At 44.7% G+C, this 139,831-nt stretch overlaps 8 protein-coding genes across 23 annotated transcripts; 4 read left to right on the top strand and 4 right to left on the bottom strand.

The window, feature by feature from the left end:
• Window positions 1–5,764: 5,764 nt before the first annotated feature.
• On the bottom strand, window positions 5,765–19,181 carry UNC5CL (unc-5 family C-terminal like). 4 transcript variants are annotated; one of them, XM_060021861.1, is made up of 10 exons: window positions 19,100–19,181; window positions 18,033–18,080; window positions 13,538–13,983; window positions 12,714–13,014; window positions 11,714–11,976; window positions 10,904–11,005; window positions 10,575–10,642; window positions 9,607–9,707; window positions 9,342–9,455; window positions 5,765–7,521 (listed from the first exon to the last, which is right to left on the bottom strand). In XM_060021861.1, exons 3-10 carry the CDS (start codon window positions 13,920–13,922, stop codon window positions 7,299–7,301), a joined length of 1,557 nt encoding a protein of 518 aa, XP_059877844.1. In that variant the 5' UTR covers window positions 13,923–13,983; window positions 18,033–18,080; window positions 19,100–19,181; the 3' UTR covers window positions 5,765–7,298. The 4 variants fall into 4 exon arrangements, with proteins under 4 accessions (XP_059877844.1, XP_059877845.1, XP_059877843.1 ...); XM_060021862.1 differs by lacking the exon at window positions 18,033–18,080 and having other exon boundaries at window positions 19,100–19,171; XM_060021860.1 differs by lacking the exon at window positions 19,100–19,181 and having other exon boundaries at window positions 18,033–18,112.
• A 199-nt stretch (window positions 19,182–19,380) lies between these two features.
• On the top strand, window positions 19,381–22,645 carry TSPO2 (translocator protein 2). The gene is made up of 4 exons (XM_060021287.1): window positions 19,381–20,056; window positions 21,457–21,649; window positions 21,999–22,140; window positions 22,379–22,645. Exons 2-4 carry the CDS (start codon window positions 21,477–21,479, stop codon window positions 22,577–22,579), a joined length of 516 nt encoding a protein of 171 aa, XP_059877270.1. The 5' UTR covers window positions 19,381–20,056; window positions 21,457–21,476; the 3' UTR covers window positions 22,580–22,645.
• A 9,605-nt stretch (window positions 22,646–32,250) lies between these two features.
• Window positions 32,251–44,107, top strand: APOBEC2 (apolipoprotein B mRNA editing enzyme catalytic subunit 2). Its single transcript, XM_060021286.1, has 3 exons — window positions 32,251–32,507; window positions 40,484–41,047; window positions 43,691–44,107. Exons 1-2 carry the CDS (start codon window positions 32,377–32,379, stop codon window positions 41,025–41,027), a joined length of 675 nt encoding a protein of 224 aa, XP_059877269.1. The 5' UTR covers window positions 32,251–32,376; the 3' UTR covers window positions 41,028–41,047; window positions 43,691–44,107.
• A 910-nt stretch (window positions 44,108–45,017) lies between these two features.
• OARD1 (O-acyl-ADP-ribose deacylase 1) lies at window positions 45,018–51,905 on the bottom strand. Of its 7 annotated transcripts, none has more exons than XM_060021854.1 (6): window positions 51,668–51,905; window positions 50,828–50,907; window positions 50,347–50,491; window positions 49,256–49,314; window positions 48,113–48,225; window positions 45,018–46,720 (listed from the first exon to the last, which is right to left on the bottom strand). In XM_060021854.1, the coding sequence occupies exons 2-6, from the start codon at window positions 50,864–50,866 to the stop codon at window positions 46,618–46,620; spliced, it is 459 nt and encodes a 152-aa protein (XP_059877837.1). In that variant the 5' UTR covers window positions 50,867–50,907; window positions 51,668–51,905; the 3' UTR covers window positions 45,018–46,617. The 7 variants fall into 7 exon arrangements, with proteins under 7 accessions (XP_059877837.1, XP_059877835.1, XP_059877840.1 ...); XM_060021852.1 differs by having other exon boundaries at window positions 51,733–51,904; XM_060021857.1 differs by having other exon boundaries at window positions 51,549–51,687.
• A 349-nt stretch (window positions 51,906–52,254) lies between these two features.
• Window positions 52,255–76,995, top strand: NFYA (nuclear transcription factor Y subunit alpha). Of its 7 annotated transcripts, XM_060021844.1 has the most exons (12): window positions 52,255–52,295; window positions 54,903–55,133; window positions 57,369–57,454; window positions 58,475–58,622; window positions 60,187–60,273; window positions 62,998–63,144; window positions 66,784–66,915; window positions 67,107–67,212; window positions 68,377–68,543; window positions 70,919–71,092; window positions 71,872–71,973; window positions 74,399–76,995. In XM_060021844.1, exons 4-12 carry the CDS (start codon window positions 58,548–58,550, stop codon window positions 74,450–74,452), a joined length of 1,044 nt encoding a protein of 347 aa, XP_059877827.1. In that variant the 5' UTR covers window positions 52,255–52,295; window positions 54,903–55,133; window positions 57,369–57,454; window positions 58,475–58,547; the 3' UTR covers window positions 74,453–76,995. The 7 variants fall into 7 exon arrangements, with proteins under 7 accessions (XP_059877827.1, XP_059877831.1, XP_059877832.1 ...); XM_060021848.1 differs by lacking the exon at window positions 52,255–52,295 and having other exon boundaries at window positions 54,791–55,133; window positions 60,187–60,270; XM_060021849.1 differs by lacking the exon at window positions 52,255–52,295 and having other exon boundaries at window positions 54,793–55,133; window positions 68,395–68,543.
• Window positions 76,996–78,004: 1,009 nt separating this feature from the next.
• Window positions 78,005–116,089, top strand: LOC132432017 (adenylate cyclase type 10-like). Its single transcript, XM_060021843.1, has 32 exons — window positions 78,005–78,174; window positions 79,098–79,202; window positions 81,748–81,786; window positions 82,511–82,654; window positions 82,977–83,172; window positions 86,620–86,830; window positions 87,110–87,200; window positions 87,297–87,385; window positions 87,993–88,184; window positions 88,908–89,029; window positions 93,371–93,447; window positions 93,552–93,741; window positions 94,233–94,288; window positions 94,974–95,127; window positions 95,288–95,477; window positions 96,690–96,776; window positions 98,743–99,014; window positions 99,540–99,676; window positions 100,352–100,477; window positions 102,698–102,967; window positions 103,903–104,232; window positions 106,471–106,534; window positions 107,749–107,968; window positions 108,310–108,435; window positions 110,765–110,937; window positions 111,492–111,648; window positions 113,035–113,239; window positions 113,329–113,425; window positions 113,878–113,996; window positions 114,260–114,377; window positions 114,989–115,187; window positions 115,736–116,089. The coding sequence occupies exons 1-32, from the start codon at window positions 78,018–78,020 to the stop codon at window positions 116,057–116,059; spliced, it is 5,037 nt and encodes a 1,678-aa protein (XP_059877826.1). The 5' UTR covers window positions 78,005–78,017; the 3' UTR covers window positions 116,060–116,089.
• A 7,306-nt stretch (window positions 116,090–123,395) lies between these two features.
• On the bottom strand, window positions 123,396–128,063 carry TREML1 (triggering receptor expressed on myeloid cells like 1). The gene is made up of 6 exons (XM_060021285.1): window positions 127,981–128,063; window positions 127,461–127,793; window positions 125,296–125,413; window positions 124,833–124,918; window positions 124,284–124,336; window positions 123,396–123,924 (listed from the first exon to the last, which is right to left on the bottom strand). The coding sequence occupies exons 1-6, from the start codon at window positions 128,021–128,023 to the stop codon at window positions 123,610–123,612; spliced, it is 948 nt and encodes a 315-aa protein (XP_059877268.1). The 5' UTR covers window positions 128,024–128,063; the 3' UTR covers window positions 123,396–123,609.
• A 3,861-nt stretch (window positions 128,064–131,924) lies between these two features.
• TREM2 (triggering receptor expressed on myeloid cells 2) lies at window positions 131,925–136,552 on the bottom strand. The gene is made up of 5 exons (XM_060021284.2): window positions 136,428–136,552; window positions 134,615–134,965; window positions 133,084–133,174; window positions 132,157–132,350; window positions 131,925–132,074 (listed from the first exon to the last, which is right to left on the bottom strand). The coding sequence occupies exons 1-5, from the start codon at window positions 136,465–136,467 to the stop codon at window positions 132,058–132,060; spliced, it is 693 nt and encodes a 230-aa protein (XP_059877267.1). The 5' UTR covers window positions 136,468–136,552; the 3' UTR covers window positions 131,925–132,057.
• Window positions 136,553–139,831: the final 3,279 nt, after the last annotated feature.

The raw sequence follows: 139,831 nt of genomic DNA, 5'->3' as shown, positions 1-139,831 counted from the left end.
GTCCCCTTCAGATAAAATGTGTGTTTGCATGTTTTACTAACAGGGATCTAATGCAGGTGCAAGACTTAACCCAGGGGTATAGCTCTAACGGGGGTGGGGATTTGGGCAGACCTTTCTGAGCAGCATTATAATCCAGGTTTTAGCATGAGGAGGCTTGGGTTTGAGTCCAGGGCCTTCACTTAGGAAAAATCACTAAACCCCTCAGCCTTCAGTTCTCTGTAGAAGACAATCCAGGAAGACAATGGGTGTCACATGGCCTCTTAAGCTGAGAGTTGCTGTCACATGTCTGGGATTATTTTTGGTCTGAGGGGACCTGTGCATTCTACCACCAAAGCTGCCTGTGGAAACCCTGTCCAGGGTCTGGGCTTCAGATGAGTAGATTTCCAAAGGTGAGCCTGGAGGAGCACGGCAGGAACACCTCTGCCTCTGTGTGTGGGTGTGGGCGTGCGTGTGTGTTGGTGCAGGTGCGCATGTGCGCTGCTTCAGCCAGCTGGACAGCTAGTCATTTATCCACATGGATGACTTGATTTTTGATTGAGTTAACAAGTACTTATTGAACACAGTTTCCTGAAAGCCTGCAGTAAATTGGATGCTATACAGGAACCCTATAAATTTTTACAACGCCGCATTCTTCAAATATTGGAATAGTACAAAAGATAACCGAGGAGGAAGGGGAAGAAAGAGCAAACACTAGAGAAGGGAGAGGCTTCTTGTTCCAAGCGTCAGTGAGTGTGTTCACAGTGAGACGAACCAATCCACTGTGCAAGTCACTAAAATATATAATCTATCTAGATGAAGCTGATACTCGTTACAGCAGCTCACGTTTGGTGAGGGCTTACTGAGTGCCAGACACAAAGCTGAGTGTTTTCTAAACACTATCTCATTTAACCCTGAAAACCCTGCACACTGGCGCTATTACTGTGGCACTGCTGTTAGTCCCATTTCACAGATGAGACAATGGAATCAGATGGATGTTAATCGACTCACTCCAGGTCACACAGCTAGTAAACAGCAGAGTCAGGCCACATTTCCAGTCTTCCAAGACTTGGCCTCAAGGGAATGGAACCACATTATGCTTTGATAAAAATCGAATAACATTAAAAGTTCATTAAGGGAGAGAAACAAAGGCTGAAGTAAAAAAGGTCACCTGGTCTTCTCCCCAGGATGGAATGTACCTTCTGACCATATCTGACCAGCTTGGCCCAGAAAGCAGAGGGTAGTCATCGGCAGAAAGGACAGCACAGACACACAAAGAAGGAGAGTTTCCAGAAATTGAAACTTCCCAAGGTCTCAGGTTGTGTGCACTGAAAGCGGTCCGCTTCTGCCACCTAGCCACAGATGGCCTCCTCAGCCAGAGCTCAAGAGCCCCAACTTTGGGGAAGCCCCGTGGATGGGCACAAGCAAGATGTGAAGGTTTTCCTGATCGATCTCCAAGATGACCAATGCCACTGGGTCCCCTTCTCTGTCACACACTCTCCTTACGTTTTTCTGGGATTCCCAGGGGCAGGATGGCCAGCTCCTCCCTGGATCAACTGTTAGACTCTTCCCCATTCCCATCTCTACTCTCTACCCAACTAAGGAATTTTCTACAATCCCATCTTCACCCACTTCAGCATTTCATAAATATTATTCTAATTTTTGGAGTGCATCTTTCCTAGTTTATTTGGAAAACAAATCCATTCCCACCTGAGGGTTGATAGCTAGTATGAAGCATATTCCTGTCCTCAGGCTAATGTCTATATGACATGACACTAACCAGCTAGTACGGATGATAGCTTTTTGCTGGCCAGGAGCCATAACATCTCCACCAATAAGAAACTAGCATAGATTAGAACAAAGCCAGTGCCAGAAAGATTACCTGAAGATAAGGAAATAAATGAGGGATTCTAAGCACATAATAAATAGTCAAAAATGTGCTGAGTAGATGAAGAAACATACCTGTGTAAGGCTTTAAAAAGGGTGAATAAGGATGACAGTTCTCTTAAAGGAATATTCCCAGGCTTTTGAATTTCAAAGACCAATAAATTTATTTGTTTTGTTTTTTAACTTGGGAAGAGCAAAATAAACATAGGATCACTACCTTCTTATTTTGACAAGTAAGGGCATTTTAATAAAACTATCATCTCCATTACTATTCTTTCATAAGCTAATAGGCCCTTTTACACCAGCAAAGAAGAAAGAGTATGATCACAGAACAAAGGACAGTCTTTCCAGAGAAAGACTCATGGGCACATTGGATAGGGGTCTTAGCTGTACATGATAGATTTTCCCTCAAGCTGGTTTAAGCAGAAAGCAATATATTATGGAGTCTAGATAGTTCACAGAATCATTGGAAGGGCTAAAGGAATAGACTCTAAGTAGGTCTTCCAGTATTGAGTCCCCAAACCACACCACAGAACCACGCCACCGAGAAAGCTGCCACGTCAGGAAGGTGTAGCCACAGCTGCTGGTTCCTGGCCGCTTCCATCCACTCCTCAAAACAGGCACCAGCCTCTTGCCCTGTTCAACTCCCCCCATTATTCAATGCCAAGTCAGAGTCCGACCTGAGTTCAGCTGACTGGAAGAACCTAAACATATCTAGGTCCCCATCTGCCAGGGAGTCTGGGAAATGTAGGTTTAGTTTTCAGCCTCTGCAGTACAGGAAGGCGAGTGGGGCTGGAGAAGGCAATGAGTAAATCAGTTCACTACTGCTGGTGAGCTTTTGCTGTGTGCTCATGAAACGTGTCCAAGTCTGATCCTGGATTGTGCAGGGATCGGAGGGTTGTGTGTAGTTGTGCTTTATTGAGAAGATTCTGCAAGTCAGGGAATAGGGCCGACACCTGCTGAGGGCATTTTGCTCCCTGGAACCACAGCATTAACCACACCTTGGCTATGGTGGACATCTATCATATTCACAGCTGTCCATCACCTTTTGAGTAGTTTTTTCCATATTTGGGGATATCTGCAGGTAATGAGTCCCATCTTCCCAGTATTAAAGTCAGAATTCAAATTTCCAGACTCCCTTGCAGCTACGATTCACCATGTGATCTGGGCTCTGACTCTCTGATGTTCTCCCCCTCCACTTGAGGTTTGATTCAGAAATGGGTAGTATGAAAATGTGGGCAGTGCCTGGAGCTTCCATTTCAGCCAACATGGATGACAGCAGAGGCCTCAGCTTTCAGAGGTGGTGGTGAGGTCTGGTTCCCAACTCAGAAGTGGCAGAGGTGGTGGCAGGAGGGGCTCCAGTAAAGTTGAGGTCCTGCTCTCCAGAGCCTGGTAGCAGCAGCCACAGTAATACCAGTTTCCCCCCTTGGGATGATGTTACCACACAGTTTAGGCAATCATTCTGGAAACTTTACCTCAGTCCTGTTTCTCAGCCCTCCAAATGATTCTTTATTCTTCAGGGTAAGATCTCCTGTCTGTAATTCCCAGCAAGAGTAGATTCTGTTGTCAGCAACTGAGAACCCACCTGATGTGCTGGGTGAGCCAGGAACACCTGACTCTAAATCCATGCCTCAGTACCATGCTGCTGTCTGAGCCATTTCTGCAGCACAGAGTGTCTGCCTGGGCCTCATCTCCTATTTCCTTCTTAAGTCAGGTGCAGAGAGGGATGGAAGGCAAGTGCTCTTCTCTGACTCCCACCATCCCAGGAGCTTCTAACAGAACAAGAATGCTCTTCTTCATTGAAGTTTTATAACCAACACTTTGTGCAGGGCAGGTGTTCAGTAAATGTTTGATGAATGAATAGGCGAGTATACTATAAAGTTATACCCAACTGGGTCCATAATCCAGACTTGCACTGTCTATCACGGTACCCACTAGCCAGACATGCTTACTGACCACTTAAAATGTGGCTAGTGCCACTGAGGGACTGAATTTTTATTTTATTTCAATTCATTTAAATTTTTTAATTCATACCTCATTTCATTTTTGGAAAACTTTCAGCTTGCTTAATTTGTGTTTGTAAATGTACTTTTTCAGCTATAAATTTTATGAAGGCTAAGTACAGATCAAATATTTCCAGTGAAAATTTAGCACATTTTTGATACAAATCGAGATGTGCTGTAATTGTAAAATACACACCAGATTCCAAATACTTTATGAAAAAAGAATGTAATATATGCTATTAATAAGTTTTACATTGGTTACATGTGGAAATTATAATATTCTGGATATATTAGGTTAAGCAAAATATATCATAGCCTGACTTCATCTGTTTCTTTTTACATTTTTTGATGTGACTACTAGAAACTGTAGGCTTCACTATGTGGCTTTCACTGTATTCTGATGGACAGCTTGGATCTGACATTGGCATGAATGTCAGTCGCAGGCAGATGAGGTCCCAAGGACATGTGTTACCTCTGGGCACTGGAGCCTCTAACCTTGCAGACCTGGACACAACCTTTACTGTTCATTCTCCTCCCGGCTCTAAACACAACAGGTGGAAGTTTAGGCATGGGCTTCTGCAACATGCATAAGAGAAGTCACAAATTTGGTGTCTTTAGGGACCAGGGAGGTAACCTACTGGGGAAAGGGCTGGAGGTAAGGCCACAAGCAGTGACCAATTGCTCTATTTAAAGGCAATACACAAAGAAAACTCCCTAAGTGGATCATCTGTGTGCCATCTCTGCACAGGCCCATAAGACCAAAAGAGGCCCTTGGAGAGCCTTGAACATGGTCCCTTCATCCCAAAGTAGAGACTGAAGCCAGAAGGGAAGAGCCAGGCTAATTAGCACTACAGTCAGGGCTGACCACTAAGTGTCCCGATGCCCCCGGAACATGCCATCTCTTGGCTTTAGGTGCTGGCAAATGTGTGCCAATCAGGTTTGATTTGAGAAAGGAAAGATCCACCTTACAGGCATCAGGGAGCTTGCCACCTACCTCAAGATATCCAAGACTTCCTTTCCCTGCACTGTGAGCCCATTCTGATGGATTAAGGTGGGGGGGACAGAAGGTAGTCCCTCCCATCCTAGAACCCCCCTTCCTCCATGGCTTTTTTTGGCCGCGTTGGGTCTTCATTGCTGCGTGCGGGCTTTCTCTAGTTGCAGCGAGCAGGGGCTACTCTTCGTTGCGGTGCGCAGTTTTCTCACTGCGGTGGCTTCTCTTGTTGCAGAGCACGGGCTCTAGGCGCACGGGCTTCAGAAGTTGTGGCATGCGGGCTCAGTAGTTGTGGCGCACAGGCTAGTTGCTCCGCGGCATGTGGGATCTTCCCAGACCGGGGATCGAACTCATGTCCCCTACGTGGGCAGGCAGATTCTTAACCACTGCGCCACCAGGGAAGTCCCTCCTTCATGGCTTTTATTTACAATTGCAAAAGACTTGAAACTCTTAAAGTGATTTGTTCCAGGGTAGGGAGTAACACAAAATAAGGATGACTCTCGCTGGCATGGAAAGCAAGGAAGAGACAATAGGAGAAAAGGGGAAAACTGTACCAGACTCCAGGGGAGAACGATGCTCTTAGTAGTTCAATCTTGAGCCAAATGAAGAGGGAGAAGGCCAAGGTACCAGCCTGGAGGGACTGGCAGCCCCCAATGCGGTGGGAGGACTAACAGAGAATGGATGGGGTTAGGGGAAGAGGGGAGGGTGAGAGGGCCCCACCCCGAAGGCTTGCTTCTAACAGAAAGGGAAGAGAACCTCCCTGATTTACCACGCTGGAAGCACAATCTACAAAATGCTTCTCTCCAGCCGGCCCCCATCGGTACAATTTTACCACATAAAACCATTCATACCCACATTCAAATTTATCCGTCTGAGCAAAATACAGCTAGTAACAAAGAAAGGCAGTTTTCATATTTTATTATACAATGTTGTCCATCATAGAAAAAGCTTTAATATTTTTAATTAAATACAGAAGAAATTGTTAGTGTTGCCAGAGAGATCATTTGTCTGCCCTTGAAAAAATTAACAACACCTGTTTGCAAACAAAAGGATTGCTTAAATTGAGTCAAATCCTTTGTTCTCTTTTCAGGACCCAGCCTACTGATTTATTTTCTATACAGTGTCTAACAGGCAGTAGGTGCTGAATGAAGAGTTGACTGAATGGGATGTTCTTTAATCCCTATCCTCTATTTCCTGACCCTAAAGTGGATCTTGACTCATGGGGTAAAATCCCCACCCATCCATTCCTAGGGGAGACGGGTGTCTTTCAATAGCCTTTGATACTTAACCGTGGTTTAGAGACACTTACCTGAGGGAAATGACTGAGGATTTCAGAGAAAGAAAGAAACACACAAGGGCAGGTACAGCAAGTAGGTAGAGACGACAAAAAGATGCTAAGACATCTCAGCTAAAAGAGAGACAGATTCAGGGATGGAGCCACTGCAGGGGCCAGCGACAGCAAAATGAAGTCAGAGAGACTTAAAACTCACACAGTTCAAGATAAAGAGATTAAAAGGTTGGACAACAATAATAATCTTGAAGTTTCTTTTCAGCTTTGATGTTTTATGACAGAGATAATGGCACCGAGAGAGGAAGACAAGGCAAGGATGGGAGGATAAAGAGACAAAGGAAGTCAAAGGAGACAGGTGGACAGCCAGCTATGACTGTCCATCTTTAGATCTGGCCTTGAACCCCTGTCCTGCTCTCACCTCACACCCAGCACCCTGGGCTCCTTGATGACTCAGCACCCCATGCTCACCGGGCTCCTACTGTAAGTCCAGTCACATCCCCGCCTTCCCCCACCTTAAGATCTCACTCTCTGTAAATCATTTCTCCTACATCCTCCATGATGGTTTCTCACTGCTCCAGCCCGTACTCAGCTCCCTCCCTTCCCAACTCCTAATGCAGGTGCAATTCATACCACATCCACATCCCCTAACCACAGGGCACGTGCTGCTGGTTTAGCGTTTGTCCTCAGCTCCTACGAGGGCATCTTGGTTCCCACAGGAGAACTGTGGTTTCCACAAGGCTCCAAACCCGACCTCATATATTCCAGGAGTCCCCATGATACCCAGTCCAGTGCCAGGTATCACTAAGTGCTCAGTGAATACTTGTGGACTAACCAGTCCCCAAGGAGTGCCAACAGGGCAGCCTAACAGTCCATTGGTCTATTAAATAGCTTCCCGGAGGCTGGCCACGCTGGGGCCATCTCCTGGGCTCCTGCGCCCCCTGCCGGCCAGGAAGGGATCTGCACGCAGGACGACGCGGGCCGAAAGGGTGGTCCTGACCCGAGGAGGCGTCTGGACTCGCGGTGGCCCTAGGCACCGTCCAAGGGTCCTGATGAGGTCGGTGGGCACAGCCAGGAACTGCAGCTGTTTTCTTCCTAGGTGTAGGGGTACATCCCGGTAGACAGAGCTCCACCCTGCCCCATAGCGGGGCTCTCAGAGCTTCTCATCCAGCTCCAGGCCCTGGTTCTCCTGGGCGACCCAGCAGACCCGGGGTGGGCTGCCGCTCTGCGTCCCCTTCAGGTAGTTCTGGATGACGGAGGCGCAGTCCAGCCGCTCCATGGTGGTCATGAGGTAGTGCAGCTCCTGTAGGCTGCCGTTCTGCTCCTCAAACAGCTCCAGGATGGCTGCCGCGGGGCTGCGCTGGCAGGACAGGAACCTGGCCGGTAGCGTGCGGGGAGGAGGTGAGGGGGAGGAGGGGCTCTGCAGGGAGATCCACCCCCTCCCCCAGCTCTGGTCCTCATCCTGCTCTTAACTGCCTTCCAGGACACTCTGGGATGGTGGGAGGGCCCAGGACTTGAAATCGGAGATAGCCCTGGCTCAAAGCCTACTCCCCTCTAGGCCTCAGTTTGCTCTTCTTACACGAGGGCTTGGGTGAGAGGACCTCTAAGCTCGCTTCCAGCTCTGATGTTCTGTGTTTGCCTTCTCAACCCCCCACCCCCGGCCCAAACACACTCTCCCCTTCCCCCCATCCCAGGCCCCATCCTGCCCACCACTAAGGAAACAGTTGCTCCCAGGCAGGACCCTCCCCTGCTCAAAAACCTTCCAGAGTCTCTTTCACCTACTAACCAAGCCCCCTCCCCTGACTTTCTGGCTTACCCACCACTTGGCCTTGCCCTGTTTTTTCTGACCTCTTCTCTCTGCTCCCATCGTGCAGCTTCCTTCTCACCTTAAACACACCAGGCCCACCACCTCCTCTGCTCCTCCCCCAAAACAGGAAGGTGGATCCCCAGGTGCTTCCCCAGCACCTGTTTCTGAAGCCCTCCTTCCCACCTCCCAGGTGGAGGAGACCATTCTGCATCCCTCAGTTCAGATTTTGGTCATAGCTCCCACAAGTCTTTATTATTCTTTTTTATTTAATTGAGATATATAGTTGACCCTTGAACAACACCACTTTGAACTATGTGGGTCCACTTATATGTAGAGTTTTTCAACAGTAAATACTACACTGCTACATGGTCCCTGGCTGGTTGAATCTGTGGAGGCACAACCGTGGATATGGAGGGCCGACTATAAGTTATACTACGATTTTCGACTGCATGGAGGGTCACACCTCTAACTCCCACATTGTTCAGGGGTCAACTGTAATTGACATAAGTCTTCATTATTCTTGCTTCAGCCATTTCGCGTCTCTGTTTTCAACTTGCTATGCAATATGGGATACATACAGTAAGGTCAAAGGAGCACTTGCCTTGATTTTTTTTAAGCTCTCTGTATCCCTTACTAGAGGGTGACCTCCTTGGTTCTGGGACCATGTCTCATTCATCCCGTGTCCCAATGCTTAGCATAGTTTTTCCAGGACTTAGAAGGTGATTTTAAAGTCTACCCTATTTTCCAGATCCAACTCTAGTCCCATCTCCTGGGCGAAGTCTTCCCTGACCACCCGTCATCCTCCGGGTGCTGAGGCTTGGCTCAGAACTGGTCTACTGATCTCTCTTGAGACCATGGCTGCGCTGTCCCCACTAGTGCCAGGCACTCAGCTACAGGCTTTATACACATTATCTATAGTCCGCCGTTCTGCCCCTCAGGGCACAGCATGTCAAGCACTCAGTATGTACCAATGACTTACATGTCAACCGATCCATTTTTGAATATTTATTGAACCAATATTTATGTATTGAACACCAGCCATGAGCCAGGCATCATTCTAGGTACCAAGAACAGTGATAAAATAGAAAGATGTCCAAAGCCTTCCTGTGGAGTCCCTTTCACTTCCCCTGCTCCTCTCCCCTGGCCTTTTCCTCTCTCACCTGCCGTTTCCTCTCCTCTTTGTAGCCATGAGAACGAGGACTGCTCGGCCCAAACCAATGAGATCATTGTCAGTGAAATCAACCCTGTTCTGAGAAATAGGGTGGGGAGTAGCCGCTCCCTGACTTTTAAGTCACTCTTTTGTGAATGGTCCAGTCTCCAAGGGGTCCTGAGAACACCTATCCCAGTCCACCCTCCCCCACCCACCCATGCACACCTCATCCCTCTTACCGGATTTTCATACCACAGAGCCCCAGGTGGGAGGCCAGTCGTCGCCAGTCATTGCCAGTGATGCTATTTGGCTCCAACAACATCTGCAGCCGCTCGAAGAGCTCTGGGGGCAGCCTGAGGCAGGGGGAAAGGGTGGCCTTGGAGGGGAGGATCAAGAGACCCAGCCTGGTTCCACAGACACCTCAATGCCATGCTCGCCCTGCAAGCCCAGGGGCAGGAATCCCAAACATGCCCCGGGCAGCAGCTCAAGCGACCACCACTTCACCTGTTGCATGGGGGTGGCTGGGTCACAGCGGGTGGCGCTGTCCAGGATTCTTCCTCCGATGCCTGGAATCTGAGGATTTCCATGTACTTGGTCTCCAAGCCCTGAGCCAACAGAGGGGCAGGGAACACACTTAGGGATCATGAGACACCCCTCTGAACAAGAAGCTGGGGCACCCATCTCCATGCCTCGTGTCTCTCCTTCAGCCTGTCACCGGAGACACTTAACCAGGAGACACAGTCCCACCCCAATCAACACCCTCTACCCTCTGCTTCCCCAACCTCACAGCCTTCAGCCTTAAGTTTGTTCAGAGCTCTTTGGGACCTGGGACATGAAGACCAAACAAGGTACATCCTAAGACACGAGGAGAAGTCCTGGGTGGGGTCAAGGGCAGGGGAGGTCATCTAATAATAGAGACACTGAACTTGGGCATACGTGCCCCCTTCCTCCATTCCTCCTCTCCTTGGTTCCTCCTCCCCAAGTGATACCCCGAGGGGTATCTGCCTACTCTCCAGTAAGATGCCACATGGTTCCCCAAAGACTCTCCAATCCTGATTTCTTCATGTCTTCCCTCGGGAGAGTGGGAGCTCTAACTCCCATCCCACCTACTCAAGGCCCCCTTCCTGGGTCACTCTCCACCGGAAGATACACAGCACCATCTCTCAGATGTAGACAATCTGTCCAGAAAGAAACCACTTCTCTTTGATGCCCAAGTTCCTCCAGGTTGGAAGAAAGGGTTCATGTAGGGTTTGGTTCTTTTGCCCTCCTGCTAGATTCATCCAGGGATAGACAGGAGAGTCAAAGACGGAGGGTAACTTGGAGGCCAGGCAGTCCCTGCCCCTGGAAGAATGCCCTCCTCACCTGCTTGGTTATGTGATTAGAGCCATACTTCCTAGGCCCCAGACCCTCGCCCACTTTGCCCAGGACTCCCCCAGGGCCTGCCCTTCCTCTGCCCCTCAGCTCCAACTCACATCCTGGAAGGTGTGCATGGTGACAATGATCTCATTGGTCAGTGCTGAGCAGTCCTTGTTCTCATTGGCTACAAAGAGGAGACGTAGCAGGTGAGAGAGGAAAAGGCCCAGGAGAAGACAGCAGGAGAGCAAAAGGGACTCCAATGTAAGGCTTTGGAAATCTGAAGCAGCTGCGTAGCCCCACATCTTTCTCTCTGCAGAGATCTGCTGCGGCCCCTAACCTTTAAGATAGGGTCTGCAGGCATGGCCGAATGAGGAGCTGTAGGGCTCCAGGGTGACCAGGAGGGGAGAGGAGAGGGCAGGAGGTAGACACGGGGCTCCTGGGCTACCTGCTTTTCTCCGGAAGCAGAAGGAGCGGAAGGGGCACTTTCCATGCCAGATGTGCAGATGGGGAACCAGCTGGCAACTGCTGTCGTCCACGTTCTCCCAACCTGGGGAGGGGGCAGAGAGACAGAGGGCCTCAAGAGGGGAGACTTCCACAAGGGCTTAAGGAGGTCACCCTGTGGCAGGCACTGTGCAGGGCGCTGAGGGGAGGGATGGGGAGGGAGCAAAGGCAGGAGGGTGACTCAAGTGGATGGGAGGCCCCAGAGCCTGGGTGGGGACCCTGGGAGCGGTCCTACTTCTACCGGCACACAGACTCCTCCCCCCACCTCTCCACCCTCCCCTTCACCCCCCTCCCTCCCATCCACTAGCCCAGATGCAGCCACGCATGCGCCCCTGTCCGACACCCCACAAACACCCTTAGCCCCACTGTCAATTCCCGCAGCCGACCCACAAAGGAACGAGGGAAGAGAAGACTGGGCCTCCCCCTCCGACACCGGCTCCATCCAGGTGGGACAAGAGAAGCCCCTCGCTCTCTCCCTGCCCCTGCTGGTGCAACGCCTCTCCTCTCACCACCCACCTGACTCGGCTGGCCTCCCACGGAAGGACCGGGGCTCCGTGGGCAGCAGAGGGAGGAAGTGGGAAAACCGGGGTCTCCAAGAGGCAGCAGCAAGAGCCAGAGGGCCCCCTTGAAGCTGCTGCCTGCCCAGGAATCTCAAAAAGAAACTCAACGCCCCAGGTTTCCACCACAGGGGAGGCGCAGACCCTTCCCTCCAACGGGCTCCCCGACGCGCCATGCCTGGCCCTGTCCCCCTCACCCTCGGAGATGTATTTGAGTTTCAGGCACTGGTCCCCTCGGGCCCCGGTGAAGTCGAAGAGCTGGCAGGGCCCACGCAGGCGCCCGCCATGCGGCTGCTCATTGGTCACAGCCCACCGCAGGGCACAGGGCGTGTTGTTGAGGAAGTAGACGCGCAGCTGCAGGTGAGACTGCCCGGCGGCCAGCGGCGAGCAGAACACGGCCAGCTGCAGCCACTTCCGGGCTTCCCGGTGCACAGCTGCCTCCAGCACACAGGTGTAGAGGCTGCGGGGAGAGACGGTGGCAGGGACCGTGCACAGTGGGGCAAGGGAGGCTGGGAGACCAGCCCACCTTCCCCCGGGCTCCCACCGCACCAGGGGCCTCTGTGTGGGCTCCCAGGCGAGGAGAACATTCCAGGGCATGTAGGGAAGAACTGGGGTGGAGGGGTGAGCTAGGGGGAAGGAACGTGAGTCATGGCACAGCGACTGTCACTGGGTCTGGAGAAGAGCCAGCGTGGGAAAGAAGGACGCTGGGCTCAGGGCCACCATGCATCGCCCTGCTCTGGTCAGTGGGTGGCAAGGAGACTGGGAGGCAGAGGGACCTAAGACCCTAGAGAGACATAGCTAAGGACAGGCGTGCCATGGGCTAGAGTCTCAGAGAACTGGAGAGGCAAAGTGCCCTAGACAGCTTGGGTACAGTCCTGAACTGGGGCACAGGGAAGAGACAGACAATTTTAGAGACAGAGGTGGAGATGGGACAGGCCCCATCTAGACACAGGACCAGGGTTGGGCCAGACCCTTCTAGACAGGCAGAGGGACCACGGTGGGACACACGGTCCTGGATGGGGTTGGAGCAAGATAAGCTGCCACAGGCACCAGGACAGAGGGACTGGGGAAGGACAGGGGGACACGGGGTTTGCAGGCCTTCTTGGACAGATAAAGGGGCAGTCCCCTACAGAGAGGTGAGGGTCAGGCAGACAGAGAAAGGGGGCAGGAAGTACAGGCTGATGGGCTGCTGCCTACCTGAAGTGGGAGAGGTGGATGCGACATTCATCCCGGGAGATGTGGTCTCCCGGCCGCCCCAGCGGCTTCCAGGCCTTGGCATCCAGCAGGGTCGTGTTGCTGCTGTAGGTACGGGCCTGACTGGGCTGCTGGGCACAGTGCTTGAAGGTGAGGGTGCAGGGCTTCAGGAAGGAGGCCCCATGGGGGCCACACGCCACCACGGGGCTCACCAGCCCCTGGGCTCGGGACAGCGACGGGGCGTCTGACAGATCCCACACCAGGATCAGTGCCACCCGCTCCTGGCGGCCCACAGACACAGCACCTGGGGAGGGGGAGAGCTGAGATGGGCCCAGCAGGCAGGCACAGCCCTGCGGCAGAGGAGGCCAGGCCAGAGTGGGAGGGGAGGTGGGGCGGCAGCCCAGGAGCAGGCGTGCAGCAGGGCACGTGGAGAGGCAGTGCGGAAGGAGAACAAGGTGACTGTGACTGACTTGGGACGTGACCCTGAGCAAGTCGCCCCCTCCTCCAAGGGCTGCTGCCAGCTCACTCAGGGCCTTGTGTGAATTTGCAAAAGGTGCTCTTCCTCCAGACATCTTACTTCCCTTTATGGGAGAATCGTCATAACACACTGTTCACTAAAACAAGGCCCTGTACCTCCACCTGCCACAAAACTGTCATAAAAAATATGTAATGTATCCATCTTTGGAGTCAAAAACGTCACACTAAACATAGAAGCAATTTTCAAAATTATGAAGGTGTCTCTGAATGGCGCTCCCTTGGAGTTGGTGCCCTTGTCCAATGTGCAATGTGAACAACTGTACGCTAAGAAGGAAGCCGGGTGCCGTTACCTGGCGGGATGAGCAGGGAAATGCCCGTATCCTGGAGTATCAGGCAGCCACCGCGGTGGTCCACCTCTCGAGCCGAAAACACCAACAGCTTGTGCATCAGCTGTCGGATGACAGTCTGGCCTTGGGTGGGCGTGTGCAGTTCCTGGTAGAAGGCGGCCATCTCCGGCAGCGAGGCTGGGGGCGCCTCCCCGGAGGACTCACTTTCAGGTAGGGGAGTGGGATGGGACGCTGGCTCCTCTTGGCTTTCCAGCTTCCAGCAGGCGCCCAGCAGCCGGCGGGGACAGCGCCATTGAAGGCACTGGGCCAGAAGGACAGCACTTGCCACTGGAACCCCCACCAGCAGTAGGAACTGGGCGAGTTGGAAGGAACCCTCATAGGAGCACATCCGCCTGGTCACTTGATGCTGCCGGTTCCCCTGCACCCCTGTGCCAGCCGAGGCCAAGGGCCTGGGGGAAAAGGAGGTCAGTGTCAGGTAAGCCTTTTCAAGGTCGTGGAGGCTAAGACTTGACTTCTAAGCGGCTGCAATGAGGGATCAAATTGTCTTCATCCCAGTGCACCCATGCACCTCGGTCAGATCAATTTCTTTAACAGAAATTAATTTCTTTATTAATTTCTCTCCCTCTCTCTCTTCCTTAAGAAACTGCCAGGCTCCCCATGACCTAGTACATCAAATTTCTCTCTCATGAGACAGAAAGAGCTTGGGTTTGGAGTTAGAGAATGTGAGTCACCTTGGTCACTGCCTGAGTGAGCTTGTCCTATTGTTTAATGTGCTTCAGTTTCCTCATCTGTCAAAACAGCTCCTTGATCTACATGGGCTGACATAGGAAAATCTTAAAGTAGAAAAGCAAGTCACAAAGAGCTAGAGATCCTCTGATCTCATTAATGTAAACAACAAGACTATATACAGCTGTAGCTACCTATTTATGGGTGTATAGATGTCAATGATAGAGAAAGGTCTGGAGCAGTGCTCTGTAATAAAAATATAACGTGAGCCACAGATGTGGCTTTCTTTTTAAACTTTCTAGGGGCCACATTAAAAAAGTAAAAAGAGGAGCTTCCCTGGTGGCGCAGTGGTTGAGAGTCCGCCTGCCGATGCAGGGGACATGGGTTCGTGCCCCGGTCCGGGAAGATCCCAAATGCTGCGGAGCGGCTGGGCCCGTGAGCCATGGCCGCTGAGCCTGAGCGTCTGGAGCCTGTGCTCCGCGGGAGAGGCCGCAACAGTGAGAGGGCCGCGTACCGCAAAAAAAAAAAAAAAAAAAAAAGTAAAAAGAAACAGGAGAAATTCATTTTGGTAATATATTTTATGTTACCCAATATATTCAAAATATTATCGTGTCAACAGGTAATCAATATAAAATTACTGGGATATTTCACATTCTGTTTTCTTACTAAGTCTTCGAAATCCATGTGTATTTTACACTCACAGCACATCGCAATTGGGATTCTCTTTACTTCAAGGACTCAGTAGCCACGTGTACTAGTGATTCCCGCCTTGGACGTGCAGGTCCGGGAGGACACACCCCAAACTATTCCCATTGGTCATTACTGAAAGATGAAAAATTAGGGGACTGGAAGGTGTGAAAGAGGACATTCTATTTTCTTAAACTCTTTTTTCTGTACTCTTTGAATCCCCCCACCAAGCGTGTCTGTATATTAACTTTGCAATTCTTTTTAAAAACAAATAAAAGTGAACAAAAAAAAAAAAAACCCCAGCCTCTCAGAGTGATGGTGAAGATGGCATGAGATCATGTGGAAATCATTCTGTAGATGATAAAACCCTGTCCAAATATGTTTGTTTATTTATGCCCCTCCTTTTGCCAGAAAAGTTGGAGCGTAGTTCACAGGGATATGTGAAATACAAGAGTAACAAAAGTTAAAAGTGGAAACAAAAAGAGGAAGAAAACCAAAGGTGGGGGCCTCCAGTGAGGCTCACCCGGTTCCCAGCATCAGACTGGGGCCTTCCAGCAACTTTCCCGTGAAGATGTCAGCTCTTCCCCAGGCCCTCTGTGATCCACTGCCTCCCCCTCCTACTTTCCCTCTTCCTCCCTTAATTTCCAACCTCCCCACCCTCCGGCAAGACCAGACTCCTCACAGCTCATTAATTCTAGCCTCTGGCCTTTGGTCCTGCTGTTCTCTGTTTCATGCTCTCCTCACCTGCCTCATCTACCTGCCTGGACCCCTCCTGCTCAGGAGTAACTGCCACCCACCTTCCCGGCCCCCATTCACCAGCCCTTGACAGTCTCGCCCTCTGAAATCTCTCACTGCTGCCTCCCACCATACTAAGTAACTCTTTTTTTTTTTTTTTTTTTTTTTTTTTTGCGGTACGCAGTCCTCTCACTGCTGTGGCCTCTCCCGTTGCGGAGCACAGGCTCCGGACGCTCAGGCTCAGCGGCCATGGCTCACGGGCCCAGCCGCTCTGCGGCATGTGGGATCTTCCCGGACCGGGGCACGAACCCATGTTCTCTGCATCGGCAGGCGGACTCTCAACCACTGCACCACCAGGGAAGCCCCTAAGTAACTCTTGACCATATGCTGTCACGTGTGGCTTTCCCACTCAAATGAACAATTTCTGAGCACCAGCTGTGGACCAGGAACTGTGGGAAGTTCAGTCCTGCCAACAATGATGTCTTATTCGGCTCTCACGGAGCTTCTGAGGGCATGGGGTTCATTTACTCCGAGGCTGAGTTCTGTGAGACACCATATCCTCCTTCAAAGTCCCCAGGGTCCCCATGGTTGATTCACTAGGATCTGCACTAGTGAATCATCCCTTCACTTATGCCACCCACCAGGAGCTGAGGCTTTGCCCCACACCCCTTGGTCCTTCCTTGCCCAACTTCTTCCTTCCTTCTCAGGACCCATGAAACCTAAGCCCCCTTCCCATCTCCCCCGCCAATCCCCAACAGGGGTCACAGCTCCTCTGTATCGTCAGGATGGAGCACTGAGGCGGGATCTGTTTCCCCCATGTCCTCATTGAAAATGTAGACAAGAAGGGAAGGCGTGGCATTGCTCCCTTGGCCTTAGCATGCAACCCTGCAGACCGTGACCCTGGCTGGGGACACAAGTGAAGTAAGTGAGCCGATGACGCCTGAATCTGGTGGGGATGGGGGTCGGAGCCGCAGACTTCCCTTTACGTCCCATCCAATCCTTTCGGTCCTTCCATAGTAAAGACAATTGGAATTATAACTGTAGTAATCATAGCTAACGTTCACGGAGATTTGCTGAGCCAGTGTGTTAGAGCGCTCTGCGTGGCCTAGCTCATTTGATCCTCACAGCAGCTTTATGAGCTAGCTTTTATTTTTATCTCCATTTCCCAGATAAGGAAACCAAGTTTTCTCCCCCAGGGAGGACAGAGGGTAGATTATTAAGCTACAACTGAAAGCAGAAGGGAAGGACGAGCAAAGATGACAAGAGCTTCCAGAAACACTCCCTTTCTCTCCCTGCCCCTTCTTTTTCCCCAGGGTCTCTTCGTTTCCACTTCTAGAGGAAATGAAGTTGGAAGAGAAAGAAACAAAAATAAATACAAGGAAAAATAAACATAAGGAACTAAAGGCACATCCTTGGTGCTACAACGAGTGATGCTTCCCCCCACCCCCTGCCCACCAAGGCACCAGCCGCAGGGGACGGGCTACCTATTGGGAAAGAAAGGAGGGGCTTGCCCTATTTCTACAGCAACAACCTTTCCAGGGCTTCCAAAGACCAGAGTCCAAATCCCCTCCACCCCACTGGGTGGCCCAGAAGAGTTCCCTTGCCCAACCTTCCAATCTGGAGGGCCTCTCACAGGGGCCCATTCATTACCTAGCCAGAAGCAGGTTAACTCCTCCCCCAGCTCAGCCCCCTTCTCCCAGGCTGACAGCTCTCCAGGCTGCGTTGGCCCTCACTCCATTCTCCCCTTTGCCCCAGGAAGGGGAAAGGTCCCAAATCTATTAGCACAGCAACTAGGTAAATGCCGACGGAAGCCTCCCAACCCCGTGGCTGACCCTTTATTACCCAGGCCTCTGGTTTGTCTTGCCCCAGACACTTGATCATGCTGGGTAGCACTTCCCCAAGATGAGGGTCTTTTAGGATGCTGCCACTTGTCCCTAGGGAGTTGCCTCCTCCGGCACAAGGATCCAGGCTCCTGCTGCAAAGCTCTGCTCATATCCTTTAAGGAAACTCTCAACCCTTCTCCCACGTCACTGGTTCTTATTGTGTCTACTCCTTGAAAGATCTCCAGTTACTGAAGCACATAAAAGGTACCAGGATGCATGCGTCCGAACCTAAGTCATGGGCAGCATTCATGAGCATAGTTTATATTTCCATAGTGCCTCCCCTTGGTCCTCACACCCACTGGGCAGTGGCCCTCTCCCAAGCCCCTTCCGCCTCTCCTTCTCCAGCACAGGGTCTCCACACTCCTCCAGGCCCAGCTCAGCTGGGCCTGGCTCCTCCCCTGAGCCCCAGGTGGCCCCATCGCAACACTCACCCCACCCCCAGCTGCCCCAGAGGGTGTTCACATTACCGTGTAGGTGCTCCCAGAGGCTGCCGGCTTGTCCAGGAACAGTAGTTCCTTCTCTGAGAAACAGAGAGGTCAGCCAGACCCCGTCGCCAAGCCAGCAGGCAAGTGCAGGTGGGCGGGGAGTCCAGGCAGGAGTGACCTGGCACTTCCGTTTCCCGGCAAAGTCCAGCCTCTCAGCTGCCCTAAGGAGGGGTGGGGAGTCTGTCCCTGTCTATTGGCAAAGTCCAGCCAAGGTGAGGGAGGATCGCAGGAGTCAGTGGACTAGGTCTAGGACTAGTAGTCTAGGTCTGGAAGGGAGGGGACAGAGGGAGACAACCTGGGTACAGGTGAGACCTCTCTAGAGTGCCCTCTGCTGGTCAGTGGCTGTCCCCCACCAGAGACTATTAAAACGGAACAAGGTAAGAGGAACCCTAACCAGGGCTCCTCAAACTATACCGTGCACGAACCACCTGAGCGACCTTGTTAGAATGCAGGTTCTGATCCCGTTGGCCTGGGGCGGGGCCTAAGGTTCTACATCTTAGAAGCCCCCAGGTGATGCCATCGCGGCCTGTCCAGGGGGCTTAGACAATACCTAGTTCTACACCCTTCCTGCACAGATATGACCCACAGCTGCTGGCGGCACTGGGGCACAGCCATATCTGCTCCTTACCCGGTGCCCTTTCCACTGCCCACAGGGATGCTGCCACTTGGGGGAGAGTTGAACTTCAGGCCGTTTGCCAGCCTGGTCCTTCCTTTGACACTCTGCCCCTGGAATGAAAGCTCCCTGTGCAGAAGGATGTTTTTTCAGCCATTTGCTCTGTATCCTTAGCTCTCAGTACAGCCCGATCCAAAGTAGGTGTTCAATAAAGACTCGAATGAATGAATGGGCCAGCTGAGAGAAAAGGGGAGGCATTTTGAATCCAGACTGCCAACACTGAAACCAGTGACCCACCTGCTGGCTGTGTAATCATAGGCTAGTTTCTCAACCCCTCTGAGCCTCACTCCCCTTGTCTATCAAATGCACATAATAATATTTACTTTGCGAGGGATAATGATGGTCATTACTGGGCTAATAAATACAAAGTGCTCACCGCGAAATGGTTACTCAGCAAGTGGTAACTTGTCCCTGTGCTCTGGCCTCCTGCAGCAGAGGTCACTCCCCCAGGCCCGAAGTGATCGCCTACCATGGAAAATAAGTAACTGCTGCTGCTTTCGTCTTAGTTAATGATTCTCTAGCCTCTTGTCCCGGACTGCACCCCCTTCCCCTGGGCTGCCTTCCCCAGGAGGAGGGGATAAACATCTCCCAGGGGTGCCCAGGTCTGCAACGTGGAAAGATGGGGCAAAGGAGTGGTGGAGAGCAGCCAGCCTGGGGAGAGGACCTCATATCTAAAGGACAAGCAAGGAAGAGGTGCTCAGAACTTTGACAGGAATGAAGAGCAGACGTGTTGGACTTTGCTGGACAAAGCTCTGTCTGAGTCACACAGGAGGTTGGCTGCCTTTTCCCCTGAGTCATGAGGTTCTAGGGGTTTGTGAAACAACTGTCAAGCTCAGCTCCAAGCCAACTAGCAGACAATAGCTAGGGGCTGTGTCCATGTCTCATGAGATCATTTCTGAAGCTGGTGCTTGCCTCACTGGGGACAGCCCCAGTTACAGCCCCAGTTCCGGGGAAATCTGAGGGTCCCCACCACCGCCACGGACACAAAGCTGGTTCATGGGATGCAGTGACTACAGGCATGAGTAGCCTGGCAGCCTGGGGCTCAGCCGTCGCAAGAGGTCCGGGTCTCACAGCACCAACACCTCAACAGTTCTATCAAGGGGACTTCTCCAGAGGCCGGGTCTAGCAGACCAGGGCCTGCCCTGCTGAGACGAACGCTTCCGGGCCATGCAGGCAGCAGCCTGGACTCCCCAGCCAGTGTCACCACCCTTGTCACTGGAGAAGGGCAGGCCAGCTAGGAGCCCCCCTCCACCCTCCTCCCATCCCCAAGCCTCCTCTGCCCTCCACACATCTTACATCCCCGGCACTCCGTCTGCGAGGTATGCTGCCTGAGGTAGGGAGAACACAGGCCTGGGAATAAATACAGGGGCGCCAGGAGTGGGGAGGACAGGAAAAAGGGAAGGGGGGTCGGGGGGACCTCCAACACTGGGTAGAAAAGTAGAAAACACAGACATAGAGACACAGGAAGGCAGAAGGTGAAGAAATGGACGGTGAAAAGCAGAGAAAGAGAAATAGAAAGACGCAGAGGCAGACAGGGTGGTTCTCCCTGTCTCCAGAACCTCCAGGACATGTTCATGGACCCTTGACAGGAAAGGATGGAGTAGGCACTCACTCCGGACACTGAGAATAACCACATTTTTTTTCCTTCTAATCCTGTCAATCACGGGGTGGAGGCTGAAATATCACGGGCGAATGAGAAGCATGGTATTGGGTGGGGGCCTTGGTTGGAGGAGGGTCTGTGCATCATCCCACATGCAAAGGACATGCAAAGCTACATGCAAATGAGTATGGCAGTGTTTTAATCAAAGACCAAGCGGTGGTTTCCTTGAGAAGTCAGGCCACAAAAAAATCTGGGTGGTTGTGTTTGTGGCCCCGACCCTCTGGAAGCAGAGGGATGGAGGGGGAACCTCCCCCAGCTCCTGAGGGGAAGATGAGAACTTTGGAGAAAGGAATCTACAGTGTCACTCGGCTGAGTTTGCATTTGGGCGGGAGCTCGGGCAGGGTGGGTCCCTGGGGTTTGCTGGTCTGGTATAGCGAGATAAGCCCGGGGCAGTTGGGCAGGCCAGTTCTGGACTAGAAAAGACCCCCAAGGATCTCTGGCTCCTGCCTTCCAAATGTGGTTCTTCCAGGTTGGTTATGTCAGCTTGGTTGAGTTCAGTCTGAGACACTGTCCCCATCGAGGGACTGCTATGTACCTGGCCAAGTGCCACCCACTGAGAGAGGCAGAAAAGACGGGCCTACCTGGACCTGAGATCAGGAGCCAGACACACGCTGGGGGAGAGGAGTCCTTCACTGAGAAGCAGTTATCAATACTAGACAGTACACTCTCAGTGCCAAATAAGCAGTGTGGAGAAAGGAAGTCCATGGAGGGTGGAAAAGGGGGAAGGCAGTGTGGGCTCAGAGGAGGAGGGTGTTTGCTCACCCAGTGGGGCTTCTATGAAACATAAAGAGAAAGACACACAGGCAGACAGGGTGGTTCTCCCTGTCTCCAGCACCTCCAGGACATGTTCATGGACACTTGACAGGAAAGGATGGTGTAGGCAGTCACTCCGGACACTGAGAATAACCACATTTTTTTTCCCTTCTAATCCTGTCAATCATAGGGAGGAGGCCCAGGACAGGCCTATGAGGGGCCCAGGCCAGGGAAGAGTGGCAGGTAGGAGGAGACAGACGGGCAGACACGGGGAAAGGACTAGGAGAAGGCCACCGTCAGTGTGTTCTCTCCCTCCCCAGGCTGTACCTCCTCAAGGAGAATGTGGCCTCAAGGGGCCGCCTTTGTGGCCCTGCCCCTCCTGGGGCCCACCCTGGTCTGGCTGCTCACCCATCATTGGATGTCTGGTTGGTGTGACAGCCCGAGAAAGCTGCCCTGGTGCCCATCCCACAGAGTCTTGTTGCTGGTGTGGACAGCCATCTACTCTATCACGGGGTGAGTGTCTGTTTCCCATGCCCTGGGGTGGGAACAAGTCTCCTATCCCTGAACTGCTGCCGTACACTGACCTCTAAAGGGATGGTACCTCATCTTGCCTCTTCTGGGGTGTCCCCTCTGTGCCTGCCTCGGGTTCCAACCCCTCCCTCTTCCTCTACCCTCTCCCAGTATCCCCATCCCTTCCCCCACCTCTCCACCCCCGGCCCTCAAATGATGCCTAGACCCACTTACCCCGATTTCAGCCCATAAGGATTCCCTCTTGGTAACCAAAAGGCCCTAAGCCAGAGGGCTTTCTCCTTTTACCACAGAACACCCTCCTCTGAGCGTTTCTGCCACCATCTCTTCACAGATATGCCTCCTACCTTGTGTGGAAGGACCTGGGAGGGGGCTTTGGGCGACCCCTGGCCCTGCCCCTCGGCCTCTATGCTGTGCAGCTCGCCATCAGCTGGACTGTCCTGATTCTCTTGTTCACAGCCCACACCCCCGGTCTGGTAAGGCGCCAGTGCTCAGCAGTGGAATAGGGTAGGGGAAGATGAGGCCACCAGGCCCCAGAAGCTGATAGCACAGCAGGTCAATCAGGTGCGGGCAGGTAACGGTTGGGCAGACTTCTCTGAGCTTCCGTGGCATGCACAGAGCGCTGGGAACTTGGCTCGCTAGGTCCAGGGTGCTGCAGAAAGGTCGAGGGCCGGTTCCCAGGGCAGCCTGCCTGACCGCCCTGCCCCTGCCCAGGCCCTGCTGCACCTGCTGCTGCTCTTCGGGCTGGTGGTGAGCACGGCACTGATCTGGCACCCCATCAACAAGCTGGCTTCCCTGCTCCTGCTGCCCTACCTGGCCTGGCTCACCGTGGTTTCTTCCATCACCTATCGCCTGTGGAGGGACAGCCTTTGTCCAGAACACCAGCCCCAGCCCACATGGGAGAAGAGTGACTGAGGCAGGGGAGAGGAGAGAGGGCCAGGGTGGGGATAGAGGAGACCTCAGGCAGGGCTGTGGAGCTAGGGTGGGGACGGGGGAGGGGGGAGGGGGGAGGGCTTGATGAGTTCCTGAAGGTGACTCGCTCCAATGTGGCCACTGTCCTGGGTCCCCTGGTGCCACTTTCCGTTAGGATTCAGAGACATGGGAAAGGAGGGAAACTTATTTCACACTTAATATAAAATAATAAATTCTGTATGAATAAGAATTAATTTAGTAGTATCAATAAATAAAATCCTAACTATCTTTGAGGGTATGATGTGAAATGTATACTTGAGTGTATGAGGTCCAGGGCTGCAGGGTGGGAATAGACGTGTCTGTACATCTGTGTGCATGTGCACATGTGAATGAAGGTGTGAGCGCATGTGTGGGAAGAGTGGGCACACCATTTCCGCTCACATGCCCTCACATACCTGACCCCAAAATTTAGGACTCGGATTTTTTTTAACAGATTTTTTTTTTGGTCACACTGCAAGGCTTGTGGGATCTTAGCTCCCCAACCAGGGATCGAACCCTAGGCCCCTGGCACAGAAAGTGGCAAGTCCTAACCACTAGACCTCCAGGGAATTCCCAGGGCTTAAATTTTTAATTACCTGAAAAGTAAAGTGTTTTTGAAAAGTTACAGAAAATCAAAACCAAAAAGTAGATAAAGTAAAAAGGATACCAATTATACTTGTCAAGCTATATATTATATTGATTATATATTTTGTATTATGTATCATATATAAATATAAATATATATTATGTATCACATATAAAATATTATATAGTGTACAGTATATTAATTTTATTTAATTAATTTATTTTAATTACTATATTATATTAATTTCACTAATAACAGTATCATAGTATATATTATGGTTCTATGATATATTATACATTATATTTGTCGTATTAAGACCTTCTGTCATTATCTCTGATAAGATTATAGATCTTTTTTATTTTTGTTTTCATATACTCATACTATTAGTTTTTTACATCAATTAATTATTATTGTAATAAGAAAAAATGTTGAAAAAGGAGAGCTGTAAGCCTCGGTGCTGGCTGGTGAATTCAGAAGGAGCTTCTCGTCCAGCCTTCTCTCTTACTTCTCTTTCTAAACTTTCTTATTGGCTTTTTTAATTTTCCTCGCTTCCCTCCTCTTGTTTTCCTCTCCTCTTGTCTGAAAGCCCTGATGGCGGCAAGAAGTGACTGCCCCGGGGCTGGCTCCCCAAATCTTAAACAAGGCCAGCTGGAAGACCCAGGCGCCTTGCGGAAGGAGCTTTTAAAAATACCAGCCAGACTCTCTAGGGAGGGGCTTGGGCATCAGTGTTTTTAAAACTGCCAGGAACCCCTCATGCGCAACCCACTTGAGAAACACTGCTGAGGGCGTCCCAGAGCCATCTGGGAGCTTATTAAAAATGCGTATTCCTCGGGCCTCACCCGAGACCTAGGAATCAGAACTTCGGGGGTGGGCTCCAGGCATTTTTAGATTTAACAAGCTCCCAGCACTTCAGTCAGCTGCTCGCTGAAATCTCAGAGCTCCAGGCATGGATGGTCTTTCAGGGCCTTTTTTGCTTTGACAACCTTTGGTTCTGTGAGCTGAGCTCTGGGTCTGGAACCAAGGACCACACAGCGGGAACAGACAGAGGACATCATCATTTGAGAAGGAGACTGGCTGTTCCTGGAGCTCACCAAGCGAGGACAAGCGAGAAGGAATCTGCAATCTCCCCGCCTCCACTAAGGGTGTGTTCTGCCCAACTGGGCACATCGGTCCCCGGCGTTCCTGGAGGGCACACACAGTGTCCCACCCACCTCTGTGTCCCCAGCTCCAGAGCAGCACAGAGAAGGTGTTCATACATCTATGTTGATTGGTTGATTGAATAAATGAACACATGATCCCATTAAAAGACAATGCTGACCAGCACCCCACCAACACCTACACCCCACTCTGGACCAATTGAAAAAGCCTCTCTCTTGGGGGAGGGAAAGGCATTAATAGTTGTTGAAATTTCTCAGGTGGTTCTAATGTGCGGGCAGATTGAGAACAGCTGCCGTGGGGCGTTGCTTCTCAAAGTGCGGCCCAGTGATCTCCTGGGGCTCTTGTTGATGGCCTGGACTCCAGCCTGGCTCCAGACTCCCGGAATCAGATCAACTTGAGGAATGCGGGCCATAAGGTACGGTGGTTTGCAGTTCCAGCCTTGGAGACAGACCGACTTGGGCTCGGATATTGACCCTGTCAGTAACTGGTAACTGGGTACAACTTACTTCACTGTGCTTCATTTTCCTCGTCTGTAAAATGGGGACCTCAGAGAATTTGGGGTAAGAGTAAATGTGTCTGACACAGAGGAGGTGCTCAATAAATGTTAGCTGTCCTAGGAGGGGACCCCGGGAGGCCACCAGTTTAATGAGCACCCATGGTTCTGATTCACACTGCAATGGGGACCCACCCTGCTCTGAGACCCCGGAAGTACTTCCCAGACTTCCTAAGGGCCGGGACAGTAAGTGACTTTCCCCGCAAGTCTGTGGGCCAGCCTGACCAGTGTTACACACACAAAATGATGGGCTCTTTTTCTTACACATTCACGTGGATTTTGACTTCCCCTCAATCAGATTTTTTAAAGCTTTCAGTTAAATTGATAACTCCATTGATCCAGGTAACTGTTTTAAATTTATACATGTAATCTGTAAATACTGATCGAGGACAGGCTCGGGAGCCACACTGCATGGGTCCTTATCCTAGTTCCACTTACACAAGTCTACACCCAGAAGTATTTGCATTGTCATTACCATCACCATCTCACGTAGGCATTGCAGATACTTGCTACCACATTTTATTCATGTTGCCAACTAATTCTAGAAATTAAACTGGCCCTCTGAGAGGATGCACCATGCCTGTCACGTGACTGTGACCTCCGCAGGGCAAGCTGATACCACAAGTCCAGGGGTCCAGATGCCTCTAGTTTTGGATATTGGCCCTAGAAGGAAGCTTGATTTGGGCAGTGTCCCAAGCCCTGAGATAGCATGACTGCCCGGTACAGCTTCCTGGCTTTGTGCAAAAACAGCTGGAAAGGGCAGCATCTCCAACCCCAAACTCATAACCTCTGACCCCAAAGTCATCCTTAAAATCCCCCTCAGCCCCAGCTCCTTGGTTCCTGAGTGGGAGCCTCTAATCCTCCAGCCTCCCCACCTGCCTGGCCTCCTGCACTTCCTCTACCCCGCCTCCCAGTTCTGAGCCCGGTCTGGAGCACACACTGCCCTCGGCCCCTCCTCTCTTGTTACCTAGAGTTGTGCCCAAATCGAATGGGAGCTGCCTTCTCTCTTTGCCAGATGTGTCCCGGGATTCCACCATCCAAATCACGTGTGTGTGCTTCTGTGTCCTTGGGCAGTGTTTTTCCATTTGCCTCTGAGTGGGCACCTGGTGTCTGAATATGATTCACTCGGTGGGTAGGGGAGAGGCAAGGCCTTCACCAGTGTCTGGAGAGGTGGGGAGCAGCTCCAGGTGAAAAAACAACCCCAGGAGGCAGTGTGATGTCTCATTCTACTGTATCCTAGTTCCCTCTCTTCTCCCCTGATCCCTTCATTCTTCTTCCTTTTGCCAATGTCTGCAGAATGGGGATACATAGGGGCAGGTGAGGTGGGGCAGAACGGTAGGTGTATGTCCAGTGGATAAACGTCGGTCGGCTGGGCTGGGAGGCGGGCAGAGTGCAGGAAGTGTTTTCTCTGTGCATCTCTGGTCCCTCCTACCTACGGGCAGGTAGAGGTGATGCCCTAGTGGAGGCGTAACTGTCAGGCCCGGGCCAGGGCTCCAAAGTCTTGCTTCCCTTGTGGTGGCCACCATCCATTCTATTTCCTGGGGTTTCCCTGCACTCCAAACCCAGTTTGAGAGTCTTCCCAGAGATCCCTTTTCCCGTTGTCCCAGAAAACAAGCACAAGACCCTTTTGTTTTAAAGATTTATTGCTGATCTTCGTCAGTGACGAACTAGTTACCCATCCAAACAAAGCCTGACTTTGGGGGGATCCACTCAGATCTGGCACCCCTGCCACTTCCATCCTCAAGCAGGGTCCACCGAGGCCCCTCCCCCCATCTAGATTTCAAGGACCCTTCATAACAGAGGTCCCCTCTTCTGGCGTGGGAGTTAAGAGAAGCCCTCTTTGTCACGCCAGGAGCCTCAGTGGTATCTAGTCAACCCCATTTGTCCCTCTAGTGTCTATACCTCTGAGGTCCCTCAGCCTGCCCAGAAATGATCTGTTCAGAGGAGCACCCGAAAAAGCCCCTCCCCCCTCCACCTTCACCTACCCCAGCACATTTCTAAGGGCTGAAAGTCTCCTCTCAAAAGTTGACTGTTAAGTTTATCGCTTTCTCCCAGTAGGTTCTTCAAACACCCTTTCAAAGGGGGACACTATTAGTCACCTTAATGGGCATGATTCTTATCAGATCGCTCTCCTCAGAGACTCAAAGCACCAGCCGCGGGAACCAGGCAGTGCCAGGAGTGGCCACTGCAATGGAAGACGGCGCGGTGACCAGGAATAAAGTCCCAGGTGTCACCATTTTCCCCAGGGCGGTGTGTCCTGCATGGCCAGCCAACCGTGATGTCCTGCACAGGAGGAGATTGGAAACTCCCGCCGGCCCTGTGACCCTAGAGCCTCCTCCCTTCCTGGCCTCAGACTCTGGAGGCCCTTGGCCCCCATCCCACACCCTGCCAAGGCTCTTGGACACCCCTGTGTTTATGTCAACAGAGCGGTTGCTAGCGGGGTCAGGCTCCTGCCCGCCAGGGCTGTGCCTGGTGTCCGTGGCCCGTTGTTGTGTTCCTCGTCTTGGCAGTGACCTAGGGGCGGGCACGCCAGGGCTGGGTCTCTGGGGCAACGCATTGTTGGGGTCCCAGCTGTCCCTGCACATAAAGCACCCACTCTGTCAACGGGCTCGCAAGGTATCTTCCTTCGCAGAGTGAGAATGTAAACCTTCCCCTGGTGAGGCCGCTATTTTCCTCCAGCCCACCACCCCACCCCGGCCTCTCTACCCCCTTCCCCGTGACGGCAGCTCGGCAGCCCGCCGAGACCCATGGAATAGCCGTGCCTGACCCTGTCTCCTCCTCTCAGCCACCTCCTAGAACCTTGGAATATTTTCTGAAATGACCGTGGGAAATGGGGCAGGGAGAGGCAGGCCGCAGCCTACCCTGGGCCTAACCCAGCTCCTCCCAGACACAGAGAGGGGCTGGGGCCTACGGAGACAGATTGGGAGAATTCCCTTTTGGGTTTCCATCCCCACTCACCCGCTGTCTGGTGTCTCTATACCTATACCCCCTACACACACACACACACACACACACACACACACACACACACAGCCCTCATATACTAATTGCTTCCAGAGCCCAATCTCCCTGCAAGAACTCCTTCTGCCCCTAGTCCCCTTCTTGCCCCTCCTCCCTCAGAGCCTGGCCTCAGGGGTCCTGGTAGCAGTAGGGACTCAATGGTAAAGGAGTTAACACTCTGGAACCACAGAGCTCTGCTCTCACTAGCTATGTGACTTTGGGGGCAAGTCACTTAACCTCTCTGATCTCAATTTCTTCACCAATAAAATGAGGATAATAATAGTACCTACTCCAACATCCTTATGAGGAGTAAATGAGTTCATTTACGTGACCTGCTTAGAGCCACGTCAAGCCCCAGGGAGGGTTGGGCCCGGGTCAGCTCTCATGTTATTGAATTCCAGGCAGCATAACCCAGTGGGAAAAGCATGGAACTCGGAGGCTGACAGACTTGGGTTCAAATCCCAGCACTCCACTGACCCCACTGAAATAAATAGATACCTTATTTCCCAGTTTCCTCTTCTGCAAAAGGGGTGTATTGATAGAAACGTACCCAGCAGTGTTAACACGGGGCGGTGGGGGGGAAATGCCTGCACTAAAAAGAGTATAGTGGCAGCTGCAGGAGCAGGAATCCAGCTCCTGGCACCTGATCCCACAGATTAGCTACTGCGCTCTGGGGCCAGCAGGGGAGACTGGACTAACTTGGAAAGGAGAGCCACGGACCAGGCAGGAATTTGTGCCCCCAAGAGATGCCATAAATAGTCAGAGGGAGTCAGAGGGCCTCCAGGGAAGGAGGGTTGGAAAGGAGCAGTGGAAAAGGAAACTGTCAGTCATCAGTCCAGGGAGCGTCCAGGGCACTCTCCCAAATGTCAAAGGTAAAAGTGTATGGATGTGGTAGGAGTAAGTGGTCACATCTTCAGAGAGGACCAGCTTGCGGACCATCTCCCAACATCACTCAGAGTCAGAAAATTTCCACACTGTTCATCTCCACCCTGCAGGTCTTCAGGAGCCAGCCCTGATTCCTCATTTTCATCCCTTTACCATCCTGGAATAGAGAGCAATAACTCAGCCTGCATCGCAGGTGGGAACACTGAGGCCCACCCAGAGATGCTAAGTGATTTGGCCAAGATCACACAGTGAATCAAGGATTGAGATGTGGATATGAACATGGATTTTTTTTTTTTTTTTTACTCCCAATCTAGGGTATACACTACAGCCAAAATATAAGAACCTGTCCTCAGGGAGGAAGTCTTCCCCACGAGGGAACAGTGAGCTGAAAGGATCCCTTCTCCCCCCTCCCGATGCTGTCCCAGCTCAGGGATTATTCCAGGGGCAACAGTCATCTCTCATTAGTTTCAATAGTCTTAAAACCAGTTCTTCTGCTTCTGCTCTTTCTCACCTTTGCTCTGTTCTCAACAAAGCAGCCTGGGTGATCCTACAGAAATATGTCAGACCATGTGTCCCATCTTTTCAAAGATAATGGCTTCCTATCTCACTCAGAGAAAAAGCCAAGGTCCTTATAACAGTCCCTAAGGCCCCAGCCTACTTAGCCTTTGTTTATCTCTCTGACCTCATCTCCTAGGACTCTCCAGCCATGTGTATGTCCTTACTTGTTCCTCAAACACACCAGGAAATCTTCCACCTCAGGACCTTTGCACCTGCTTTGCCCCTCCCTTGGAACACTTTCCCCTTAGATAAGCTTATGACTATTTCCTTCACCTTCTTCAGATCTTTTCTCAATAAGACATTTTACTCTTCCTCAGTTGATCCAAGCACATCACTGTAGCTGCAACCGGAATGCTTTAAAGATGTATTCATCAGAACTAGCTGGGTGCAGCCCTGGAAATAAGAAGGTAGGCTCAGAAGACCTGGACTTAAATCTGTGTGATCTTATACAAATCACCTTTCTGAGCTGCAGGGCCCTGACCTGCAAAATGAACACAATAATACACACCCGCGTGAGACTGGCATGAGGACCAAAGGCGATAATGAGAGGCTGAGTGCCTGAATGACCCCAAATGCTATAAAAGCTGGGAGCTGCTCCTGGGGAGGCAGCACCTTATTCCTCTCTGGATTCTTGGTGTTTACTACAGTAGTGCCTGGCATGTAGGAGCCCTAGATAAATGTTGATAAAAAAAAAGAACAAAGTAAACTCTTTGCATTTAAATCATGTATGTTTGTGTGATGATAATAATAATGTGTGTTTGCTATTTATCAGTTATCACTGCCTTCTTTGTGGACACAGGCACTACTACGGCTACCCTGTGCTTTACATCACTGGAAAAATGACTGAACTAAAAAAAATAACTTCTGGATAAGAATGCTTTTAGTAATAAGCCTAATAGGTAGGGTGACCATATAGTTCACCTATACTGGGGCACTTTGGGAGTGAAAGGGAAGGCAGTAGTAATTATGCCTGGACAACAGATATAAACTATGATTATCCTGGGCAAACCAAAATGCTTGGACATCTTACTCATAGGACGCAAAGCTGCTCAGAACTCTCCGGAGGGGAGAGCCCCAAATCCTCCAAATCATCCTAACTCCTATTCTCTACCCCGACCATGGAAGGGGTCCCCTACCTTCTCATTCCCACCACCCACCTGCACTGGGAGCTGTGTTCAGATCAGGTCCCCAGCGTTCTTAGGTTCCTCATTTTCAGCATCTAGGTGATTCTGACCCACACTTCTGCTGCCCTGAGAATGTCCTAGAATGTTTGCACTGCCCCAGACACGAAAACCCATGGCCCCGGCTAAGCACCCACCGTGTCAACTGCAAAAATCATCCAGCCCCTCCCGATGCTGTCCCAGCTCAGGGATTATTCCAGGGGCAACAGTCATCTCTCATTAGTTTCAATAGTCTTAAAACCAGTTCTTCTGCTTCTGCTCTTTCTCACCTTTGCTCTGTTCTCAACAAAGCAGCCTGGGTGATCCTACAGAAATATGTCAGACCATGTGTCCCATCTTTTCAAAGATAATGGCTTCCTATCTCACTCAGAGAAAAAGCCAAGGTCCTTATAACAGTCCCTAAGGCCCCAGCCTACTTAGCCTTTGTTTATCTCTCTGACCTCATCTCCTAGGACTCTCCAGCCATGTGTATGTCCTTACTTGTTCCTCAAACACACCAGGAAAGCTTCCACCTCAGGACCTTTGCACCTGCTTTGCCCCTCCCTTGGAACACTTTCCCCTTAGATAAGCTTATGACTATTTCCTTCACCTTCTTCAGATCTTTTCTCAATTATTTCCTTCTTCAAAGTTCTTCTCTGGCCACCCTATAAAAACATGTCACTCTGTCCCCCTTCCCTGCCTTTTCTCCTTAGCACCACCAAATAGACCATATATATTACTTATCTTGTATATTATTCAACCCCCTCAAGCTCTGTGAGAGCAAGGATTTTCATTTGTTTTGTTCTTTGCCATACCCCAGTACCTGAAACAGCCCCTAGCATATAGTAGATGCTCAATAAATATTTGTTAAATGAATAAAGGACCAACTGAGAGGGAACACACATGGCAGTTGGACATTTGGCCTCAGGAGTGAAAAGGCCTGGTTTTAATCCTGGCCCTGCCATTTTGGGGCTTATGACCGTAAAAAGGCCCTTAACCCTTCTGTGCATCTTAGTTTCCTCATGTGTAACATGGGATAATCCACATTGCCTCCCAGGACTATTGAGAGCATTAAGTCCAATTTCACATATAAAACACTAAACTCACTGCCTGGCCTCTTTCCAAAACTAAGCTTAGTAAGTGGCAATAGTGTTACTTCTGGAGGCGCCCAGTCGATGTGACGTTGCTTATGCATCATAACAGGTAAATCAGCAACCACTCCCTTTGAGTAACAACTCACAGTTTCTTTCCCAATTTGCACTACTCATCGCCCCCTGTCTCAGGACCCTCTTTCCCTGAACCCAAGTCTCCCCAACCAAGCTGGCCTGGGTCTCCTTGCAAATGCCCCTTTCAACACAAGCCTTGTCCTGCTTAAGCGTCTGAGAGAGCTTCCCTCCGAAAACTCACCCACCCTAGGTCCCTTCCACGATCTCCCCAGGCGACCTGGGTGGGAAAGAAAGGTGAGGGATACATGGTGAGGGAGGGTGAGAACAAAGAGAATATGCATACATGTGTGACCTGGTGCGGGGAGGGAGAGCAGGCCAAGCCATCCCCACCTGCCAGCTTCCTGTCTGCTGCTGATAAATAGGGGATACCGATGGCCAGATTTTCCATTCCCCCCATCCCGGCACCCGCCGTCACTCAATTAAAAAAAGACAGAGCGAGAGAGCCTGGGGGAGGGGCCTCTGGTTATAAAGCCTGTGGGCCAGTGGGTGAGCACACTCCCGGACGGCCAGATCCTTTTCCTGTCACCCCCAGGCAGATTTAGCTGCTGACAGCTGCTTGGGACTCTGCCTCCAGGCCTTGGCCCAGACCCACCGTCTCTCCTCTCTCTCAGAGACTCCCAAGCCTCAGCCCCTCCATGGCCCAGAAAGAAGAGACCGCCGCGGCCACGGCGCCTACCTCGCAGGATGGCGAGGATCTGGAGAACCTGGAGGACCCCAAGAAGCTGAAGGAACTGGAGGAGCTGCCGCCCTTTGAGATCGTCACAGGGTGAGAGCTGGGTGTGCACTGGGTTCCTCCTCCCTAGAAGAGCACTGGCTGGGGACAGGCTGAGAGCTGGGTGTGCACTGGGTTCCTCCTCCCTAGAAGAGCACTGGCTGGGGACAGGCTGGGGGGACTTAGGATGGTAAGAGTAGGGATTGGGGTCACCATGCTGCAGCCATGAGAGTGCACGGGTGTGCACAGCAGGGGCTGCAGGGGACGCAGCAGCAAATCTCTCTTGGCTTCTCAGACACCTCCAGTCAGGGGAGGTGGGGAAACTCCGTGGAGGCCAGGGCCCAGAGGAGGAAACTACCCCGGAGGTATCACTTGCCTCTCTGGGTAGAGGTTGTTTAGTCCCAGGGAATTTGGTAAAAACATGGGATGCCACCGGTACATTTCAATATGGTCCCGAAGTAGCCCCTCCCTCAACGTCTCTCTCTGCTTCTGAGTGGGCCTCTCCTCTACCTGTATGTCTCTCACTCTTTCTTTAGAGCTTCTCCCTGGAGTAGAAGATCCTAAGACAGGAAAGACAGATCCATTTTTTTTTTTGCTTGCTGAATCATTTCTGAGTCTCCCCAGGGGCTGCCTACATCCGCCCCCCAGGGAAACAGAGAAGTAATAGGCCAGGCCCAGAGCTTCTGGGCAGAGGAGGGGTTCCAACACCCTCAGCCACAGCCTGCAGGAAGCAGGATCTAGAGCAAAGAGTGCTGAGGCTCCAAAGAGGGGGCTGCACACAGGGTCCCCCTGTCTTCTCCAGATTATGCCACTTCCAGGAATGAAACCAAGCTGTCTTCCTCCTCTTCCCTCTCTGTCCCTTTGGCAGAAGATTCTGCTAAGTTCCTAATCAAAAAATAAGGGAGTACGTGGGGCCACTAGGATTCCTTCACGGGAGTCTCCAACAATGCCCACAGCAGACGAAGGGCCACAGGAAAAGAAACTTCAGGAAGAACGGAGGCCTGATGCCTTCAAGGGGCAGAAGGGGCCCTGGGAGGCCATTTGGACTTGCTGTTTGAAGCTGGGCAAGTGCTTTTCCAGTCCTGGCTGCAGTTTTTTCATTCGTAACATGAGGAAGTTATGCTAGTTGATTCCCAAGGTCCCTTCCAACTCAGATATTCTCCGATTTCTAACAGAACCTGAGGGAAATGCATCCTAGTTCCTGAGGCAAGGCTTAAGGAAAGAGCCCCGGAACTTGCACTCACCCATGGCCAACCAAGTAATGTCCCCTTCAACCCAGGATTATAGGAGCAACGGGGCACAGATTAATACATTCACAGGGAGAGCCTAGGGCCACCGGGACAGGAGAATCCTTGATTCCAGTGGCTCTCTGTGGAAGGAGATCCTTCTTCTAACACCTCAACATGCTGGTCCATGCTGGCCTTGGTCACATACACACACACACAGGCACATGCACACCCACTCTGCACAGTGTCGTGATCTTGTGATCTCCCCGGCACAGGGGCAGGGTTGCTTCAGAACAGAATTAGAGTATGTTTGTTGAGTTGAACATGCGTTGAGGTCTCAGCATGGTTGGTTTTGAAAGGTTCAGTCCTCTGATGTCACTTGCACGTGTCTGGAGCTTTATAATCTCGGCACACTTCCATAGGCCTGAGTGCCTTCAAGCCTCGGCACAAGGCCAGGAGAGGAGCTGTATCGTTGCCACTCTACAGATGGAGAAGCTGAGAGTAGGGGAGATCCAGTCACTGCTCCAAGACCACAGAACCAGGAAGTGGCAAGTTTTCTGACTCCACCCTAGCATCCTTTCCACTGATCTCCCAAACAGAGCTCCAGCTCTCTCCATCCTCGAGATGGTGAGGCTCAGAGGCTTCCCTGACCCAAGGCTCAGAAAAAAAGGCACAGGAGGGCAGCTTTCTGGGTGCTCCGAGAGCAGTTCAGGAGGGAGGTGGAGCCCTTCGTGTTTCCCAGCCACAAGGAACAGCTGTGGAGATCTGTCTCCTGGGCCCCTCCAAGTAAACAGACAGCTTAAAATAGCCTAGAGGTGTGGCTGTCTGTGCCGGGACAGGAAGAGGGAACAGCTCTCCTCTCTTGCTCTCCAGGCGCCCTGGCATCAAAGGACCAGCAGAACCTGGACTTCCACGGGGGAGAGGTCTAGCCACACTGACCCTTAGAACAGGGCCCCAGACTAGAACCGCAGATGGCTTTTCAGGAAACAGTCTGAGGGGAGGAAGGGGTACTGGGTAGGAATAAGGAGAGACATGCCCACTTATCGTGATTCTTGTTTGAATAGGGCACTCGGGATAGAAAGCAGATCTAAAGGAATTCCCTGGTGGTCTAGTGGTTAGGACTTGGAGCTTTCACTGCCGAGGGCCCAGGTTCAAACCCTAGTCGGGGAACTAAGATCCCACAAGCCTCGTGGCATGGCCAAAAAAAAAAAAAATAGAAAGCAGACCTAAGAACATTAAAAATAATGTGGTAGGGCTTCCCTGGTGGCGCAGTGGTTGAGAGTCTGCCTGCCGATGCAGGGGGACACGGGTTCGTGTCCCAGTCCGGGAAGATCCCACATGCCGTGGAGCGGCTGGGCCCGTGAGCCATGGCCGCTGAGCCTGTGCATCCGGGGCCTGTGCTCCACAACAGGAGAGGCCACAACAGTGAGAGGCCCGCGTACCGCAAAAAAAAAAAACAAAACACACACACACACACACAAATAATGTGGTAGAAAGTGCTAGAGAAAGGTCTATAACTGTGGCAGTGTGCCCAGGCCCGCTCATGCCTCTCAGCTGAGAGTCAATCGGGTGCATCTCTTACCAAGTCTGTGTTCACTACATCCCGTTGGTTTCCTGAAATCTCCATAATGGGTGTGTTTACAGGAATCAGCAAATGTTAGAAATCAAGGCTTTTAAAAAAAATTTTCTTTCAGAGAGCTGTTAAACCAGCACAGCACTGAAAGAGAGAACCCTCTGAACAGGAGGAGAGCAGAGGAGGGATGTGCCTAAGGGGTAGGATCTGAGGCCCGGAGAAGGTACCATCCATCGGTACCAGGTTTAATTTCTCGTGTGTCGACTGCTGTCCAAAATCTGAGAGGTTGGATTACTCAACCTATCTTTCAGATGAGGAAACCAATCCTCAGAGGGAGAAATAATTTGCCCAAAGCTAGTGGATGGAGTAGGGTGTGAACCCCAAGACTCTCTGATTTGCATCAGACAGTGATGCAAGTGCATCTAAAAAGGCCATAAAGAAGAGTCTTTTATATTCAACAAATATTTTCTGAATAGGAGACATTTGTTTACTGCCTGTTTCCCCCAGAAATATTTAACCTCCATGAGGACGGGGACTCTGCCTTTTAGGTGCTTTCCCTAGCACCAAGAATGGTACCCAGCTCCTAACTGGTACTCAATAAACATTTGCTGAATAAGTGAGTGAACTCATGATCGAGCACCTATTGTGTGGTAGGCTCTCTGCCAGACATTCGGGTAGAGAATTAATTGCAGGGAGGGCTTCTTGAGGAGAGAAGTTCAGGAAATATATACGAAGATCCAGCAGCGCTAGGCTCACAAGAGAATTCCACTGGATCATGCCTGCCTCTTAACTCAGCATGCTTGAGGGGAGCTCTGGGGCACCGGAACGGGTTGGCTCCCCATGTCTCCACCCGAGCTGCAGCCCTGCCTGGCAGCTCCCCTTGCTGTGTGTTTGTCTTTATCTCTAGTTATGTTGTGTACGATTTTACATAAGCTGAACCTGCTATCAAAGGGATTATTCTAGAATAGAGATAAATGGCACAGGCGACGAGTCTCCTTCCAACCACTTCTCTAGCCCCCAGTAGTTTACTCCACCCATGTGAGGAATGGAGAGGAGAAGCAGGGTTCAGAGAAGGGCCAGGCAAAGAGTGAGGGGCCTTTGACACCACTGTTAATGCCATGGCCCCTCACCCCTCACCTGGAGTCTGGAGCAGGCTGGGAAAGTTTGTTCTATAAAGAACAGAAGACGGCCACTGACTCTGGCCACCCTGGCCTCCACTGAGGGTTGGGGGAAGGTGGAAGCTCATGTGCAGAGATGGTGTTTCCCCGGGAAACAGGGCGGGCCCAGGGCTTTGGGAATCCCGTCCAGAACTGTCAGTCAGGAGCCAGCAGCTCCTCAAACCCCTTCTTAGCTCTAGGAAGTCGGGCTGTTAGAACTCTCTGCTTCCCTACACTCCTCCTCTGACGATGCCCACTCCTAGCATCTTCTTTGAAAAGTGGTCTGGAAAAGGGAAAAGGAAACTGAAACTGGCAATTCTGCCTCTTTCAAGTAGGTCACGAAAGGTCTCGTGAGCAAAGCGGAAACGAGTCAACACTCAATTACCTGTGAGTAGATTTTCTACTCCATGGATTATTTGGGGGCAAATGTTTAAACTTGGAGTAGCTTCCACTGCCCTCCAGGTTGCTTCCTTTCACTGTCTAGATTTATGCTTAAGAAATGCAAATGTTTTTTAATGTGAAAGTGAGAATATATATATATATATATATATATATATATATATATATTGCATTGACTCACATCTCTTCTCCCTCCATCAAGCAGACCTTTGTCCCACTTTTTTCTAGATATAAGGATCCTCCACTTCCTGCCTAGAGAATTGCCCAGAAACCGGGGTCTAAGCAGATGAAGTATGAATGGCCTTGTCTGCAGAAAGTATGAGGAAGTGGTGCCGAAAGAGGTGCTGAAGTTGGCAGGAGGGGGTAGGAATCATGCTGTTGGTTTCTGTGCTTGAACAAGGGACTGAGTCCAGGTGAAGGAATCTACCATCAGCATCTCTCTCCTGACCACCACTCCAACACACACACACACACACACACACACACACACACTTTAGCAGTAAAATATCTGCTGGGGTTGACAGCAACGGGCTATAATATAAGTAAGTGTGGTACTTGGGCATATCATGCTACTAGAAAATAAAAGATGTTTGTGATTATCTACGAAATCACTGTCACTATTTCCTTCCTTCCACTAGTGGGCATAATAGTGTTATGTGATTCTATAATATAACCCAAGATGGCTATGTTGGCTAGCTCTCTGGAGAAATTTCAGACCTCTGCTGCCTCTATTCTCCTGGTAGCCCTCCAGGGCCGAGCTGTTTCAGTCTGTGGGAAGCCCAAAGAACCTCATTCAACCTTTATGCTCCTTCTGGAAGACCAAGAATCCCACTGGGAAGCCAAGCACGGTCAGTCTCTGAGCGAGCCCAAGGAAAGACGGGGAGCCAGGACCTTCCGTGACTTTCCCTTTTGCCTCTTGGATGCACTTCCGTTCCTGAGGTCCCTAGTCCAGAAGGCCCTGCTGAGGGACAGGGTAGACCATGGGGCTGTTGGCCCACGGCGGTGGAAAGTGATATTTACAGAGAGGTGAACATTCTTCCTCTCCGTTGGGTTTCCGGTTTCTCTGGGTCCTCTCCTCTTGCCTAAAGAAGAGGAGGATGGGCTGAGAGAAGCATCAGTTGTAGACCATCCAGCCAACCTGCAACTGCACACTGGGCCACACATGTCCTCTCGGCTGGGCTGTACTTGGCAGAGTTGGAGCAATACTTCGGGGTTTCCAGAAGGAAACCTGAGGGACCAACAGGCAGCTATTGTGGAAGCCCCCAAGCCAACCAAGCAGCCATGAATCCTTCCAAAAGTTTTACCTGAGATTCCATCCTACAGGTAGCTCTGGATTGGACTTGGGGAAATGGTCTGGCAAAAGGCCTTGAAGAAAGGAAATCCAAAAAAGAGGGGATATATGTATACCTATAGCTAATTCACCTTGCTGTACAGCAGAAACTAACACAACATTGTAAAGCAACTATACTCCAATTAAAAAACAAACAAACAAAAACAGTTTCAGCAAGGAAGGTAAGCTCTGTGCTTCTCGGGAGAAAAAAAAAAGCCACTCTAGGAAGTGAAGGGATCATTTAGCAACTGGCTGAGTTCAGGAGTGGTCTGGTGGGGTGGGTTTAATGGGGGAAAGCCCAGTGTAAGTGAATTCCCAGCAGGGATTGAAAGAGGACAGGGGAATCATCTGGCCGTCCATCCTCCCCAAATGTTAAGTAAATATAAACACATTCAACCAGGGACAGAGGGACTTAGGGAGCTAAAGATAGTACCCGAAGGAATCCCAGGGCTGGGTCCCCAAACACATCCATCTCCACAATGGAAACTTAACCTGACAGCAGGGGACATGGAAAGCTGGCTGGAGAAAATGTGGTGATGGGGGACGGAAGGACTGCAGGAAAATAGCTCAAGTTTCCTCAGCTCTTTGGCACCTGCTACTAACCCCTAAGAAGCCAAGACCCTGGGATACCAGGGATCCCTCTGCAGCCCAGGGAGTTGGGTGACCTCTCTGGGGGAAGGGAAGGGGTGTAGAGAAGCAAGAGCAGAGTTAATGGTTGCCATAGGGTATCTTCTGGGGCAACCACAGAGATTACATTTTTTTAAAAGAAAACATCCACTCCTCTCCTTCTGACCTTTTCAATCTCTCCTGTTGCAGCCTCTTCATTCTCCTTGGACTTCGAACCTGCACAAATCTTCCCTATTTTAGAAAAACATGCACATACACGTAAAGATGAAAACAATCTTCGCCTCTGATGCTTTCTTTAGGCCCTCTCCTTTTTTCTCCCCTTATTACTACTAAACTTTTCAAAACACCTGGGCTTTTTATGCTGCTTTCATTTCCTAATCATCCATCTCCCCTTGGACATATTCATTACCAAGTCTGGTGCTCTAAGACACCAAATGGGCTTTCTACATTTCAGGCTTTTCCCCCAGCTTCCCTCTCTCTGCCTAATGCCATCCCGGTACTCTTCCATGGACCTCACTTTCATTATACCTTTCTTTCCTCAGGAACCTGTAACAATTCTCTATTGGCTACTGAGTCAAGGCTAAACTCTCAAGAACCTTCATCACATGTCCTCCACTCTACCTCTTCATTTTACTAGTCCTCTACTGTTCTCAGCTGTCTTCTTTACATCTTTTCTTTCCAGCTATAATCTAGCTGCTAGATTACAAGCATCTGGAAGGCAGAGGCCAAGTCTTTTATGGTTTTGAAATGTGTCAATACTATACAAGTTAATTCATATCAAGGTACCCTTAGGTAGTCTGGCCTCAAAGATAAACATTCTTGGACACTTACATGACAACCCTTCTTTCACCTGAGGGAAAAGACAGACTTGAGAAAAACGGTCCTTGGGAGAGCCTGGGACTGCAAGTTTTAGGCCATCCTGTACCTAAGATGCAATATCCGTGACTGACAAGGAGAGATATGAAAGCATGAAATGTTCTTGCTCTGTCATGAGATATTTTACAGGCTTGCTACTTTGTAAAATAACTATTTGAACACTGCTTTTCAAACCTGGCCACATAGAATCATCTGGAGCACTTTTTTTGGCGGTATGCGGGCCTCTCACTGCTGTGGCCTCTCCCATTGCGGAGCACAGGCTCCAGACACGCAGGCTCAGCGGCCATGGCTCACGGGCCCAGCCACTCCACAGCATGTGGGATCTTCCCGAACCAGGGCACGAACCCGTGTCCCCCTGCATCGGCAGGTGGGCTCCCACCCACTGCGCCACCAGGGAAGCCCTGGAGCACTTAAAAAATACTGATGCCTGGGCCTCCTCCAAATGTTCTCATTTAATTGGCTTGGCGTGGGGCATGGGCATGGGCATTTGTAGCTCCTCAAGTGGATTCTAACGTACAGCCAGGTTAAAGAGTCACTGATTTAGAAATGTGAGCGTGTGCTGTGTGCTGGGAGTGAAGGTGGAGTGTTTGGAGACCTGTGCTAATGAGGTGTCCAGGATGCACACCTCACTCCAAAATTCTCTCCTCTCCTTTAGATAAACATTTGAATTCCTTCGTGTCTTTTTGTCACTGCTGTCAGCGTAGGCAAGTCCTGTTTCGGTATTGAGAGTGAATGCGTCTCAGAGGTACTTATCTTGGAGAGCCATCCACTCCATGCTAGTCCTAGAACAAGAACTCATCATTCTCTCTCCTTCCCTGTGCCTTTGCCTCCTTGACCCACAGGGAGCGGCTGCCTGCCAACTTCTTTAAGTTTCAGTTCCGGAATGTGGAGTACAGCTCCGGGCGGAACAAGACCTTCCTCTGCTATGTGGTTGAAGCGCAGAGCAAGGGAGGCCAAGTGCAGGCCTCGAAGGGATACCTAGAGGACGAGCATGTCGCCGCCCACGCGGAAGAAGCCTTCTTCAACACCATCATGCCAGCCTTCGACCCGGCCCTGCGCTACCTGGTCACCTGGTACGTGTCCTCCAGCCCCTGCGCGGCTTGCGCTGACCGCATCGTCAGGACCCTCAACAAGACCAAGAACCTGCGTCTGCTCCTCCTGGTGGGGCGGCTCTTCATGTGGGAGGAGCCTGAGATCCAGGCGGCCCTCAGGAAGCTGAAGGAGGCTGGCTGCAAACTGCGCATCATGAAGCCCCAAGACTTCGAGTACGTCTGGCAGAATTTCGTGGAGCAAGAAGAGGGTGAATCCAAGGCCTTTGAGCCCTGGGAGGACATTCAGGAGAACTTCCTGTACTATGACGAGAAGTTGGCCGACATCCTGAAGTAGGCGAGTGGGCTCAGCCTCACGTGAGTCTTTTCAATGTTAACTTGGGTAGAAGGTCAGGCGGAACGAGTGGTCTCTTTGATTTTCCTTTGATAGGATTTCATCTCTGTTTTTGGTTGGTTGTAAAAACATTCTTAGAAGATCCCTCCTTCTTTTCTCTTTCTTCTCAATTCCTCTCCCTAAATCCTTTTCTCTCCTACTCTTTTATATCAAACTGATTTTCCCCATAACTTGGAGTGCTCAAGGGTGACAGGAATCCAGAAGCTTTGATGAGACAGAATGACTTTCATAGTAAGATTTAGACGGTGCAAGGACCTGTTACTGAACAGCAAAGATATTTCAGCCCCCTAAGCATGTCCCCATGTCCACCTGTTCAGACTTACTAACTCTGGACACCTTCTAGACGCCCTGCCGCCACCCCATTTGCAATCTTACCATTCCATTTTTCTCTAATGTAGGTTCTGCATTCCTACAGGGGCATTTTTTTTTTCATTTTTGGTACTTTTGAAAGTCCCCGAATGGATCTGTATTCAACTTTTTGGGGGCCAGAGAAGCTTTCATGTTTTCAGACGAATGGTTCTGCTTTGAGGGAGACCAATAATTGCTGTTTGAATGTACAATGCAAGAACATTTCCCTAATGTTGAGAAGACCTCATCAGAACTCGCAGAAAAATGAATGCGGGGAATGAGGATAATATAGCAACAAGTTCTGCTATACAGCAATGTTTAAAGGTTTAAAAGATGTTTGTAAATTAGGCAGCAGCTCAGAAGTAGCCTCCTACAGATATCAAGATGTGATAGGAGAACTGGAAGTAAAGATTAGCTATTTAAGCAAATAATTAGGACACGATTAAGGCAAATTTGGCCTCTTGCTGAGGGTAAATTAGACTCTTAGAGAAACAGGCCGATTGCCCTCAGGAAAGAGGGTAAAGGATCCTTTACTACCTCCTTTTGAATTTCATCTGATCTAGTTTGCTCCCATAGAAGTGCAATGACTAAGTCTCTTTACAAGACCTAAGTTACCGATCAAAATTTTCCCGTAACAGAGAAAGGGTCTTCACCACCCTCTTATCCAACTTTAATTCTGGAACACCTCACTTATTAATAAAACATGAAAGCGGCATGCTTCCATGAAGATATTAAACTTATTTTTGGTGTCTCACACTCGTAATAGTCTAAAGAGATGTTGCTTCATGGACACATTTTGGAAACGTAAGTGTTCAGGGCTTGATGTTGGCAGGTGTTTGCTATTAGACATGCACACAGGGTGCCTGATCATTCTCCAGCTGAGCGTTCCCCAATCCATGAAGACACAGTTTTTGGCCATTTCTTACAAAAAGCAGGACCCATTCACTGAATTCAGTGAGACTATGGTCAGGTAATGCCACATGGTACTTTGCTCACACAAAATAAGACCCCTCTGAGTGGTGGTGAGTAGTAATACAAACAGATTTCTAAGGATGGCCTCTGAAAATACAAAATTAACTTAAATTCCTCGAAGATTTTATTAGTATAGGGACTGTCACTCGTAATTATAAACCCTACATAGATTATGTAGAATGATGACTGGTAGCCTAATTTTAACTCGTGTACTTTCTTCTTACGCATCTTTCAGAGTCACAGGCCACTTCTTCCAGCTGCCCAACTAACCAGACGTCAGAGATGGATGTGTGTGTGTGTGTGTGTGTGTGTGTGTGTGTGTGTGTGTGTGTTGTCCATTAAGTCAAATAATTAAATAGCTAGGGCTTTCCTGGTGGCGCAGTGGTTGAGAGCCCGCCTGCCGGTGCAGGGGACACGGGTTCGTGCCCCGGTCCGGGAGGATCCCACATGCCGTAGAGCAGCTGGGCCCATGAGCCACGGCCACTGAGCCTGCGCGTCCGGAGCCTGTGCTCCGCGACAGCAGAGGCCACAACAGTGAGAGGCCCGTGTGCTGCAAAAAATAATAATAATAATAATAATTAAATAGCTAAACCTGCTATAAAAATTAAACATTTCAAGGAGGATTAAAAAGAGCCTTTAATTTTGGATAACTGAGAGTTATATCTTTTGCTAATCTAAATAAACAAGTAAAATAGATAAATCAGTTTGAGGGAAAAGTCCATTTCTAAGTCAAATTATTTTTAAATAAAATATTATTGGACATGTTCCACATTATAAGCCTCCTTCCATTAGTGTACATAACCGTATTATTGGACCCATTAACATGCTTCCCTGTACTCTATTTTAGTTGCTCATATTCCTGAAGGGAAAGGTTAAAATGTACCAAGTTAAAAAAAAAAAATTGGCATGAAATCAAGTTGTCATCTAAAAGCAAAGAACTCTGCTTAATTAAAATACTCTCAAGAAATGAGCATTTGTTAAAGAAAATTTGTCTCATATTTCTTATTCCGTCTTTTTGAAAAATGACAGAATAGGATTTAACCATATATTTAACTCAAGATAACATATTTAAAGCAGATCTCTTCTGGGGCTTTCTCTGTGCGAACCACACCAAAACATGAATGAAACAAATCCAGTCCTGAGTAAACCGGAAATCACAGGAGACTATGGAGAAATTCAGGCACTTGCTGGCGAGGGCACAAAGAATCCCTAACTCAAAAAGAAAACCCTTCACTGCTTAGGGCCAGCAAGGCTCTCAGTAACATGCTTTCTGTTTTCTCACTAAGGTCTGTCTGCTGCCACCAAGAGACAGCAATGACACATGTGGCCATCTGGGACATGCCTGACTTCCCAATGCCACTTGGAGCTGGACAACATTTGACACGAACCAATCCTACTGCACAACGCCCTCCGAGGACTCAAAATACACTTATGCTGTAAATCATTTAAGCTGTGCCTCTCTCTCTAAGGCTGCTCTTGGGAAAGAGGAAAATGAGCTGCGAAGAGAGAAACGGCAACCATATACGGGCACCAGGCATCCACGGGGCTGCAGGTCCGCATTTCCCTCAACTGGGCTGCTTAGGTCGAAGAGCCTCAGACCCAAAGTCTGCACAGATCTTTGAAATATGTCCAGAAATGCATCTTAAGTTGGGTTCTTTTTTTTTAAGAAAAACAGCAACATTAATAAAAGAGGTGGTGTGGTCTTTCTGTGACCAAGTTTTTTAAGGAACTTGGACATTTAGAAGTTATTATGGACAGTAAGCAAGTCCCAGGAATAGGGATGTCCCAGGCTATGAACCAAGCCATGACAATATATAAAGTGGGAGGAAGGCTTAAACCAGAACTTGCCTAGGCAACACGGGATGTACTAACTCTCCCATGCAGACTTCACACCTCGGTCTTGACCTTCATGAAATATTTTCTTCTGAGATTAGCTGTAAATGAGTACCTTTTCCCTCCTCTGAAGACAAGGAGTATGGCAGAGGATGAAACAAAAGGCACAAGAAATCTGTTTCTAAGGTATATAAACATCCCAAGTGCCAATTCATAGGCAATTAGCACCTTGATTAAAGAGGAAAGGACAAGAAGTAGGATTTCAATGTTCAGATACACATAATGTAAGAACAGTCAGTATGTGGTACTTGATGGCAATGGCAGGATGGTGTCAAAAGTCTCATTTCTTAAAAGGCTTGTTTGAGTCCTATGTAGAAGCAAAATTTCACATGTGAATTTCTGGGTGTTTCCCAAACTCTAACTAGGTTTCCAGGAATAATGTGTCCATTCTGAGTATCAGGCCATGCCTCCTTTCCCCAGGCTTCAAGTGTGGTAAGTCATTGGAATTTGACCCCAAGACTATCTGCAAATGACAAAGCACTTTATCACATCCCTGCTGAATTCCACTCACAGCCAGACCTCCACAAGACTAGTTTTGTTAAAGAAATATGAACGAGGCTCATACTCCATGAAAAAAATTAACCCTAATCCCTTAAAATGTAGAAGCAGCCTAGAAAATCAATGTTTTGACCCAGTGTTAAGATTTATTTGCATAGTTAGGCAAAATACTTGAATTCTAAGTTTCCTCTTACCACTCCACTCTCATTTTGTTTTGTATAGACATTCTCTCCCTTTTTTTTCCCCTTCAATTTTACTGTGTGTATGTGGACAGAAACAAAGCTCCAAAAAAGTCTTAGTCTAAAAGTTTGACAATGAACTTGCCCCCGGCACTGCCCCTACCCCCAACAACATGGAGAACTTGTCTGTTACACATAGATACAAAAGAAGTGAAATACTTTTTGAAACTGCTGCCTCATTCAGGCTGAGATGCAATAAAAACACAAGTCTAAGGTACAAAGATTATATTTAACCAGTGCTTTCCTGGTGTTTAACAAGCCACTTCTAAAATCCAGTTCTTTTACACTTGGGAAAGCAGCGAGTCCTATGACAGACCCAGAATTCACTCTAGGGAGAAAATCAATAGGAGGTCTGTCTCTTTGAACTCAACACCACAGTAAGGGGGTGGAGGGTTGAAATACTCTACTAGTTTTCCCCATACCTCTGATACTGAACCACTGGCTAAATCCATGAACCTTATTCTTCCACCATCGAAATCAAGAGTGGACAAAGCACTGCTCTCTTAGCTTAGAAGAAAAGGGGACTAATATTTACTGTTTTCGATCCCAGGTGGCTACACATCAGAATCCTCTGGAGCTTAAAAATGCAAAGAAACCTGGCCACTCTCCCCCGCCCCCCCCCCACTATCAAATTAGAATTCTTTTTGGAGGAAGTGGACCTTTATTTTTTTTTAAGGAGATTCATATGGGTTTTGTTGAGAACTACTGATTTGACTCATTACTCCACACTAAGAACTTTGCCACATATTTCATAGTATTTTATTTGTTTCATGACTGAATTCAAACAGGTTCAATCACAGAACCTATGTGGTGGACAAAAGAGAGCAGGAGTTCACCACGGGGAGATTCTAAAAGCCTGCCTTTCCAGTGTGCTGACCCACAGTTCTTGCCCATTCTGATGTCTTATTTCTCACCTTGCTGCTCTTTGTACTGGACCCTCTATCTGACTCCTCCGGATTAAGTTACAGGTGAATCCTCCATTACCCAAGTCCAGAACAACACAGACATGTGCACAGAACCTCACTGCCCGCCCCCCCGCCCAAGAATTTATTTTTCCATTCTTGTCACCACAAATTCCTTGTTAACAACATAAAACTCTTTCTTGTAATTTAAACAAAACTGAACCCATAATTCTCTCCTAGGATGAATATTATGACATAAGGATAATACCAGGTAAGTGCACAAATGACAAAAGATGCAAAATTAACTGAAATGTTCATCCTTCCTGAAATTTCTCTTAAACAGCAGAAGTAGAAGCAATGCTGACACCTAGTGGCAACCCAAACAAATCAAGTAGCATCCCTAGCAAAACAGGGGTCATAGGCCCAACATTTGGCTTCCCCACCTAGTATCAGGCCATCTAGGCCTTACCTTCCTGGAAAAAAAAAAAATTCCCAGCAACACTTCCCAAGCAATCCCTCCTCCAAATTCCCAGCCCAATCGTGAGAATACAGCAACCAAAGTCTGGCCTGTGAAACAGACTACTTCACATGAAACTTTCCTCTGACCATTTTAAGATCAGTTTGCTCAGTCCTAAGGCCCAGATGACACAGAAGGTAGACGTATCCAAAATGCTCATCTGATCAGAGCGTGTACACAGTAATTCTGATGTCTGTTGCCTCAAAGATCTCCTCAATCATCGCAGATACATTTTCCCATTGCAGACGATCAAGACCACATCCAATCCTGAAAAAGACAAAACATCCCCACTGGTTGTGACGAAGGTATCTGGGAAAACGCTCCTTCCCTCTTCCTCTAGGCTGCATCCACCCAAAGCCTAAGGTATCATCTGGTCTCACACCTATAGGCAGCCATGGTGGGAGCTGGGAAGTTAACTCCTATTGTGAGTCACCTAAGGCTGTTTCCTAGAGCGCCCTAACATCCAACAGCTGTCACTTCTCTTTTGCCTAATAAAGTACCACTTCCCAGTTACTTCAGGCTACGTTTAGAAATGTATAACTGCCGTGAGATGGAAGAACTTACTATCCTTCTATTTCTACTGATGAAAACTAGCTGTTGGTGGATGGCAAAAGGTTGGTATTTTTAAAATACACTTATGATAATGAAATGTTAGGAAGATAAAAAGGAGAATGACAAAGGACAGGATCTCTGCACACAGGAAGTCAAGAGGGAATGTTGGGAAATGCCAAGCTGATTGTAATTCAGATCTTTGCAGCACTCTGGTGAGAAACCCCAATCGGCCCACAAAACTCTTACTACCTGGCACCTTTCTTCCAAGATGTTACTTAACTGATCCTCAATATCCCTAGGGAAAAGAGATGCTTAAAATTGATAATTTTCTATAAATGTGGTTAAGTACCTGAAAAAATTGTGATTAAAAAAAAGTTTCTGGTACATAAGCGATGAACATATTAAAGACCAGCGTAACATAAGGGACCATGTAGCCATGCTCGTAAGTAACTTGGACCTTGGAATAAACCTGCATGCATGCTCAGCACTGACAAAACTAGTCTGACAAGAAGAGAAGAAGGGACCCCAAGCCTATTTCCTGAAAAGGAAACAAAGGGGATATTGAACCCCTAACGTCAGTCCCTTAAGTTCCCAATATCTAGGGTCTAAGACATTACATAAGGGACCTATCCTCTGGCTATTGTCCACACTGAACACAAACAAGCATGCAGTTTAAACAGCAGTGGTAACTTACAACTTTCTTCACACAGAATTAACAGGTTTGGGACACCTGAAGTGGCCCAGAGAGAAATCACAATTGATCAGTCTTTGTTCTTTAGCTGTATTGCTTCAGAAATAGAGCCCAAGCTTCAGGTAGAGGATGCCCAGAATTCAACTAATGTCTGTGAACAATGGTTCCTCCCTACTAAGTAGGCTGAGGCAGGTCTGTGGTTTAATCATCCTGATTCATTCAGCCCAGGCTAAAAGATGAGCACACCTTAGGCTAAGATCTGACAACTTGTTTACTGATGATTTTTAAATGTTTTGAAATTTTTCCACCTTTAAGTCTGTATTTTAGGTTACATTAAGCTTTTAAGTCACTTGTCTTTGGGTAAGACAGTAAACCCCACTAATCAAGTCTTCATTTAGGGCCCTGGATTTCCTTGCCTTGGCATGGAGAGGTCGGTGACTCCATTCTTCAGACAGTGGGACTTCATGGCCTCTAAACTCTTCTGTAAGTTTTCGTAAGTTGGCTTGTGTGAAGCCCTTTTCTTTGTAATCTAAGTACAAAGAACGAATTCAAATTTCCATTAGTCCAAAATGAGAGCCAAAGAAAAGTCATCATATTCTCCCAACATCCCGATAATTAAAATAATAAGTATATTTTTATAGAATAGTCTAAATGACAAATGTCATACTGTCCCTTCCAGTTACGGGAGCTCCTCAGGAATCCACTACATAGAGCCTGAGAAACCCAGACACTGCCATATAATAAGCTTTCCTTTTCCCAAGAAAACCAGATTAGCAGGTATGCCTATTGTCTACTGTTTTTAAGCAAAGTAGGTGAAAGTTTCTGTGCCACTTCCAAGAGATAAGCCGCATATCTGTAACAAGGAAGAATCTATAACAGCTAAAAATTTCCTGTTAGGTTTATTTATTTAAAAACTGTGCTTGCCTTTTATTTCCCTATAAAAGAACAGAGACAAACTGGTAGCATTCCAAACAAGACTGGAAGTCACAGTAGCATTAAGGACATTCAAAGAGGCTAGGACATGTCCCCACTCAGTGTGCTGTCCAAATCAGGCTTGTCGTGACTTGGCTATAAGTCATCCAGCACCATCGCCAAAAAGCTGCACTCTTTCTGAGGCCAAAGACCCTTTGGATAGTGGAAGAATCCCACACTGAGGAAGCAGGCAGGAAAGGAGATGAGTATTACTTGGCACTGCATTTGATTGGGAAGACTGAGAGAAAAACTCCTTTGGGCAATCTATCTCTTGAGACTTTATTGTCTCTATCTTACTATGATTAGGAAGGAATTAAACTATGGGAGGCATCCCTAACTTTTCCAAGTCTCACAGCACAGGTCTTTGGTGAATGTCACTACTCTTTCCCATGGAGCTGGGACGCAGCCTCATGTTCCTTTCTAATCCAGTGCACCAAATGGCCACCACTTCCGGATCTGAGTTGGCATGAGGTCAGCTTTTTGACATCTCTGGTTGTCTGGAATGAAACACTGTGATCGACATAAATGCAGTACAGCCCATTGGTTTACCAGTCCTTAGAACTTACTGAGAATTGGCCCCATCTTACCAGGTAATATATATATCGCCCATCTCTCTTCAGAACAGCCACTTCTCCAGACTTTTTTTCTAAGAAAAACAGTTATTTAATAGTAAAAAAGAAAAAGAAAACCGAAACACTGATCTCCATTCTTAGATTTTTAAAAAATCTTTATAAATTTGAGTCTACTTCAGAACTAGAATTAATTTTCAACCCTGAAGAACACTTTGATCCTCATCAGCCTTCCTAAATACTGTATTCCTTAACTTCCAGCTTTCTTCTTAATGTTTTCTGAATCATGTTTTCCTCACACCCCATCTTTGGTCCTGCTGCATTTTCAAATATACCCTTACTTGTTCACTTAAAAAACTTTAATGTCTATTGCCGTGAAATGTTTTGGAATGCACAGCACTTTTTACTTGCCAAATGTGTTTAATAATAATCCTTTTACATACAAAAACAGCTAATGCGTTAAGCATTAAGGGGAACACAGATGTATTTAAAAGTTCTTAATTATTAAAGAGATTTCAATCAGGAAAACATGTCATGTTTAGAAATAAATATAATACAAAGCAGTAAGAAGTTGCTTTCTTAAAGGCTGGGATTAGAATCACCAGTGGAAACTTTGGTTCAGTAAGCCTGGACTGTGGTCTGAGCAACTGTTTCAGAAGCCCACGTGTGATTCTGATACACATCTCTGGTTTAAAATCACTGGTAGAAAGTGATGGGAGGAGTCTGTAAGGAAAAGGTTCTAAACTCTTTGAAGCATAGCACAATATGGGTAAACAGAGGATCTTGAATGTCAAGCTAAAATCTGTGGACTTTGCTAAGCACTTCTGAGTTATTAAAGGTTTCAGAGAAACGGAGTAAAATTATCAAGAAAGATTTATAAAAGACGGGGAAGAAATTTAAAACTTTTACAAGAATTCAGGTTTCTTGTGATAAGGACCCAAACTAGAGGCCATTTTTGTAGAGGAAAAACTTAATCTGCAGAGTTAAAAGGACTCAGTAGTTAGGAACCCCATCTGTGCATGTATATCTTGTTTAATCATTAAGTATAACAAGAGCATCAAAAGATGCTCTAGCCAGGGCAGATAAGTTCAGCTGTTTTCAAAACTCACGTTGATTTAACAGTTCCTGCACCCCTCCAAATTTCTTCTTGAAGTGGACAGCTATCCCAGCGCCCATTCGACAGTCCTCACTGATACAGTGGGCTAAGGAGTCTGTTTTGGGGCATGCAAAAAGGTCTCCTTTCACATAAGTAATCTAAAATGTGCAAAGGGAAAGAAAAGTTTCATTAGTGACAGAAAAACACTAAGCTATTTCTTTTCCTTTACTGTGCCCACCACCACTTCTACGTCCCTCCTTCATTTAAAGACAAATCCTCAGAATTTAATTTAAGGGGTTATCTAAAGCGAATTAAAGCATGTGCATAAGAAAGTGATAGGTGGTTTCTGCCTAGGACTGTATCAGCCTTTCTAAAGTAAATCAGCAGGAGAGAGAAAGACAATTCAATTATTGGTTTAATTAAAAAGTGTTTACGCTTTTGACCTCAATTATTCTGAATTTCAGTTCACCAGTAAATTAATAGTTGTTACGCACTCTGCTTCCTTCTGAATCTTCATTAGGGCTGCCAGCCATGATACTGAGTCGCTATTTCCAGAATTTAAGTGTTTCTTCAACTATAAAAAGGGGAAAGGAAGTAAAAATACTTAGGCAACCCGAATATACTACGTTCAGACTGCCCTGACCACCCACGTACAAACATTTCCCCCCCACCGTTTATCGCTGAAAGTAAGTTCGCCTCTAGGAAGTAATGCAAAACTCTTCTGGGGTTAAGGAAAAGAAAGAATGCCTGGTTTCGGAGGCGGACGGGCCCCGCTCGCATTTCGCGCTTTCCTGGAGCGGAAGAAAGGCGGTCCTAGGACCCGCCTCCTCCTTTCCCCGCGCCCGCGCCGAGTAAGGCTGATTCAAGACAGTCTCCTTTTCCCTGCAAGATGCAAAAGTATTTCCCCATTGGATTTGGCCCAGAAGCAAAAAGGTGGGACTTGGCCACAGTCCCATTAAGCCGCATCTAGGGAGTATACAGGCCTGGGGGAGTGTACTGCCGAGGCGTGGGCAGGTGGAGAGGGAAGGCGGCCTCTCAAGGAAGGCTCACCCCCATCTTTTGGGGGGAGCTGCGGGAAGAAGTCTAGAGAGGCCTCCCATTCTCTGTTTCCTACCCTAGGGCGGATCAGCGAGGGCGTGGGGCCTGTCCCGGGGTCCCGTGGTAGGGAGCGGGGAGGCTCGTGCAAAGCCCCAACGTACCGGGGTTACCCTTCACCTGGAAAGGAGTCGGCCGTTAGGAGGTCCCGCCCCGCGGGGAAAGGCTCTGGTAGGTGGGGAGCAGGAGAAGAGCCCAGATGTGGAGCCAATCCCGCCAAAGCTCTTAATTGCACGCACCTAAGATGGCCGCCCACCACCTGGGAGCGGGGCGGAAACGAGCCCTTCTAGCTAGCTAGCCGAACCTGCACTCTTTGGTGATGGCCGCCGAACTTCCGTTGGTAAATTCCATAGAGTACCCCGCCGCCGCCCGGGCTTGCGTAACGAGACAGCGAGTTGGGTAGAACGGCGCTTGCGCATTAGCCCCAGGAGCGTGTCTCCAGGGGCCGCATAGACGGGGGAGGGCAGTTGGCAAAGGAGTAACTTAGCGCCTGCGTGGTACTATGCTCAGGGCGGTGTTTGAAGGTTGAAGGGTTGAAGGGTCTGGCGTGTCTAGAAGGCGCCTGCGTATTCCTTCGGCCGGGGGGTGTGATCCAATCAGGGAAGTGGGCGTGGCTTCAGGGGACGCCTGAGCAGTGCTCCATCAACTGGGGGTGGGGCGAGCCCGAGCTCGGGTTAGGGGGCGTGATCTCAGAGGCGCCTGCGCGGAGGCAGTTGGAGGGAGGCCCGATTCCCCTTTGTTCGGCTTCGCCATTTTGCTAGGCAGCGGCAGTGGCGGCGGCAGCGGCGGCTGGAGCCTCTGATTGGGTTTCGGGGTCCGGTACTGGAGCCAATCAGCGCGGGCAGCGAACCGGGGGAGCGAGGCACGGTGAGTGTGAGGAGCCAATATCCAGCGGCCCAGAGCCGGCCCCAGCGCCCCGATTGGCGGGTCTCGCTGACCACTCAGGAGAGGCCCAGGCGCCCGTCGAGCCCGGGGAGTCAAGCTGAGCCTAGCCGAGCTGGGCTCCCGACGGCCCAGGCTGGAGCCTGCGAGCGCCCCAGGGCACTCCCGGCCGAGGCCTGCAGGGGGCCGCCCCGCGCGGGGATGGCGCCCTCGGGAGCAGGCATCTCGGGGTCCAGAGCCTCGCAGGGTGCCAGAGCCAGTTGGGGATGCGATGCGTCCCCGTCCCCCCGACCCTTAGGCACAGCTTCTCAGGCCCCAGGCCGGGGGGTGTTGGGTTTGCCTGCCACCAAGGCCCCTAAGCTCAGGTATACACACACACGTGGGCCCGGGGCCTTGGCGGTTTCCTCCTGGTCCTTCCGGCCTCCCAGTTAAGCCCGCCCTTGCACTCAACACGCTCTGGCCCTCGGGACGGGAAGTCTCCCCCCGCGGGGCCCGCGCACCCCACCCCTCCGTGAGCGGGTCTGTCTGTCTGCAGCCTTCTGGGTCGGGAGGCAGGCCCGGGGAAGACGCGCGCCGCAGCCATCGGGCCCGCGTGCAGCGCGGAGAGGGGTGGGCCGAAAGGGGGGCCCCGGCCACCCCGCCGTCCCCGCTGTCCCCCTGATCGGTGGAGGGGATCCATTAGTGCACCCACTCCCCGGCCCCGCTGCGCCCCACCTCCCAGCACGCTCGTCCCGGGTCTCCGGCCCGGCGCCGTTACCACCCCCTTTTGGCTCGTCATTTCCTCTCTTCCCCGCCCCGATCGCCGGGCAGAACTGCACACCTCCGTCTTGGAGCGCAACCAGGCGGTCACCCGTCCTTGCCCGGGCTGTAAGGCCTGTCCATTCGGTGCCTGGAACCTCACTATAGAAGGTGGCGAGCCCTGTGCATTCCTTTTCCCGGAGGCTGCACAATTTGCTTTCATTAGTCTTATCTGTTGTTTTTCATCTTGTGAACTCTCGCTCCCTTGGGAATGCACAATTATTTTCTTTTAACCTTTCTGTGTCACTTTGAACGTGTCAGGTTTCACTCATTAGCTCAGTCCACAGCCATCTCTTGGTTTGTTTTTTTCCAGTATGTTGATGTTTTCTCAGCAGGTATTTATAGAAACGTAACAGTCTTGTGGGGTTTTGGTTAGGGTGAAAGGAAATCTCCGTTGACAACCAAGTATCGAACAGTTAGTATGTACCAGGCGTCCATCTGTGTGCTGGGGAGGGAGTGGTTAGAGGTCGATAAGAACCTTCCCAGCCTGGTGGAGACTGACAGGTGAACAGTAATTAATATCTCACGGTTAGTGTTGTAACGGGGCCAAGTTCAGTTCTGTGGTGCACTGATGTGTGAGCTACCAACAGCCCCGGTGGAAGGCCAGCATTGCCACACTTTTGATTGGCCTTGAAGGATAATGGGATTTCTTCGGACAAGAAAGAATGGAAGAGCATTGCTCACAAAGAGAAAAGCAAGTGCAGAGGCACCAAGCTTTGCTGTGTGTTCAAGGGGGAAGAAAGTACAGGGCAGTGGGCAGTTGCCGTGAGAGTTTAGGCTGGAAAGCCCAGTTGGTAAAAACACTTGTATATCTTGCTAAGGAATTTTTCGGAAGCAGTTATTTTGTGGAAATTCGGATAGGAGAAATCTAAAAACACACTTTTTCTAAGATTGGAAAAATAAGTTTCTGGCTTATGGGGTTCTGCTCCACAATAGCAGCTGACTTTGGGGGGAAAAGGAAGATTTTTCTCCTAGGACTTTAAAAGTTTTTACTTATGTGAAGCACCGAGTGCAGCAGTCCTTGCCACATAGAGTAGGCCTTTAGTATAATCACAGTTACTAAGGTCATACAATTGGTAGGTTGCAGAAAACTACTCCTGAGGAGTAGTGCTCTTTCCACTACTAAAAATTTGAGGACAGTTTTTGTTTTCACTTTTTGTAATGAGTTTTTCATTGTTTAAGTCATTTTTAAATTTTATTAAATTCTTAAAATATCTAACAGATGGAGCACTGTGGTTTAGATATTTTTTAGAATGTTTACATTTGCCTTTGGACTGGATGAATACCTTGGTACTTAAAAATGGTTATATCTAGTCACTAAAACACCAGCAAACATTTTTGCTAGACTTCTTTCTAAGCGACAGTTATAGTCTGGTCACTTTTTTGCTAAACCCTTCTAGAGACTCCACCTATCTGCAGAAAAATTTAGCCTGGAATGTTGAGATACAGTAATCTGGCCTTAGCTTTCTCTTGACATGTGGCCTTGTATATACTGTTCATATGTGGAAATTTTTCTCTCCTTGTTTTTATGCTCTATCCTCATTTGGAGCACTCCATTCCCTCCCACTTCATCACATATATAAATCCTGCTCATGCTTAAGACCAGGTCAGATGCCACATTTTTCTAAAGCCTTTTTATCGATTCCCAATAGGAAGAACTCTGTGTCCTCCCTACTCCCATATTTGTTTTTCTCTTAGGGGTTCAGTACAGATTTTTACTCCTTTACTAAATTTAAAGACTCTTTGAAGTTAAAATCTTAGTCACAGTTTTACTTTTATTTCTAAAACCTTCAGGACGGTGTCTGACAGGTGGTACATCATAAGTGGAGATTAAGAAGCAAGTTAGGAACTGCAATCCAGAACCTTTTGGATGATGGGGAAGCTGGACAGCCCTTTATTCTCTAGTCTTTTATCAAACACAGATCAGAACCTGTTTGTTGAGTTGTGAAGTCAATTTAGTGGGCCAATGCTGGTAATTTTTTACAATAGAATAGAAACTATCACAGTTCATCTTATGTTATGAAGGTAAGTATTCATGAAACTTTTGTTTTAGTTACTTTTTTAATATGTTGCATGTGCATTTGTGATGTGAAATGTTTTTCTTACTGTGAGTTGTCAGCAAAGTTTGAAAGCTGCCGTTCTAGTTTTTACCTGGTAGTGATTGTCAAATATGATAATTCTATGGGGTTTTTCACTTGCTTGTAGTTGAGTTTCTGGAAGTTTTAGCTTTAAAATAAAAATGTGTGTGGTTCCACAATGAATGGATTCCACAATGAAGTAATTAGCTGCATTTCAGGTTCTGCAGCTTGAAGTGAAGAGGAAGGGAAATTTTCTTGCTAACCGGAATAAACATACTCACTTTCTCTCTTTGAGGAAAAAACATTCAAACTTTGAGTTAGGAGTGAGAGCTAGACAGACTAAAGCTGGCTGGCTTAATTCTGTCAGAATGTGGCCGAAAGGCACTTGAGGAAAGACGACGATGTTTGCAGTTCTGCTGATTGAAGCTCACAGTAATGGGAACACATGGCTTCATAGAAGCCAGTTGCGTCCAGCCTTCACCATTAGCAGTCTCAGTATCATGCTCCACGCTGAATCGCTCCCTCGTTAATATGACAGAGAATTGCTGTTAGACTTGAAGCTGCTTCCTTTTGACCCTTCAAAGTATAGTGGATTTAAGTGTTTTTAAATTGCAGCATTTGTATTACCAGGGTAAACTAGTTAAGAAGAAAATCTGCATGACGTTTTATTAGTCATTTCCCTGCACTTCCAGTGCGATGTAAACTTCTGGAAATGAGCGGTCAAGGAAAAAATCTTATATAGGAAGGGGATTTGGGGTGGGGTGGGTTGTTAAAATATAGAGGACATTCCTTCCTGATCCTTATTTTTTTTAATCAACTCTTTTGAGATATAGTTTAGACTTAAAGGATAATCATTTTAAGTGTACATTTTGATGAATTTTGACAAATTTACACACCTATGCAACCACCAGCACAGTGAAAATATAAAACATTTTATCTCCCCAGAAAAGTTCCAAATGTTCTATTCCAGTCAACTTCCCACCTTCCCCTCTTCCCCCTTTTCCATTTCCAGGAAACCACTGATCTGCTCTCTGTCTCTAGATTACTGTTACCTATTCAGGGTTTCATATAAATGCAATCACACCACTGTTTTGTATCATGACCCTTAATTTTTAATTTTATTAGTTTAGAAATATAAATGTATTGTGTGTATTGCAGTTAGAGACAAGATAGAGTTCAGGGAAGACCATTCGCTTCCCTGGAAGAGCCACTTCGTCTGGCTGCAAATCTGATTTTCTGTGCTGTTCCCAGAATCTCTCAGGAGCCAACTGAGTCACCCAATTCAGAAGAGACATAAAAATCAGAAAGCCAGTTTTTCAGTATGCAATGAGAAATAACTATCAAGTTTACTTGTGTTTCTGATCATATCTGCTCCCTGTCGGCTACTGTATATGTAAATCCAAATTATAGCTAGATGTGTGCTTGGTGAGTATTCCATTAGAGCAAGGGTAGCGAGTTGAAGAACCACATGGCCACACACCATCATGCTGTGATGACATAGTCATCCTGTCACTTGTTTATAACTCCTACACTCTTATACTACATACCAATTTGGTTATGAGTAGTAGGCTCATTCGATTTTCTTTTTTTTTTTTTTTTTTTTTTTTGCGGTACGCGGGCCTCTCACTGTTGTGGCCTCCTGTTGCGGAGCAACAGGCTCCGGACGCGCAGGCTCAGCGGCCATGGCTCAGGGGCACAGCAGCTCCGCGGCATGTGGGATCTTCCTGGACCGGGGCACGAACCCGTGTTCCCTGCATCGGCAGGCGGACTCTCAATCGCTGCGCCACCAGGGAAGCCCCTCATTCGATTTTTATTAGATTTTCCTCCCAACATTTTAGTATAAAAATTTTCAAACATACAGTAAAGTTGAAAGTGTTTTACAATAAACACCTGTATACCCTTCATCTAGAGTCTACTGTTAATGTACTATACTTGCCTTTTCAGAGAGATACCTGTATATATATCTCTCTCCATCTATTCATCCATCGATATACTTCTTCCTAATATTTGGGCACGCACTTGAATATATTTTGATTTCTTCACATCACATTGAGACACTTTACAATCATGCTGGGTGATTCATATCCTCCACCATGTGTGGATTTGTGGAGAGTGGTGCACTGCTTTGCTGCTGTGATGTGCAGATCATGTAACCCACATAACTTTGTCATTCAAATTTTAGAATTCATGAAGGCCTGGAGAAAAGTTTGGGGAAAGATTTATCTACATTTTGCTTATATACAGCTGTACCTCCCCCATGTTTCCAAGGTGAATTACCCTTTGATAATTTATATAATTTAAAATTTTTGAATCAGATCTTTATTCAAGGTTCTCAAATATCACTTCAGTTTATCTAATTGTGTGCTTATTTCAAAAAGGAGCTTTCAGCTGTTAAAGTGTATGAGAATAGTAAATTTGGGCATTGACTGCATATTTGATATTAAGAGCTTACAAATTTTTTAACGTTTTGAAGTAATTGTAGAGGCACAATGTCATTGTGATAAAACGATAAAGAAAAGAATCTACTCTTTGGAGATAGATACTGACGTATTTTTGGAGTTTGGAATAATAAAGTGTCTGGGATTTGCTTCAGAATAATGCAGGGGTGGGTGGAAAGTGGATAAGATATATGTGGAATAAGATTGACCATGGGTTGAAAATTGTTGAAGTTGGGTAATGGCCATAGGGGTTCATTATAATGTTCTCACTATTTTGATACATTTTTGAAAATTATCATAGTAAAAGTTAAAATTATACAATAAAGGGTGGGGTATTATTAGGCATTCAGATTCATGACTGAGGAAAACTTAAACTCTTTTCAGAGAAAATCATAGCCTGCTGTTGCTGTAATTCCTTTTTATTCCTTGCTCTGGATTAAAACACAAACTCCTAAACCTTTGCTCGGTCTTTCTTACTTAACACTACTTAATGGAGATTTTGATAAGCAACGTGTTTGACTTCAGGTCTGGGTAATTACTTACTAAATAATAAACCCTGAAATTTTAAATTGCTTGCCATGTGTAGTGCAAATGTGTTACAAATTAAAGAAACTGTTCTCTAAAGTACATGTGCAGACCTGAAAATCAGTGTTAAATAGGCCTTGTAACAAAGTGATGTTGTAGCTTAATGAGAATTTCTTAAGTGTTGCTCTAGTAGTTTTGAAAGGAAAGTTTGCTGATGAGAAATGACAGAGCATTTTTTACATATGTTAAATAGCGTTATCAAGGTTAAGCATCTGGTGAAGCCTTTATTAACAATCTCACTTTACTTTTCCTACCTTTCTAATAGGAGTGCATCCTGAAGTCTTCTAGGATCTCCAGAGTGAAAATCACTGTGGTCAAGACTCTAACTTGGAGGGACCATGGAACAGTATACAGCAAACAGCAATAGTTCAACAGAGCAGATTGTTGTACAGGCTGGACAGATTCAGCAGCAGGTATGGAAGTAAAACTGCTTTAAACATCACAGCAAAAGAGCTGATAATAGCACTGCTCAGTAGCGGAATCGAGAGGTCTCAGATCTTATAAGAGTGGGTCTGGTGACTTGTGCCGAAGTGCTTTTCAAAGATTGGATTTTTTGCAGTTTCTCTCATTTTCTCTGTTCAGAAGTCTATATCCAGTCCATAACCACTTAGAATTTGATTTCATGGGAGCCTGGTTTAATAGAAAATTGCCCCCTTTTATCGTATTAGAAATCAAACACCTAGTCTGTTTTCAGATGGAATTATGGAGGGGTTTTTTTTGTTCTTCCTGGATTCAATTTGGTTGTTTCTCTTATTGATTAAGCTACCTTGTGGTCTAGTAAGGCTTTGGCCACAGTAAACAAACCAAGATAGCTTCTAAGAAATCCACTGTCCTTTGATTTGATCCATCACAGTGCTTATTTTGAAAAGCTCTAGTTTAACATGAGGATAATATTTAGATAGCCACACTTATGGGTAGCATATATTAGAAAGGAATTCCCTGCTGCTGGTTTATCCTAATTAATATAGGTTGCCTTCTTGAATTTATACACAGATTACATTTTCTGATGATTTATACCTGGCTTTATTTTAGGAAAACTTCACTGGTTTTTTCTCCCTGGAAGAAAAGAAATTTATTATGCATTGATTTAACCTTAGGCCAAGATTGGGAATGTTTTATTTCCAAAATGGAACTTAGATAATATAGAAAAGTAGTTAGTAGGGAGGGCAGAGGATGTTTTGATGGTGAGTTGTTCCATCTAATGATCAAAGAAAGGAGCTACCCTTGATTAAAAGAGATTAATTATCGAAATTCCTTTGCTGGCTTTTCCTTCCACGTAACTGCAGCTTCCTTCAACTGCCTTGGTAGAAAAGGGGATTCCACAGAGGACCCTCCATTCGTACCAATGCCCTGGTGGGTGAATTCTTGTTCTGTCAGAACTTACTATTAGGAGTAATAAAAATTAGGTTAAATCTGTGAAAACATTGCTTCTAAGGTAGTCCAGCTGAGTAGGAGTAATCCTAGTTTGGGGACACAAGAGCAGTGACCTCTTGAAGATGATTTTGGCTCTAGTGATTACCTTCATTCTTCCTTTCTGGGGATTGCATTTCAGTTCCAGAAATTCTTCATTGTAGCTTCAAAGCTGCTAAAACCTGATTAACTTTTTTGTTCTTGTGAATTCAATGGAGGAAATAAAAAGAGCTTTAAAATAACTTCACGAAGAAGGATCAAATACCTATTTTTGGAGGGAAGGACTGTGTTAAAAATGTTTTTGTTAATGATGTCAGCTATATTGGGTTTTTTGAGTCATGGAAGTGTGTTTTGAGTTCCACTCTGGGGACAAAGGGCTAATATCTGTAATCTGTTACTTCAACAAAACAGCTTCAGTATAGGGAGTCTACAGTTTGAAAGTCCTGTGTAGGGTGGGGCTATTGAAAGAAGACCCTCCCTCTCCCATAAGAGGTAAGGTGACCTCATGTCTTGAACTATACATTTCCTTCCTGACACATTTCAAGCTCTTCCTGTTCCTGTTCTCAGCAGCAGGGTGGTGTTACTGCTGTCCAGTTGCAGACTGAGGCCCAGGTGGCATCCGCCTCAGGCCAGCAAGTCCAGACCCTCCAGGTAGTGGTGCCCTCTCTGATTCTCTGTAAGCACTGCATGAACTTCTCCTCTCCTCATGTTTGGTGCTGTTTGTGGTAGGATCTCATGGAGAAATGGCAAAGTCAGTTGCATGTCTTTGATGCTGCTAACTTGTCTTTGAGGCTTAGAAGATGCCAGTTTCCTAATGTTTCATGCTAAATCATGTAGTGACCCCAGTATCAATTTTCTGAAAAGTGCCGTTTGGCTAATGTTTCTTTGGGAATGTCTGGGAAAGAATCAGTATAAGGGACAGGAAGAAATTCTTACAAGTGGCTTTAGAACCTATTTAGAGATCAAACTGTAATAAGATTGCATGGTAACTTTTCTTGAGTTTGTATTATGATAGTGGAGAAGAAAATATATACATTTTACTAGGGTAGATTGTGCTTTATTTTTATTAAAAGGACAACTTGGCTGTCCTGTCCTGCAATAATGATTGCACTTGACAAGATTGATCTAATCTCTGAATCTTGTTAATCTCTTAACTGCTATCTTTTCATTACCTTTCTTGGGGAAATAATGACTTGTCTTATTGTTAGATCTGCAGAGATTGCCCCATAGCTCTTGGACAGAGGTGGAATATGCTTTCTGTAAGTCTTAAGTATTATAGCCACCATTAGAATTCCTACTTAAACAATGCAGTTTCCTAACGTTATGTGTGACCAAGTTAAATATGTAAATTGGGGTTATATTTTGGCCGGTTCCTATATAAAGATAAGTGAAGAAGCATAAGTCTTTTCTGAGTTTATAGGTTACTTTAACTAAAATGACCATATTTTTGAGAAATTGACAAGATTTGAGTACCCTGCCTTTTTCCCTCCATTGAATGGAAATGATTCAGAGTAGGACCGAGAATGTAAAACTGGCATCTCACTTTATTATTAGTGCTGCTTAGCAAGTATCCTGCAGTGAACTACCCCTTATTGTACTCATTTCACTTTACCCTTTCAGCCCCACTCCCAAACCTGCCACTCATAGTGTTTGATGATGATGTACAGCCAATTCCGCACATAAATTAAGCTGAAATAAGCTGAGCTCATAGGTACTCCCAAACTATATTCAAATCTCAGTTCAGCAGTTTGTGATTCATGTTTCTCATGCTTGCTTCATCTTATTGAAATATAAAACAGTACTGTCATTAACCACTTGTGGAATGGGAATGTAACCTGCTCTTAACTGTATGGCTTCTTGTCTGATGCATGTATGCTTGTATTCATTCACATGTTGTAAAAACAGTGGGTTCCTTGGAGTCTCAAATAGTTCATCGTGTGCATATATAGGGAAAAGTGTGTCAATGAAGGGAAAAGTTAAGATGATGGATAGCCAGAAAATTACTAATAGCTGTGCCTTAAAACTTGTGTTTCCTACTTTAGGCAGATTTTATTTAAAGAAAGGGAGGTACTTTATGAAAATAATGGAAACCTTTCCTCTAGCGCTCTCAGTATTTTGGAGAATTTTAAATACTTCTTTCAGTTAGTCGTGCAATAAATATTCTGGAAAGTCTTTCCTCATAGAACATATGCAAGTCTTTAAAAAGTAAAGTGGAATTTCTCAATGAACAGTTTAACAAAACACAGGATTTGAATGTTCCTGAAGATTATGATATGCTTGGGGGTCGGGGGAGGCTTAATATCTAATCTACTAATCTAGGACAGATCGGTCTTTTAACTAATTCCTCTTATTTGAACATACTTTCACTAGCATTAATAATGATTATTTCAGATATATGGATTTTCTTTTGATCTGTTACAAATAATTCCTCAAAACAAAGATAGAAAGTTTGGACTTTCAGCTATTCTATTGAACAAAAGTGGCTTATTTTTTGGCTTTCAGAATGCAGTTGGCTAGATATTTTTATATTGAGACTCAAGATGTCACAGAGCACTTACAATGCCCCAGCTTCTAGAGTAATCCATTTACTCATTGGAGCTTGAAAGTTGGGAGTTTTTGGTGCACTTGAGCGCTTTGTATAATTTTCATATTTGTTAAAGCTAAAATAACTATGCAGGTATTGCAGGGTCCAGTGTGAGAAGTTCCACCACAGAGATTGCAAACTGACCAGCAATATATTTCTAGGCGTTTTTGCTAGTGGGCTCCTTGAACAACCACAGGATTAGAATTCTTAGTGAGGTGAAGAGGGTAGAAGATATATGTTTCATTTATGCTTGAGAAACTGTAGGGAGGAAGGGCATTCTATAAAAGCTCCCAGAGCTGCTCACTACCTAACCTGGAGTGGTTGCTAGGTTCAGTTTGATTTACTCCTTACAAGTTACTTAGAATTTATTTGCAGTCAACCACCATCCCCACCATCAGCCCTCCCTCTCATTGCCTCCTCTCCAGCCTTCACTAGAGAGTATTCCTGGATATTGGTCTAAAAACAAAAATAATAGCCTTGATGATTTGATTAAATACTTCTCATGGGTTTAGCCTGTATTTGATGATAAATGCCTTGTATCTATTGAGACTTCCCAAAGACTGCTTATTCTCCATTATATCTGACCTTAAAGTATTCAGCTTGGCATTTAGTCAAAGATACTGTATTTTCAAAGAAGACTACTTGAGGATGAGGACTTGAGACTTATTTTCTTAGTGTCTCTCCTACCTTCTCCTCCTCTAGCAAGGCAGCAGAGTAGATGCAGTGATTGTCTTTTGGTAAAAACCATTTTGTGTCTTATGTTATTTCATTGTTCTTATTTTACTTTATTTTAGGTCCAGGGGCAGCCATTAATGGTACAAGTCAGTGGAGGCCAGTTAATCACATCAACTGGCCAACCCATCATGGTCCAGGCTGTTCCTGGTGGACAAGGTCAAACCATCATGCAAGTACCTGTATCTGGGACACAGGGTTTGCAGCAGGTGAGTGGTATTGTTAAAAATGTTTAGACAGAATAATAGGATACAGGTTTTAAGAAATAGGTTGTTGCAAACTGAAAATTGATATTGCACTTAATTGTTTCTTACTTTCTGTTCGCATTTAGTCGATTTCCCACCTTTGTAGTGTCAGTGATATAAAGCAGAGCTATACAGAAATTGGACATCTCTGGTAAGGACTAAGATATTAGACGTGATCTCAAATCAATGTAAAGAATATAAAAAGAATCTAGTTTAATAAAAGTAATTCATTGGTGTGATCTCAGTTGGCACTTCTGGGCACTGGGGGAGGGAATTTTATAGTCTTCATTTCCTTCCATGTAATTTATAACTTGAGTTATCTAGGAAGTGATGGAAATATTTCAGTTCAGACCTGTCGCACACACCTCAAGCTGTACTTAGAGCAAAATTTATAAACTTAAATATTTTAAAAGAACTGCAAATAAACAATGGTATTTCTCTTAGAAAGTTAGGAAAAGAACAAAATGAGCAAAAGATTGGTTAAAATTAATGAAGTAGAAAACCAACAAATGTAGAAAAGTAAATAAAAGCTGATTCCTTAAACAGACATATAGTTAGGTAAATCCACTGGAAAGACTGATTTGGAAACAGAAAACAAAAGTAAACAGGACACACAACTCTGTGGCATCAAATTTTTAGAGGGATTTTTATCTTGTTGGCAAAAATTTTAAACAGTAATTATATCCAGTGCTAGAATGGGTGTGAAGAAAATGAAACACTCATTATTTTTGGTAATTTTCAAATTCTAAAGTCATTTTGGAAAGGTATCTCACTCTTAAATACATAAGCCTTTTGATCTACCTGTCCTGCTTCAGAGAATCTATTCTATAGGAACAAAAGCATCAATATGTAGGGAAAAATATACAAAGACATTTGTACATGCAGCATTCTACTAGCAAAAAAATAAATAAAAAATGGTAGCCTGAGTGTCTGTTAATAAGGATAAAGAAATGGTTGAATACATCATACTGTATTCATATGGAGTGTTATGTCCTTGTTAAAAAGGATGAGCTGTTGGCTTTGGGTGAGGGGTTAATACTGAAGTATTGTTAGTGAGAAATAATTTTCAGAGAGGTATATACTTAAGTAATCTCACCTTTGTAATTAATAGCTAAATCCCAATGAGTATATATGTTTATGAACTTTTTACTAAAATTTTCTCAAGCTGTTTACATCTTTAATTTGTTTTAAGTTACAATTATTTCATTAATGTCTTCATTTTTCTGGAGGAATGTAATATAAGTTGAAAAAATTTGGCTATGCTTGATAAATCAAACTTTTAAGTTTTGCATATTCCCTTGTAGTCTTGTGCACACCTTTCAGACATAGTTATACACATGCATATAGTTTTCATTGTTGTGTGTTTGGTGTTTTTGTTTGTTTTACTTTGCTTTTTTTTATCCCTTACATGATTTTCTTATCATTTTTAATTCCTTCATAACGGTCAATTTGATGAATCAGAATTTCTGATTTACAAAGTGTATTTAGGGATTTTTGTTTTATTTTTCTTTTTTTGCTTTTATAGGTAAGATTACTATAAATGTATTTGAATTTTATAGCTTTATTTTTTCAGTTGAATTTAATCTTATGGTAATTTCTTTGGATTGGAAGAATTGGTTGGGCAAAGGGTAAGATCATTTTTAATGCTATTGGCATATTTTTGCCAAGATAGAGTTTTAGTTAGGATTAAAAATAGTTTCCATGTTTCTCCATGCATAAATGTGTGAGCCTTTAAATATATTTTAGTGTGTGTACTTGCCTCAGTTTCACACTACTGTTTCATTTCTGTCCTTGCTGTCATTGCCTCGTCTCCAACCCCCCCCCTTGCCACTCCCTCTTCTCTGTTGAATAGAAATAGTGTGATTCAGTGCTAGGAACATTGTACCACGAGTGCGATGACCTGACTTCATTCACAGGTCTGCCATTAAACAAACTTTCTGATCTTGGCCAAGTCATTTGAGTGTCAGTTTTCTCATTTGAAAATGCAGTTTATATCAGGTGATTGCTAAGGTTCATTTCAGCTCTAAATTCTGTGATTTTTCAGCTCTAAATTTTGGGATTTTCTCTTTTGGCCTTTAAGAGACATTGAAATGGTTATTTTATTCCCCTCCCTCCAAGCAGGACTGTAACTAATCAAACCATCTTGGAAAATTTATTTTCTGTTAATGTTATATAATATGGCTCTAGGTGAGATCCCATAGCCTCCCTTAGAATGCTTAAAATTTCGATCCATTTTTATTAGAGGTCGCTTTAGTGTTTTTTGAATAACTGTGTCTTTTAGAAGTGTACTTAACCTCTTTTTTGGATTGCATCTTCTGTTTTAGAATTCCAGTGAAATCTATGCTCTCAGATTAATATCCCTGGCTTGATATAGACAATGGAACTAAAGTAGAGAGCCAAAAAATAGATGCAAGAATATTGGAAATTGGTATATAACAAAAATAGTATAAAGTATCAGTGAAGAAATGGTTTAAGAATGATATCAAAAAAGAAAATTATTCTCTACCTCATGCTATATCAAAAATACTTGCTAGATAGATTACAAATCTAAATGGAAAAAAGCATACTTGGAAACATTTATATTCTCTTTACAGGAATATTTTCTTTATGCTGTGGGGTAGAGAAGGATTTCTTAAAGACAAAAAAAAATTGATTTGACTACTTTAAAATAAAAACTTGTATACATCAAAATATATCATAAAACAAAGGTAGAAGACAAAATTTGGAGAAGGTATTTTTAACACTTAACTGGGTTCGTATCCAGAATACATTAAAAAAAAAAATTTTATGTATTGATGAAAATAACAATCCAGTAGAAAAATGGGCAAAGAATATGAATAGATAGAAGAGGAAACCCTATTGACCAGTAATACGTATTCCTTGCTATCCAAAACAGGTAGAAAAAGATCCAGATAACCAGATAAATTTCTTTACTTGTTTATTTACCAACACTTTCTAATTTAATTTGTTAAATCTCAGTGTTGACTGCAGGGATGTCTGATATGATAGTCTCAAACTTTCTATACAAAATCTTTTAAGGATTTTGTATATGCATATTTATAGAATCCCAGTTGGAAAAATTAGAAATTACTTAATTTTTTTTCAATATGTTATTATAAAAAACTTCAAACAGACAAAAACAAAGAGAATGGTATGGTGAATCCTCATCACCCATTTTAACACACAAACTAGTATTATGTTTAAGTAAATCCATTTTCATCTGTATTCCCCTACTCAAGGGTTATTTTGAATATATGTAGTACCATTTCATCTATTAAAAATATGGTATATTAGGTATATTTAGGGTATATTTTTAAATGAACATGCTTTTAAAAATATATACACATGCCAGCCTATCATCGTTTTAAAAACTGACGTTGATTCCTTAATATCATCCAGTATCTAGACAGTGTTCAAAATTCCCCCATTGTTTCATAAATGGAAAACAAGTTATCTCTAATTCATAATAGAGCAAAACAGGACTTCTTTTTTTTCCTCTTTAGGGCATTCCCTGCCTTCTAGAGGAATTTGGGTAACTAACACTCCAGAACCATAGGAGGCCAGTGTCAGCAGGATACTAATCTTTTATGTTCTGTTCCGCAGATACAGTTGGTCCCACCTGGACAGATCCAGATCCAGGGTGGGCAGGCTGTGCAGGTACAGGGCCAGCAGGGCCAGACCCAGCAGATCATCATCCAGCAGCCCCAGACAGCCGTCACTGCTGGCCAGACGCAGGTAATTCCACTGTCCACTGTGTCAACACAGGAGCACAGCTGCTTTGGGAGGGTTAGACAACTGAGTCAGATATTTCACATGTAGTAGAAATGGGGAAGAAAAATTTCTTTTTCTTAAAAAGGACTACATAGTCCTTTTCTTTGTGGTGTCTTTGGAATGCGTTCAATTGTGGCATTATTTATTTCCTACAGACGCAACAGCAGATTGCTGTCCAGGGGCAGCAAGTGGCACAGACTGCCGAGGGGCAGACCATCGTCTATCAGCCAGTTAACGCAGATGGCACCATTCTCCAGCAAGGTACGTGTGCCCGTCATTTCTGTGGCACTTTGGGGGCATCCTTCTTATCCTGAGCAAATGACTGCTTTCGAAATTTTGTGGCGACCTCTATATGACATATTTTTGAAAAACAACAAAATTTCCTCTAAGTCTCCGTTGATTGTTAGTTCCTTGTCACCAATGTGCGACCGTTGTTGATTCCATTTGTAGAACTACAGTGGTTGTTAAAGACAACCACTAGGACCCTACGGATTGTATAAGCTTTTTATTCTTTCTGGGGAGAAATGTTTTCTAAATAGAAGATTAGAAATATGGAGTTTCTTTAGTGGTAGAGACATACATCATAAGTCAAGTTGGCATTTATTGCTATTGCTGCTTTTTTTTTTTTCTGGGCCACTCTTCATTATTAATTTATTCCAAGAAGACTTATATGCCCACTGTGTATATGTAGCACATTACTAAAGTAGTTTTCTTCTCAAAGACCCTCTAGTCTAGTAAGTGAGACATGCATGTGACCAAATAAACACAGTGCATAGCCCTTATTAGAGGTATGTATTCTATGACTAAAGGTTTGACCTGTGATTAAAATTTGGCAGTATACAAGATCCAGTGAGTGCAGTAAGCGTGCTCTCCCATGACTCGGGCCTGAACTGGCAGGAGCTCAGAGAATGATGAACAAATTCTCAAGTGCTGCTGTTGATAGCTTGGGGGCTTGGAGTACCTGGTTTAATTGGAAGTTTTAGTCCTGCAGCTGTTTGACTCATTGTCAATTTAGGGTAGACAAATTAAAAGTTTATAAAAATCTTCATCCTGAAGCAGGTTATTCATATATATAAGAACGGTTGATATAGCTGGAGTCATACTGACCCATAGAAAGGGAAGCCTCCAAACTTTCTGGTCACCCATTGAAAACTATTATTGGAATACCCAGTGAAGTATCCACTTCAAGGGTAGTTTTATTCAGAACTGGAACCCAGATAGTTGATAGAATTTCTAAGATTGTGATTACTTGGATTATATACAGCAAACCAGGGAGAGAATGGAAGAGAGCTTCTTTTCCCCTTGTGCTATTGAGTATGTTTTTCCAGGGTGCATAAGTGTGGGCCACATAGAAGAGGGACTAACTGTGTTCCCTCCTTTCTGTGTACCTGTTTTTTGTTTGTTTTATGTTTTATTTTCTTAAAGTTACAGTCCCTGTTTCAGGCATGATCACCATCCCTGCAGCCAGTTTGGCAGGAGCACAGATTGTTCAGACCGGAGCCAATACCAACACAACCAGCAGTGGGCAAGGGACTGTCACTGTGACACTACCAGTGGCAGGCAATGTGGTCAACTCAGGAGGGATGGTCATGGTAAGAAAATTGATTTTTCATTTCACTGTTCTCACCTGTAATTTGTTTTTCCATGTATCTTTGTCTTTGAAAATTTCTTCAACTTGCAATTTGATATCTCTCATAAAGCTTGTTTATAATGCTGACCTCTTGGGATTGCAATTAATCCCATAAGACACTTACAGAGATCTACTTTTACAATAAGCATTACAACAAACCATAATTCATTCTGGGCACCTACTATGTGCCAGAGACTATTCTAGGTGCTAGAGATATAGCAGAAGATAAACAGATGTATTTGCTTTTCTGTAATCTTATTCATAATTCAAATAATGAAGGGAGATACAAACTACTGATCTTCGGGAAGTGGAAAGTATATTGCCCAGCGTGGGTAAAACAAGAAGTAAGTTCAAAATTAGAAAGATTGTAATCAATAGAGAAACCAAAAACTGTGATGTAGATATATTGGGAAAATAGGGAAGGAGAGTTGGGTGGTGTGAGTGAAAGCTAAATCCTCATATATGTCAAAATAGGATGTCAGTATACAGTACCTAAAATGGATAAATTAAGAATGAGTAGTAGAAACCTGCACAGAAGTAGAGGAACTACCAGAAAAAACAATACAACCATTCAAAGTTGTTATACTTGGGAAGATAGTGGGGCACGGGAGCCCGTTACTTGTTTCCTCATACATTTAGTACAGTGTTTTGTTTTTGTTTGTTTAGGAAAATATGGGTTGAATTATATAGTAAGTTAACAATTTAATTAAATTATTTATATAACTAAAAGCATTTAGTAGCACTTGGTCAATCTGAACCTATGTTCCTTTGTGTTTTCCTTGTGCTCTTTTATTGCCTTACGATTACCATTCATGACCATTAGATGGCAGCAGACATTCCTAGAAAATGGAGCAGTTGTGTGGACAAAAATTTGGACATGGTTGTGTCATTTCTCAGTATGGCTCCTTGGCCCCTATTACAGAATCATCTGGAATCTTTGTTAAAAATGTAGGCCTTCATCATCAAAAAATCTACAAACTAAATGCTGGATGGGGAGAAAAGGGAACCCTCTTGCACTATTGGTGGGAATGTAAATTGGTACAGCCACTATGGAGAATAGTATGGAGGTTCCTTAAAAAACTAAAAATAGAACTACCATACCACCCAGCAGTCCCACTACTGGGCATATACCCTGAGAAAACCATAATTCAAAAAAGAGTCATGTACCACAATGTTGATTGCAGCTCTATTTATAATAGCTAGGACATGGAAGCAACCTAACTGTCCATCAACAGATGAATGGATAAAGAAGATGTGGCACATATATACAATGGAATATTACTCCGCCATAAAAGGAAACGAAATTGAGTTATTTGTAGTGAGGTGGATGGACCTAGAGTCTGTCATACAGAGTGAAGTAAGTCAGAAAGAGAAAAACAAATACCGTATGCTAACACATATATATGGAATCTAAGAGAGAAAGAAAAAGGTCATGAAGAACCTAGGGGTAAGACGGGAATAAAGACACAGACCTACTAAAGCATGGACTTGAGGATGTGGGAGGGGGAAGGGTAAGCGGTGACAAAGTGAGAGAGTGGCACGGACATATATACACTACCAAATGTAAAATAGATAGCTAGTGGGAAGTAGCCGCATAGCACAGGGAGATCAGCTAGGTGGTTTGTGACCACCTAGATGGGTGGGAGGGAGGGACACGCAAGAGGGAAGAGATAGGGGAACATGTATATGTATAACTGATTCACTTTGTTATAAAGCAGAAACTGACACACCATTGTAAAGCAATTATACTCCAATAAAGATGTTAAAAAAAAATACCATATGTTAACACATATATATGGAATCTAAAAAATAAGGTCATGAACCTAGGGGCAGGACGGGAATAAAGATGCAGACCTACTAGAGAATGGACTTGCGGACGTGGGGAGGGGGAAGGGTAAGCTGAGACGAAGTGAGAGAGTGGCATGTACATACATACACTACCAAATGTAAACCGATAGCCAGTGGGAAGCAGCTGCATAGCACAGGGAGATCAGCTCGGTGCTTTGTGACCACCTAGAGGGGTGGGATAGGGAGGGTGGGAGGGAGACGCAAGAGGGAAGAGATATGGGGATATATGTATATGTATAGCTGATTCACTTTGTTATAAAGCAGAAACTAACACCATTATAAAGCAATTTTACTCCAATAAAGATGTTAAAAAAAATAAAATGCAGGCCTTTGGTGTAAATGTTCTCCAAGAATCTGCATTTAACTAAGTGTCCTATAAAAGCTGCTTTTTGTAGCATTCAGAAGAAAACTAACAGGGACCAATAAACTGTCTCCCATGTCCATACTTCATGTCACTAGTTAATAAGCTCTGATTTTCTTTTCACACAGATGGTACCTGGTGCTGGCTCTGTGCCTGCTATCCAGAGAATCCCTCTCCCTGGGGCAGAGATGCTTGAAGAAGAGCCTCTCTATGTGAATGCCAAACAGTACCACCGTATACTTAAGAGGAGGCAAGCCCGGGCTAAATTAGAGGCAGAAGGGAAAATTCCAAAGGAAAGAAGGGTATGTATAACATTGGGAAGGATACAGGATGAGAACGGCAGGGTTCTACTTTTGAAATTACCTTTTATGTAGTTTGTTTCCTTGAGTACCTTCCAAACATTGAAGTTAGATAGCTGTTACCTTTTGTAAAAGCATTTATTATTGCTATATGGAGCTGCAACTGCAATATTTAAAAAATATGACATAAATAGGGTGTTTTTTTTATCTTACGTAAAAGAAGTCCAGAGATAAATTGTCTTGGGCTGTGGTAGCACATTGCCAGTCCTCAAGACCCATTCTCCTCCTTTCTTACTGTCCTGATATTCTTAGTGTGCTGTCCATAGTCCAAGATGACTGTCTGGGCTCTAGCCTCGGAGCAAAGGGAATAAGAAAGGCATTCTTTCACGGAAACATTCAAGAAGTTCCATACATCTCACTAGCCAAAATTTAATTACATGGCCACACCTAACTGCAAATAAGTATAGGAAATGCAGTCTTTTTACTGAGCAGCCAACTAAAATTTGGTTTGTTATTAAAGTGAAAGAGAGGATATATATTGGGAGGTAGGTAGTGATCTCTCTCATATCTTTGGGGAATCTTTATTTAGTTATTACTCTTTTGGCATTTACATTCTTATGATAGTTAGATATGGCTAGCTGCTGTTTATGTTTTCTCCAAAGATTTCTCCATAATACAAGGTCATAATTGCCCCCGGTGGCTTTGATCACAGCTGTCCTAAACTTTTGAGCATTAGACAGCTATGCTAGTTTCAGCTAGTAGTTTTATTTTTCTTATTTTAGAAATACCTGCATGAGTCTCGGCACCGTCACGCCATGGCACGGAAGCGTGGTGAAGGTGGACGATTTTTCTCTCCAAAGGAAAAAGATAGTCCCCATATGCAGGTAAGAAGATTTATACCATTTATTCTTGTCTTTACTGCCTTGTATTTTCTTGGGTGGAAGCCTTCGCATTGTCCTCCTGACATTTTCAAACTAGGTACTAATCAGTCTCTAAACTAGATGCAACATTGTGTGTCTTAGAGCCCTCTTCACCTTAAAAGAACTAAGGTCTTTAATCAGTGGCCTTTTTTCCCTCCAGTCTTTGCCAGTTATTACTATTAATTCCTTCTTGAAATTCTCACTTTTCTTGATTTTCAAAGAACAGGTTTGTTTCTTAGTGTAGTAGTAGTAGCAGCAGCAGCAGCTAACACTTAACTGCTATGTGCCAGCCATTATGTTGAGCACTTTTCTTTTGTAAGCATTTTTTCATTGAATCTTTACAACAAGCTCAAGCCCCATGAGGTAAGAATTATAGTTTCCATTTTACATTTGAATCTGAGGTTTAGAGGGATTAAGTCATTTGCCTAAGGTAAAATATTTAATAAAATGGTGCAACTGAAATTCATACCTAGGCAGTGTAATTCCAGAACTTAGTCTGTAACCATACTGGTTCTTACATCTAATTTCACTGATTATATCGTATTGGCATTTCTAGTCAGTGTGTCCAAAATAGAACTGTTGGTTTTTATTTTATTTTTTTATGACTAAACCAAACACTCATCTCAACAAGTGACATGTCCATTCACCCAGTTATTAAAGCTACAATTGTCCAATTCTTGAAGTCCTCTTGGTTTTAACTCTAAAATATACTCTGAATCAGCTTACTTTTTTCCCTCGTAACTGCTGTCAGCCTGGTCTAACCTGCTCTTCTTTGCTTCAGTTACAGCAGCTGCCTCGTCTCCCTTCTTCCCCTCTTGTGCCCCTCTCCACATCTTAGTGTGATCTTTCTAAACGTGTATCATATCACCTCGCCATCCTGCTTCAATCCCTTCTACTCCCACCCTTTTCCATTTGCACTTAGACTAAAATACAGAGTTCTTAAATCTGAGAGGCCATATCCAGAGGTCTCTTCTACCCCATTATTTTCTCACATCTTCCTTTTCTTTTGAGTGCAATAGTGATAATAATCATATTGTTTTATCTGTGTGATCATGCAGTAGTTATCTCCTTCACTAGACTGTAAGCTGTGTAGAAAGTCGAGGATTGTTGTTCTCGATTGTACTTAGCATGATGCCCACTTAAGAACAAGCACTCAGTAAATGTTTGTTGAATTAATGCGTTCCTCCCATTTACTGATGCTTTATTCTGTATACCCATCACATCCCACCTGCACTACTGTCAAATCTGTCTTTATAAGATGGTGCTTTCTTAATCATGTCAGTCCCGTGCTCAAGGATGCATGCTAGTTGCTCATTGCTTTCTGCAGCAGATCTCAAACTATTTCTGTAAGTTACTTAGCCTCACTTTCTTCACCAGTAAAGTGGGATGCTGTTGATACTTTATAGGAATGTTGGGATTTCATGCAGTAAGTCACATTAGGCACCTGTTTAGCACAGTGCTTAGCGCATGGTGAGAGCTCAGTAGAGGCTGGTTATTGTTCATGCTCACTGATCAAGACCCAGCCTCTGTTCCTACCACCTCCAGAAATGTTTCAGCTTTTTCTTGGATCACACCAGTTGAGGCTTCAGAGTGTTGGAGGAACTGAAGGTGGTTATTGTGGAGTGTTGCAAAAAGCTTCCAAGGACTGATCCTCTCCCCCCTTTTTTTTCCACACTGCACGGCTTACAGGATCTTAGTTCCCCGACCAGGGATTGAACCCAGGCCATGGCAGTGAAAGCGCCAGATCCTAGCCACTGGACCGCCAGGGAACTCCCAAGGGCTGTTCCTTGTCTGAACACTGCAGGTGTTTTGTAAAAGGCAGGCAGTAGGCAGAGTTTAATGGAAAGAAGATTAAATCGGAGCCAAGAGATTTGGGAGTTAGTGCTTGCTGGGCTCCTCCGTAACTTTTTGACTCTTGTCCAGGCAAATCACTTCACCCATCCAGGCTTCAGGTCTATCTACAAAATGAGTGCATTAAAGTAAATTAATTCCAGCGTCCTCTCCAGCCCTGCTAAGTGCTCAGTATTTAAATATGATGATCAGAAAATATACAACATGACTTGGTTTCTCTGGGTCTTTTTCTTAGCCGCCTAAGGACCCTTAATCCTTAAGCATAGAGCACAGCATAGGTGCCTAGAAAAGAGAGATACTCTCAACTCTGGAGTGTTTATTAATGGAATGCCAGGCGAGACTTGGAATCTTTTTATGAATAAGGTGTATTGTCTCTTCTTTGCTAATGGAGCTGCGTCTCAATCCGTGTGTGCAGACTTAGATACATCACAAGCCTTTGGTTTACTTAGTTTGTGTATTTCCCTTGGTGATAAGTAGTGAGAGCCATGAGTTCCCAGTTCTTTTGCAAAGGACTTTAATTGTTATGCTTTCTTTGTAGGATCCAAATCAAGCAGATGAAGAGGCTATGACACAGATCATCCGAGTGTCCTAACCCCAGGCCATGTGATGGAACTGATCACGGTCATGTTCCTCGCACTGTTTCCCACTGTTCCAAGGAAACTGATCACCTCTTCCAATGGGACACTGACGATTACATTCTGCCCTTTTCTACAGGACAGAAACCACTTAGTTTTTAATAAGTGGCTTAGTATTATAATTGCAAGGATGTCTGGCAAATTGAAGTTGCAAGCCTTTGACTCACCCTTTCAGTCAGGACTTATTTCAGACTGTTGGTGACATTGACATTTCATGGATTGGGATGATGCAGGGGACCCATGCCAGCCCAGCAGTACCACACCTAGCACTTAATGTTGACTGGTAATGCCAGCCAGCCATCTCAGCAGAGGAGAACGACCTTCTCAACCTAAACTGCAGTCAGGGAAGCTGCAGCCCACTCCTTCCCATGGATTCCAAACAGCGCCCATCCCTCTGATGGGGGATCTCAGGCTGACTAATGGACACTTTGTATTCAGAGATGGTTTCCAGGCAAGGAAGCTTCATCTCATGATATGGAAACAATAAATTCTCTGAGATACATGCATCTAATCTGTGGTAATAATAAGAATCCCTTCTACCCAGATGATAGGTTGGTATTTTTGGACTCCAGCCAAGAAGAAGCTAACGCTGGGGATAGACTGATAAAAGACTCAAGCACTAAAAATATAGCTGAATCTCTTAGCTTTGACAAGTTGTGGTCTGCTTGTCTGTCGACAGGTCATATGGACTGTAGTTCTTGCTGTGGTTACTTTTAAGACAACTTAGAGTGTGCTGGGCCTTGACACTGCCTTTCCTAAGTAGAGAACAAAATTATAGAACTTCTGTGCCGAAGTGCTGAGGACATTTGTAGTAACTCCTTAACAGAGCAGAACTAGAGATTTTCAATCACAGGCTTTGTGACAGCATTTGGGGAATAGAAAGGTTCATGTTTGTTTCCGTCTAGAAGGACAAAGGGTAGTATATATACTCTGATGTTGTCATAGCACGATTCACCAGTGGATGGATACCTGGGATGGATCATTAAGATGAAGAGAATAATTTACATTTATACTATAACCTTTTAACAAGCACGGAAAGGGAAAAGTCTGAGATTTGGTCCTTGACAATTTCTGGAAAGCACTGTTCAATCAAGCTATCCTGGACATAGTCCAGGTTTGCCTACTAGAGCTTGAGATGTATGTTGGCTTCACTCCTGCGCTTTGTGCTGGCCCTGGAGAGCGAACATTCTCATTCTTCCCATGGCAGCTGATTCTTTGGTGCCAGTTTCTGTTTGTTTCCCCTTTTCTCCGTAGGCATTGTGCGGAAAGGTTTTCACATTGCATCCATGTTCTGGGGATAAACTGCGGACTGGAAATAGAGATTCCTGCAGGGTCAGGAACAGGACCACAACTCCCAGAGTGGATTGTGCCTCAGTAATCTGTTTCTTTTCTAAACGTGGAACCCTGGGAGAACTAAGATGATATTTCAGAAGAGTTGCTGTTTTCTTGGAAACAAAGAAGGAAAACAATCCTTTTGAAGAACATTTGGGTTTGATTTAAATACCAAGAGTAGAGATTGGCTCTTTCTTTGATTTCACTCTAGCTGTATTAAGAAGGAAAAGAAATTAAACCCTCTAAAGAAAACATCACAAAGGGAAATCACTGTAGTGGTACAAAATAGAGGTACAGAGCTATGCAAAGAAAGCAGGAAGTGAAGTATCTCCCAAGTCCCTTGAATCTAGCCATCTGTCCTGGCTTGCGGATGTTAGGCAGGGTTGACCTGTGGGCTCACTAGAAACTTCTGGCTCTTTATGTGAGTTTCAGGTGTTAACTTTATTCAGTAAGCCCCAAGTTCTTCAGATGATAGATTACTAAAAACAATGAAGAGTTTATATCCTTTGGTTTGTTTAGGAACCTTCAAGATGCAGAGTTCAGAAAGAAATTCCTCAGACCTAATTTCTAGTACTTAAGCCAACAACAGTTCTAAAATGCTATTTATTTGTGTCTGTAAGTTTGTACATAGTAATACCAACCTCATATTGTTGCGGATTTTTGTTTTCACGAGTTTGAGTTTGGTTTTATTTGAAATGCTTCAGTTGTCATTTTGTCATTGCCATTTCAGGTAGCTCATGGCCCTTTTATTGTGGTCATTTTAGCACATAATAACCCACAAAGTGGGGGTGAGGTTTGGATTCTTTTGTTACTAGAAGTTCTTTTATTCATTTGTCCTTGTGACTAGTGATGGCTTCATAGATGCAAAAAGAGTGAATGGATGAGTGAATAACTGGTTTAATGCATAGTTCACTTCTTGAGTGCTTTTTTTCACAGGATAATTGTAAATATATATTTTAATTGCACTGGTACATTGAACATGTCAGTGTCTATACCACTGGACCAACAGCATTTTTCTGGCTAATGGGTGCCTGGTAATAATGTCTTGATTTTCCTTTGGGACTCAACTATACGGAAGGTTTTTTCCCTCAGCTGTAGGGGGAGCACAGGTGATTGATCATTGATGTCATTTCAATTGTTATTTTTTAAAATAAATTTATAAAATGCTTTAAAAGTGTCTTGAATTTTGAGGAGTCTACATCCCCTGGGTTCTGGGTTGTGTTTATAATGCTGATATTGTGAACTCTGTAAACACGCATGTAAGCTCTGTGGACAGTGTGTCAAACTTGAGAGTGTCCAGCCTTTCAGCTGTGTCTCCCCTTCATCTCTTTTCCTTCCCTTTCGGCCCTCCCACCCTACTGAGGAAATATTTTCTGTCGCCTGTGGACTGATCATACATTTGGTCTTCCCACTGTAAGTGTTCGTGAAAACACGATGAATTAATTCCATGAGTAAAATTAGCCCTTCAGTTACCAACAAAACAGCATTGTTATATGATATATTGTAGAACTAAGAATAGTAAAGATGTAATTTTTAGATTTATTTATGCAGAAAAACATAGATGCATTTCTGATTGTTAAAAATCCACAACACGCTCGTCCTTTTATTGCTTTGTGTTCACCAATCTGAGCCACAGACCGGCAGCCTCAAATGGGCCATTACCACACGAAGTGTGAGAAAAAGCGCGCAGGGGGAGTACTCCCGTGAGACCAAATGACCTGTCCTGGCAGACAACAGAAGTGGAATAAGTTCCCTAACAAGGAAAAAGACTTCCTGTGTTAAACGGCCTTAGTCTAACGGTGTTAAATTTAAAAACCATCCTGAGTTTGCTTTAGTCAGATGCCAATGGAACTTGTCCTTAGAAAATAATACGAGGAAAAGACCACCCTATTGATATTTATCCCAGGTAATCAGTTTTATCGTAAAAGCAGCTTCACGTTTGAAAGAGATTTTAAAACGTCAGGCTTTGCTCCTTCGAACGCGCCGCCCTGCCCTCCTTCCGCCCCTCCGCCCCCGGAATCCAGAGCAAGCGCAAAAGCTTTGAAAACAGGTGGGCGGGGCCCCAAGGAAGCCCGCACTGATTGGTTGGCGGGAGGGACCCGTCAGGGCCGTCGTTGCGGATTGGCTACTACGCGAAGAAACGCTGTTACAGGTCGTTCGGCGAAAAATTTCGCCGCTGCCGTCGCCGCTATGGCGACGGGTAAGGGGGTGGCGACGCCGCCTCTGTGGCCAGTAGAGGCCCGGCTGGCGGCGCTGCTTCCAGACCTGCTGGTCTTCAGAAAGCCCCGGGGATCGGAACACGAGCTTGCCACGGCCCAGGGCGTCCTCCTTGGCGTCCACGTGACGGGTGAGGGCGAGGGGAGGTGCGTCGCTCTCCCGACCTGCCGGAGGGGCGGCCGTTGGGCCACAGCTGGTAGAGTCCGCGGCGGTTACGGGCCTGGCCCCGGGGCGAGCTAAAGGCACGGTTTCATTGCACTTTCGCCGCCGCCGCCGGAACCTGAGGGTCATTTTCCGAGCAGGAGGACGCCTTTTCGGACGACCTGTCGTAGCCCTGGAGTTCACTTCAGCGATGATGAAATTGAGACTCAGAAAGGGGAAAGGGCTTTTTCGGGGCCATATGTCAGGCTTTGGACCCAAGTTTTTCCCCAGTCCCGAGCATTTTCCAATAAGCATTCTGCTTCATCCAATGATTTTGTTTAGTTATTTCCTTCTTTGGGCCCATAAGTAGGTGCCCGCCATTGTTCTAGGAGTTGAGACCTAGCAGCTACTTTGAGAGTCGTTCCTTTAACAGGTATTTGTGGAGTTTATGTGTCACGGATATGAAGATGAGTGATTCGGGTGCCTGTCCTCGGAGGAGCTCACCATATGAGTTCTCCACAAAGCTTTCATCCATTCTCCTTGTCAGTGGTTTCTCTATCCCTCACGTGGGTGGGGAGAGGGGAACCCTACAGGTTCCCTTGGCCAGGGAGCCTTAAGAGAGTATGATGGGAAAGCAGTAGTAGCTGGATTCCAATGAAAAGGGCACTTGTGGGTGAATCTTCACCATCTGCAGCTTCTAGAAACATGGGGAAGGTAGCCCTCTGGACTCCCAGAGGCAGCAGCAGCCAGCCTGGCCCTGAGTACTTGCTAAGTAACACCACGTTAAAGGATAATGAAATTACTCATCTTGAAGAGATCTGCTTCTGTTCCACTGGCCTGATGTGTGGAGGGAATAGAGCCTAAAAGTTTAGGATTTGCAGCTAACATAGTAATTTTTTCTTTGTTGGTCAGGGTTTACAGCATTAATGGACAGGTTCAGCCTGAGCTGCAAGTCGGAACGTGACATGGACACATTGGCCCACATCTTCAGTTATTACATTAGTGACATCGTGGAGCGTGAGTGACCGTTGTAGGGGAGCAAGGAGGTGTGGTGATGGGCTCTTGAGGGTTTGTAGCAGAAGGGGGCTCGGGGGCACTTTAAAACATACTAAAGTGACATCCCTTTAGTGTCACTCATCCTTTATTTCTTCAGGTTGCCTCTGACGAGCTAGATCTTTGCCTGTATCTGCCATTCTACGCAGTCGCACATCCTGTTGACTCGGTGTTCAGAAAGGGGGAAAATGCTGATTTTTACTTTGCATGTTTGTGTTTTATTTCAAAATAAAGTATTCCTCAGGTTGTGTCTTCTAACAGTAATATAATGTGCCTCGTGTGTATATCAGATATAATTTACAGAACACCTTCCCATTGTATTACTGCATTTTGATCCTGTGAAGTAGGACTGAGTTTTATTTTCTGCCATGTATCAATACTAAGCTGTGGATATTTGCCTAATCTGAGGAGAAAAAAGAAAACCTTTTCATTTGTACAGTAAACATGTTTTGAGTACCTACTCTGTGACATAACAGTGTAATAGGTGCAGGGAGTGCAAAAACCCATTCTTCGAGGAGTTTTCAGTCTAGTTAGGTCTACCTAACAGAAATTACTCTGGCCCTATACCCTTTAGTACTAATATAACATTCCCTTCATGTACTGACAGTATCCTGTTGAGTTATGTCCATCATTCTGAGATTCACCAGAATGATTACTTTGTGGCATCTTCTTTAGCCACATAAAGTGGCTATGTGACTCACCCCTTACCCCTGAGGAACAAGTATAAAAAATATTTTGGGAATTCCCTGACGTTCCTGTGGTTAGGACTCTGCGCTTCCAATGCCGGGGCCGGGGTTTAATCCCTGGGCCAGGGTTCAAACTAAGATCCTGTAAGCCAAACGGCACTGCCAAAACTTTTTTTTTAATTTAAAAATAAAAAGTCTTTCAATTGATCAAGTTTAGATGAAAGAAATAGAAATTATGTATCATGTGTGTATGATACATAATCATGTGTATGATAACACCAGGAGTCGCTGGGTACTAGAAATACATGGAAAAATAAGAAAGACACAGTGTCTGCCCTCATGGAGATTGTATTATTGTGATCTGATGGAGGGTAGGTGGTAAGAATGAAAGCTGGAAGAGGCATTTGGAGCAGCTGTGGAGAGATGATGGAAATTTCATCTAGGTTAGTGATTCTCAACCTTGGCAGGACATTAGATAACCACTCAGGAAGCTTTTAAAAATCCTGAGGTCTAGGCTTCACCCTAGTTAAATCAGAATGTCTTGGGTTTCCCCCAGGAATAAGGATGTTTAAAGTTTCATAGGTGATTTCAGTGTGCAGTAAAAGTTGAAACCATTGGTCTAGATACATGCTATGAAGGGAGCTATATAGAGATGAATTGATTTGAAATATATTTTGCAGTTCAGCAGACAGGATTTTCTAATGTGTTGGATTTCAGTGGGAAGTGGTGAGGAAAGGGACCCTCAAGTTTTTTGCCTTTCATAACTGAATTTATGGTGATGTCACTTATCAAGATGGGAAAGATGGCTTTGAGAGAAAATCAAGGGTTCTGTTTTAAGTATATTGAGTTTAAGATGTTAATAAGTCAGTCAACTGGAGAAATGAAGTTAGTGGGTATGATTGAGCCTGGAGCTCAGAGAATAGATCTGTTAGAGATGAAAAGTGAATTGATGGCATAAAGAGGTTACTTAAAGAACTGATTGAGTCCACGTGGAGAGAGTGTAAATGAAGAAAAAGAACCTAAGACTGAGGAACTCCAGGGGAAGATTAGGAAGAAAGAACCTACAAAAGAGACTATAAAGCAGCCAGTCAGGTAGGATTCTGTGGTATTCCTGAAGCCAAAGGGGAGATAGTGTCTCTAGAAGAAGAGGGCCATTCTAGCTGGGTTGAAAATGAAAAGTGTCAAAAATAGTGATGTCTGAAAAACACTGAATTTAGCAAAATGAATGCTGTGTTGATTTTGATCATTTTAGTGAAGTGGTGGAAATGGAAGTCAGATTGGAATAAACTGAGAAGAGAATGGTAGAGGAAAAAAAATAAGCATGAATTTGATAGGAGGAGAAACTTGTATATCGCCAGCTCTTTTGAGAATTGTTTTGCTGGGAATGTAACAAAAATTGAGCTAGTAACTAGAGAAGAAGGCAGAGTCAAGACTAGGTGGGTTAATTTTGATGTGTTTTGTTTTCTTTTTTTAAAAAAAAGATATTAATGGGAATGATGGAGTAGAGAGAAGATAAGGAAAGGAGTGAAGTTCTTGGGAGGGTGAGAGGGACTAAGATGCAGAGCACCAATAGGGGGATGGCTTTGAAGATAACAGGAGGACTTCTCTTCCATTTTAGAGAAGATGGATAAAGGAACAGACAGATTTGAGGAGAAGCTAGGGGAAAGGAAGAAGGAGTCTAAGCCTTGGAGTGAATAAATTGACCAGAAAAGATACGAGGAAAAACTCTGTAGGCCATTCTTTTCATCATATATTATTCTGCCATGATCTGGCATGTCTCTGATTTCGACTCATTTTCCTCTCTCTCCCTTACTTGATTTCAGATGTGCTCTGTTTTGGAGGGGATATCCTAAATATCACAGGTATTTTTCTTTTTTTCCTGAATATTTAAAGCACTGTAAGCAAGGAAGCCTATAGGTGGAATTTGGCATGTTTGTTTATTCAGCATTGTTTGATTATTTAGTATGTGCTGGGCCCTGGGGAAACAAAGATGAGGAAGACACAGTCTCTGCCTCACATGATCTCCCAGTCTAATGGAAAAGCCTTGTCCATATTAAGCTCCCACGTACTTTACATTTTGTTCACATTGAATGACAGGAAAATAAGTGCCTATAAAGCATTCATGAGAAAACTAATGAGAAACTTGGTCATTAATAGCAGAAGCTAAGTAGGGAAGAAGTCTAGCTTGTTTCCTATCTGGAAAACTCTTAGGATTCTTAACAGCTATATGCCATAGAGTTGGCCTGTCTTTTCATTTAAACTTAAACAAACCACTTAAAATCTTAAAATTCAACTTGAATGTAAACCTACACTTCGTGAACCTCTTAGATCTGTTAGTATACTGATGGAGAGAAGAGTACCAAAAATAGCCCTAGGTTTTAGGAACATTTCAGCTTCTACTTAGTCATGTTTTTATATGCTGAATAGTTTTAAGGATCTAAGGCCGTATTGTAACCTAGTATGATGTATAGGGCCAAGAAACCTTGTCTGACACCTTGCATGATATCTTCTGCATTATTGGGGGCTTTGCTCTGGCAGGTGAATCCAGATGTTTGATCTCTGTCAGCCTATCTTGTGTCTCTACAGGGAATGTGCTCCTGGCACTCTGGACAGTGGAACAGGATCAACTGAGTGACATCATTACCCTGGTGGCAAAATGCAGTCTGGAGATACAGGAGAAATTTGGGATCTACCATACCAGAGAAGGCCAGGACCTGCAGCTAAAGATAGGTATTAGCTACCAAAAGAGTGATCAGTTGGAAAACAAAACAAAACAAAACAAAACAGTATAAACAATTCAAAAGATAAATGACAACCTGGAAAAAAATATTTGCAACTTATATCACATAGACAACAGGTGAATTTTCCTAACGTAGAAAAAACACCTAGAAATCAAGAAAAGACTAACATTCTAACAGAAAAGTGAGCAAAGAACATGAATAAATAACACATAAACAAAGAAATCATCCCTTGTAACTTGGGAAAAACTGGTCAACTTCATAATAAGAAAAATGCCAATTGAAAGTACCAATTGAGATCATTTCTTACCTAGAGCTATGGAAAAATTCAGATGCTGAACACACTGTTGATAAGGTTGTGAGGAATAAGCCTTCTCACACAGTGCTGGTGGGAGTCAACAGTGGTACAACTTCCCTGGAGGGTGATTCAGTAATCTCTACCAAGATTACAAATGCATTTTTTCTTCAACCCAGCAATCAACATTTATCCTTCAACCCCAACGTTTATCCTATAGATATACCTGAGTATTTATAAAATATCATATGTATAAGACTATTGATTGCAATATAGATTGTGATAAAAGGTTGAAAATTATCTGTAGGAGACTGGTTAAATAAACAATAATAGGTCTACCCAATGAGATTCTCTGCCACTTTACAAAAAGTTGTTTTGATATAGCAATATCTCCAAAATATAGATGAGAAAAACCAAGATGCAGAGCACTGTGTTTAGTATGCTACCTTTTGAGTAAGGAGGAAAAATAAGAATTTTTCTTATTTGTTTATATTTGTATAAAGAAACACTGGAAAGATATGTAAGAAACTAATAAAAGTTACCTGTTGGGGGAAAATAGTGTAGATAGGTATATAGGTGGAATCAAGACTTTTCAATGTATATCCTTTATATAGTTTGGTTTTTTAATTATGTTACTGTATTACATTATCAAAAATATAATGCCATAGAAATTTAAAAGCTGTACACAGAGGCCATGGTTTCAACAGGGTCAGGATTGAAGGCGAAGCTCTATACGAAAAACTGCTTCACAGGAGTCCAGAAACCTCAAGGGGTTTCTGAAGTTAGGGCAAAAGTTGGCTCCAGCTATTCATTTGTATTTTGAGGAACAGAAGTGAAGAATCATATTGTGAGTTATATGGCATCTCTCCTATCCTACCATCTTTTTTTTGTTCTGGTTTTTGTTTTATTGATAGGTAATTCATAATTGATACTGTACATAGACATATTTATATACTTTTGAAACCATCACCACAATCAAGATAACGAACATATTCAACACTCACTAAAGTTTCCTGTGCCCCTTTATAAACTCTCCATCCCACTACTCCCCTCCCCATCCCCAAGCAACCACAGATCTTTCTATCATTGCTTTTTTTTTTTGGCCAGCTTGCGGGATCTTAGTTCTCTGACTAGGGTTATTTGTACACTTTTTGATCTACAATAGGATTATTGTCAATTTTTGGCTATTACAAATAAGGCTGCTATGAACATCTGTATACAAGTCTTTGTGTAGACTTATGCATTTATTTCTCTTGGTTAAATACCTAGGAGTGAAAGGGCTGAGTCATAACGGTAGATGCATGTTTAACTTTTTGAGAAATTGCTTATCTTTTTTCCAAAGTGGTTGTACCATTTTACATTTCCACCAGCAGTGTGTAAAGGTCCCACTTTCTCCATGTCCTAGTCAACATTTATTATTGTCTGTTTGTAGAACTTCCTTTGACGTTTCTCATAGTGTGGGTTTGCAGGAGATGGGTTAGTTTAGCTTTTGTGTGTCTGAAAAAAACCTTTATTTCACCTCTGGTTTTGAAAGGTATTTTCCCTGGGTATAGAATTCTAGATTGACAGGAATTTTTTCCTCTTACATGAAAGCTGTTGTTCTGCTGTCTTCTAGCCTGCAGTATGTCCAACAGGAAATCTGCTTTCATCTATATTTTTGTTTCCTTGTATATAATGTCTCTCCCCTTCCACCCCAGCTGCTTTTTGATTTGGTTTTAGGTAATTGGATTGTGATGTACCTTGGTACAGTTTTCTTCATTTTTCTTCTACTTGGGACTCATTGAGATTCTTGTATCTCTAGGTTTCTAGTTTTTATAAAATTTAGAAAATGTTCTGCCATTATTTCTTCAAATAATTTTTTCTCTCTTCCTCCTCCTCTGTGTAGTTACACACATATTAAGCTGCTTGAAATTGTCCCACGACTCACTGATGCTGTGTTCATTGTTTTTCTATCTTTTTTCTCCCTGTGTTTCATTTCGGATGGTTTCTGTTGCTATGTTTTAAAGATTACAGATCTTTTATTTTGAAAAGTCTAATTTGCCTTTGATCTAATATATTTTCTTGTGTATTTTTGTAGTGTATTTTTCATCTCAGGCCTTGTGGTTTTCATCCATATGAAGATACCATATCCTCCATGTCCCTACTTGTTTAGTATCTCTCTAGTTCTTGAATATATGGAATATAGTTATAACTTTTAATGTCCTGTCTGCTAATTCTTTCGTCTATGTTATTCTACATTGGGCTTGATTGATTGATTTTTCTTCTCATTGTGGGTATATTTTCCTTTTTCTTGGCATACCTGGTAATTTCTGGCGGGTGCCAGGTGTGAATTTAACCTTGTTGAGTGCTGGATTTTTAAATATTTCTGTAAATATTCTTGAACTTAGTTCTGAGATGTGGTTAGCTTAATAGGTTTTGCTTTCAAATTTTGTTGGATAGGACCAGAGCAGTGTTTAGTCCAGAGCTAGTTTTGCCCAATTGTTGAGGCAGACCACTTCGAGTACTGTACCTAATGTCCTGTGAAGTATGAAGTTTAATACTCTGGCTAGTGGAAATGGGAACTATTCCCAGCCCTGTGTGATACTAAGATTGTTCCCTCTAATCTTTTCCGGGGGCTCTTTCCCTAGCCTCAGGTTGTTTCCTCACACTGATGCACTTAAAGACCTGAGGGGGACTCAGTTCTCTGGAGTTCTGTGCCGTTTTCTCTCTACACACTCTCCTCTCCAGCACTCACAGTGCCCTGTGTGCTCTAGCTAGCTTGGCCTTCTCAGACTCCTACCTCTGTCTCCTCAACTCAGGGAGTCCTCCGGGCTGCACCTGGGCTCGCCCTCCCTGAGATGTGTACTGGAAACTCTCTCTAGGCGGTGAGCTGGGGTACCAGAGGGTTTGCCTTGTTTCTCATCTCTCAAGCATACTGTCCTTAATTACCTAATGTCCAATATCTTGAAAACTGTTGTTTCTGTTGTTTCGTGTATTTTTCCAGTTCCTTGGTTGTTCCAGGCATTAAAGTAAATTCACTGCCTGTTGCTGCACATTGGCCAAAAGTATATGTCTCTGCCATTCTTTTAAAACTGCTTTTTCCCTTCTTTTTAGTGTGGATTGGGTGACTTACCTAAGGGCATACTTCTCCTGGTTATAGTAATTTCTTCCCTGGCAAGCAAACCCATTTTTCAGCTGTTATTAGCAGTAAGAAATCCCCCAGGACAAGAAAAACAGGAGGCAGAAATAAAGGGTATGGCGAAGCCCGTGTGTGGTAAAGTACTGATTGTCTACTCACTGAGCCCTGGTTACATGTGAGGAGAGCTGGTGTGGTCATGGTGGCAGCAGCTTCTGAGCATAATCATTTGGTCTCTGCCATCAGGACCTAGCTGTCCATTAGAAGAGCAATTTAGAGACAAAACTCTTGGATGCCTAGGATCCAAGAGTTTCTTCCCTCATACAACTCAGGCTTGTCTGAATGTCTGTCTCTAGGTGTGTTTAAGACAGAAGGAAATCTGGGGCAAGGTATTCTTTTTGAGGGGGAGCTCACCTAATATTTCTGCAACTGTGGGTAATAACGAGATACGGCGTGATGCATAAAGCAGTGTGAGGATTCCAGACCCCAACCTTTGCGTAGTTTTCCAGCTGAGTTTGTCTATTCACCACTTGTCTCCTTTTCTCTGGATAGGTCTGTCTGCAGGTCGGATTTCCCAGGTTATTGTTGGAGACGAGCAGCGACAGTACCTCTTGGTGATTGGGCGTGATGTAGATGGTGTCCAGTTAGCTCAGCGGTTGGCTCAGGCAAATGAGATTGTCTTGTCCTGGAACTGCTGGAAGCTCTGTGAGCAGTACATGTTTGAAGTGGAAATCATGAGGGAGGATGAAGCTGTGAAGGTAGGAGGTTGGTCACATCCATTGAACGTCCTGAAAAGGCCTTCCTACTGCATAGGGCAGTGCTCTGGTGGTGCTCAACACCAGACCAGACCAACCACTGGAACTTTATTTTGGAGGGAGGTGAGGGATCTTCTCCCAGGAGGACAGACGAGGCAGAATAGTAAGGCTAAAAAGATAAGTGATAAACAAGGGAGATGGCATCCTTAGCCCCTCTATTAAGGAACCAAAGGTAATCCAGTTGGTGGGTGGGCATAGAATTGAGCAGTTTCCTTTCTATAGTTAAGAGATATGCGGATCATTGACCCATTTGATTTTGATGAGCATTTTTACAAGTGCCTCGATTACCTGCCACATTACCGGACAAGTGCTGGTAAGTTATTTTGTCCTTTATTATACCCATGCCCAAAATTTCAAAGATTAATTTTCCACATGGCTGGAGACATTTTGTTTGCTTTCCTTCTCTCAGACATTCTAAGAGCTGCCCTGGAGTTGGATCCAGACTCTGCACTTGAGCAAACCCTGCGGAAGCACATAATGAAAAACCTTTTGAAGAAGGTTATTTCCTAGCTCTTGAGTCATTGTGTGTAGACTGTGTGTGTGTTTGTGTAAACAAGTGTACATGTACAAATGTGACAACCATTTGATTGATCCAGTTCATCTCCCGCTTCCCATTGTAATACCAGCAGATTTTCCCATCTGCACCAGTTACTGTGATGACATGTCCTATAAGTTTAGATTTCTCAGTCCTAGAAAATAGAAACCATATTTGATTTTTGTTTGTTTGTCCCTCTAGAAACTAGTACACTGTAAACAGGGTATAGAGTATGTGCTTGGTAATTAAGTGTTGACTGATTGTTTGTATGTGAATCCCTTAGTAAGTGATATAATGACTAATAGAACTGGACATATCAAACTGTGTCTTAGAGAGGAAATATAAAAGCTTGGCAAATTTCATCAGTGAATTAGGTTTAAAGTCAAACGATTTTAACTCCAAGTGCACTGGTTGTATATCTTCTATACCTCTTGAACCTGAATTTTAAGTTTTTTGTCTGGCATCTATAAGTCATTTTCTCATATTTACCATGGAATATAGAATTTAAATGCCTAAACATGATACTAAAAGTTGAAGTTACAGTCAAGGTAACTCACTGTGTCTTTGTAGATTGATGAAGGCCAACCTATGGAGTATATATCCGAATTCCGTACTGTGACTATGGTTTTGGTCAGCCTAGAATTCCACAAGACAGCATGGATGTTGCATTTGTGTCATCTTATCCAGGAGGCTGCCTTATACATCTCCACAGTGATAGAGAAAGGGGGTGGCCAGCTGAGCCGGATCTTTATGTCTGAGACAGTAAGTACAAGGGAACTTGACATATCAACATTAAAGGTGAGTGAGGAATAATAGTCTTAAGACAATTATAATAGTCTTATGTTATTATTATAACGTCTTATGTTATCTCTCACATAACACAGGCATAAGTCAGACTCTCTGCTTCTTATTTTGTAATAAGCTATGTTACATTAAAACTTCAAGTAATAATATTTAAGGAACGGGATGTTCTAGGTAGTTTAATTTTCAGGGTAACTGAGTGTTATCTTCCATATCTTTTTTATTCTCTTCTTGTTGAAAAATCCTTATGAAAGCATGAAGAATGTTTTTCTGGCTCTATTAGTAAAGTAAGTATAATCAGATCCTTCTGAGGTAATTTAGGAGCTTGAAAAAGAGCAGTATCATACTTGACATTATAGGTAAACAAAATATAGGCAGATGGACTTAGCTGAAGGTAGACACTAGAAATTGAATTTTTGAAAAGTTCTTAACATCGATTTTTCTTACGTTTTAGATTTCAGTTCTTTAAATAGTTAAATCAAGATTTTTTTTCTTTTTTTTTAAAATGTCCATGTTGATGTGGCCTAGAACGTCCATTTCATGAATCTTATAGAATCCTCCATTCCTAATAGAAAACCAGCCAGGAAGGGGTCTGGCTTCATTTAGGGAAGTTGGTTCAGTTGAGGCGAGCCATATTTCTTTCCCAGGTCAATTTCCCTTTTCTTTCTTTGTCACCTATCTCAGAGCTGCATGTTCCTCTGTGTTTTCGGCCTTCCTGGGGATAAGAAGCCAGATGAGTGTGCACATGCCCTGGAGAGCTCCTTCAGCATATTCAGCTTCTGCTGGGAGAATCTTGCTGAGACCAAGTGAGGAGGAAGGTGGGGCAGAGAGGAGCTTCTCAGGCCCAGGGGGCTTTTCAGGCAGGGTAGGAAGCAGTAACAAGTAGCAGGGGTTGAGGGCGTCCAGAGTCTGCCTGTAGGGGTGGGAACATGCTGAGGGAAGTCAGAAAACAAGATATATTAAGAAATTACTAGGTACAGAACTATGTACTAGATACCCAGGGGAAATGGATATAAGTTTCTGTCCAGTGGGGTGGGAGAGGGGGAAGTATAGAATACGCATAGCAAGATTCAAGCAACAAGCAAACATATAAATTAATATGCACATAATACATCTGTATGTGAAGAGACGGCTGCCTGTCTATGGGGAGGGTAGGCGTGGGAAGAGATGTTGTGGGACAGTTGCCTAGATAGGAAGGGACCACAGCTGGTTAGTGCTCCCCTTGGCTTTCACTCTTGGTCTTTCCCAGTCCTGTTGATTTTTTTGGAATTCACACTGAACTGATCTCCTGCCTCCATATTCACCCCACCCTCCCACCTACAAAAGCCTAGCCCTAATGAAGTTATAGAAAATTCCATTTTCTGTAGTGCAACTATGACATGATTTGGTTGGAATTTTTCAAATGCCCTTTTTTCTTTTTTCACTAGAAAACTATGAGGAAAGCATGTACATGAACAGATTTGAAAAATGCTCCTTCCTCATGTCAACACTGAGTCAAAGATTTGTTTGCTTGCCATACTTATTCAAGATGAATACAAATTATATCACATATTTACATAATGCTTTAACATTTTTAGAATACTTTAGTATATGCTACCAGTGTGAACAGTTATTTGTATCTGTTACACATGAGGAAACTAAGACCACAGAAGAGTAGTTAGTAGCATACTGTAGCAAAGCTGGTAATGAAACCCAGAACTTCTGTCCTCAAATCCTGTGTTATTTTCATTACCTCACAGCTGCCTCTTTTAAAATACAAATATTCCCCAAAAGGGATAGCATATATTACTATTGTGATACCATTGTAGAGGCATACTCATAGGACATTAGTACTGAAAAGGAACTTAGAGATTATCTGATCCAACTCCTTATTTTATAGATAATAAAGATGCTACAGTTGCTTCATAGATACTCAAACTCTTAGTCCAAAGCAGATACGTGGTGGCACTTCTTTCAGGCTCAGTGAGATCTGCAGATACTCCTACAGCCTACTTTCCAGTCGTATCTCCAGTGTGAGTGTGGCTAAGCCATTCCTTTCAGTGCTGGTCTATTCTGTTTTCAAATTTTGCCTTGACCTCTGGTCTTCAAGAGTCCTGCTGTTAGCCCTTACTCCTGAATAAGATAGTCATTTCTTGGTCATTAGAGGCTATCTTACAGTGCCTTTAAGGATGCCTTCTGTGACTCTTAGACCATAACTTGGTCTTTTTTAGTTGAGAATATAGTAGATGTTAGGCACTAGATAGGATCTTAAGAGTTCATCTCATTTGGCCTCCTTAACTTAAGGGAAGTAAGATCCAGAGGTTACGTTGGAAAGCCAAATAGTTTGACAGTGTTAGATCCTAAAAGCTAGTTTCCAGGTCAGTGTTTTTTTCCTTGAAGATAATGACTAATTTAGTAATTTCCCGAAGTGTGTTTGGTAGAACATTAGTCCCTTAAAAAATCCTGAAAAAAATATTTTCATGGCCAAATATGTTTGGGAATTGATGCAACTATATTTCCTTCTTAAAGATTCACAATATACATTAACATCAAAGTTTCTGAGCAGTCTTACAGTAAAGAAATTTGTTATATTTGGTTTTATTCAACATTTCCCAAATTTACTTGATCACCAAACACCAAGACCTGTAAACACCCAGAAGAATGAATGTTCTAAGGAGCATATTTTGGGAAATGCTGCACTAACCAGATGCTGAAGCTTGCCTTCTTCACCTGTAATTCAAGTTTAGAGACAGAGTCTCAGAGGTGCCTGTGTGGCGTCGGTAGCAGATACTGTTGCATCAGCCTCACCCAGACCCAAAACCACATCCATGTCTCCTTTCTCAATGACCCTGTTCACCTTGGGTCATCTTCTAAGTTCCTCTTTCTAGTCTAGGAAATAACCTTCAGTTTTCAGTTCATTCACAGAAGAAAGATGATTCCCTGTGTCCAGTGATTGATCAGGCTTTTCTGGTTTGTGACTGTTTCTCCAGGATATTTTTGAGACCCAGGGAGTGCAGTCTCCATATCTCATCATAACAGTTTGGCAGCACCAGAAATACTTTACATATATGAGTAAATAATATATATTTCCTCAATGAAGAACCCTTTTTAAAATATTTTTTGGAAAGGATAGAACATGGACCACCAGGAAGAGCAAGGGGGAATTATAAAGTACAACAGAAAGAAATAAGAAATAACCAAGTGGAAAAAAGTATTACTTGTTTCATTATCTTAGTCTTGCTAACAGCTGAGTTTCTGGCATGCATAAATGCATTCATTCAACAAGCATTCATTGAATAAGCCTCAAGCCAGGCACTGTGCTAGGTGTGGTGGACATAAAGAGAAATAAGACACTACCTCCTCAGCTCTGTAAACAACTAATTTTAATACAGTGAAACTTAAATGTAGGAATAAAACACCATAGGAGCTACAAAAAAGTGCTATGGGAAGAAATAGTTCTCCCCAGAGGTACTAGAGAAGTCTTGACTATAGAGATGATTTTTTAGCCAGTTGTGAAGGAAAGGCGCTCAGCAGGTGGAGAAAGTGGGGAAGAGTATTTTAGACAAGGAAACATTGTGAAACATTAGCAGATTTTCAGTCATTCTTGGGGTGGTATCAGGACCAACTGCCTAGTTCTTGTCTTGAGTGTCTCTGATTCACCCTGGGCAGTGGGCCCAGTGAGTGAATATAAGAGTCCTCAATCCTGTCCTTAGAGGAAGACAGGAAAATTTGGATGGTCTGGGAGACGTCAGTGTTAGGATTGTTGCCACTTTTTGTGCTCTCTGTGAACAACTGAAAGTCGTTCATTTGTAAATTTAACTTGAAATTAATTATGCTTCATTGCACCTTCTCTCTCCAGATGTATATCTTGTTACCTGTCACATGAAATTTTCACGTCAGTCAAGTAAATCTGCTTATTCTGTTATGCATGAATTGTTCATTGCCACCTTTGAGCCTTTGCCTCACCTGGAATAGTATATGCCCTTTTTAAAAATAATTTATATTTCTAGTGCTTTTCCATCCATGGCCTAGGTAGGACCACTTTTCCTTCCGCCTCTTCCTATTTCAAACACCTTCTGTGTTCTAGCCATCTTGAACTACTTAGTTTTGCACAAATACACCAGGATTGCTAAAGCCTGTGCCTTTTCCCACTGGACAAAATGCTGTTGCCTCACTTTGGCAGTATTCCAGGTTTCAAGGTCTGATCATATGTCCTCTCCTTTATGAATACTTTATTTCTAATCTCCAGTATCAGTTAATGCATCCCTTTCTTTGCTCTGTTAATTGTTGTATTGATCTCTAATATGTAGTATTTTCTTGCTAACTTATGAATATATCTCTTCTCCTCCCTCAATCTCCACCACCAGCCCAGACTGAACTTCTCCAGGACAGGGTATTATAAACATCTAGCCCAGTACTTGGTACTGTACATGCTTCTCAGAGCTTATTAAGTGAGTGAATGTATGCATGTGTGAATGGATGAATGAAAAAATATTACTCCTTTTAAAAAATTTATTTCAAAGACATTTGCTTCAGCAAGCCTTCCATCAGCAGCCTGACATTCTGAGTATTCCTTTACTCTCACACTCTGGCATTATTTGATCCATTAACCCTGTATAGATCTGTTGATCTACTTTTCATTTTGGGGTTTCATGTGAAGCAGCATGGTGTGGTGGAAATAACATTGGTCTGGGAGTCAGGAGGCCTGGATTCTCATTCTGGCACTAATATTAACTCTTGTATAACTCTGGGAAAGTTAATTAACTCCTTCAGTTTTTTTTTTCTTTTGTTAAATGGGTTTTAAATATTTGCCCTACGTACCTCACATGTTTGTTGTTAATTATCCCTCAGAGAATCAGATGAGGTAATGAATTTGAAAATACTTCAAAAAGCACATAAAGAGTATCTGACAGATATAAGGTGTTTTTACTAATAATAGCTCCTCAACTAAAATTCCTAGAGTAGGGGGACCATTTTGTTCCTTTTGACTATTTCCCTAATATTCAGTACTTTGTACCCACCATGTGATGCAAACTGACAGCAGCCTCTGGCCTTTTGCATTCTGAGCTCTAAAACTAGACTTCTGGATCTAGGGAGCGGCAGATCTCGTGCTGGACTTGGTGGCTTCTGAGTGCATATTTACCCACTGTTGCTTTTCTGATCCCCAGGCTTGTTTCCATCAGTATCACCAGTGGACCAGTATTCTGTGGCATGGTTGGGGCAGTAGCAAGACACGAATATGCAGGTAGAATAGGACATTGGACTGTTCGCTCTGTGACTTAGGGGGTGATGGTAAAGGAGGTGATCTAAAAATTCTCCATCCTTTTCTTCTCTGTCTCCCTGATACAGTTATTGGCCCAAAAGTAAGCCTTGTGGCAAGAATGATAACTGCTTATCCAGGTTTGGTGTCCTGTGATGAGGTAACATATCTAAGATCTATGCTACCTGCTTACAACTTTAAGAAACTCCCAGAGAAAATGATGAAAAACATCTCCAACCCAGGGAAGATGTATGAATACCTTGGCCATAGAAGATGTATGTGAGTGTCATTATGTGATAGTTCAGTCCCATCTCTTTTATAGAATCAGGGCATAGGAATAATGAATCCTTGATTATATGAAATTAGAAAGAAAGATGCTTCTAGTACTGGCCTGCTGGAATAAGAGACATAAGAGGAGGGTTTCATATCTGAGATCTTTAGCTTTTATGTTTAGCTTTTAGCTAGTTCCTCAGGGAACAACTTCTGTCCTACAGGAAGAGAATAGCAATAGGTCACTAGTCTAGATGTTCTTTTTTCTATGTGTACTTCACAATTTATTTACTTCCCTGAGCCTGGAACAATAAATAGTTTGTCTCCCCTTCCAAAATTTTTTAGTTTTTTTAAAACTCTTTGATACAGAACTCTGGACCTCTTTAGTTGTCTGAAAGTACTTATTTATAAGGACAAATCCTCTATCTATTTAAAAACATATTATCTGTCTATCCCAATCTATTTTTAATTAACACATTTCCCTTTGTCCTTTTTCCCAGAATGTTTGGGAAGAGACATCTGGCCAGAGAGAGAAATAAAAATCACTCTTTGCTAGGTAAGTTTTCTTTTTTACCTTAAATCATATCGTTTTCAGCTGTAGATGGTTAAATGTGATTTAAAAAGCAAAATTTGAGACTAAATGCTTCTAAGCTTGTATTAAAAAATAGAGAGCAACCTTCTTAGTGAATGTGTGTTAATTTTGAAGAGGACTTGCCATTTCTTTTCCATGTTGAATGTTTAAATTTCAGGTTCCAACATTTAGTAAGAATCTTTGTAAGGGTTCTCATCTTTAGAGGGAAATTCCTCATCCTGAGATAGTGACAGTAGCACCGAGACTGTTCCACCCACACTATATGTTCCCTATCTTTATATTTGTTTTATCTAGATCCATTAGTCCATTATTTTCACAGAGCAGTGACAGACTTTGAACACTAAATTGTTATAATGGAAATTTTTACAAAAAGCTAAGAAGATGTAGTAGCCCCCATGTCCATGTGGTGCCTAGTTGTTCTAAATGTTATTATGTAGGCTCTGGAGCAAGCCCCCAAGCCCAGCATACATTTCTTTATAGTCCGGAGTTGATTTTCTGGAAAAAGACGTGAAGGCTTATCAAATAATGGAATTCTGTCAAGGATTCTGGGGAAAAAGCCGTTCTGAGAATTACCTTTACAAATTAATTCAAATAAATAAGTGTCTGCTAAAAAGCACAGGAGTGTTAGGTTCTCCTTGTCTCTTCACAGACCGGGAGAAAGAACTGGAAGCCTTCCGAATGGCACAGCAGGGAAGTTTGCAACAAAAGAAGGGCCAGGCAGTTCTGTATGAAGGTGGAAAAGGCTGTGGGAAAAGTCAGCTGTTGGCTGAAATAAACTTCCTGGCCCAGAAAGAAGGGCACAGGTAAAGACTCCTGCTTTCTGACTTGGCGTCTGTTTCTCTTGGGGCTCCTTTCCCTTGTTGGTGAGACTCTTGTATCGTTAGATTCAGCATCCTTGGGCTGGCGGACTGAGTAACCTCTCTGGATCAGGGGACTCCCAGTGACCATAGTAACGTTTACCAGGGTGTTGCCATTGAAGCTGAAGGAAGCAGATTCCAAGCAGTGCTTCTATGCCATCCAGACCCTCATGGCCATCTTCTTTGAGATTGATATGTGCCCAGCCTATTACCGGCAAGAGCGCCTCCACAAACAGCTCCATGGGATGGTGGAGGAATCGCTTCACTGCCTGTTTAATGACCTCTTCTTTGTGAAGGTAACAAAGGCAGTGGCTTTCTGAACTGGATTACTGATATTTTTGGTGGCTAGTTGGACCCAGGATTGTCTTCGAATCTAAAACACACACACACATATACATATACATATACGTATACATATATGGCCTAAGAATACACAGTCAGCAGTGGCAGGATTGAGATTTGAAAAGTCTTTGACACCAGACCCCAGGCTTTCTCCTATTTGAGGAGAGTGGATTCTAGGACTGACTCTGAAACTTGCTAGTTGTATATCTTGGTACAAATCACTTGGCCTCTCTGAGCCTCAATTTTTTTCACCTGTGAAATGACAGTAGTAGTACTTTATATGGGTTTTGCATGGATTTTAGAGGATGTAGTATATAAGAGACTGCATCGTAAATGTGAAGGTACTAAAATCTGTCACTGTGATATTGACCAGATGTGCATATCCAGCAATTATATGCATGTGTTCTTGAGTTGGTTGCAGCATTTTATTCTTTAACCTTACCTTTCTATTCCTGGGTCATGGAGTATGTCACTTGAACCAGCATCTGAATCTCAGACGCTTCCAGTGGTCTAGGATTTATGTGGTACCCAATAGCGAGTAGGCTAAGAATTCCCTGGTCCACAGCTCCATTTGTCCATCCTCCATCACTTCTCCTAATCTACCCAGCATGCAGGGCATTGTATCTAATGAAAAATAGAGAAAACAAAAATCTGTCCAGTCCCTCAGCATAGCCCTGTCTTAAGACAGGCCTTACCTGGGGCCCTGGACAAAGTGGTCAAGGAGTAGCCTCACTTTGGCTCTCAGGTCCATCGTAGCTCATGTGCCTTAGCCTAGCACAGTGTTGCAGATGTCCATTGCAGTTCTTTCTCACAAGTCTCATGCACACATTCATTCTGGTATATTTGGAATAACTGGGGTACTGGAGTTGTCCAAAGTGACATTGCTAACTCTGACCTGTCACTTTATTCCTTAGTCATGATCCTTTAAGAGTTTGCCAGAGTCCAGTATGGAAAGGAGCTATCTCTCTCTAACCACCAGTGGACTTTCAGTCTCACCCTCTGAACTGTATATTGACGTTGGATTGGTATTTGTAACCCTATGCCTAATCCTGTAGAAATCCATTCTCACTCAAAATAGAATAATTTTCTGTTCCCTTTTGAGAACCTGTATATTTTTATTAGATTGTCATTTTGAATGATAATATATGAATAATTTTCCCGGTCAGTTTCCCTTATCCTTCGAAGTTTCGCACATGGATGACCTGACCAGACAAAAGAAGGTTAAAGCATGTTTTTTTCAAGTGCTGCAGAAGGTGGGTACTTTTGCTACATACCATTAACTCTTAATATGTGGAGATGGTTTATGCTCATTTCAATCTATCCACATCTTACCTTCACTTGGGCATTTCTCGGCCTGCCTATTTATTGATATCTTCATTGTTTCTATCTACCTTTAACCTTGAATCCATCCTACAGCACAGCATACAAGGAAAGGTCTTTGCTCCTTCCTGATCCTGTTTCTTAATGAAATTTTAGTAACTTAGAACAGTAGCTTCTGGATGCAGGTTGATAGCTACTTTACCTCCTATTTATTAAAAATACAGATACTCAGGCCCCAACCTAGGATTACAGAGTCAATAATCTGTACGAGGAGATGCTGATGTAGCCATTCGGGAAAGCTATCTTGAAGTAACTAGTCAAATTTTAATAACATTCATCCTCTATACCTAGCACTTCCACTCCTAGATATATATTGCAGGGAGTCTGTTCATTGCAGCGTTTGTTTGTGGAGGTTAGGGAGGTATTGGCATGAATTCATAGATGAACACTATGGAGTGTTTATAGTGCAGAAGTTAGAAGTAAGGCAGTAGATGAAAACATAGCAACATGGAGTAATCTGAAAACAATCCTGAATATTTTATCTTTTCTTGTGGCTCAGTAATATTCCATTGTGTATATATATACACCACATCTTCTTTATCCATTCATCCATCAACTGGCACTTAGGTTGTTTCCGTATCTTGGCTCTCCTAAGTAACGCTGCAATGAACACAAGGGTGCATATATCTTCCTGAATTAGGGTTTTTATATTCTTCCAATGAATATCCAGTAGTGGAATAGCTGGATAAAAAAAAGATGAAATCTTGCCATTTGTGACAACATGGATGGACCTTGAGGGTACCATGCTAAGTGAAATAAATCAGATGGAGAAAGACAAATACCATATAATTTCACTCATATGTGGAATATTAGTAAATAAATAATCAAACAGGGACTTCCCTGGTGGTCCAGTGGTTAAGACTTCACCTTCCAATGCAGGGGGTACAGGTTTCCCTGGTCAGGGAGCTAAGATCCCACATGCCTCATGGCCAAAAAACAAAAACATAAACTTAAAGAAAAAAATAGTCCACATCAAAAAAAAAAATTCAAACAAACCAAACAAAAACAAACACATAGTTACAGAGAACTAAGTATTGGTTACCAGAGGGGATGGGGCAAAATGGGTAAAGGGGGTCAACTGTATGGTGATGGATGGAAACTATACCTTTTGTGGTATAATGTAATGTATACAGAAGTTGAAATATAATATTGTACACATAAAAAGTATATAATGTTATAAACCAATTTTTTAAATCCTGAGTAAAAAGAGAAATAATGAGACCTGTTATACAGTACCATTTACATAAAAACAATTTACATGACAAACCAGCAATGCACATTTTATAAGAACATAATACAGGCAGAAGGTAATATGATAAACACATTGGCATGGTTACCTGTGGCAGTGAGGAATGGAATGGGAGTAGGGAATGTGGATAAAAGAGAATACATTTTTTTTAAAGTCTACATGAGCAGGCATTATAACTGGTAGCCTTAGCTATAGCACTCCCAGGTATTTCTGATGTGCAGCCTGGTTTGGAAATTACTGGTTTAAAAACACTGTGAATTCCCACACAGTTTGAATCTTTTGCTAAAATGAAATATTTGCAAGCTTCAAGTTTGATTTGGAGAATATTTTGATGCTTATTTCATATTTCAGTTAGTATTTTCTTGTTCAAAGAAACTCAGTACATTTCTTTAGGAATTAGATATATAAGCTGTGTTTTATATTTATAAAGTAAAATATTACCTGGACTAAGAATACATTTTACTCTGAAAATCCCAGCCTTTGTTGACATTTTATTTAAATTGTTGATGGGAAATTCATGGTAGATTTGAAAATCAGATGACTTCATTTCTAATCAGAGCTTGTCATTGTTTCTTTACTGTTATTTCCAGGCAATGAGGGAAACACCACTGATTTTCCTCATTGATGAGGCCCAGTATATGGATGCAGACTCCTGGGAGTTTTTGGGAACTTTGCTCTCCAGTGTGCCCATCATCATGGTGATGACATTGACCCCTACCTTCACCCTTTGTGGCTGGGCCCAGCACTTCCTGCAGAGCCCTCAGGCTATCTTTGTGCCCATTTCGAAGTTGGCAGCGACCTCACTGTTGAGAATGGCATGTTGGGAACTGGGGGTGGTGAGCATCCCCCAAGAGCTGCAGATGTGAGTGGCTAGGACTAGCTGGGCACTTCATTAAGGGAGGAGCCAGTGCCATAGTATAAGAGAAGGCTCAGGTCTCACACCGGAGTTGGGGGAGAGTATGGCATTAGAAACCATGAGGAGGCCCAAAACTAGGATTTAAGAGTAGACAGTCTCCTAGTAACGCAGTAAAGGGCTGTCTCCCCTGGGCTCTTCACCCAGGTTTTCACAGGACAGTTAGGACTTGGATGGCTTTCTTAATAGGTCCAGTATGTGCGGTCAGGCCAACTTCTGCCGGACCCTTTAGCAAGGGGATGCTAGTTCCTTTTAACATCAACAGAAGCAAAATAGTTGAGAGAAAAGTTACTGCCAAAACCAATCAGAAACTTTTTTTTACATTTCTGTGCTGCTGCTTCCCTCTGTTAGTGTATATCATCAAGAACTGACTTTAACAAAAGAAGAAATATTCCTCACTATGAAATACCTTTATGCTTGGCTCTCTTCAAGTGGGCATCTTTAGTCAGCAATCCCCTGCTTACCTCTCCACAGCTACCTTCTCCGCAGGTGCTTTGGAAACCCCCTTTACTGTGAGATCTTATGCCAGGACCTTCTCTCTAAGAACATATTGCTCTTTCATGACCTCCAAAAGGAGGAGGGGGAGAACAGCAAGTGGGAGACCCTGTCAGGTAAGCTGAGCTTCCCAGGGTTCTACCCTGATCCCACTGCTGGAGTTCATTCTTGAACATGGCATCACCTGGTCCTAATTAGGCATGTGCCTCTTCCCTGCTGCCATCATAAGCAAGATTCGGCCTTCCTGGCTAAGTGTACTATACAAATAATACGCAACTGTGTTGAAAACACTAAATACCTGCCTCAGATAAAGTAATTGAGTCAATCTACTTTAGTTCCTTTTTGAGCAGCCTAGGAGGCGGGGATAGGAAAATAGGATTTATAAACATCAGAGAGGATTGATAAACATGACAGTCTAATAGAGAATTGCACATTACTGATGAGAAAGATGACTTGAGGGTTTGAATGGGGGAGGGGAGAAGGGAGGAGGAAAGAGATAGAAGTATGTGTAAATCCAGAAAGGCATCCTAGAGCTGTGGTGTAATAGAGGAGAGGGCTACTGAAAGGCAAACAGGAAGAGTGAGAATGTGAGGTACCGTGTGGTACAGGAAATGTTCGTTCCTAAGAGAAAGTGAGAGGACAGGCAGGATGGGTGGGGTAAACCACTTTAAACGTGTATGCTCCATTTATCTTAATCCTTTCAGTTTCTTGACTAAATGTGTTTTTGTGCCTTTAAAACTACAGTCACTGAGCATGGTGTTTTCCTCAGTCATAGTCTTCTTTCTCTACAGCCAATGCCATGAAATCCACAATGTATAGTATTTCTCCTGCCAGCTCTGAAGACCAGGAACTTTATGTCTGCACAGTCAAGGATGATGTGAACTTGGATACAGTGCTTCTTCCACCGTTATTAAAAGGCAGGTCCCTTGAAGACCTCAAGTGAATCAATTACAGGTGTCATTGCACTTAGTAATTTGGTGGATGATTGCGTATAGATCCCTCATTATCATGCTAGCTTCATTTCTTCAAAAAAGAAATCTGCCTTCCAGAAATAAATTCTGGCACTGCCCGAAGAGTTCTTAAAGACTTGTAATGCTACTTGAGTAATGTTTTATGTAAGTGAGCCCACTGTTCTCTTTGAGGCTGACTGATAACCTGGGAAAGTTTTCTAGCTGTTTAATAAAAACTATGACCTGAGTTTCCCTTTGTGCATATCCCTGTGCTGGAGGAGACAGTAAGCAAGGGAGATAATGCTGCTGAGATTTAGGAAAATCCATGGTGCTGGTGAAGAGACAGTATTAGGGACATAGCAGGGGTTTAATAAAAAGAGTGCAAAGTAAGCTTATAATGACTGATGAGATAGAGAATAAAGTCGTCAGAATTGGGTAGGCATAATTAGACAGGCGGTGTTCTTTTTAGAGATGAGGATGGTTTTTTTAACGTTCTGTTCAAATGTTTGGTGGCCAGGGTACTTTATTAACCCTTCTTGAGGAATGTTATGATGGATAAGCATGCCTTCAAGTCAAGCATGGTCTTACTGAGAATATAAGACATGCATGTGAAACAGCAGTACAGAACACATTGGTAATTAAGAGCCAGGGCTCTGGCATCAGAAAAATCTGGGTACCATTGCTTCCTCCACTTAGTAGCTGTGAAACGTTAGATAAACTTATCTAAGCCTTAGTCTTCTCATACTCAGATGAGGATAATGATAGCCCCTACCTCATGGGGGTAGTTGAAGATTAAATGAAATAAATCATGGTATATAATTAATAGTCAATGACTGTTAGCTATTATAAGCTGTCCACTCTGGTGGTTTTAGGTCCACCTGGACAGTTCATATTCCTACAACTGTGATAGGCCACACTTGGCATTGGCTTTACTAACTTAGAAGCGTACAGGTCAGGAAACACAGCACTGTAGCAGTACAGGAGCAAGTGGTTTTCTTCAGTGGGGGTCCTCACGGCAGTTCCCACTGCTATTCTCTGGAGCCTCAAGGAATAGCTTACATGTGATGGGATGAGACCATGATGGATGGGTGCTTAGATGCCCCATTTCCCAACAAGGAACTGGTATCTCTTAGAATAGTCCTGGAGGCATAGTTTCTAGGCACTGTGACCTGTTACAAGAATTACTACACTCAAGGAACCCCAAAGCTGTGGCTTACCACCAGGTATTTGTAGCTTATTCACAGTTTTCCTAGTCCAAATTCAGTTTCCAATCAGGGATCACTCTTTGCATAAGCAGTGTTACCTGGTAACTCAGCTGATATTCTAATTTTATAAGGATCCTAGGAAACAGCTAGAAAGTTAACCCAAGATCAGTATTGTCCACAGGGAAGGAAAAAGGATTTAACTCATAAGCTAAAATGAACAGTCCAGTCAGCAAGGCCTTGGTCTAAATGAAAGGCCAAAGCTACATGGTAAAAGGCCATGTAAGTTATACAAGTATTTAAGAAGGGGGCTGACATGACTATATTTGTACTTTAGGTGTACAGTTCTACCACTAGTTAATGTGTTATTGAGATAAGAATGAGAGGAAATTGGAGATGTTCAGAACAGGGTAGCATAGTGATCCAGGTGAAAATGACTACTTATACTAAAATTGTTTAGGAGGAAATATATTCAAGAACATTTAGAAAGAGAATGAGTGGGTGACAAGTTGGTTGTGAGGGAGAGGGAAAAGTTTAGAATTATTCCTAGATTTGGGGCTTGGTGACTTACTGGTTCAATACCAACTGCTTTAATACATGGGTCAGAATATGGAGAGATTTACTAAAATGCTTGGAGTTAAGATCTTTATAGTAATTAGAGTTCTGGGACCAGGAAGCCCAGCCTCCATGTTTAGTTGAAAGTGAGAAGAAAATGGATCTACCAGCAAAAGGTTTTGGTGACCATGAGGAACAGCAGTTTCAGTGTTGTGCTGAAAACCTGATTGTTGGTTGAATAATGAATGGGGAATGGGGACAAAAGAGGACATGGAGATAAGGCTCTTTCAAGAGATTTGGCTGAGTGGAGAACAGATGGACAAAAAAGCAAACGCTTTTTTTTTTTTTTTTTTGAATGAACGGATTGTTAACACAGTGTATTCTATGTTAGTAGAAAGCCTGTTCATTACAGATTTTTTTTTTTCTTCAGAAATAGCAGTGAACCAACTGGATCAACTGAGCCCAGAGGAACAGTTGCTGGTTAAGTGTGCTGCAGTCATTGGTCACTCCTTCCACATAGATCTGCTGCAGCACCTCCTGCCTGGCTGGGGTAAAAATAAGCTACTTCAGGTACTGAGGGCTCTTGTGGATATACATGTGCTCCACTGGTGCAACAAGAGCCAAGAGCTTCCTACTGAGCCAATATTAATGCCTTCCTCTATCGAGATTATTGAACAAACCAAAGAGGAGAGAAAGTCAGGTGAGGCAGAGCTGCTCCCTTGTTCTCAGGACTGAATAGAGAGCTTTGGGTGAGGGTATCTGTGTTCAGAAAGAGTATCAATATCATATATCATGGGCCTCAGTCTCTTAAAGCTTATGTCTAAGAGATGGGGGAAATTAATTATTTTAACCATGGAAGACCCATGGTTATAGTGAATGAATAGCCTGTATTTTTCAGAATTGTCTTAATTTCAAGAATTCTAGCTCCATGTTAACCCCATGTGTTAAGTATTTGTATTTTGATTTTTGGTTCAGAAAATATTGCCGTAGTCTTTTTTTTTTTTTTTTTTTTTTTTTTTTTTTGCGGTACGCGGGCCTCTCACTGTTGTGGCCTCTCCCGTTGCGGAGTTGCCGTAGTCTTTTATTGGCTTCTTAGGATAAATAATAAGAAAATAGGATAAACTGTTTCTAATTTTAGAAATTCACAAGGACGTTAAACACACATGATATTTAAACATATGAACAAAGCAAGATATAAATTAAATAGCTGCAATCTCATATTCTCCACAAAAAAGAATAAAATTGTGACATAAGCTACCCAAAGCATATATAATCCACAAATAATTTGACTTTGAAATATATTTGGACCTTATATTTGAGCAGAGCCTTTCTGTTATTTTATGTTTATAATAATTTGCAGTAAAAAAAGCTCAATTTAGGAGGAAGAACTAAGAAGTCTATCCAGTGTAGTTCTCTACCACTAGACATTTCTTCCCTGTTGTACTTTATACTAGATACAGTCAATATCACTCTCAGATTGGTATAAAATTTTTTATACAAAGGAAGCCATAATACCAAATAGGAATTATAAATAAAATTTTCTTATACACTAGCAGCATGTGCTTGGGAGTTTGCTACCTGGTAGCGTAAAAGGACTTTAAGGGAGACTCTCATTTAGGTTTTCCTATATTTCAGATGCTGGCTCTCCTCTCAGGCTACAAGAGAAACTATCCCTACCTCAAACCGAGGTGCTAGAATTTGGAGTGCCTCTATTGCAGGAAGCGGCTTGGGAGCTGTGGCCCAAGGCACAACAGACAGCCCTACACCTTGAATGTGCCTGGTTTCTTCGAGATTTGGCCTGCCGCTGTGGGAGCTGTCATGGGGGGGACTTTGTCCCCTTCCACCGTTTTGCCATCTGTTCTACTAAGAGCTCCAGTGGGACCTCCCGATTCTGTAGCTACAAAGATACTGGCTCGATACTAACACAAGTGATCCCAGACAAATTGCAGCTGCCTTCTCCCCAAGGTAAATCCAGGGGGCAGAAAGAAGACACGTGGGCAGCACTTCTCTTTATTCGTGTACTTGGAGCTCTTTATTCAAAAGGTGAAATCAGATTAAAAGAGAAAAATAGGTGGAGAGAGCCATTTCTCACTGAAGTACCAGAAATAAGAAAAGTGTGATCTCAGAGTTAAAAGGAACTTTAGAGATTATTCTTGGTTTGGTTGGCAATCTTGGGCAAGTTACATAACCTCAGTTAATTGAGGAAAATAACAATACACACTTCATAGGTTGTTGTGAGGATTAAATGAGTTAAAATAAATATATAATGTGCTTTGAATAGTGCCAGGCACGTGGTTAGTGCTCAATACGTTTTAGTTATTGTTTTTATTATTATAATTATTCAGCTCAGTAATTATTCAGCTCAGTACACATATATGGAGCCCTTATGTGTATCAGATGCTGCAGTTAGGTGTTAATAATACAAAATGAAATTATCAGTTTTGGGGGGGTGATACAGACATATAAATAGAGAATTCCAATATGGCATGATAAAGGTGATGAAAACGGACTACATAGGAGTTGGGGTACCTAGAGAAGGGGCCATTAGCCCAGCCTGAGAAAGGAGTAAGATAAGACTCCCTTGAGTGAGATTTGAGGGATAAGTAGGAGTTAGCTACTTAAAGAAGTTTGGATTAGTGGATAGATGTTCCCCAAAGCCTATAGCCCTCTACCACATCCCAGATAAAGAGTTCACCCTCGGGAATTCCCTGTGGTCCAGTGGTTAGGACTCCATGATTTCACTGCTGAGGGCCAAGAGTTCACCCTCTTAGTTTTAACATTTTCAGTTAGCTTACCTTGTAGGGCATCCCATTTCATTCTCAGTAGCGGTTAGAAAGATTCTTTCATCAAGGTGAACTCTACCTTCCTGCAACTTTTTCACTCATTTTTCAGAGTTGTGCCTTCTTTCATATTTGAAGACAGCTGTCAAGACCCAGGCAAATCTTCTCTTTTTCTACTTTGATAAAAGAGAAGTTGGTGTTGATGTTAGCAGGGGAGAGGGATATGGGAGAGATGGTGAATCGGTGGTGGTAAAAGACTAAAATGAAGATGTTGATCTATGATCCTACCTCTTCTGGCCAGAACATTCTTATGACTCTATGAAGGTGGACCAGTGACTTGGAGAAATTGGTCACTGGCTGATGAGCTCTACAGTCATTTGCACTGTTGTACTTTCTGAGGGGAAAGAGGAAAGTAGTAGTGAATGTCCTGGTTGGTATTATGAAGAAATCACACTATCATTCATATTTCCTATATGGCCTTTCGTTTTTGAGAGGTCACTGTCAGCTGTAGATTCGACAGCCTGGTCAGTCTAGCTGTGAGAGAGGCCCAAGACCTTTCCAGCACATCCGAACCCTGAGTAGGCTTCTCAGACCCAGGGCCGTTGTGCATGACCATGTAGAACAGAGGGTGTTATTCACACGGGCTATGCTATGATGATGCCCTGAGAATTGTGCATTGCAGTAGTGCTGCCAAATTCCAGTTTCCTTAGTTACCTTAGCCTTGCTTTACCTTACCTCAGGTGACGTAATTAAATAATCAATAATAAACTTGTGTTTACTTAACAAACACAAGTCCTCCCTATAATTATTGTCTTAGACTTCTTTTCAATCCCACCACCTGTGCTCCTGAGCCCAAATAGGTAACATCCCCACATCCTTCCCAGTCTTTTCTTTTTGGTCAGAAGACAGCTGCAGAGAAAAAGGCAAATCTAGAGGATAAAGGTTATTTAAGGCCAGCTAGGTAAAGCTGAAAATCTCTGCTGGTCGTTGTGACTCTGGTGGGATGTGACATCTTGTGCCCTCATGATTTTCTTCACTAGGTCTTAGGATCTGTGGTTCGCTCCCATCTAGTCGTAAATCTGATCTAGATATATTCTTGGATTTTTACTATTAGAATTAGTCATCAAACCAGATGGACACATTCTTTATTCATTTCTTTGCAAACAGAATTAGGAATTGGTTTGGGAAGTTTGAGAACGAAAGGAGTTACTATTTGAATCACAAATAGTTGCATTTAAGGAAAAAATTAGCACCCTAATCTTGTGTGTAAGGCTAATTTTAAACCTAAACTTATCATTTTTATAATGGGGGAGGCAATTAGGTCATGAACTAAGCTGCAGTGGAAAGGTAGTCAGGAATTTTAAATATTCTCAGTTAATACAAATATGGGCAATTAAAGATAATCATCTCTTTCTCCCTACAGACAGTTTTCAGTTCCAGACAAAATCACCCAGAAGTCAGGAGGCCTTCACAAGGGAACACTGCAGGTAGGTGGAGATGCTGAGAGTGGGCATGGAGGAGGCCAGGAAGTGAGACACAGATAACCATTAAACTAGGGCACTCACCTTACCTGCAGACAAGGAAGGCATCTGACCACCCAGGAGCAGTGACTCTTGTACTCAGCCCAAAATTCAAGTTAACAGAGAATCAGAAAGGCAATTTTTGATTGTTTGTAGGGAAATTATTTTTTAGTGATTAAGAAAAACTTTATTTAATAGCTCTCAAATGTATTGTACATGTAGCAGATTGTTTTCAGCTATAAATTTGCCTTCTCAATTACTTTTGAGCCCAGATGATATTAAAATGATTTTACATTTCATAACTATGTACCTCCTGGCTTTCTAATGCCTGTCTTAACAACTTTACATGTTCATACCTTGAATTCATCAGCCACTCTCGTTTCCTATTATGCTTATCCAACCTGATTTCCTTCATTTTTCAAACAAAAATCTATGTTCTACATGAATCACCCCCATACTTATTGTGTCTCTGCTCACACAGTTCTCCCTTTTAAACATACTCAGTGGCATGCACATCCTTCCAGTTAACAGAATGGTCACCATCCTTCAAAGCCCTCCTCAGTTCCCACTTTTTTCAATCATTCTATCTCAGAGAGATCAGACCTCTTTTGAACTCGTGGTGCCTGTAGAAAGTGCATTGGACTAGTAGTCAGAAAGGTGAACTCTAGTTTTGGTTCTACTCAGTAGCTGTGAGGTCATACGTAAGTCACTTAACCTCTCTGAGCTTCAGTTTCCTCATCTGTAAGAGGGAGGTAATTTTTGCCTACCTGAATGGCAGGGTTATTGTAGGATAAGGTGGTGGTATTGTATAAAATAATATTCAAATATGCCATGATGGAGTTCAAATGTGCTAATAGATAAAGGTATTATTACTTACTGCTTTGTATCATTTTTATGTTTGCATGTAACAGTGTTAGTTCACTCTTCAGGTGTGGTCGTTTCCTTTAGTTTGTGAGGTACTTTGGCTTTAGGTTTTTAAAACTCCCTAATAGGGCTTTGCCATTATAGACCAGGTCCCTGACTTTCAAAACCTATGGAGCAATGGAGGAGAAAGATAGACATAGAATTAATGAATTATAAAGGAAAGCTTCCTGGATAAAGTGGCTTTGAGAACTGGTAATGCCTCAGCAAGAGTGGCTACTGGGTGGCCACTCTCAGCTCTTCATCTTCTCTCCACAAAGAACAGAGGAAGAGTTCCTGGATCAAGTGAACAGGAAACTGGCTCAGACCAGCCCTGAGAAAGACATGTTAACCATGAAGCCCTGCCACTGTAAGGAAGTCCTGAAGTTAGTGCTGTCACCTCTCACCCAGCACTGCCTGGTCATTGGAGAAACCACTTGTGCGTTTTATTACCTGCTGGAGGCTGCCGCTGCCTCCTTGGACCTGTCAGATAATTACATGGTGAGCAAGCTCTGCTCTCTGCCCCTGAGCTGAGCCCTATGACTAGGGGAATTTTATAGGGATTTCTTACCATCAGGTAACTTGCAATGAAAAGTGGAGGAAAGTGGGAGAGAGAGGAGCTGTAAGGGGTCTAGGAGAAAATATGAAGTGAGAGTGAAGGAGCACCATGTGCTGCCAGCCCTGCCCCAACTCCTGCACACACACAGTCCAGCTCCCCATTTCTAACTAAATCCTGCCCCAGTTCAAATTCATCATAACCTTGATCTAGCCCTCGCCCCAGTCACACGCTTAGCAACATCTAAATCCTAATCCAGTTTCTCCATCCCTTGTCTTGTTTGGAGGCCTTCCTTTATCTGAGGAAGGCAAGCAGCCTTCTGGGCCAGCCCTCAGCATTCTCGTTTTATAAACAGCGCAAGGTGAAGATCTGTCAGTTTGAGGAGGCCACTTTCTGCTGTCTTCGGTCAGAGGTGAGGGCAGGGGGTAACCTTGAAGTCTGGGTTGTTTCTCCTTGAGGAATATCCTGTTATTTCCTTTAAAATCTCTTTTTTTTGTCTGCAATTATAAATGTGATTCAAATTCAAAACAGAAATACATGTAGGAGGTGAAAGAGCGCTTACTAATCCCATGTCACGCCCAGCATAGTTAATAATTGGTGTGAATTCCACCAGCTATACACACATAGTCATATCATTATTGTTATCCATTATTTTTAAAATAGAATCATAATTCTACATTGTCTTTTTTCTGCATCTGGTTTTTATTCTTAAAAATACAGATTGAACATATTTGCATATTGACATACATCCAATCATAGTTACAGGTGCCAAGTACTACGTTATATCCATATATCAAATTAGCCATTTCCTTCTTCATGTACATTTAGGTTGTCTCTAAGTTGGGGTTATTATAAACATTTCTACAGTGAATATTTTTGTAAATATCTCTTTACTCCCTTGTGAGAGTGTTTCTGTAAGAGAAATTTTCAGAGGTGGAAATGCTAAGGCAGACAATATGAATGATTTTACAATTAATAAATATAATGCCAAATTGTCCACTACAGTATTATGTGAACTTGAGTTCTTCTCACTTCTTCACATCCTTACCAACATCAGATATTATAAGTCTTCTTTAAATGTTTATTGGTCATTTATTTCTGTGAATTGCCTGTCATGTCCTTTGCTCACTGGAGTGTATATAAACTAATTCAGGGGGATGCGGGGGTGAACAAAATGGGTGAAGGTAGTCAAAAGGTATAAGTTCTGAGGATGTGATGCACAGCATGGGACGGTAGTTAACAATACTGTGTTGTATATTTGAAATTTACTAAGAGAGTAGACCTTAAAAGTTCTTGTCACAAGAAAAAAAATTGTAACTATATGTGGTGATGGATGTTAATCAAACTTACTGTAGTGATCATTTTCCAGTATATACATATATTGAATCATTATGTTATACACCTAAAACTAACACAATGTTGTATGTCAGTTATCCCTCAATTAAAAAAATCATCCCATTGTACACCTTAAAGTTACACAATGTTATATGTCAAATATATCTCAATAAAGCTAGAAGGAAGAAAAGAACATACATTTCAAAGTCTCTCCCCACAATCCTACCACTGAGCCACTGTGTCCTCTCTTTATGTATTCTACCAGAGGGGCTCAGCACACATAAATGTATATAATCTTTCCCCTTCCTTTGTTATATACAAATAGGAGCTCACTATACTCCATTCCACATCTTGTTTTAAAATAAATAAATAAATTTACCTTGTAGATCACTCTATATCATTTATAACAAATTTCCCCAGGGAATGAGATTTGTATATCAAATAGGAACTCTGGGGAAAGCATGCCATGAGACATTCCATTTTCAAAGGACAAATAGGGGTAAACTTACTTATTCTGGATGAATAACTCATAACAGCAACTTCTCCCGGCCTCATTACTGTTAAATCGAACAGAACAAAGTATGTTGGAATGATTATTTATCAAGTTATAAATGATGACTTCATAAAACCATGGGGGATGTTTTGTTAGAGAGCCGAGCTTTCAAATAAAATACATAAATAAAAACTAGTTTCAGTGTGAACCTTAAGATACCTTGATTAGGAGAGTAAACCTAATGTGTATAAATGCCTTTGAATACCAAAGGGAATATTAGAGTTGTCCAAGGTATTGCATTATTTGTGTTTCAACCAAAAGGTCTTTGGAGCAAAGTTAAATAATTATTTCTTTCCCTTTAAAAGAAAGAATTATTGTGCAGTCTTCCTAAGCTTGTTCAGAAATTACCATAGACTTTATCATTTTCTTGGAGGATTTAGCCATAGAACAGGCAGGTATATGATAACCTCGAGGTAGTTCCTCAGATCCTACCCTCAAATGCACTATGGTGGTACAACTTGTTTATGAAGAGGGATACGGGATTTGGTGATATCTCAGATGCTTTCCATGGCATCTGAAGCATCTCAGTTTCTGCCCAAATGATAATCCCATCTGAGTCTAGCAGCATCACTTTCTAAATCACAGCCTTCCTCTACTACTCACTGGCAAATGTCTGGGAGATGAGAAAGGAGAGTGCTTTCTCCGTAATTCTGTTTTCTCACTCCTTTACTTGGCTCGTGGCCCTACTGGTGCCTGGTAGTGTGGCCAGGCTCTGCTCCAACTCAGCTCACTCTAGTACCTCAAGGGCCCCAAGTACACATTCCAAAATAAAAGCCAGTGTGTTATATGCAGAACCTTGTCCTTAATAATCTTCCCACATTTACATTACTGTTTCTCATTTTACCGTCTCCAGGTCTGTTTCAACATGGGACAGATCACCTTGGCCAAAAAATTGGCTAGGCAAGCCCTTCGTCTGCTGAAAAGGAATTTCCCTTGGACCTGGTTTGGTGTCATTTTCCAAACATTCCTAGAGAAATGCTGGCGTTCCTGTTCCCTGAGCCAGCCCCCAGACAATCCTAGTGAGAAGTGAGAAGCCTAGCCAACTTGTCCTGTTTCCATTTAGGGCCACAGAGAAGTAAACTAGGACCCAGCCTGGGGTTTTGCCTATTTGACTATAAAGACTGCTCTTTTTACAGCCAATTCAGTGTAGCTGAATGAGGACTTCTTTCGTTTTTGGAGTATGGTATTATCCTGTCTCTTTCAAATAAAGATACATATATGTGTATTGTGTGTACACATACACATATGTGGCAATTTAATATCAATATTATTTCTCTGATATATATACACATAATACTAAGTTGCTACCTGGTTATTGAGCTATAATAATTTATAGGAAATGTATTCAACCAAAAGAGCAATTCAAAGAATGAAACCTTTTTTAAAAAACGTCTCTGAAAACTTTTTTTTCTGGTTGAGAGGGATGAATTTAAAAGGCATATTGGGTTAGAAGTAGTGGGATCCCAGGAACCTTTCTGAGTCTGAAAGTCTGGGTGAGTAGACTCAGATTTCTTGTGGGGAAGGATAGCGGACACTGGTGAAGAATAAGGGCATGCTAACCACCCTTTGCTTCACACCAGTAAGAAGAAGCTGGCAATCCTGCAGCAGCAGGTGCAATGCCTCTCCCTGCTCTGGCAGCTCTACAACCTGGAGGCCACGGCCAGCAGCCGCAGGTTTGCCTGCCTGGCCACTCTTATGCAGGAGAATTCAGCCAAGGAGTCTGCCAGTGAAGCCCAGGTAAGCCACCCTTGGTTTACCTATGTCCTCACTCAGAAACTTAAAATGCTAGGGGGAGAGACCCTGCCAAGTCCCTGGTTAAGTGTGGTTCCACGGTAACCCAGACTTAACGGGACACCACTGATCTTGTGTTTGAGCAGGGTTCTCAATTTGCAGTTTATAGATGGGCTTCCAGGTACGAAGCTATCTGTGAACTCTCTGAACTGAATGTTGACTTTTGTGTGTATGTTCAAAAGAGCATTTGGGGAGTGATAGGAAGTAGGGAAGGGATCATAGCTTTCATCAGATTCTCAAAGCCAGTGGTCTAAAAAAAGGATCAGAATTGCTGACTTAGGAAAAAAGAAGAAAGGCTTCCTAATTTTAGTGTCCATCTGTCTATATCTCTCTTTTATCCATCTGCTCAACAAATATTTGACGAACACCTATTCTGTGCTAGGCACTGATCTTGGTTCCAGGGAAACAGATAAGTGAAATATGTCGTATGTTAGGTGATAATAAATACAATGAAGAAAAATTACATGAAGACCAGAGGACATGGAGTTTTGGGAACTGGGTGCGGGGTGGGGCGGGGGGGGATGCAATTTTAATAAGATGGTAGGGAAAGCCTTACTGAGCAGTTGGCTTGTGGGCAACTATCTGAAGGAGATGAGAAAGTAAGCCACATGGCTATCTGGGAGAAGACTGGAGAGGAAGAGGGCATAGCGAATGCACAACGCATGCCCTCTGTGTTTGAGGAACAGTGTGACTAGAGGGGAGGGAGGAGAGGTGGAAGAACCAGGAGATGAGTCAGAGAGTCTAGGGAGGGGGATGGGAGATGGTGCTGGCCTTGTAGGCCACTGTAGGGGTTTTGGCTTTTACCCTAACGAAGGTGGGAAGCTGTTAGTGGCTTCTTAGAAGTGGAGTAACCGAGTCTGCTTATATTTTAATAAGATTATTCTATTGGAAACCTAACGAACACGGTGTTTCAAGAGTGTCATCAATGATGTCAAATGTGCACGCAACTGATAACAGAGATCTAGGCAGCAGTTCTGAAGAGTTCTAAGGGGCAAGAATCAGAGGACTTAATTAGAGAAAACATAGAAGTGGTGCAGTTTGGCCAGCGTTTTGAAGGGGAAAGTCTCGGATTGGGGAGAAACAAGAGGTGCAGATGGAGAAAGTGGTTTGTTTCAAGAACAGGCAGTAAGAATGACCAAATTAGAAGTGTAGGGGTGAGAAGGAGTGTGTTTTCATAGCTGGAGTTGAGGTGAGTGGTGGGGCCCCCAGGAGTGCTGACTGAGTGAGCAGCGAAGCATGCAGGGGGCTCTTATGCAGGAAAAGGACGAGATGGAGATGCATGCAGCCTGACTGTACAGCCAGAATATTTACCCCATGTTTGTTGCCCTGCAGGTTGTCTCTACCTACGTGGCCCTCTCCCAGTTCTCCCAGAACATGGGTGACAAGGAGAAGTGGCTGCATTGTGAGCAGATGGCCATTCAGAAAAACAGCCTGTGTTGGTTCTCCAGGGAGGGATTGTTGGCCACAGCCCAGCTCATGCAGGCCTTGGCCTACACCAAGCTCTGCCTCGGCCATCTTGACTTCTCCATCAGGCTGGGTAATGGGGCCTGACGCTGGTGGGCCTAGGGCTTTTAGAGAGGCCAGGTTCACCTCTAGACCTCACATGATGCTCTTTAACCTCCTTAGGTTTTCAAGCTCGTGAGATATGCAGACACCTCAAGAAACCAGCTCTGGAGAATCTGGTTCTCTCAGTTCTCTTCAGATCTGCATTTCTGAAGAAAAAGTATTAAGATCATTTTCTGTCCTTTGTATTTGTTGCCTTAGAAGGGAGGGTATGATCTTCCAGAGAAGCTTAGAGTGGAGAGGGAGAAACTGTTCCCTCTCCACAGCCAGGACTGTCCCTTCTCTAGTCACTCCAGGAAGCATTGTCTTAAGTTTGAGGGGTCAGGAGTAGAAATGCAGAGTCTGAGCTACCAAATATTCCTTTTTTCCCCCATTTTTCTGCAGGGAGGTAGGTAATTGATCAAGACCCTGGAAATTGTCTCAGAGTCATTTTCCCACTTCCTTTGCCTTAGAGACAGGTCTGATCCCAGGCACAGATGCTCTCTCTATAAACAGAGTTATGGAGAGGAGATTTAGGGGATATTAGGCTGCTTTGAAGGTGTAAGATCCCCTCCTCTCCTATACCGTCCTCCCCATTCTCTAGCTGGTCCCAGTGGCTCTGTCTCTCGGCAGATTTGATCTGTGTGTCCATGTGCTGGAGAGTCAGTGGGTGCTCATTTCCCAGGGTCATGATGTCCTTGGCCTGGCCTGCTTCTATTCTGCTTGCTTAGATCTGCTGCTCTATGGAAAAGGTAAATTTGTGCCGGGCTCTGCTGTACTCCTGAGGGATTCAGACCTCAGGTGGGGCCCTGGGTTTGGAACATAGGCAGTCATGAGCCCGTCCCTTAGGCATGGCCTCTGCTCCTGGCCTCTGGTTCCTTAAGGTCTAGGAACCACGTTGTGATTCAGGGATGTCTGCCTTTCAGGTGCTGTCTCCTCCCCTGTACCACACACCTTCTATACCACTTCCTACGTGGACAACTTATACTAACCTGGTTACTTTCTCTCTCCACAGGATGGCTGTGTCGGCCCTTTGGGGAATGTCTGCATTTCATTCAACATTACGAGCACAGCTGCATTCTAAATTCTCAGAGCAATGTCATGCTGGGGGTCCACTCCTCTCTGGCCATGTGGTAATGTGGGGTACCAGCATGTTACTCAGGGCTGTGGGAAAGGGTAGAAGTTTGAAGACACCATGAACTCATTGAAACTATTGCCTTTTGCCCTTCCAGGCAGGACTGTTCCACATCTCCAACCCACTTCTTTGTTTTTGTTTTTTTTTAATACATTTATTTATTTTTTTTTTTTTGTTTTTGGCTGTGTTGGGTCTTCGTTGCTGCACGCGGGCTTTCTCTAGTTGCACCGAGCGGGGCTACTCTTCATTGCAGTGTGTGGGCTTCTCATTGTGGCGGCTTCTCTCATCCAACCCACTTCTAAAGACCACCTCCCATTTACCCCCCATCTTATTTGTAGGGTTCTTCTTGTCCCTTAACAGGTTTGGGCTTATAGATTAAGGGTTCGGTTTAGAGTTACATTTAAGTGCAAGATAACCCATGGCAAGACTGAATGTCATTGGTTTCCTTTTAAGTCTCCTTACATATGAGTTAGTAGCCTTGGCCACTTACCAGAATCACAATTCTGACTGTCCAGGAGATCTTAGAGCCTTAAAAAGTGACAGTTCTATGAGAGAGCCATGGTTGGTAAGCAGGGGAGAGAGCTGAGAGCTGTGATTCTTCCCTTTCAGGTTTGCCCAGGACTCACAGTGGAAGCTATTTGAGCACCACTTCTCCAAGGCTCACCAGTTGGTGAAAAGAACCAATGCCTCACTGTTTGGTTCACATGGCTTTGTCCGATTCCTAGAGTGCCATGTGCTAATGTTACAGAAGATGCCAGAGGGTGTCTTCGCACATACTGCCTCAGAGACTCCCCGCCAAACCCTCAAGGTACCTGTCTCCATTACCCCTCAACTAACACCTAAGTTATGGTACTCTTTCTGCCACCTGCATCTCTCCCTTAGTCTTCTCCTTTCTGCCTCTGTCTCTTTTTCCCCCTTGAACCCTTTTTTTACTCTGCCTAGAAAGTCTTTCCACCTACCTCATGTATCCTCCCAGATATTCTTGCATGGTCAGGACTGGATTCCTTAACTTTCTGGATTTGCACAGCTACTACCCAGTACCATTAAAATGTTAACACTTAGCCCTTCTCAGTGGACCACTCTGGCTCAGTCTATACTGTCCTCCCTGCATCCCTGCCTTCTGAGTTTGACACATCTCCCTGCATCCCTGCCTTCTGAGTCTAAAACATTCCAGTCCCTCTGTATCTCAAAACAGACTTTCTGGGCCTACTTTGCCATCTGGGCCTACTTTACTCCTTTCTGTTACCCCAGCCCTGAGTGAGTATGCTGAGTGGGGACTGCTGTAAGTTCTGATGGAGTGGAGTGGAGGAAAGAAGGTACTAATCCCTGAGCTAATGGACCTTCGCTTCCTTTCAGTACTTTAAGGAGTTCTTCTCTCGATGTGTGACCTGCCCTGTCTATCACCAGTGGGTCTCTGAGCTTAAAGCCTCTGTAATGAGATGTGGAAAGAGAGAGTCCATGTCCTTGACTAACGTCATCAGACCTTTTGACACCTGCTTGACCAGGATTTGGATAGAGGGAGAATTCCTGGAGGAAAATAACTCCTTTGAAGGAAATTTGCAGAGTAAGCATTCCTTCCTGGAACCCTTGTCTGAGAGACATAAAGAACAGTCTCAGATTCTTACTCACAAGCAGTCAAAGACTGTACCTCCAAGTAAGAAGGGACATGCAGATAATTAGGATTAGTCCTTGCTCCAGAGGTAATTGTCCTTCTCTCACAGTGCCGGACCCACCCTAGACAGAGACCCCTTATATTGTTGAACAGTGTAAGAGCCTCTCTTGGCCCTTTGTTTCAGCATCTATAACCCTTAGGCATAGGAAGTTCCTCCCTGGTCCCAGCTTAAACAAGTAGATTGTTCCCTTGGAGTAGCTGGATGGTTACTAAGGGAGAAAGAAGGCCTTAGAAACCACAATGTAATGTCTGTGAAGGTAAATGATAAGATATGGGCAAGTAAAAGAGAGGAAAGAATATAGTTTCTTGCTTTAGGGCCCAGCAAATCTCCTCCTCCAGGCCATGAGTTAAATTTGTAATTGCTGAGGAAGTTCTTTGTGTTTGTATTATTCTTTATGTTCCTATTTTCAGGATTTGTCAGAGTGGCGGATGTCAAGGAGAATAAAGATGAAGAAGAAATTCAAGAATGTATATGTTAAAACAAACAAACAAAAATCATCTGAAGGGACCATGATTCTTTCATTACATGTAATACAAAGATATGCCCCCAAGTCTCCTTTTTAAGATACTGTATAGTATACATATTAAATATGCTAGCCTTTATCTATATCTTTGTCAAAATAAAAGCCTGTGTTTCTAAAGCATGAAACTTAGATCTTTCTTAACTCTTAACAGTCGGTAATGCAACTATGGCAGAAATTAGAATCAGAGCTAGACCGGAGGCCAGGGAGGCTTTGAGATGAACTGATTCCATCTTATATAATAAGGTAAGATCCATTAACATAATCTTTTCAAGTTTCTTCCATGTTGTAGAATTCCTTTTTGTGGCTGAATAACATTCCTTTTTATGTATATGCCACAGTTTATCCATTTATGAGCTAATGGATATTTGGGTTGTTTCCACTTTTTGGTTATTATGAATAATGCTATGATAAACATTTGTGTACAGGTTTTTGTATGAACATATGTTTTCAGTTCTCTTCAGTATATACCTAGGAATGGTATACCCATTTCTGTATGACAATGGGTCATACAGAAACTCTCTGTTTAGCTCTTTAAGGAACTGTCAAATTGTTCTCCAAAGTTGCTGTACCATTTACATTCCCACCAGCAATGTGTAAGCATTCCAGTTTTTCACAAACAATTGTTATTATTTGTTTTTTTGATTATAGCCATTCTAGTGATTGTGAAGTGGTATCTCATTGTGGTGTTGATTAGCATTTCCTTAATGACTAATGATGTTGATCATTTTTTTATGAGCTTATTGGCCACTTGTATATCTTCTTGGAGAAATGTCTATTCAAATCCTCTGTCCATTTGTTGTTGGAATATTTGCATTTTTGTTGAGCTTGAAGAGTTTCTTATATATTCTGGATACTAGACCCTTATCAGATTTGATTTACAAATATTTTCTCTCATTCTATAAATTGTCTTTTCACATTCATGATGGTACTGTTTTGCAGCACAAAAGTGTTTTGTTTTGATGAAGTCCAGTTTATCTGTTTTGTTTTTGTTTTTTGGTTGCTTGTGCTTTGGTATCATATCTTAGAAACCATTGCCAATCTTAGGCCACAAAGATGTTTTTTCTCTGTTCTCTTCTAAGCGTTTTATAGTTTTAGCTTTTATTTAGGTCTTTGATTATTTTGAGTTAATTTTTGCATATATTGAATGGTAAGTTTCCAAAGTCATTCTTTTGCATGTGGATATACACTTTCTCAGCACCACTTATTGAAAAGACTATTCTTTCCCCCATTTAAATGACTGAACACTCCTGTTGATTTATGGTTTTATGAGATGTATGGGTTTATTTCTGAACTCTCAGTTTTATTCCGTTGGCCTGTATGTCTATCCTTATGCCAATACACACAGTCCTGATTATTGCAGCTTTGTAAGTTTTAAAATGAGGAGGTGTGAGTCTTCCAACTTTATTATTCATTTTCAAGATCGTTTTGGCTATTCTGGGTCCCTTGCATTTCCATATGACTTTTAGATCAGCTTGTCAGTTTCCACAGTTTCCACAAAAAGGAGAGCTGTAATTTTGATAGAGATTATGTTGAATCTATAAATCAATTTGCAGAGAATTGCTGTCTTAGCAATATTAAATTTTCTGATCCATGAAAGTGGCATATCTTTTCCATATATGTAGGTCTTTTTTAATTTCTTTCAGTGATGTTTGTAGTTTTTAATGCACAAGTCCTACACCTCTTCTGTTAAGTTTATACCTAAATAATTTTATTATTCTTGGTACTATTATAAATGGAATTGTTTTCTTAATTTCATTTTGGGTTGTTCATTGCTGGGGTATAGAAATAAAACTGATTTTTGCATATTGGTTTTGTATCCTGAAACTTTGCTGAATTCATTTGTTAGCTCTAAGTTTTTTTGGTTTGGGTGCACTCCTTAGTATTTTCTATATACAAGATCATGTTATCTGCGAATAGAGATAATTTTACTTCTTCCTTTCCAATCTGGATGCCTTTTATTTCTTTTTCTTGCCTAATTGCACTTGCTAGATCCTACAGTACAATGTTGAATAAAAGTGACAAGAGTGGACATGCTTTTCTTGTTCTCAACTGTAGGGGAAAAGTTTTTAGTTTTTTACCTTTAAGTATGATGTTAGCTGTGAATTTTTTATAGATGCTCTTTATCAGGTTGACGAAATCCCGTACTATTCCTAGTTTGTTGAGTGTTTTATCATGATAGAGTGTTGGGTTTTGTCAAATGCTTTTTCTGTCACCTGTTGAAGTGATCATGTGGTTTGGGGGGGGGGGGTTTCTGTTAATATGGTGTATCATATTGATTTTCAAATGTAGAACCAACCTTGCCTTCCTAGAATAAATCACGTTTTGTCATGGTGTATAATCCTTTCTGTTTGTTCCTAGGTTCTATTTGCTAGTGTTTTGTTGAAGATTTTTGCATCTACATTCATAAGGAATGTTGATCTGCAGTTTTCTTGTGATCTCTTTGTCTGGTTTTTGTATCAAAGTAAAACTGGCCTCATAGAATGAGTTGGGAAGTATTCCTTCCTCTTCTGTTTTTTGGAAGAGTTTGTGAAGGATTGGTTTTAAAATTCTTTCAGCATTTGGTAGAACTCACCAGTGAAGCCATCTGGGCATGGGCTTCTCTTTTGGGAAGTTTTTTGATTACTAATTAAACCTCTTTACTTGGCATTCGTCTATTCAGATTTTCTATTTCTTCCTAAGTCAGTGTCAGTAGTTTGTGTCTTTCTAGGAATTTGTCCATTTCATCTGAGTTATCTAATTTGTTGGTATACAGTTGTTCATAATATTTCTTATAATCCTTTTCATTTCATAAGGTCAGTAGTTCTCCTTCCACTTTCATTATTCCTGATTTAGTAATTTGAGTCGTCTTCTCTTTGTTTCTTGTCCAGTCTAGCTAAGGTTTGTAAATTTTGTTGATCTGGTCAAAGAACAACTCTTGGTTTTGCTGATTTTTTTCTATTGTTTTTCTTTTCTCTATTTCATTTATTTCTGCTCTAATTTTTATTATTTCCTTCCTTCTACTTGCTTTGAGTTTAGTTTGCTCTTCTCTTCCCAGTTTCTTCAGGTGGAAAGTTAGGTTATTAATTTGAGATCGATCTTTCTTCTTTTTTTTTTAAAATACAGGTATTTACTACTATAAATTTCCCTCTAAGCACTGACTTTGCTGAATCACCTAAGTTTTGGTATGTTGTGTAATTATATTCATTCATTTCAAAGTATTTCTAATTTCTCTTGAGATTCCTTTTTCCTGTTTGTTATTTAGGAGTGAGTTGTTTAATTTCCACATATTTGTGAGTTTCCAAATTTTACTTCTGTTATTGACTTCTAATTTCATACTGTTATGGTCAGAAAACATACTTTGTATGATTTCAATCCTTTTAAATTTTTTTAGACTTGATTATGGTCAAATATATGGTCTGTCCTGGAGACTGTTACATGTATGCTTGAGAAGAATGTGTATTCTGCTGTTGTTGGGTGGAGTGTTCTATAGGTATCTGTGAGGTCTAGTTGGTTTATAGTGTTGTTCATGTCTACTCTTTCCTTGCTAATCTTCCACCTACTTGTCCTATCATTTTTGAAAGTGGAATATTGAAGTCTACAACCGTTACTCTTTGTTTATTTCTCCTTCAGTTCTATCAGTTTTTGCTGTATTTTGAAACTCCGTTGTTAGGTACCCATATGTTTATCATCATTATATCTTCTTAATGGGTTGAGTCTTTTATCATTATAGAATGTCCTTTCTTTATCACTAGTAACAATCTTTGTCCTAAAGTCTATTTTGTCTGATATTAGTATAGCTACTCCAGTGTTTTATAGCTAGTTTGCATGATTTATGTTTTCCCATTCTTTTACTTTCAGCCAACTTGTGTTTTTCAATCCAAAGTTTGTCTCCTAGAGACAGCATATAGTTGGATCATGTGTTTTTTAATCATTCTGCCAATCTCTGCCTTTTAATTGGAATGTTTAATCTGTTTACATTCAGTATAATTACTGGTAAGGTAAGATTTATGTCTTCCATCTTGTTATTTGTCTTCTACTTGTCTTATGTCTTTTTTTCTCCTCTATTCCTTCACTGTCTTTTGTTATATTAAATGAGTTAAGTTTAATTCCCTTGTCATCTCTTTTACTATATAATTTGTGTTATTTTCTTGTTGTTGGGATTACAGTTAACAATATAGTTCAGATTAATACCAACTTAATTTCAATAATATACAAAAACTGATTCTATATAGCCCCATTCCCTCCCGCCTTCTTCATATTGTTATTGTCATAGAAGTTACATCTTAATAAATGGTGTACCTGTCAACACAGGCATATAATTATTGCTTAATGAAGTTGTCTTCTAAATCAAATAGGGGCAGGGGAAAGCCATTTTTCTTGAGTAAATACTCCTTGGATTGATGCAAGCCATTGGTTAATTTCCAGAGTTCTGAAAAAGTTGATTCTATTTTTGCCAGTTTTCTTGTTTCTTTTATGGAGGAGAGAATTTTCAGAGTTCTCTAACCACTTTCTTTTAAAATCACTCTCAATGTACTTTTAACTTGTATTTCCCTTAGATGAAGTTAAACATCTTTATTATGTTTATATTTCTTTTTGTGTGGGCTATAGGTATGTATTCTGTGACTGTATTCTATTAAGTATTTGTTTTCTAGTTGATTTGTAGGGGTTTGGGAAATGAGCCATCTGCCTTTGTATGAGCTGCAAAATTTTTCTTCATTCTGTGTTTTGACTTTTGTTTATGGTGTTTTTGTCATAAAGGGAAAAGTATCAGTCTTTTCTTAATTTATCCTAATGTGTCAGTTTTAATGTATCTATGAATTCTTTTATGGCTGCTGAGTTTTGTGTAATACTTTAAAGATTTTTTTCCTCTAAGATTATTTTAACTATTCCCCAATGACCTTTCAAGTATTTTTTAAAATAAATTTTATCAAAATATAATTTACATGCAGTAAAGTACACCTATTTAAATGATGAGTTTTGACAAATGTAACCCATGTAACCACTACCACAAACATGATAGAGAACATTGAATCACCCCCAAAAGTTCTTTCAGGCCCCTTTAGAGTCATTCCCACTCTACCACCACCACCCGCGCAAAATACTCTTGTTATTTTTTTTCCTTGTGTTTATATCTGTGATGATTTTCCCCTTGTCATTTATTTCATCCATCTCCTTGAGTAAAGTTAGCTAACACTTTATTTCATTTTACTTCAGAGAATAAGCTCTTTTATTTATGTATTAGTTACGTCATTTTTCTCCTTTAAAATTAGCTATTTGAGTTAGATGCTTAATTCTTGTTAAGGGTGTGAATTTTCCTCTGAGAACTTCTTTAACTGAATTCCAAAGGTTCTGATATGAAGCAGTCACCTCACCATGTCACCTGCATTTTCTTTGCTTTGTTTTTGTGTTTCTTATAATGAAATTTAGTTTAGTATTTTCATCTTAGCAGTTACTTTTATACCTATGACTCTGGTTGGAAGTCTATGAATACCAACCAAAGCAATGATGGAATTAATATATTTCTCCTTCCCTCTTCTCTTCCAGCCAATTGATTATCTTAGTATTTTCTTTTGTATTGTTAAATATACCTTTACTTCTCTCACGTTCTAAAAAGTTCAAACTACATTCAGACCAGGTTAAGTTTCTCCCAGAGGGGTGCTTTTTAGACCTAGTCTGCCCTTCCCCCACATTCTCCTGCCCTCCCCCCCCCCCCAACCTTGCCTTCCCACCAGGCAAGTCCCCAGTCATCTTAGCCAGGGGAAATGAGGGCTTAGTTGATTGGTGGGCAGCTCCTGCCTCCCTAAGGGACAGAGTAAATTTAGGTTCTGTCACAGGCTGAGACTCTATCAGAGGAAGCTCAAAACATCCTGCCAGAGCTTCCTGAAAATAGCATCGCTAGACTTACACAGTCCCTGTCTGTTCCTTCTCCTCAGATATCTAGACCAAGCTTAGGGCCCTTCCAGATGGTCCAGATGGCCAAAATCTCTTTTTGCTTAGTTCTCCGTGATTATAAAAGACTGGGTTCCTGAGCACCTCATCTTCTCCATTTAAGTCTCTCATCTCAGTATGGGCAAATATTTTCAAACTGAACAGTTGAGAAGAAATCATGGCAGAAACCTTAAAGGGCCTCCTATCCCCAGGCTGGACTAGCTTTCATTTACACTTAACCATGGCCATACCCTTACCATTTATTCCTCCTCCCCTCACCCCCATGCCCTTTTTCCACTGGACTCGTCCCAGGCTCAGAGTTCAGGCCAAAGGGAACAGAACTACCAGATGATCACCCAGTTGAGAAAGAGCCAGCTCTGGTAAAACTGATGTCTGCAAAGTTCTTTCATTTCCTGGTGCTTGAAAATCCTTTGTCCTGCCAAGGATTAAGCTTGGTATTTATTTCAGTTTCTGACCTTACTCCTGTTTCTTTTCAACTTCATCTCTCATACCCCATCTTTCCTGAATCTCCTTTAACTAATTATTATCCCCCTTCTCCCACCATATGTTGTTACATCATAAGATGTCACTTGTTTACAAGGTAGAGAGCAGAAAGCAGAAGAGATTTCTAGACTCGAGCAAATGACTCTATACTTTCAGGTATCCTGATAAAGGCAGGAAATACTTTTGAAGAAGTCTTCTTGATGCCCCTTAATTCAAACTGTGTGCAGTATTCTGACCAGGGAGGGAAACCACTTCCCCGCTAGCAGAACAGGCAGGAGATCATACAACACAAACTCTGGACGAGTGTTTTCAGTTCTTGGGCCATGTGAAGTCAAACTTGGGCCCTTTCCTTCCCCCTCAAGCATCAAGAGCTCATATATTATCATGTAGAGTTTATTTAGCCCTGTGGTGTAATGGCAGAGGAACTAGCATGGGGGGGGGGCTTCCCCAGACACCTCAATCATTCCAAGTATCACTTACCAGGTGAGAAAAGTCAAGATACTAGATCAGATCCTAAAGACCCTAGTTGCTCTGATATCCTAAGGATCTAGGGCACAGACTGCGTGGATGGCTGCACAGAACCCTGGGGATGATCTCTGTGAGTTTACAGGATGGTGAACAGCTTAGCTGGGTGGAATCTCACTATTAGGTGGATCCTGGGCTGGCTCGAAGGAGGCTCCTCCACTCTTGTCCCCTCCAGGGAAGGTGACTGTGGCGTATGTCACAGGCTTGGAGCAGATCTCAGCCTTAGCAGGCAGAGGGGGCAAACAGGATGGGGCTGGGGGTGGGTGTTTCCCTGACAGGGAATCAAGAGGAAGGTTGGTGTAGGTGTTATTGTCAAAGGAAGGTGGCGAGTCAAGCCTAACATATGGTACATCCGATGGCAAGTCAGCAGCCAGTCCAGAGTCACTGATGTGGTGGACCACTGAGGAGGGGGCCTGTAACAAAAGCAGGCAAATCAGGCAAAGAGAAAATGCCTCCCTCTGCCCCAGTTCCCTTAGATGGGAAGCCTAGGACCAGACTGGATCTGTCTCTTCAATCCTGAGTATGTCAGTGGGCAAGAAGGCTTCACTTTGAAGATTTTCATGCCCCGAGTTTCTCTACAAATCTGGGAAGGTGGATAGCAAGGTGGGAAGGTAGGAGACCATTGTTGCCAAGTTTACAGCGTTTGGGAAGAGGGTTTGGACCTCTACTGGGTCACAGTCTTTTCTCCACCTCATCATCCTGGGACTTCTCAGTGATTGTGGCAGAGGGAGGGTCTGGGGAATTTGGCTGGGGGCCTGCGGAGATCTCTTACCGAGCCTGAGACTCCACTGCTCTGAAATCGTCCACAGGCAGAAAGCCTGTTCCCTGGCAGGACAGAGGACAGAAGCACAGTCTGCTTCTTGTGCTGACTCAGTGCCCGCCTCACGCCCTTCAGAAACTTTGGAAACCTCTGTCCTAGCCTCCACCTTCCCCACTCCCACCAGCAAAGTTTTCCCCTTCCATCTCCCCAGCCCCCACCCCCAGCCAGCCCTAACTCTCCCCCCACCCACTTACTGCTTCCACAGCTCCCCTCAACCTGCCTCAACACTCAATCCATCTCCCGAAATCCCCCACCTCCTCCAGTCACCTGTCCCCAATCCCACTGTCTCACCCTCTCCAATTCCTGTTTCTCCCCAGGCCGCCTCCCACTGAATCTCTTTGCTCTCCTCTACCCCTCAGCCATGGGAATTCTAGGGTCTGGGGACCCTTACTGAAGCACATCTGTAGGGGGAGCAGACCTAGATTCTCAGCCTTGAATTCAAGACTGGCTGATACAGGACCAGGGGGCCATTCTGAGATAGGCAGGTGGACAGCTACGTACCTTTCCTTTTGGCCATCACAGCAAACAGCACCACCGCCAGCACCAGCAGGCCCAGCAGGAGCACAGCACCCCAAATCAAGGGTCTGCTGAGAGACACAAAGGAGTAGGTGAGCTTAGCCCTGAGCCTGGCACGGAGCTGCTTGCCAGGAATCCTAGAGAAGTGGCACAGAGGTGCAGTTCTTGGTGAGCCACGGTTGGAGAAAGATTTTTGGAATGGAATGAGGAGGACAGACTCAGGCAGGGCAGAGAGAGACACTATCAGGGTATCCTGGCTGGAGATCTGGGATGAAGGGGTCAGTGCTGAACTGGGAGGGAAGTCTGTCTGTCTGTCTGCCTGGTCAGAAATTCCCCAGGAGTGGAAAGAATCATAAAGTTTCTTTTCAGTTTAGTCTGGGGCTCTAAACAAGCCGTATCTTCACCACCACCCCTTCCCAGCTACCCAAATAACAGTTCTTGTCAGTACCTCTTCTTATCTCGGCTGGGATCCAAAGGGCTGGCACTGCCTACAGGATCTGAAGAGGAGATGTCAGCCAGACTCCCGACCTGATGGGTCTCCTCGTCCTTCTCTTTCAGGCCAGGAGCTGAGTCAGAAGGAAATACTTAATGAGAACATACCCATTGTGGGCAGGGTTCAAGGGCCTATTGAGATCTGAGGGACTGGGGGAGTAGAGCTGAGGAAGGAGAAGTCCCAAGTAAGGAACACAAAGAAGCGGTGCTTGGGATATTCCTTAGGGGCCTCTCATTCTGGAGGTCAGGGAATGGCCTCTTTATGTCTTTATCTGGTTGTGAATATGCTCACTTTCCCCTTTACCACCAGCTCCCAACCCTCCCCCCCTGCATTTCTTCTCCACCTGCTCCCCCTGTACCCAGGCTGCTCAGACTATGCAGAAACCCTACTGGGTAATCTGTGCCCACCTCCCTACCCAACCTCACTCATCTCATTGGAGACCTTGCTCCTGGCTCTCATCACTTGTTCTCCAAAGGGGCCTCAGCCCAGCCTGCTAGACCTCTCCACATACCTGCAACCCTGTGACCGCCCCTGCAGGCTGGCTGAGCCCCACCCCAAGCTCTGCACTCAGGAGCTAAGGAACTTAGGGTCAGCCCTGATGTGACACAATGCCAACTGATCCTTGCTGAGAGCCTTGCTTGGACCCTGAGACTTAGTTTTGTGACAAGGTTTCTGTCATCCCAACAACATGCTTAACTTCTGTCTGTGGGACTCAGGGTTGGTTTCTCTGGGCCTGAGGATCTGCCTTGGGAACCCGGGCAGTCCTTCTAGACCCTCTGAGAGGAGAGGCTTGCCATGTTCTCAGAGATTCACCATTCCCACTACCCAACCCATTCCAATCCAGGAACTGGAGACGCTATGGCCCCAATCTTGCTGCATATGTCCTGATCTCCTGGAGTTTTTTAAATCACCCACATCCTCCCTAGATACTGTGCTCTACCTGCCTGCCTGAACATCCATTCTCTACAGCTGTTGGGGTCCTCAGCACCTGCCCCACTTCAGGCACCTGTCTCCCTGCCACGTATTCCCAGTGCATTGTCTTGTCACAGCTTGCCATTTAGGGAGTTGTAATCTTGAGTTACTAAAGCTTAGTGTCAAGGAAGAAGGAGAACAAAGGATGACTAGGGTTAACAGAAGTATATTTATAATATAAATAATAATTGTGGACTCAAGAGGGATTCTAATGAGAGCTTAGTCCATCCTCGTAATTAAAAGATGGAGAAAAAACTGAGAGAAGGAAAAATGCCTTTCTTAATTTCATTATTTTGGGCATTTGGCACAAATTACTTGAAAAAGGAAGACCTGAAAATGAAAACAATGTCAGCATCCACAAGTGCAAGGTAGGACAGTTTCTGCTTCCTCAGGTAGCTGACCGCGTTCCCGACAGAGCACTTCTTTTTTTACAATATCCTATGTTTATGGGAAAAATTTACTACTTTAAAATGTACTTTCAATAAATACTTAGACATGAGAAAGTTATAGCCTGTGAAAATGAAACCTGTGAACATAGTTTCTATACTGAAAATAGGGTTGAGAATATTAACTGTTCTCAACCCTATAATATTAACTGTTGCTGACACTATTTTCTGTTTGTAAAACTGAATGAGTTGAAGGAATTCAGGCATTGAATGTACCCTGCCTGTAGGTGAGGCACATACTAGATGCTCAGTGAAGACCTATAAAATTAAATAAGATATAAATTCAATAGTTTTTAAGCCATCAGACTTGTTATTACAGCAATAAAAACCTGGAAGATGTAAAAAACTTAATTCCAGTTGATATGTCTGAATTAAAACTTTGTTTAAAACATTTCTAAGCAAAATAATAGCATCAAGTATGTTGAAAATGCTGGACAAGGAGGCCAAGGCCCTGAGTGGGGAAAGAGAATTTGCCTTCCTGTGGGGAGACCCACTTGTGCGGGAGGGGAAAGGGGACTGCTGTGTGGCTGGTTTATCTCAGACTTCTCACCCAGTTTGGTTTCCGTTTCCTGCAGAGCTGTCAAAAGGATATCTGCTCCCAGTTCCTCCCCCACAAGGGCCCCTACCCACCAACGACCCAAGAGCAGCTGGTGGGGCAGGAAGGCAGGTTAGAGCAGTGGTGGCCAGGCTGAGATAACTCACCTGCAGGGAGCACATCCAGACTGATTCTGTGCACAGTCTGGGGCCCTGAGATTCCCTCTACCACGCAGCCGTACTCTCCGGCATCCTCCTCCTGTAGGGTAACCATCTCCACCTGGAGCAGGCCACCCCCCAGGTCAGTGAGAAATATGCGGCTGCTGGCTGGGGCCCTGCGATCCACAGCTGACGACACCAAGGGCTGGCATCCCTCTGGCAGGAACCGGCACCACACCTTTCGAGCCTTGACATCCTGGAGTCGGTAGTGGCACTGCACCAGGATGGAGCTCCCCACAGGCGCCTGCAGCACCTCAGGGAGGCTGCCAGCCGAGCCCTGGCCTAGGGAAGGAAAGTTGCAGGGATGTTGGACAGGGCACCTCCTGGCCCACCCACTGCATAGGGGCACAGGGATCTAGAGGTCCACCTTGTGGGCCTACATGTTATTGTTGCCATGGTAATGCCCGTTATTCCTGGGCGTGGAGCGGGGTATGTGGGGACCCAGAGTGCAGCTCCTTCTGAAGCTTACCTGCTAGTCCCAGGAACAGCAGCAGGAGCAGGTTGGGGCCCATGGCTGGGCAGGGAGATGTCAGCTCTGGGGCTTGCCTGGGCACTGACACAGCATTCCCCTGGGGGCAGGAAACTTTTGCCTCAGACGGTCACGTGGGGTTCTCAGTGACCATGGGCTGGGAAGCAGGCACTGGTGGGCCCCTCCATGGGTGGGGAGAAGGAGCTCTTCCAAGCCCTGGTTGGTTCAGTGCTCAGGAACAATCCCTGAGGGTAAGAATGGGCAAGGTAGGGTGAGAAGACCCAAGGAAAAACAGAAGGCTGGGAGCCTGCCCACCCCTAAGGAATGAAGAGCGGGGGGAGGATTGTGACAACCAGAGAGCATTAGAGAAAGGGTGAAGATGGTCCTCAGGGTATTCCAAATATAGAATCCGATGAGGCAGAGCTGTGAAGGAGGGAAGTATAGTGTCCTTCTCATGGCCCGAGGCCATCTTGATTTTAAATTCTGTGTGAGTGCCCCACCCAAGTTCTCAGGAGATCGTCCTGGAAGCCCCACCTTGACCGTGCGCCCTGGGCTGGCCTGTCTTCATTCCCTCAGATGCGCACTCCCTAGACACTTTGAGTGTGGACCACGTGCTCCAGTTCTAGGATTTGTGTTATTGCTTTGATAATTAGTTGGATATTGAACCTCATGTATTCATCTCATCTTCATAGCTTTTCTCTCTCAGTTTCCATCTTTTTGTTCTGATTCCTAGAAGATATCTTCATCTTTTTCTTCCATCCCTTCTCTCCTTGTCCTTCAGATTTTTATCCCTTAGTGCTTTTAATTTACAAGACTTGTTATTCTCCAAGCATTTCTTATTTATAGCATATTATTTTTGTTTCATGAATGCATTATCCTCTTTGTTAGGAGACAGTTCTCTATGGACATTTTCGGGCCTTCCCAGGAAAGGGCACTCACCAAGCTTTGTTCCAGGGCGATTGAAGAGCAAACATGCCTTGGGAGTTAGAGACAGTGTGTCAGCTCCAGAGAGATTTGCTTCCATCCTTCCCCTCCCTCCCTGGAGAAGATTAGTTCATGTTCCAGAGTGAAGACCTCTCTGTCTCTCTCTCTGTCTCTCTCTCTGTCTCTCTCTCTGTCTCTGTCTCTCTCTCTCTCTCTCTCTCTCTCCAGAGAGGAAGAAGGGCCAACATGCAGATGTTCTATATAAGCTCCAAGTCTCATAATTTGGGGTTCCTGTCCTATGACACAAACCCACTCCCTGCACAGGGACCATCTGGCCCTCATTCACGTCACCTTGTGCAGAACTGGGGTTTGGGGATCCTACATGGAATGTGAGTAATAAACCTGCTGACACCGGGGGAGCACCAGTGCTCAGAGAGACAGGAGCAGTCAAGGTGGGGATGGCTGGGAGGACACACTGCTCTGACCTAGATGGTCACACCTGGAAAGGGGCATGAAAAAGCCAGCCTCCCTCCCTCCTCTGTCCTCTTTTCTCTCCTCCTCCCCTCTCTCTTCCTCTCTCCTTTCTCCAGGAGCAAGGGAGTTGAGAATGGGAAACTGGGAGCAGGAGCCCGAGAAAGCCGGCTTCTGCGTTAAGCTGAGCCTCATGGACATGGTGATGGGGTGACCAGCTGTCCCTGTTTACCTGACACTGGGGGTCTTTCCAGGAGACAGGACCTTCAGTGCTAACACTGGCAGAGTCTCCGGCTAACTGGACAGATGGGTCTCCCCAGTGAGTGATATGGAAGTACGTATATCTGTCCTGCCAGCATGTATCAAGCTTTCTTTGATTTCCTTACAAGAAAATTATTTTCACACTAACAAGCCATGTGGGAGCATTGTGTGAGGAGGAGACCTCTCTTCAATATTTACTGAGTGCCTAAAACAGATATGGTAGGTGCTGGGTACCTAGGACAGAGGTGGCCAGGATCCAGGGAGGTGTCCTATCATTGGGCATTAGAGAAGAGGAAGGAAGCCAGCGCTTATCCAGGACCTACTATGTGCCAGACATCTGGCCAGGACTTTAATGTTATTCCTTTCAATCGCATAAAAACCCACCAAAGTAGAGTTGTTTTGTTTTGGTTTGCTGTTGGGTTTTTTGTTTGTTTTTACATGCAAGGACCCTGAGGCTCAGAGGAGTTAAGGAATTTGCTTAAGTTTTCTTAGTAGGAGGCAAACTTGAAATTGGAAAACCCCTTCTGTTCAGTGTGCACTCCAGAGAGTCCAAGGCAGGGGATCCTGGTGGCGATCTGAATCCCAGGGTAGATGTCTCTGACATGGCAGAGCAGGCAGGAGAAAAGGCTGAGTTCCCAAGGGGAGGAAAGTTCCGGCGGCACTCCACCACCAGGCACATCCTGGAGCCTCCCCTTCCATCTCATCACTCTCGGTGCCCAGACCGGGCGGGAGCGAGGGAGGTGCAGGGGGCTCAGTTTGGGCTCTTCTCAGCCTTGGCTCCTAGACTGTGCCTGTGTCTGCAGGAAGGAGACGACTGCCCCAGGACCCGATGGGGAAGTTTCATGTGCCGCTGAGTCAGGGACACCAGGGAAACACAGACTGGACCAGAGTCCTGGAGCTGGGGACAGAGACGGCAGAGCAGCCTAAGCAGGGAGTGGGTGAGGCAGGGCTGGGGCAGGACTGCAATTAGGGGAGTGATGTGTTGACATGAGGCTGGAACACAGGACTGCATCAGGGGCTCCTTCCCAGTGATTCAAAACCCCAGGTACCCACACCCAGCTTAGGGGGCAACGCAGCCCAGTGTGGCCATGGCCACAGGGGCTCCTGGGCTTCCACCTCCCTGAGGCCCAGGACAGAGAACCTGAGGATGTGGCCAACTTGCTTCCTCCTCTTCGGGGCAACCCACTCTCAGGGTAGTGTCCATCCCATTCTCCTCACTCCACCTCAGGTGGCGTGTGTGTGTTGAAGAGAGAGAGAAGGTTCCCTGAGCTGCCTGGCACTCTTCCCCCCTTGCTTCCTCAAAGCGTTTCTCAAACGGTTCCTTCTGACTGCTCTTCAGAATTGCATCATCCCCCGCGCCTTCTGCACTCCCCGTACTCCTAACCATCTGACTGACTGACTTACTCTGTTTGTCTGCTCTCTTCCCACTAGAACATGGCTCTGTGTGGGCAGAAATCTTTGCTTGTTTTGTTCACTGTTATGTCCCCAATGCCTAGACTAGTACCTGGCACGGAAAATATTTATTGAATAAATATACAAATAAATGAGTAGGATTGAGCTAGAGGGAAGGACATCTTGAACGCCAAGTGAAAGTAGGATTTCCAGGCTCTACGAGGGACTTTGGGTAAATCCTTTCCCTTTTGAGTCGCAGTTTCCCTTCCACAGGATAAGGGGCTTGCACCAGTAGTCCCCAGCTCTGGTTCGCTGCACTCTGCAACCCAGTCCCTTGCCATTTCTCCGGAGGCGGAGTAACATGATAAAAGCAAACCTCTAGGTTTGCTAGAGGTTTGAGTCAGCTGGGAATTGGATGGACTTGAGGGGGGTGGAGGGAGGAAGGGGGCCTGGGGCAGGGGGCCCAGCAGTAATCCTAGGAAACTGATGGACAGGAGGCAGGAGGAGGAGAGGAGAGGATGCTAGAGAAATTCCACAGGAGGAGGCAGGGCTTGGTAATCAGATCTCTGGGAGGGAGAGAGAAGAATAAAAAGATTGGCCAGTTTGGAGCCTGTGGGAATGGAGGGACATGATATCCTAAAACCCTAGGCCCCAAGGAGCCAGACCTTTTATCTTTTCCTCATCTGAATTCACTCTCCTAGCCCTGTAGCAAAAGAGACCTTCATGACGCCCTAAACCATCAGTTAAGCATGAAGTCTTGGATTTATTTGTGAGAGTGTTTAATGTCCAATGTCCAGAGTTGGTAGATGTCCTTCCCACCTCCCATGCACACACGCACACACACACACACACACGTGCACACACGCACAAATCCCTGCTTCCAGGGGCCAAGAGAAGCAGGGTACAGGCAGAGTGGCCTTTTGCGAAAGCAGAACCAGGAGACTTGGTGGCCAAGGGGCGGGTGTGCAGCAGGCTGGGGTGGTCCGTGCAGACCTCTCCTGGGCCTCTCCTCCACCGTGGGTCCTCCTGTCACGTGTCTCTCAGCTCTGCAACAGACAGAGTACTCACTTGGCCCCTCTCAGCACCACCTCACCAGCCCCCAGCGGCCACCGTGCTCTCCAAGCTCACCTGTCAAGGTTTGGGGCTGGTAACCTGGGTCATGGCCACAGTCCAGCCCACTGGCATGGGGTGTCCTCCGTTTCTGCCCATGCCAGGCTGCAGCCCAGAGAGCGCTGGCTGCCAGAAGCTTGCTGAGAAAGATGCAGGCCAGGAGGAAAAGGATGGAAATGGGTGGGAAGGGGCTCTCCTCTTCAGAAAGTTTCCTTGGAGAAAAAAAAGAGGACATGTGGGAGGCCATGAGGGGACCCACAGACTGGAATCTGCCCTCATAGAAGGAATGGGGAGACACGAGGAGCTCCGGGGGTTGAGGATATCTCCCCATCCAGCACCATCCCTGGATGAGGCTTTGCGGGGCTTGGGGGAACCTGTAGTCAGGAGACCTGAGTTCCAGGCATGGATCTGCCTGCTGACTGCTTTTAAACAGTTACCTCCCTTGCTGAGCAGTTTTCTGCGTGATGGTGTGGTATGGTGTGTGTGTGTCTGCATGCACATGTGCACTTCATGGTTATACTCACAGTGTTTAAACACCAATCAAGAACCAGTCGGAACTGATTCTGGTCCCATCAGGGAAGCAGGGGTCTGAGGGTACCAGTTTTGTACTAAAATACTCAAAGTTTCATTGTTGCTGAATTGTGGAGATGTCTGAGGGCTGCCAGGGAAGGGGGTGGGAGGCCGACCACTCAGCAGTCTTGGAGCAGCAGCTACTTACAAACTGTTAGGGAAGTTTTGCAATATTTTAACAACTGGCACAGTCATACCAACACACACTGGCTGGTTGGAGGGGTGTTTAGACAAGATCACATGCAGACACTTTAGTGTCTCATTGCCTTGGAATTTGTACTTCTGGCACGTGCCACCCCCCAGCTGCCACCCCATGCCTTGGCTCTGCAGGGTGGAGGTCTGCCCAGGGATTTTAGGAAAGACCTGTCACTATACCTGGAGATGCTGTGCTCCACCTGGGCATCCTCAAAGCGCTCGGACTCCTCAGGGATCCAGAGATCTCCAGGGTCCTGGTAATCAAGGGGGTCTGTGGGAGACAGAGCCTGTGAGCTTCTAGCCCCCCTCCTTGATGCCACAGTGGGGAGAACCTCTCTGGGTGGGGCGAGGCTCTCTGGGACATGGCCCTGGGTGGATCAAGTTGTTAACCTCTCTGAGCCTCAATCTCCTCACCTGTAAAGTGGGGCAATTAGGAACACCTTCTTAATAATAGTGTTGCAGGATACAGTGAAAGCATCCTGTGTAATGCCATCCCCTCACAGGAGCTCAGTAACTGCAGCTCCCACCCTCCCATCACACAGGGTCTTTAGGAAGATCAAACGAAATAATGGGTGTTTCTGAAAGTCCTGTGTAAACAGTCGAGCTGCCTGTGCCAGCTATGGATTATTGTTATTGTTGTTGTTGTTGTTGTCCTTTTCCTGCTGTTCTCTTGGGAGTCAGCTGAGCCTTAGACCCTGATAGGGCTGAAAATCTGTGTGTCCTCGCCCCCTACTCTCATGGTGGTAGGGTTTGGGGTCTAAGGCAGGCGGTGTCCCCCACCCTCCCCACCTTAGACAAATGTTACTTTCAACCTTCATTTCCATGATAAGGGGCCATGTTGGAGAGAGGAGTTGGACAAGGGGAGAGTCAGAAAAGGGACACGTGACCTCAGATTTGTTCTCCTTTGGGACACAATCACGTTCCGGAGACACAGACAGAAAGCTTTCCTGAAGGGCATCCCCTGTGCAAACTCAGGGATGAGAAGGACCCCACCACTGCGCATCTCACCTAGTCAAGCCTGAAATGAGGATCCCGAGCAGTTAGCAGCAGGAGGCTGGGGCAACGACTGTCACTGACCCCCAAGCAATTTTAACTCTGTCATGTCATTTGTGTCTCATGGGAGCCCTGTGCGGTCAGCAGTACAGGCACCACGACCTCCATTTCAAGATGGGGAAATGGAGGCCCAGAGAGGAGAAGCACGTTGCCCAGGGTCACAGCAGTGTTCCTTTCTAGGGTTGTTTCTCTGTACCAGGTTGGTGCTTAATCTATGTTGGTAGGTCCGTTGGGTGGTTGGGTGAAGGAATAGGTGAATGTCCTCCTACTCCTTAAGGACCACCTCAGTGCTCACATCCTAACCAGATGCCAAATGGATAAAGCTGTTTGGGGGAAGCAGGACCACAGCTAGCTCATAAGGTGCCTTGGGCAAATTAGAGAACTGTACCCTTCCTGCAAGTGATGCAGTCCTCCACCAGGGAGCACAGCCTGGAGAGAGACAGCAGGGCTGGATGTGACCCCCTTGTGCAGTTAGCAACCTGCACAACTATCCACAGCGACCCTGAGTTGACCCTGAGTTGTGGGGTGGGGAGGGACAATATCCACACTGTGGGATTTCCCAGGGTCCCCAAAAGCCCTGAGGGTGGTCCTGTGCTCAGATACTAAAGACGACCCCAGGCCCAAGAGCAGGCTAGGGTGCAGTCAGCTGCCCACTCACCAGCCAGCACCTCCACCAGGACCTTCCTGAGGGTGTCGGCCTCGCTACCATGGAGACTCTGGCACTGATAGAGGCCAGCGTCGTGGGCTTGAAGATTCCGCAGAGTAATGGTGAGTGTGCCACCCAGGGCATCATCCGTGATGGCCGTGCTCCCATTGCGCCTCTTCAGGAAGGACAGCAGCCACGAGGGGTGAGTGCTGACCACCTGCTGGCACAGGCCCTCTTCACCCAGCTGGCGGCACCAGGCTTTGCGTCTCCCCCAGTGCTTCAAGGAGTTGTAGGGGCAGGAGACCCTCAGGGACCGGCCTGCCATGCCCTGGAACACCGTGGTGTTGTGGGCTCGGGATAGCTCTGGGGAGGAGACATTCATTCACTTACCAAATGTTTATTGAACACCTACTATGTTCAATGAACAGAAGAGACAGAAATCCCACACTTAAGGAACTCAGGCCTTTACACAGGTTGCGAGAAGGTGGTATAACCCAGGTATGTGTTTATAGGAAGCTGGAAACCAGGAAACCCGGGTCCTGGATCTGGCTTTATCACCATTGGACTTGCTGGACGTCTTTAGAGAAATAACTGACCCTCTCTGGGCCTATTTCCAGAGACATTTGGTCTTGAAGTTCCCTCCAGTCCTAGTCCACTCATGTTCTTCCTGTCACATGAAATCAAGCCCTCCCCTCTCCCACTCCATCTCAAGAGAGCAGGGCCAGTGACCCTCTCAGGCCTGGGGCTGGTCCCACGTGGGGCTGGGCACCCCCACCCCACGCCCTCCATCCTTGCTTCCTTTACAGCTGCCCACGCTCATACCAGCACTGCATTCTCCTCTTTCTGACCTTTAGCTTCCAGCTTCCCTATTTCTGTGCCTTTGTTCCCCTTTCAGGAGGGATGCGTCTCAGAACTATTTTGGGAGAGACATGAGGCTGCTATTTTAGGGACCCTCCTTGGGGTGGGCTTAGAGTGCCAGTCTATTGCCAGGGCAGGGGCTATAAGAGAACCACCCAGTGCCCTCTGCCTCAGCCTCCCCTCTCTTCAACCACATGGTGACAGAAACTTGTAAAAAGGATTGGGGAGCTGGTGGCCTGTCTTTTGGAACCAGAAAGACCTGGTGAGCAGTGCCCCCTCCATACTACCCAGTCCATCCCTCTGCCTTTGGGCAGGCCAACGCATCCCCCTCCCTTACTCCACCTCCAGCCAAGAAGCTCCAGCTCCATTGGAACAGTCTCTCCTCTCACCCAGGTATGCCTATTGCTCTGGGGGAGCAAGAGGCACCCTTCCCCAACGAGAAAAGGCCATCATGTGCAAGAATCTGGGATGCCAGTCTCCCCAGCTCAATCACAAAATCTTCAGCCCCTTCACCTCCCATCCAGGGCTGAGGACAAGAGGACCTTCAGAGCACAGGAGGGGCACCCCAAAGATGCAGATTGCCAGTACCAGGTTCTTTTCTCCCTCCCACGCTGCTACTCTTCTGGGGCTAGTTAAGTGGTTCATAATTTTAGGGGCTCTTACCAGTGCCCCCCAAAACTTCCCCCAACTACTAGCTAGTGCCTGAGATGCCACCATCAGAACTCCTTCCCTTTCTAGGTGTCCGAATCCACCAGCCTCTGACACTTCCACGTACATGAAGAATCTGATGCTGGGGAGAGAGGGAGATGATGAAGAATATGGGGCACAGTGAGAAGAGGGGGTGCGGGACATGCCGAGAATTTCAGCCATCTTCACACTTTGGCTCAGTGCTCCCTACCCACCCACCCACTTGCCATATACTCAAGGAAGGAGAGGGAAAGAAGGCAGCGGAGGGAGGGAATCCTACCTGTGACAAAGAGCAAGATGAGCAGCCCAAGAGACTCCATGTCACCCTTCCCTTGTGGAGGACAGACGCAGGGTGCCTTGTGCAAGATCTCGTCTTTCCCTTGAACTGCAGGAAGGAGAGGGTCAGGCTCGTCAGGCGCTGCCCACAGGAACCGGCTCCTGGAGGTTGAGTAATCATCAGAACTGGGATCTGGCTTTATGATTCAAGGAGGGGGAGTGGGGTGGGGGAGGGGAGGAGAGGAGGAGCCACCACTGCAGCCCAGCAGCGCGGTGCTGAGGATCCCAGACCTCCAAGAGGACAGCCCACTGTCCTGCCTGTACCAGCCTTCTCATGGTTTAGAAGACTACCCTTTCTCCATTCAACTGCCTTAGTATCTTCATTGAAAATCCCTTGACATGTAGGTCTACTTCTTGACTGTCTGCTCTGTTCCATTGATCTACGTGTCTATCCTTTTACCAATATCACCCCATCTTGACCACTCTCTGTGGCTATATAACAAGTCTTGAAATCAGGTGATGTGAGTAATCCAACTACACTGTTCCTTTCCAAAATGGTTTTAGCTGTTCTAGTAATTTTGTTATGTAAATTTTAGACACTGTGTGTCAATTTCTCCCCCCTACACTCTCCCCAAAGCCTACTAGTCTTTTGATGGGATTACACTGAATCTGTAGCTCGATGTGGAGGGAACTAGACATCTGAACACTATCGAGTCTTCCAATCCGTGGACATATTTCTTCTATGGTTTCTCTCACCAGTGTTTTATAGTTTTCAGCCTACAAATCTTGCACATATTTTGTTAAATTTCTATCTAAGTATTTCATGATTTGGGTGCTATTTTAAATGTTTCTAGCTTTCTGTATCTTAGGCAGAAGCAGAACTCAGAAATCCCATGAATCTTTATCTTACTTTCTGTCCCACTTATGCCCCATTCTGACCTCTTCTTCTCACATCCTTCCTACCTGAGAAAAGCATATTTTTTATTCCTCTAAGCCTCATAGCAAAGGGCAGGTACCAAGAAATCTTTGCCAATTCATGCATATGAATTCACAGCGTGTGCACATCAAACTCTCTCTTCTCTTAGCTTGTGCTAATTTGTAGTTCAATCCCCTAATTCTCATGTCTGAGCATAGGAACATTTCTGCACCACCCCACTCCCAAGCACAGGGTCCTTCCTTTCCTTTTGCTAAATCTGAATTCAAAGATACCTGCCACTTCACACTTGGGCACAGAGATCTTTTCCCCTCTATTACATCATTCCAGCTGAATGCCATCATTCACGTATGCATGCATTATTCAACTACCATGTACGTGCTGGAGAACTCAGGTCTCTTGGTGCCTCAGTGTTCCTGGATACAGTGGTGACCATTGCTGAGGGAAGCCCTAGAACCAGAGGCATGACTGGAAACATGACATACTCCTGATGTCTAACTTTGGCTAAGACTTCACAGCTGCTGCGTAATCCCTTTCAGAATGTCTGGAAGTTTCCTAGTAAACTGCCTATAGCAGCTCTTCCAAATCGTCACTATCCTCAAATACACAGCTCTACTCCCCCTCCTTCCCTAGAAATAAATCAACATATGTGAACATCCTCACCCTCTTTCAGATTCTGTTATCCTCCTATCCCCACTCTCGCCCACCTGGGCGGCCAGAGAAGTACAAGAGTCCGGTCAGGACCATGGCCAGCACCCAGACAGGCCCTGGGATGGGAAAGGGTGTGGCTGCCAACAACTGGCAGGGAAATAAGCTTCTCGAAACTGAAACAACTCAAACTCTATCCAGGCACACCATCAGCCCAACCTGGAAAATCCCTTGCCCAGCCCTGCCTGAGAAGTGGGCTTGAGAGAGTGACTTTCAGTACCCACTCCACCCTTAGCTGGCACCACCAACCACAGACATTAGAGCCTACAAACATCATCTGCTGCTAAGCGGCCACTTAAGATTTCCTTTTCCCACTTCCCTCTTTGGTCCCGTCCTGCTTTTGCTCGATCTCATCTTCCTGGATCCAAACCCCTGCCTTCCACCCCCAAACTCTCTCTCACTTCTGATCCCTCACAGACTTGACGCGCTCCCACCTCTCTCTTTGTATTTGCATTGTCACTCTCCGCCACTTCCAGCTGAGGCCATTCTCCCATTATTAAGATATATTTTCTAAGCTAAAGATCTCAACCCCTGTCCAGGGGCCATAGTGAGGCAGGATGTCCAGCCAAAGGGAAGATCTGGTTGAGAACACCAGAGCTTAGAAGAAGGGACCCAGGCACTGAACCTGGTGAAAGGCATCATAGGTGTAGGGAATCTCACCTGCCACTTGATTGGATCAGGAGTCATCCAGATCTGGCAGGGGCAGGGGAAGATGTCTAGCCTGAGCATGGGGCAGAGTGTAGGATTGGTAGGCTGAGTGGGACAGAAATTGAAACTACAGAGTAGGGGTTAAGCACACAGGCTCTGCTTCTTATGGTGAGTAAGCCCAGCTCTGTTATTTACTAGCTATTGGGCAGGTTTCCTAACTCTCCAGTTGGCTTCACTATCTGGGTATGTAAATGTGTATGCCACATTGTCAAGTGCTCAAAAAAAGTAGCTGGCATTATTTTCCTCCCTCTTCAATATATTTTTCTCTAAATTCTTTCTTTCTTCCTCCTGTCTATGTCCATCCCAGATTTCCATTTTCCTTTCCCAAGATGACTGCTCTCTCTCTCTCTCTCTCTCTCTCTCTCTCTCTCTCTCTCTCTCTCTCTCTCCCCCCTCTCTCTCTCTCTCTCTCTCTTTCTGTCTCTCTCTCCCCCCTCCCTGCCTTTGACAATCCCCAGGAACTTGCTTTCTCACCTATGTCCTCTCTCTTCCAGTATCTTTAAGTTCTACCGCCCTCCCACCCCCAGAGCCATTTTTTCCTCCATGTTCACATGGGCACAGTCTCACCTGTCCTGAAAACCCCTCGTTTGTCTCTGCTGCCCCTTCAATTGGTGTTCTTTTATTATCTTGTATTTTTTTTTGAATTTTATTTTATTTATTTTTTTACAGTAGGTTCTTATTAGTCATCCACTTTATACACATCAGTGTATACATGTCAATCCCAATCTCCCAGTTCATCCCACCACCATGCCCCGCCGCTTCCCCCCATTAGTGTCCATACATTTGTTCTCTACATCTATGTCTCTGTTTCTGCCCTGCAGACCAGTTCATCTGTACCATTTTTCTAGTTTCCGCATATAGGGAATTTGTTTTTCTCTTTCTGACTTACTTCACTCTGTATGACAGTCTCTGGATCCATCCACGTCTCCACAAATGACCCAGTTTCGTTCCTTCTTATGGCTGAGTAATATTCCATTGTATATATGTACCACATCTTCTTTATCCATTCGTCTGTCGATGGGCATTTAGGTGGCTTCCATGACCTGGCTATTGTAAAT

Source organism: Delphinus delphis, chromosome 10, assembly GCF_949987515.2.
Source record: "Delphinus delphis chromosome 10, mDelDel1.2, whole genome shotgun sequence".
In the NCBI taxonomy this organism is placed as follows: Eukaryota; Metazoa; Chordata; class Mammalia; order Artiodactyla; family Delphinidae; genus Delphinus; species Delphinus delphis.
Note: the sequence above shows the minus strand (reverse complement) of the source record. Positions and strands in the feature narration are given on the sequence as shown.

Coding starts and splice junctions, on each gene's coding strand:
- LOC132432017 (XM_060021843.1), top strand. CDS start 78,018: ATGGCGACGGGTAAGGGGGTGGCGACGCCGCCTCTGTGGCCAGTAGAG. Junction 93,448..93,551: donor AGCAAGACACGAATATGCAG/GTAGAATAGGAC, acceptor TCCCTGATACAG/TTATTGGCCCAAAAGTAAGC. Junction 99,677..100,351: donor CAAGTGGGAGACCCTGTCAG/GTAAGCTGAGCT, acceptor CTTTCTCTACAG/CCAATGCCATGAAATCCACA.
- TREML1 (XM_060021285.1), bottom strand. CDS start 128,023: ATGGGCCCCAACCTGCTCCTGCTGCTGTTCCTGGGACTAGCAG. Junction 125,414..127,460: donor TCTGGATGTGCTCCCTGCAG/GTGAGTTATCTC, acceptor CTTCTGACTCAG/CTCCTGGCCTGAAAGAGAAG. Junction 124,337..124,832: donor TGTGATGGCCAAAAGGAAAG/GTACGTAGCTGT, acceptor CTGTCCTGCCAG/GGAACAGGCTTTCTGCCTGT.
- OARD1 (XM_060021854.1), bottom strand. CDS start 50,866: ATGGCTGGCAGCCCTAATGAAGATTCAGAAGGAAGCAGA. Junction 50,492..50,827: donor AAGATTCAGAAGGAAGCAGA/GTGCGTAACAAC, acceptor TGCACATTTTAG/ATTACTTATGTGAAAGGAGA. Junction 48,226..49,255: donor GGCGATATATATATTACCTG/GTAAGATGGGGC, acceptor CTTTGTACTTAG/ATTACAAAGAAAAGGGCTTC.
- NFYA (XM_060021844.1), top strand. CDS start 58,548: ATGGAACAGTATACAGCAAACAGCAATAGTTCAACAGAGCAGATTGTT. Junction 60,274..62,997: donor AAGTCCAGACCCTCCAGGTA/GTGGTGCCCTCT, acceptor ACTTTATTTTAG/GTCCAGGGGCAGCCATTAAT. Junction 63,145..66,783: donor GGACACAGGGTTTGCAGCAG/GTGAGTGGTATT, acceptor TCTGTTCCGCAG/ATACAGTTGGTCCCACCTGG.
- TSPO2 (XM_060021287.1), top strand. CDS start 21,477: ATGTGGCCTCAAGGGGCCGCCTTTGTGGCCCTGCCCCTCCTGGGGCCC. Junction 21,650..21,998: donor GCCATCTACTCTATCACGGG/GTGAGTGTCTGT, acceptor ATCTCTTCACAG/ATATGCCTCCTACCTTGTGT. Junction 22,141..22,378: donor CAGCCCACACCCCCGGTCTG/GTAAGGCGCCAG, acceptor GCCCCTGCCCAG/GCCCTGCTGCACCTGCTGCT.
- APOBEC2 (XM_060021286.1), top strand. CDS start 32,377: ATGGCCCAGAAAGAAGAGACCGCCGCGGCCACGGCGCCTACCTCGCAG. Junction 32,508..40,483: donor CCCTTTGAGATCGTCACAGG/GTGAGAGCTGGG, acceptor CTTGACCCACAG/GGAGCGGCTGCCTGCCAACT.
- TREM2 (XM_060021284.2), bottom strand. CDS start 136,467: ATGGAGTCTCTTGGGCTGCTCATCTTGCTCTTTGTCACAG. Junction 134,966..136,427: donor CATCTTGCTCTTTGTCACAG/GTAGGATTCCCT, acceptor TCTCCTCCCCAG/AGCTATCCCGAGCCCACAAC. Junction 133,175..134,614: donor CCTGGTGGAGGTGCTGGCTG/GTGAGTGGGCAG, acceptor TGTCTCCCACAG/ACCCCCTTGATTACCAGGAC.
- UNC5CL (XM_060021861.1), bottom strand. CDS start 13,922: ATGTGCTCCTATGAGGGTTCCTTCCAACTCGCCCAGTTCCTACTGCTG. Junction 10,643..10,903: donor CTGCTTCCGGAGAAAAGCAG/GTAGCCCAGGAG, acceptor TCCTCTTTGTAG/CCAATGAGAACAAGGACTGC. Junction 7,522..9,341: donor CTCTGTGGTATGAAAATCCG/GTAAGAGGGATG, acceptor GCTACCGGCCAG/GTTCCTGTCCTGCCAGCGCA.